The sequence below is a fragment of the Condylostylus longicornis genome, unplaced genomic scaffold (genome assembly GCF_029603195.1).
Source record: "Condylostylus longicornis isolate FDR11 unplaced genomic scaffold, ASM2960319v2 ptg000013l, whole genome shotgun sequence".
Classification (NCBI taxonomy): Eukaryota; Metazoa; Arthropoda; class Insecta; order Diptera; family Dolichopodidae; genus Condylostylus; species Condylostylus longicornis.
This window is the reverse complement of record NW_026577982.1, coordinates 13,723,655-13,867,833: the sequence shown is the minus strand read 5'-3', so window position 1 is coordinate 13,867,833 and position 144,179 is coordinate 13,723,655. Positions and strand designations below refer to the sequence as shown.

At 27.4% G+C, this 144,179-nt stretch overlaps 1 protein-coding gene across 7 annotated transcripts; it reads left to right on the top strand.

The window, feature by feature from the left end:
- The first annotated feature begins 59,527 nt into the window (after nt 1-59,527).
- On the top strand, nt 59,528-142,719 carry LOC129605676 (proton channel OtopLc). Of its 7 annotated transcripts, XM_055515574.1 has the most exons (12): nt 59,908-60,265; nt 61,040-63,261; nt 63,493-64,003; nt 108,995-109,177; nt 111,158-111,204; nt 111,328-111,628; nt 122,808-122,925; nt 133,424-133,514; nt 134,086-134,283; nt 135,482-135,642; nt 136,404-136,569; nt 136,893-142,719. In XM_055515574.1, exons 2-12 carry the CDS (start codon nt 61,962-61,964, stop codon nt 137,852-137,854), a joined length of 4,038 nt encoding a protein of 1,345 aa, XP_055371549.1. In that variant the 5' UTR covers nt 59,908-60,265; nt 61,040-61,961; the 3' UTR covers nt 137,855-142,719. The 7 variants fall into 7 exon arrangements, with proteins under 7 accessions (XP_055371547.1, XP_055371549.1, XP_055371545.1 ...); XM_055515572.1 differs by lacking the exon at nt 59,908-60,265 and adding an exon at nt 59,528-59,895 and having other exon boundaries at nt 61,573-63,261; nt 111,158-111,628; XM_055515570.1 differs by having other exon boundaries at nt 111,158-111,628.
- Nucleotides 142,720-144,179: the final 1,460 nt, after the last annotated feature.

The window sequence follows — 144,179 nt, the reverse complement described above, 5'->3', positions numbered from 1 at the left end:
ATTTTAGATTTAAGTAAGCCGTAATTGATTTACTTAATTTTAGCTTTAAGGTAAACACTTTAACTTTTAACATTTCAATATTTTTTCTTAGACATTAGAGGAAAAATAAAATGCCAATATGTAAACATTTTTCTAATATTGTTTTTGATTATGGCGTGGCTTTGATGGTTGAATATTTTGGTCAAGTTTCAAAGTATTTTTAAATTTAAACACATAAGTTTGTCTTGTAAATAATTTAAGTACATAGTGATAAATTTTTAGATAGGCTTTCTTTAAAAATTCAATCCAAATACAAAAAAGAAGAAATTGTTTACTCAAATTTAAGTTGAAAAGCTTTAGCAAGTGGGTACGAATAAAGAAATTGTAAATTTCATAACTTTCAAAGTTTTTGTTTTTCTTGATTTTTTTTTTAATATGCAATTTGCAATTCAATTAAAAATTATTTTCTAGAACAAATTTATAAATTAAATTATCAATTTAAAAACAATTGATTTTCTAGGTCAAACAGGATTTTTAAGGAATTTATGAAAGTGTTGATATTCTTGAGAAATTTTAGGAATAAAATTGGATTTCGTAGTTTATAGTCTGGTGAATTCAATTAAATGTGCACATGTGCACAACATGAATTTGAGTTTGGAAATATAGAAATTTATTTGGGCATTTTACATACAAAATGTAAATTTCTGCACCAGACAATCAGGATATTTGATTGTCAGATGGTACTTAAATAAAATTGTAGAAAAGCGGAGACATTAAAAAAACTTAAAGCGAGCATAATTATAGTTAGTCCGGGAAAATTCATCGATTCGTATTAAAAAAAATTTTGTTTGCATATGTTGTCCTCTTAATAATCTTCAGTCGAGATCATTTCAGGAGGAGGGAACCTGACGAAAACAAACGATAGCCTTCTCCTACTATGCAGCGATGAAAAATCTTTTACAATTTTAATGACTTTCATTTTGCAGTTTTATTATTGAAGTAGTTCGACCACTTTTCATCAGTTATATGGGAAAATTAACGTAACTATAGTTAACAAAATTATGGAAGCAGCAAAGGAATAAATCTCTTTCAAATTTTTTTCATTTATAGAAAAGGGAATAAGAAAATCGAACATAAATAAGGTATGAAATGAAGGAGTAAGCCCTTCTAAGTGAAGTTTTGTGTATTCGTTATTTAATCTTATAGATTGTAATTCAACAGATCCCGTATATTTTTACATTATATAGATCGTATTTTATTTTCAAAAATAATTTCTCATATTTTATTTTTAATATTGAAAAAAAAAATAAGATTTATTCACAAAACAGAATCGCAAAATTAAAAATAAGTTAAAAATTTCCACGGATTTTTTTTTCTATTTTCATTTTATTTCACTCTAAAATCTTTTCTAATCCTTAAATTATTCATGAGAGAGAGAGAGAGAGAGAGTATATGTATAGGAAAAGGTATAATGATAAAGTATATTTTTGTATCTTTTTAAAAAAATTAAATTTGACTAAAATACTTTCTCATATATGCAAATTTTTTTTTTCTATTTATACAATATTCGGCTTATTCCATATTAATGGCTTAATTTACCATAACCTAAAATAAATGAACAACAAAAAAAAGAATAACAAGAAGAGAGTAATGAAACTAAAAAAATTTCTAAGAAGAGGGAAAATGTTGACAAGAGAATGAAAAAATAAAATCCATTTATGCTCAATTTCAAAGTTCATTTCTCATTTAAAATCATTTTGTAAATTTTTTTTTCCCAACCCCCATTCTTTATTCTAAAAATTTAATATCAATTCTAGCATATTATATTATTTAAGAACACATTCAATGTACTCTTTGTTAAGTGGTTAGGTTACATATCATAAACTGTTATATCAATTATTTTGAATTTATGATATGTTCTATATGTTCTCTTTTGTGTGAAAATTTATTTGTCGTAGGAATATTATAGGAGAGCTCATATACCCGCTCACTTAATAACCCAAATCGAAATAACAACAAAAATGGTTTTAAACTGAAATGAAACATTAATTCAGCTTTATAATTCTTGTATTTTTTATTATACCCCGTACTCCTAAATATGCAGCTACTATAAATGATAAATACATTAGAAATTTATAACCATCCCTTCCCTACATATTGTGCACATATGTATGTTAAGTCGGTTTATTAGATATATTTATTTTTTAAGTAATAGGAATAAAAACGCTCCTTTAATTATTTTTTTCATTGCTAAAAATTGCTATTAATATACAATAATCATACACATAGTGTAAACAAGTGTGTGTATGTAGTAAAAAAGCTTAAAGGAATAAAAATAGAAAGAAAAAAAAATATAAATAGAAAAACGCTCTTCCGTGACAACGAATTATTGTGGCAACTAAAGAAAAGAAGAATAGGTAAAAAATAAAATCCTTTTCTGGGCATCAACTTTTCAGGTATCTGTTATTTTTTGTTCACGGTATGAAAATTTAAAATATGATTATTTTTTGTTATTACTATGTTTTTTTTTGCTTTATTGTTTAAATCACTTCTTATAGCTTGATTTATATAAATGTGTATAGAGTTCCTTTTTTTAATGATCCTCTTTCTATTTCGTTTAGAATAAATGAGTCCAATTCACTGTTTTTCTCTTTGGCACTAATTGTGGCTTTTTATTCTTTAAATTTTAATGTCATACTACACTTGCAGCAATATAAAATTTTTCTATGGGTCCACATTAACTACTATACAGTTTCTGAAGGATTATGTTATATTGTCACCGCGTACATCAGGCCACATTCAAGCGCCACGTGAATTACAGACACCAAAACTCGCGGTTTACAATAAGTATTTTCAACAAGTCATTTTTCTGTTAAAAATTTTTAGAATGAAGCCAAGTGCCATACAGTTAGAAAGGTTCGGCTGTGCTCTATAATTTTTTTACGAGAATTTCTTCGGGATCCATTTGGTTTCACCTCTAAAAATAAGTTTCATGAAGATAACAAAAAGTGTTTAAAGCGCAACATTGTTTTTCCAAAACGGTAAAGTTGATGTTTGAAAAGTAATTTTTATTGGAACACTAACATTTTATTGGCATTACAAAAACTACCGTTATGGTCCCAAAATTACGTTACCTGCAGTAAAATTTAAATATTACAATGTGGGGATGACTTCCCATTTTGGGAAATTTTAAACTAATTACTTTCTTAGTAATATTAGACAAATGGCAATTCTATCAACGGCAAAAAATTTTACATTGCTCTTTTGTAAAATTTTATGTCTATTAAATTATAGGAAAAGAGAACAATATAATAGTTTATATTTTTTTTTGTAATAGTTCAGTTTCTCTTGTATTCGATAGCAGTTCGACGGCTTTTCTTTCAATATTTAAATTCATTGTTTATAAAAAGGTGAAGAGAGTCAATACCGAAAGCGAATGTTACACATAAGATATGGAACGTTTAAGCGAGAATCCTTTTCAAACAAAATGATTTAAAATTTTACATAACCTTAAGGTATTTTACGAATTTTTACATACTTTATTATTTGCTGTTATATGTAACTGTTATATGGTGCTTTACGTGGTATTCCACTTTAGTAATTCTCTTGTACTAAGGCAATTTTTTTCTTTTTCCCAAGTCAAAGTGAAACAGCATATGCCGATGACTGCGTGGCTAAGGGAAGCTTAGTCGTTAGTATGCAGACTCTGGATACCAGGCGCCCTCCAGTTTAAACGAGCCTTCCCATGGTATGCTGGGCTCTGCCATGGATGACTTTAAACAATAACAGCAAAAACAGCAACAACAAGAACAACAACTGTGACAAACACAACTGCAACAACAACAACAACAACAACAACAATAACAACAGTGACAATTACAACAACAACAACAATACTAAGGACAACATAAACCCAGTTAGTGCTCAAGGGTCTTCGGAACCAGAGCTTCTCTCGACTGACGCAGAGGAGGAACTCCTTCTCACGCCAGTAGAGGAAAAGGCGGCGCCTCCGATGGAGACGGATAATCAGGATCCTCTTGGACCTATTATCCAATAACCTGAGGAGGACCTGAAAAGGTAGGACATCAGGGCGAAAAAACATTATTTTTCTGGTGCATCCAAGCGGCGTATCGCGGCTTATATCAGGGATGGCATGTCCCAGAGGAAGCTCGCAGATATGAGAAGGAAAGGCTGGAAAAGCTGAAGGCCTGCGTATTGGGTGTTGTGGCCGACCATCCCCAGAAGAGGGGAAGGTCGGAAAGCAACACCCATGATGCAGGGCCCTCAAAAAAGAGGTCGATGAAGGGCAATGTTGAGGAAAAGGTCCCTGGGAACATTCCTCAACAAAACCCGAAAATGACTTCTTATCGGGATGCAGTAGCACAGGTCAAGGTGGCCATCACTCATAAACTGCATCCAGAGGAAAGGCTATCCGAAGTTCAGATGGGGAAAATCAAAGTAGCCATCATGGATGAAGTGGACAAAGTTGTGGACTCTCATCCACAATTCACTGCAGCGTTGCAAAGGGACGGATGGATATCCGTAACATGCAACAATCAAAACAACAGGGAGTGGATAACCAGGGAGTGGTTGCGACGTCGTGGTACTGGATGGCGACGACATGCCCAAATAGCATGTCTGCGTCACCTACGTGCCAAAGGACGAGACAACCGTCAGTCGCTCCAGGGACAAATTTCTAAGTAGGATAGGTAAGCAAAATTCCGGCCTCAAGATAAGTTCCTGGAGGGTGCTGAGGATGGATAAGGAAAAGGACGGGGGCTGCTTCATCGCCTTTTCCGTGGATGATTCCGACTTTTCCAGAATTTCTTCCGCTCATGTAAAGCCTTTGACTAAAGGGACAAAGCCCACAGACAAGAGCCGGAGGAAATGATATGGCTGTGAGGTGCATGCAAATAAATCTACAGCATGCTAGGGCATCTACTGATGTTCTAGCTCATAGATTTATGAAGGATCATCTCGATATTGCCTTATCCAAGAGCCTTACATAGTGAAGGATCAGGTTAAGGGCCTAACAGATTACTGTTCTAAGGATCAAGTAGCTGCGTTGGTGAAGGTGAAGTCCTCCGGGGGCTAGACAGAGTTCATTGTGTGCTCATCCTACCTCCCGGGGGACTGTGCCCATCCGGACGAGCAACTGAAGGATCCAGGGGACTTTTGTGGAAGGAGGAACTTCCAACTTATAATAGGAAGTGATGCCAATGCCCACCACACCGTCTGGGGAAACAGCAATATAAACAAAAGAGGTGAGTGCCTGCTTGAATTTATGTATAGCAATAAATTAATGGTTATGAATGAGGGCAATAGGCCGACATTCATAAATGCAATTATGACATCACCCTTTGCACTGAATTTATCGGCAGTAGGGTTGGTGGATGGCATGTCTCAAATGAGACATCAATGATCATAGGCAGATTAGGTTTGATATCATGGTCTCCGCGGGCCTGGCAGAAGAAATATATCGAGTACCCCAATCCACAGATTGGAGTCAATTCGAAACGCTCCTCATGGATGGGATTGGATCCGTTCCTGCTTCTGTCAGAACGGTGATGGATATCGAACTGGCCAGCGAGGCCCTGACGGCGTCTATTACTAATGCCTATCACGGGAGCTGCCGCGCTAAGCCGAGGCGGAGCAATAGGAAGTGCCCGTGGTGGAATGAGGAGCTTTCAAGGCTTAGACTAAAGACCAGAAAGCTATTCAAGAAGGCCTAGGCGTCGGGTTCGTGGGAAGAGTATAAAGACTCACTCACAAAATACAATTAAGAAATTAGGAAAGCGAAGAGAATCTCGTGGAGGACGTTCTGCAAGGGCATTGATAAACTCTCCAGCAGTGCGCGTCTTCACAGGGTGCTTTCCAAAAAGTATGCTAGCGGGTTGGGCCTATTGGAATGTTCTGATGGCTCCATGACTGAGAACGGAAAGCAGACGTTGGAGTTTATGGCGTCAACGCACTTTCCTGATTCGGAGATTCTTCGGAATCACTCTATTGCGGTCATTGAACCGAGGGCATCCTGGCCAGGACGGATGACTGGCAACGATCCCGTCTAGTCTTGACGATGGGCAGGATTAGATGGGCTGTTTTCTCTTTCAGGCCCTTCAAATCACCAGGTGATGACGGGATATATCCTGCATTTTTGCAGAGGGGTTTCCAACATATCGCCAGAGCACTGTTGGAAATTTTTCGTGCCAGCTATGCGTGGGGTTACATCCCTTAGGCATGGAGGGTGGCTAAAGTGACGTATATTCCGAAGGTGGGTAAGCGACCAAGCAACCACCCAAGGTCTTTCCGTCCAATCAGCCTTACTTCTTTTCTATTGAAAGCAATGGAAAAAGTGATTGATAGATTTATACAGGACGATGCATTGGGAAGCTATACCCTGCATAAATCTTAGTACGCCTATCAGTCTGGTGGGGGTCCCCGAAAACTCACTGGAGGTGCGGGAGGTGGCAGTTGGCTGCTTCCTTGATATAGAGGGAGCTTTTGACACACCATATTATGTCATCTGTAAGTCGTTGCACAAACGAGGGGTTGATGCGAGGACTAGCAGATGGGTTAATCGGATGCTACAGGATAGGATTATTAAGTCCACCATAGCTGACGATATACTCTTCATCTCCGCTGCAAAAGGATGCCCGCAGGGCGGGGTTCTTTCGCCCCTCCTGTGGTCCATTGTAGTGGATGATCTAATCGTTGTTCTCAGGGGCTCCGGCGCGCGTGTCTGGGGATACGCCGACGATGTGGCCTTCGTCGTGCGGGGAAAATTTTGGAAGGTGGTGCAAAGGCGTTGAGTTAAATATAAATCCAAGCAAGAGCACTTTAGTCGCCTTCACCAGACGCAGAAGCAGGGATAGATTAACGAGCCCAATTCTGTTTGGTGAACGTATTAGTTACTCTAGGGAGATGAAGTATCTGGGGGTAACCCTGGATGATCGTCTCTCTTGGAATACCCATATAGATAGAGTTATCGGGAGAGCTACGGCGGCCTTGTGGACGTGTAGGAGCTTCATCGGGGGGACCTGGGGAATTAGTCCCAGAATAGCACTGTGGCTATGTACGGCCCTTGCTAGGCCCATCGTCACCTATGCGTCGATTGTATGGTGCCGTAAGGCTCAGTAGGCGGGTATGCGTGCCAAGCTAGAAAAGCTACAGAGGCTAGCCTGCCTGGGAGTGACCGGTGCAATGCGGACGGCTCCCACCGCTGCATTGGAGGTGATGATCGAATTGCCGCCACTGCACCTCCATATATTGAAGGAAGCTCGGCTAGTGACTTACCGACTTCTCTCTGGCGAGGACGGGGCAGGGCTAAAGTTGGTCCACAGAACTCACAGAGACTTCATTGAGGGCGATCCGATTCTAAGAATAACCATGTCGGATACCTGTCTGCCGCGGTACAACTTCGACCACAGGTACAGGGTTCTGTTTCCCGATCGATGGACGTGGGATCGGGGTGGTCCGGTACTTAGGTCGGGTTCGAGCGTGTGGTATGCGGACGGGTCCAAAACGGAGTCGGGTGTGGGTTCGGGCGTATACGGTGTCCGCCCGTACACGCGTGTATATGCAACCCTTGACGCGTATTGCACACTGTTCCAGGCCGAAATACATGCAATAGAGATCTGTCTCAGAATCAATTTAGAAAGGGGGTATAGAAACCGCACCGTCTATGTGTTCTCAGACAGCAGGGCTGCACTGCTGGCGCTTCGTTCAGCTCAGGTTATATCCAAGCTTGTCTGGAGCTGCTTTGCTGCACTTATGGAGTTGGCATCGGAGAACAGAGTCACGCTGATTTAGGTGCCGGGCCATAGTGAGCATGCGCCGTTTTGCTGGCGCGGAGGGGATCTGGGGCTGTCTTTGTGCAGCCGCTGCCTTTCTGCGGTCTGCCTTCTTCCGCCGTTTAAACCAGGCTTGCCTGCCTGTTCGGAACACGAAAGGGTGCCGTCATGCGAAAGTGTTTCTTTCGGCGTGCTCCAGCAGATTCACCGCAGAGTTGCTGGGGATGAAGCCGGCTTCACACTATTGCGAATTTCTTCACGGGGCATTGCCCAGTGAAGTACCACCTGCATAGGCTGGGGAAGTCGGGTTCCCCCCCTGTGCAGATTTTGTTGGGGTGGCGATGAGACCGCCGTGCATATTCTCTGCGCCGTGCACATTCTCTGCGGCACTGGCTGTTCGGCGCCGCAATTGTCTTGGACATGGGTCCCTAAGTGTTCGGGAACTGTTGTGCAACTTCCTTAGGGATATCTCCGGCTTTGTGATTGGGACGGAATATTATAGACGGGAGAGTGGGGGGCTACAATAAGTCAAAAATGGCTGCGGTGGCTTGGGGGGTTACTCCTGTCCCACTCGGTTCCCTTAGAATCTACGAATCTACTAAGGCAATTTTTTATAGCTACACTATTCCTAATTCAAATTATTATTAAGAAATCACAATTGAAGTTAATAATTTTGTAAATCAGATAATCAAGGTTTTTTTTTTGTAAGAACGTAATTTATAATTACAATTTTTAAAATGTTCATAAAAGTACTACCATTTCAACTTCATTTAGAAAAACTCATGTCTGCACTGTCATAGAGCAAAAAAATACAAAATAATAGCTTTCATAAATATTCACAATTCATAATTTTTCGCATTTATGTACGTTAAAAAGGGTTCTTTTTAATTATCTTAATAATTTGTGCCAACAACAACCCTAATTGATAGTGTTGGTTTCTTTTATTACACTTAGTCATGTAAAATGCCATGTCATACATATAAGTACGCTAAATTGAAAATTTCCTGAGCGGTATAGGTACATTCGAGAGTTCACTGGGAGAAAATGAATTGTAGCATGTTTAATAAATTTTTTATTTATTTTTCTTCTCTCTTTATTCAACGTACATGCACTATAACAAATGTATTCGCCTAAAAATATGTAAATATAATTTATTTTTTAATTAATAAATTTTTTCCTACACAAAATTTACATTTAACTTATAAAATAGATTAAATTATGTTTTAAGATCCTTTTGATTTGCTCAAACTTTTTAGTTATCGACTCCAAACTTGAAATTTATATTTAAACAAAAAAAGATTGGAGAATACAATTTTTCATTCAAGTTCTTTTATTTTCTTTCAGAAATTGAAAAATAAATTTTTACTGATTTGTCGCTATTTTTAATTTCATCTAGTCATGTTATTTTAGTGCTTGAAATTTTCGAATATTTTTCATTCACGCGGCGGTAAAAGACATACAATAAACGCATTTAATTAATTTCAAAAAAACTGTACAATTTGTGTTATTTATATTGTAATTTTAATCATTAGCAATGTCGAAAAAATTTTAGTGAGGCTAGTGTTTAAGTCAGTTAAAACTAATAGAAAGTTTAGTCATATTGCCATTACATGGTCCTGAAATTTAAAAAAATATCACGAACTTTCCACTACAAATTTAAATCTTATAAATATTGCTAAAAATAATACTTTATGATATTAATGTTGCACTAACTAAATATTTGTGAAGTAAAATTTCAATTCAATAATTCATATTTAATATTTTTATTTAGAGTGCTCCTCAATTTGACCTAATTCCTATATTTACTTTTCATAATTATTTCGATTATTTTTTTTTGATTTCCTATAAAAAAAAATTCCATAATTTATTTCGTGCTCTTCGCCTCATTATAAAGGATTCATGCATCTATATTTATTTTAATATTTTTCATTCCATATGGCCAGTTTCCTTCTCATTCCACAATAATTAAGTGCAAAAATGAAAAAAGAAATGGCACATATTGGGTAGAAAACCAATACCATTATGTCTGTTTCTTGTTTATTTTTCGATTATTTTTTCTGTTTTGTCAGAAAATTTATCTTAAAATATTTTCATTATATCATAAGTATTCAGATCAAAATGTATATGTACATATGTGTTTGTGTGCTTAAATGTGTAAATAACAGTTAAATTCCATTATTATTACAATACAGGTTCACATTATGATCCTGAATTTTTATTTTTTTATTTTGTTCATTGTTTTGTAATTTCTTCATGCATAAAATATTGCCAGAAGATCGAATTCTTTTAGAAAGTATATAAGAAGAAGAAAATATTTTTTAAGAATTGTACTTTCACAATAACAATAATATAAAAATATTGAATTGTAAAATTCTTCCTTGTAATAATATGTATAGGAAGAATTATCCTTTTTATATAAAAAAATAAATTCTGAAGGAATTCTTCATTCTTTTAGTGGAGGTTCTGTAATAAATAAAAGTGAAAAAGAACATGAAAAATATTAAAACCAAAGTTCTGACATTTATATATATATATATATTTATATAATATATATATACATAAAAAAAAATAAAACCAAAACAAAATATAAGAAAAGTTGAATGATGTATGCGCTACTGTCAGAGTGAATTTTTTATAAATTATTTTATTAGGGTGATTCATGATTTACAAATTATATGGCTGTCTAGAATTTCGAAAAATTTTTCAAAATTTTTTTATTTTATAATTAATTGATTTTTATTTTAAACAAATTGTTTATATTATATGCCAGTTAAAATTCTATAAAATCACGCTTTCAGTTGTTCTTCTCACAATATTCTTAAGATTTCGTGTACACAAAAGCAAATTAATTGTAACATAACTGATTCAATTTGAACACATTTCTCGCATAAAATCAATGTTGACCAACTGCGCTGCAATACGTTCTTTCTTAAGTACATTCATATAACAGAAAAGGCCCGCAAAACAGACTATTTTGTGGATGTCATTGTACACTGTAAACTTAACTATTATATAGAAAATTTATTTAATTTCTAATCATTTGTGCAAGAATTCACTCTGGTATTCAACACACCTCTTATATTGGTCCGTTATTTTAAGATACTGTTGACGCTGACATTTTAAAATTTTTTAGTAAATCATTAGTAAAATACATGCCTATTACAATTTGCGTACATGTATAATTTTCTGATTATAACAGTATTTCATTTATTTTTTCTTCAGAACATAATATTGGTACCTGTACACAGGATGAGCCCTCTTTAGAAATGAAATTTAGAGTTATAGGAACAAAAAAGAAATCATATAAGAAATGTAGAGAATTATCGTATGCTTTATACGAGGGCAAAGGATTTATCAAGATTTCAAATAAATTCTTTCCTTTTTTTTATTACATACAATTATTTGAATTATCCTTTTTTTTATCCTTCTAAATTTTTCACTTTTTTCATTTTGATATTTTCAATGAAAGATATAAGTGAAAAAAAACAGCATTTTTTTTTTATCTTATTCCAATTTTCAATTACTTGTAACCTTCGTTTTTTTTTAATTTTTCTGCTTATTTTTGTTTTAGTCTTTAAATTGTGTAATAATTGTTGTGATACTGATGGTTCTTTATGCTTTCAAATATTTATATAAGGGTTGTAAGTATAAAAGTAATTGGGTTTTAAAGAGCTAATTGTATATTAAGAAATTTTATTCTTTAATTTATTATGACTAAAATTTTGTAGTTGAATTCAAGAAAACACAAAAATTTTGACGTGATTTTTTTTTTAAATTTGCAGTTGATATTAAACCACTGTAGTAAGTAGTAAGTGCGTGTAGTAAGTGAAAATATCCGCCGATATTCTAATATTTTTTCTCTTTAAAACAGGATTTTTCAGAGATATTTTGAATAAGAAAAGCTTAGTTTTTGGTATGTGAAAATTTTACTTCAATCAAGTATAACAGTTCTAGGGTGAAATTTTAAACTAATTGTGATAATTTTCTATTAACTCTAAAAATGATATTTGTATAATTTTTTTTTAAAAATTCGTCAGAAAATTAAATTTGCTTATTATGTACTCGTAACACTTTTGAAAAGCTAAAGAGTGATTTTTAAATCAACGTGTAAACTGCTTGAGTGTTCAATAACAAAAATAATTCAAAATAAATTATTTGCGCCAAAAATTATTGAAGTGAAAATTCGAAAAAAAAAGGATTCAATTTGATTTTTTTACATTTTTCTGTTTTTTGTTCGTTTTTGATTTCTAAAATCAATACATACTTATACAGAAATATACAATAAAAATACAAAACACAATAATCATATAAAATAAGCAAAAATTCTATCCAAAAATTCATTTATGAGTGGGTTGGAATACTCTTCCATATTATATTATGTATAGCTACCTTAAATAATTGAGACAGCCTTCAATTCCTTTCATTGCTTTATTCTAAAATCTCTTATATTTATTCGAGTTTAACGAATTGTTATGATAGCGTGTTTATTTGATCATATATTTGATATGGGATTTCGTTTAGAAAATATCAAAAGTATAATACAGGCATAGAGAATTTGTTCATATGCCAAATTAGTATAAAAGTGCGTGCAAATAAAAATTCTGCCATACTTTCATTTTTAATTCCTTTTGCTTTTTTTTTTACTTTCGAATTTTGTTTTTCATATTCTGTATTTGTTTTTGGTATACAATACTGTCGAAATGTCTAATAATGAGCACTGATATCCTTTCAAAAAGGGTAAAGTTCATTTTAATTGAATTTATTAAATAGCAAATGAAAACAGTTTTCCTTTAATTTACAATCATTTTTTAGACTTAAATTTAACAAAGAACTTAAATTTATACTTAAGTAGTATAAATTACTTTTTATATAGCAGTCAAAAAATGTTCATCCGCCCGAAGGTGTGTTTAGAAATCTTTAGATTGATGGACTGTAATCACAACTGACCTAATAGACTGCCTTCATCAATTCAAGTCTTTGTTATAAAGGTATGTAATTGCCTGCAATTCTTTTACTACGAAAACGGTGTAGACAAAACATAGAGAGGAAAATGTCCTACTTGATGGTACTAACATTTTGTAATTAGCTTCAAAAACAGAAAAAATTAAGTTATTCCAGAAAATAAGGATATGATAAAGCTTGTGCCTTACAATTAGAGGTTATTATGATAAATTAGACTGGCCGCAGCGACATTAGGACTTAGATACCAACTCTTAAAGGTTAATCTACAATCTACAAGTTTTTTTTTCATTTTCTTTTTTATGAGTTATCCGTAACTCAATGAAATGATTTATTTTCCAACTTCTATAACGAAGAATCTCATGATTTTTATTATTCTCTTTTACATTTTCATAACTTTCTTGGGAATTTCACTCGATAACTTTTACATTAGAGTTTGTTTCAAATTTTTTAATTGATTCAACAAAGTAACAAAAAAAAATTCAAGTGAAGAGTTCAAATATTTGGAAAAGTTTTAAATTTTGACCAAAAACAAAACAAAGTAAAGAGAAATTTTTACACAAACAATATAAAAGCAAAACCCTCAAAGTTTTAAAAAAAGAGCAAAAAAAAAAAATTAAAATATTTTCCTTTCTCGGCTAATTAGTCTCCTTTTTCTCTCTTGCTGAAGAATGAATTTTTTTTTGTTTTGGTCTGATAAAATAATGGCTTTTATATTTTTGTCTACGTGGAACATAAAATTGGATATAAAAAAGATGATTAAAAAGTGATTGTCTAGTCAAAAATGATTTCAGATTGTAAAAATACTAATTGGCAGGAATTTAATTCGGTTAACGATGGCAATAGGTATAAGTTACAGTGCATAAATTAATTGGAATTTTAGATTTTCGAACGTGATTTCAAAAAATTATTTGTGTACGCATTTAATGAACCATTACAATTGACTTTCGTATTATAGGATATTTTTATTTAAGTTTGTTTAAATGAAACTTATAAAAAGATTAAGAGTTTCACAATAAAGCTTCAACACTCTCTTACGATAAATCGTCAATGGAAAATGATCCTTGTAAGTGTTGTTCGGTCATGAAACTCATTTTTGCCTCAATTGATATTTTAACAGGTAAGTGATCCGATAACAATCAGGAAAATGTGTCATATATGTAAGTCATCATTTCAGGATGAAGTTCATTGCAACAAAAACCCGGCCTCAGTTCGTGTTTGTGAAAAAATTAATTACATTGAGGAGTAATTTCAACCGGATAGAATTATTTGTCATATGAAAGACGTAACCATTACCTAATTGAAATTCAAGTCTCAGGATAACATTATTTTCTCAATTTGGCATCAAGGGAACGCGAGTTGATTTTTATATTTCGGCTTTGTGAAACTTTTCGTATTTAATAAAGCATTTAATAAGAATTGGGTGGGAAAATTAAAAACTTTTCAACTTTTTTCGTATGAGAAAATATTTTAAAAACATGACTTACAGATAAAGAATTTAAGAGTAGTTACTTTTGGTAGATTCTCTTAAAGCATATGTGATTTTCTAATAATCTATTTTAATGTAATTCTATTTTCTTATTCAGAAAATTTTCCTTTTTATAATTTATACTAGTTTATATAATTATGTAAAGCGAAAATCTTTTGATAACATTGAACTTTCTCTTTAGTTCCGCATCTAATTCACAAATTTTAAACTTTATTTCATTCAGTTGAATCTTGCCAATTGATTTTACCACAAAAATATACGTTATATACAAATATACGTTATGCATGTATATGTAAATGAAGAAAAGGAAAAAAATATAAATTTTTAAGAAGTTCAATGAAAAATTTTTAAAATATTAAAAATTTTTTAGTAAAAAGTTTTTATAACAACATAAAAGTTCCTTTTCCAATAAACCAAATTAACTGATAACATCACGTAATTTTCCCGACTAACGCATACAATCGCTATGTTAGATGCATATTAATTTAAAACAAATTCTTAAAGAAACTCTCTTGTTAATTATTAGCTTTGCGTGCGTAATTTTCTTAATAAAAAGTAACTGAAAAAAAATTGACGGTTCTCGGGCTCCTCACTTGGCACTGCTAACAGGTTATCATTATACCGTTCGTGTAGATGTTTTCACGATAAATATGAAACAATTTGTTTGTATTCTCTATCGCCAACCATTTTGATCAGGATGCGATTAAATCATAAAAGTGGCACTTACAGGAACATCTATAATTGTGTGAGGGTTAAAAGACATTTTAGAGATACTTGAATGTCAAAATAAGTACTTAGAATCCCTGCCAATCAGCAGAGTTTATTTTTCAATGAAAAATTGAATTTTATGTTTAAGCGATCTGCATGCTATACTATCTATCCTCTACTGGCATGACATTAATTACTCAATGTATGCTCTCTCATATAATCTTATATATATAATGAAATATTTCTCAATCTGATTACATTTTTATTTTTAGCAAAATATTCACACTCAATCCTGTCTACGTAATTTTCCCGACTAACGCATACAATCGCTATGTTAGATGCATATTAATTTAAAACAAATTCTTAAAGAAACTCTCTTGTTAATTATTAGCTTTTAAACGAGAATCATGAAATTCAAAATTATGAGTTGATGCTGTTTTCAAAAGCCATGCCAACCTGGTCAGAAATAAACCGCATATTTATCATTTTGATAAGGCACGCCGTAATCTCAATACGACAAATTTACAAAAAAATGTGCATGCATTCCAAGAAAACGTCGGCATCAAATCCAATATGAAATAAAAATAGAGGACAGAAACACAAAGCAATAGGAATTTGAAATGTCCTTTAAGAGGTCTTGAATAACTTTTGCATCATATTTTGTTTTTTTTAATAATATTTTCTATACTATTGGATATGAATGAATTTTTTTTTGTGGAAGAATGAGAAAAAATTTTTTGTTTCTGAAGAGAATGGGGGCCTCGAACTCAAAATTTAAATGATATATTTACCAAAAATATCTTAATAGACTTATTCATTTTTGATCAATAACTTCCTATGCTAAGGACATTTTTAAACCTGGAAAAAACCTAGAAAGTTTCTTATTATTTTCTTTTACTTTGGCTTCTTATTATTCAAGAGAAAAGAAAAATCCAGGAATTATTATTTTTTTATTATTTGCGATTTTTAATGTGAAATTTAACAAATTTTAATTTACTTTTATAGTACTCGTATTTTTATACTTTGCATAAATTTCTTTATGACTTCAGTATTGGTGCTTTCGGTTTTTAGAAAATTAAAGGTAAAACTTTGACCTTAAAATTCTTTTATAATGCGGTAAATTGTGACTTCAATATCGTGGATCGCATACATAACAATTGAAATAACATTTAAAATTTTATTCTTTCTGAGTATAGTCAAAAATATGGTGTGCTTCTTTAAAATTCTTAAATAAATTAAAAGATAAATTTGAACATGATTTCTATACCTTATCTCAAATTCTTTACGATCTCTTACGATTCCAATGTTTAACTATTTTGAAAAATGAAAATCATTTTTTCACAAAATTTTTGGAAAAAAAAGTACGAGCAAGAAAACTAAAATTAAACTGCAATTTTGAGGGCTGTTTGAAAGTGAAGAAAAAATCCTTATTAGAGAAGAAATTAGAAATGTAAAAAATAAAAGCTGTATAGAAAAAATCTCCTTAAATGTACAAAATTTGGTGTTATGTCAATTGTAGTAATACCTACACGTATAGTGCCAGTTCAATTGGTTCAAATTAAAATTTATGAAAGTCAAGTAAAGCGTCACTTAATTTCTGAGGACTATAATAAATTTCAAATAACAATAAATTAAATTATTTGATAAATTACTGTCTGATTTACTATGATTTACTTCCACAAAAGTGAGCATACATCCTTTGTTTATGACATTGTGTGTTTTTAATTTCCTGTAAAAGCAAATTGGGTGTGGTAGCACATATTATGTAAGTTCACAAATTTATACTATTAATAGAATATTATAAATATCACATGTATACATAAATATATAATGTATACTCGTAACAGTGACAATGAATTTTTTTTTTGGCCTAATTCTAACTACAAAGTGTAATAATGTGATTAAGTAAGCTATTGAATTGAATTTCATTAAAAAAATTATAATTATGAAAATGTTTAGTAGAAATGTTCAAGAATTATGATATAGGAACCAAGTTATCGTAAAAAATGTCAATCAAAACTATTTTCTTAATAGTTTTTTAATAGAATAATTTGATAATTTTTATTTTTAAAACATTTTGTATTTTCTTTTTCAAGCAGTTTCGTATAGAGAACGTTTATGAATTTAATGTACAAGTACATAAGTAGAAAACCCATTTTCTCTCCAACACTATTAAATTTTTAAAAGTTCTTTTTACAATAAATCTTACTAATTATTTTAAATGTAAAGGAAAAAACCTCTAAAATCGGATCGCGTAAATTAAAAATTTAATTGCACGTGTATACAACTTATGGGAACAAAATATGGGAATAAAATTTCTAATGCTTGTGTTATTAAATAAGATTAGAATAAAATTTTTTAAAAAATTTACTATACAATTAATTTTCTAGAAAGAAGGAATATTATGTTGTTCAATAAAGTTGGAAAAACGCGAGTAATTTTTATACATCAGTTGTAGATCAAAAGTTATGCGTGCGTAATTTTCTTAATAAAAAGTAACTGAAAAAAAATTGACGGTTCTCGGGCTCCTCACTTGGCACTGCTAACAGGTTATCATTATACCGTTCGTGTAGATGTTTTCACGATAAATATGAAACAATTTGTTTGTATTCTCTATCGCCAACCATTTTGATCAGGATGCGATTAAATCATAAAAGTGGCACTTACAGGAACATCTATAATTGTGTGAGGGTTAAAAGACATTTTAGAGATACTTGAATGTCAAAATAAGTACTTAGAATCCCTGCCAATCAGCAGAGTTTATTTTTCAATGAAAAATTGAATTTTATGTTTAAGCGATCTGCATGCTATACTATCTATCCTCTACTGGCATGACATTAATTACTCAATGTATGCTCTCTCATATAATCTTATATATATAATGAAATATTTCTCAATCTGATTACATTTTTATTTTTAGCAAAATATTCACACTCAATCCTGTCTACTTATGATTAATCATATGATTAAGATTAGTTGGAAAATCTGTTATATCAACACATAGGCTAACTTATGTATACGAATATTATGCACATGTTTAAATATTGTCTACATAATCAATAATAAGAGCATTGTCAATATGTAATCGTAATATTATTTTTGTGAAAATTAAAATCGAATTGTGAGTATACTTGTATTTTTATTCAAATATCTAATCTGTCATTCAATTTTAATTTAATATTTATTTTTTGTGTATTTTGATTTAGAATGAATAACTTTAATCGAAATATAATATTTATTTAAACTCTTAAGATACAAAAAAAAAAAAGAAAAAGAAAATTATAGGCAAGTTATGTGCGTGAATTTTGAGGCAATATATGTATGAAGACAAGCGTATATGTGCGTCTTTGTATGATTAAGTTCTGTATAAGGTGCTATTTCAGGGTCATGTGTAGTTGCACGAAATTGTCAAATTTGAAGTGCTCAATATTTTAGTGCTCAATGAAAATAGAAATGGAAATTTTTATTATACTGCGACTAAATGTGTCTTGCTTTTGTTGTAAACCAAATCAAATTTCACATATCACTTCGCATAAAGTGGTCTGCAAGAATATAGTTGAAATTTTTGTGTATTAAAATAAGTTTTGCTTTGCAGTACGAATTCCGTACAGGATAGTATAACAATTTTAATATCAGAAACTTTAATGAAAAATCTAGCTTTTGTTTTTTCTAAATATTGGAGGAAGAAAGAGCATTTTTTTTGCCACACCCTGAAGAATATTTTGATTTATTATTGATTTTAGTAATTTAATAAAAATAAATTCAATTGTATTTTGTTAATTTTATCTTTAAGGATATTTGAATCATATATACATAAAATTATACACAATTTCAAGATATTTCAGATTTCCATTCAAAATTTAATTAATTTTCAATGTTTTATATAGAAAATCATCATTGCGTGCACTTGTACTCTTTTAATGAAATTTGATTTATGAAACTCTCGTTACACACAAATTATTTAATAGTTGTTGCTTTTACACTTAATACAAATATACTTAATAAATATATATATAAAACATGATTTTTCGGGTGTATGAATTGCAATAAGGAGATATCTAAATTGGGAACTATGAAAAGAAATTTTGTTCACTGGGCTTACATCAACAACCAATTATATTTTTGTGCCTTTCTTTTCTCCAAAATACTTTAATCTCGTGCCTTCAAATAAATGCTCATATGTTATGAATGTGGTTAAAGATACATTCATGCTTAGAATGAACAATGCCAAAATTACATTTCTGTTTCAGTTGCCATTAAATTATGGTTCCATTCGAAATGTAGTAAGTTTCAAAGAAACAATTTTTTAAAATTATAGAAAATATATCAAAAATTCGTTATAATCAACTTTTCAATTAGTTTCCCTTTAATCAAAACACACACACACATTTTGTTAATTTTTTGATTTTGCAAAAATATTTATACGGGAAAGAAACTGCGTCTTAATTTATTCCTTCCTTCATTTCTAAAGAATTCTTCAATGAAAGTATAATAATAAACACTGAGAAATAACATATATTTCATATATGTATGTATACAGCAATAACTATGTATATAATTATTATGCTTTATATATGTAATATGTAAGTATATTTTGTACCAGATCATAAAATTATTTTTATGACTTATAAAAGTCTTCATATAATATCGTATATTATTTACCTTCAAAGCCAATATACGCAAAAAATAATTTTATAAATTCATTTAGATTCAATATGTATCCATGTTTGTGTGTAAATATAATATTATGTATATTTAAGAATATTCTGTTTCCTATATTGATTCATTCATATATGCATATTATAATATATCAAAGTATATAATGTGTTTGTACATATATACATACGCTTACTTAATAATATTTCCTTGTTCTCTTTGAATATTCTTTAATTTTGAATATCCAAACAAACACTCTTATCAAGTGGATAATATTGTGGTAGGAAACTTTCTTTGTGAAGAATCTTAATATTATATTTTATATTATTTAACATTTAAAGTCGAAGTGTACAAATAAATTTTAAGGAAATTTGTTCTGTGTTTGATCGACCGAATTTGATGAGCGCTGTGTGCCTCCTGTTCTATAAGCTCATCATGTCAAGAAAAATATTAGAATTGAAATTTTACTTTGTTCATTTGTAATTTTTTAAACAAAATCACAGTTAAACTTGTGCAGAATTTTCTGTTATGCAGAATAAAGTGTTAAACTTTCAGACAAATTATGAATTTTATGGCTGATTGTATTTAATAAAATTCGAGAGAGTGTAAAGAATAAAAAAGAAAATTGATTGTAGTAAAGAGTAATAAATATAAATCCGAAATGTATGCAGAGATTACTAGAAGACTGCTCTATGTTAATCCACATTTTAAATTCGTTCAATGGAATTAATAATCTTAAGTTTCTAACATTAAACATTTGAGAGTTCAGTATAATTAGTTTTCTTTAAAAATCAGTTCAAGAGGAAATATATAGGAAAAATGTATAGCAAATGAAAATAAGCTAACAAATGGTCCACTCGAAACTTGTAGATGCGAAATATAATTAAGTCAAAATTTTACTCACAAACGCAGACTAGATACTCATATAATTTGTATATTAATTTGAAACGATTTTTTGAAGAGTTCTTCAAGAAATGTTCCTACTCAATATTAAACTAAAATGTCAAAATAAATACTTGATTGTACAACAAGACATACATACAAGCTATACATGTACAAGCGTATATTAAATTTTTTTTGCTATACCCACATATTTGCACTACTTAAATTAGAAAATGCTTCTTTGACTTCGTTTGAGATTTCTTTTAAAAATTTTAAATTTTATAAGGACATGAACAGGCTTTGTAAAAATTTTCTAGCGATAAAAATCTAGCCAGAAATAATCCTCTAAACATTACGATTTTCTCAATTTTACATACATACATACATACAAAAGTGTACATTTATCTAAATATATATATATCTAAAATTTTTTGTTTTATTATTAATGTACTTGTATATTTTTATTAGAAGTTAAATGAAAATTGCGGATTTTTTTTTTAATATAAAATTGCAGACAAAAATTATTATTTTTTTTACATAAAATAAAAATTATAATATAAAAGGAAAAAATTTTGTGTGCAAACGACATTTTCTTTTTTTTTTTTCATTTCATTCTCAATGGTAGTTGAATTTAAGTGAAACAAAAAGGAAAAAAAGACAACGATTGGTATGATTTTAGAATAATTCCCACTTTTAATGAAAAAATGAATTGATGGATTAGAATTCATTATGAAAAATTTCTGATCTCTATAAAAATATCCTACATAATCCTTAAATTAAGTACAATATTCGCGAAAATTAATTGAAAATGTGACAGTATTGTATTTGAAGCAGATTGATTTTACAAAAACACGACAACAAAAAAATAATTATACAAAAAGTCCTTAAGTGAATTGGAATAATGAATTTTCAACATTAAAATTCTCATTCAGTTCATGATTTTCCAATGTTCCATTTTATCGTCATCAAAATTATAGCATTGAGAATAATAAAAAAATAAAATATAATATGATTTAAAATTGTCTTGTGAATGTATTTGTAAGAATGAATGTTATTTCGTATATTCTATTGTATCGCATTCCTACGAATATGATGAAGGTTCCATGTTACTTGGTTAAAATAATTTTAGCTAAACTAGTGGCAGTCATCGAATAAATAATGGTTAAATTGAAAATATGCAATTCTTTCATGTGCGATTGTTTTGGGAAAGCGAACAATTTTGGACAATAACTGACTTAAGCCTTCAAAAATAAAAAAGGGATTAAGTTGGAATATGGTTTAATATTTTGTCTAAAATCAGTTGATCAAAATTAGATAAACAAAGCTGACTGATCTAAGACTGGAAGTAGCTGAATCTAGGGTAAATGAATGACTATAAAAAGATGTCTAGTTAAGAAAAAATCTGTTTCTTGTAAAATATTTTTCCGATTCTTTGAATTTTCTAACCAATTTATATTTCTTATGGACTTAGCAAATGTAAGCGTTAGGAATTTAAGCCGGTTTTGAGATGCTCGAACTGGTTCGAAAGGGAAGCGGAAAAGGAGAGACCCGGCGGTATCACAATGGACCAAGTTGGCCTATGTGTACCCTTTGGAGAGCCGTTACATGTAACCTAACCTAACCTAACCTAACATCTTCACAAATAAAAGTAGAAAAAGACCTAAACCGTGCATAATTGAAAAATTTTCTAAATGTAGGCCAACAAAATCATAAAGACATAAAACTCTTGGAATTTTTCCTATCCAGATCCCAACTCGCACTTTATATATTTATTTGTTTTCTAAGAAATTAAAAGAAAATCTTTTAGAATTAATGAGATTTCTTATACACATTAAAGAAATTTCTTCAAAGATTTCACTATTCAGTAAAGAAATTTTGAAAATAGTATGAGCATTAGAACAGCAAATATTTGCACACATTCTCCGAAATAGAATATTCTTTTACAATATTAAAGAGGGTCTTTGAGGAAAACATATTGGAAAAATGAGAAGTAGAAGAAGAAAAAAAGAAAAGACACTACAGGAACATAAAAATATTAAAAGTCAAAGCAACAAAGTAAAAGATAATGAAAATGAAAAAAGAAAAGAAAAAGTAAAACTAACTACCGTTACACCTTAATATCAGGGGCCTGAACATAAAATGCATAACCTTCACATATGAAGAAACAACAGCGGTTTTCTTATTGTTGTCCTTTTTTCTTCTTTTATTTTTTTTCTTCTTCTTTTATTACACTTTGTATCATTTTTTATTATGATTGTGTTTTTTTCTTTGCTTTTCTCGTTTACACTAAACCATTCTCACTTTTTTTTAATGTTTTTTCATGTTTTTCTCTAATATTTTTTAGTTTTTTCGCTGCTTTTTATATTTTTACGTATGTCTGTACAAATGATATATGAGTTTTTTATTTAATATTAAAATATTAATGTGTAATGTAGGTGCAAGGATATTTTTTTAATATACATTTATTTATATATAGAATGTGTGGCTTGTATACGCGTATAAAAAAATAAACGAAATCAAGACACGCTTATTCAATTCACAGGAAAAGAAAATGTAATTTCAACTGTGTCAATAAATACACGTATTCTAACTTAATATCCTTTAATATAAAAGTTAGTTGAAAAAAAAAGAATAAAATTAAGAGAAAAAAAGAACTAAAAATAAAAGGACGACACTTCTCACAAACAATTTAAAATCTGATTAGTGTACTGAAAGACATTTTAGAGAACCAAACAACAGAAACACATAAGAGTTCACATAAGAACTTTGATTGTGCAAAAAATAATAAGAAGAACAAAAAAAAGGAACAACAAGAAATAAAAATCACGGGTTTTCTCTCAAAAACACATAACAAATAACGCAAAAAATAATCAAAAAAAAAAACACAAAAACAAAAAAATTCAAAATGGAAAATGACAACCAAGCAAACTAACAACAAAACGAAAAATAAACATAAAACAGAAAATCAATGAAAAATATCCTTAGCAAAAAAAAAACAAGGATATGTGTTGTACACAAGTTTATATTTAATTTTTATTGTTTGGATGTGTCCCTTTAGAAATTTAAAAAAAATTAGAGGAGCGAAAACAAAATATTCAAATAAATGAACAAAAAACAAGCAAAAGAGCAGAACCAATAAACCTTTTACCTTTACTAAAATAGCAGTAGTACTCAATTTTTAATGACCGATTTTGTAAATACAGCAATTTTTGTTCAGTCTAATTTTAAAATACCAGTTTAGCTAATATACGAAATTATTTTATTAGATTGCCAAATTTTACATGACAAAACTTTTAAAGAAATTCTTCGTGTTAGCGAAACGAAAATATTACCAGTTTGGCAGACTTGGTAACAACATGTATGTTTACACAATTTGATTATTGACGGGCTGATAAGTTGGTGTAACAGAAATTAATCGTTCTGCACTTTCTGCAAGTTACTCTATTGCTTTTTAAGTTATAGGACAGCAGTATTGTTGAAACTTTTACAATTCACTGTCCTTTAGTCAAAATGGCCAAGAGACTTGGAGCTGGATTGTCGAAAATTTTCCAGGGCTACCATGATGTTGGGTAGCTGATTTTAGTTTGAGTGTTTGAAAGAGCTATCGGTTGTATTAATCCTTTTGGGATTCGTAAAGAATGCCAGGCGGGTTAAGAGGATGTAAAGCGCTGAGATTTGTCGACGAGAGGCGGTGTCTCCTCTCTTATTATTAATACTGCAACTCAATAACACAAAATATCTTCCGATCAAAAATTAATTTTTGCATTTCGAACCAAAATGAATTCATTTATCATGTTTTTTTAAACCGGGTACAAATGTTTCTTTCAATATTGCTTCCTAATATTATGAAATAAAAACTATGACTTAAGTCTTAATTTTTTACCCAAATTTCTAAAGCGAAATGTTCTGGTTTGTAACCCTTTGGTTTGATCAAATGAATTTTTTAGTTGTGGTCAAAGACAATTTGTGTATTTGTAGAATGAAAATTTGGTTGCAGATTTGTGTAAGTAGTTGAAAAAATGTCAGTTCATCACTTATGATATCGCGAATGGTTTCAAGGTTTTATTTTTTGAAATTAAAATTCTAAAATAATTTTCTCTAAATTAGGTTAAAGAAAAATGCAAAGGTAAACATTATTAATTTTTGCTATATGTGAGAGAAATTTTTATGACTTTGTGAATATTTTACGACTCTTTAACTAACTAATAGTTGCTCTTTAGAAAATAACATTAAAAATTTTCATAAACTCTTGATTGCTCTTTTGTTTCTTGTTTTTATTATAGTTTTGGAAACTTTTTCACATGACAAGATATGCAGAAAAAAAGTTTAATTTTATCATTATACAAAATGGTCTCTCAAAATAACGTCAACAAAAAAAAATTTTTTTTTTTTAATAATTTTGTAGCTCTTTTAATGTTGTGTCACAAGTGATTCTAGAAACTTATAATTTTTTTCTCTACAAATTGCAAAATTTATATGGTCAATAAATTATCACTAACTTTTATGACAGAAATGTTATAATAGAACTTATATGAGAATTTTCCCATCGAAAATTTATTATTAATAGAGTACACAATTAGATACATGTATAGACTCAACAGTTTGCTTAGAACTCGATGTTTATTTTAATTCATTAAACATATTGGAATAGCACTCGATAAAAATTTTTGTTTTTCACATAAAATAGTGCAAACTATGAAATAGGGTAATAAAAAAAAACTTAAAAAATATGAAAACTAAGATGAACTTTAGAGCACTATGAAATTGGGTTGGAAGAATATTTGTCATGAAAATTATACTACAATATTACGAAATATGAAGTGTGTGACACAAAGAGGTCAACTTTATGTGAGAATATTAGTTAATCTCTGGCATCTTTGCGTTCAGTTTTATAGAAGGTACTTGCGTTCCGACGGTTCACTTGAAAATTGAATCATTATTAGCATAGGGTATAATTTATTCAAATTGTAATCAACTTTAATTATTTTTGTTTAGATTTCGCCACGATCAAGATCAAATAAAATATATTTTGCGGTATATAGAACAGGAAACTCTAGCAGCTATTTATTTCAAATTTTTTGTGATACCAGTACGAGTCCTTTAAAATTGTTTTAAATTAATTAAAAATTTAAAGAAAACCTTATTATTTTGTTTGGAATTTTAAAAATGCATTTAATGGAATTTATAATGCATTTATGTCAGTCATCGAATTTAATTCAAAATAAACTTTTTTAATAATCCTTTTATAATTTATTTTTAGGATTAATGTCGCGCATATATTTCAAAAAAGGATTAAAATCTAAATGTAAAAGTATAACAGATTTTATTCTAAAAGCTTATTTGAACGATTTTCACATGTAAATGAAAATAAAAACAAAAATATGAATTTATATAAGAATGTAGAAAAATTGGTGTGGGAACAAGCCTATAAGGTTTTTTTCGAATCAAATTAAGTACCATTAATTTTTTTCTTCAAAATTTATAAAAAAATTAAAACACGAAGAAAAAGGGGTAAACCTCTGTGACATTCAATTAATGTTTGTTTCAAAAAAAAAAAAATGTTTATAAAATTAAAAACCTCAGAATTAAGAAAGAAAAATAGATTTTCTGACACTTTTTGTGGTTATCTTTTCTTGAAAAGTAATTAAGAAAATTAATTAAAATTGTTATTACATTAAAACGCGCACTTCAAGTACCAAAACCTTGCTAAAGAAATCAAAATTTTAACAATTTTTAATTAATCAGAAACTGGAATGCTCAGGGAATTTTCCTAGTTAGCAACCGGTTGAAATACAAGAATACATAACAAGTATTAACTCTGACCGGATTATGTGTTCGAAATTGTTTTGTATTTCTTAAATATATGTCAAATATGTTTTCGTATATTTGACAGTGGTTGTGATTCGTAGGATCTCACTTTTTAAGTAAGAACAATATTTATTGCAACTTACTACCAATTTCCACTCACATATTTTGATAGAAATGAATTAATTACATTCGCATCTAATTTACTTACAATATTAAATCTTAAAGCCATATACAACCACATTTGAACTTTATTACTTTTTATATAAGACTCAAATTTATTTAGTATGAATTTGCCCTTTTCTCCCTTGCTCAATTACATGAATTATAAATATAGTCCTTAATTTAAAGATAAAAATATATTGATATTTATGTTAAAATCACTTTTTCCTTGTTTAATTAAATCGACCTTTACAACACCTTTATTAGTAAATGAAGGAAAAATAAAACAAGAGAGAAGAAAAAAAAAATAAACAAAAACAGAACCCAAACCCACTCAATAAATAAATTTCATTCTTTGTCAGTATTCATTTTATTTTTAACTTTATTTCCTCAGAATTCTTCTATTTTTAGCTTGGAAAATTATGGAATAACGAGTTAAATGAAATATTGAGTAGGTGGGTCTACTACTTGTTATAGCAATAACTCGATATTATGTAAAATTCTCAAATGATTTTAATATTATTTATACGTCTATAAAATTAATAATAATAATATAATAGTTAAGTATAACAATAATGTATGCAAATAAAATTTTATGCAGAATTTATAAATTTATTAATGAAAATGCAAAATATTTTAATACTATTTGTTATTTTATTCCCTATTGAAATGGTATATACGAGTTGATAACCAATTATTATTGTTATATACACATAGGTTTAAAAATAATATTTTGCATTTTAATAGTTTATTAAAAATTTTACTTTATTATTAACTGTATTACAAATATTATTTGTAATAATTACATGCAAATATTAATTCCAATTTTGAGAGATTTAATTTTTTTTCTTTTCAGGTTTATAAAATTAATTTGCAAAATATTGTGACGAGATTAAATTGTTAAAATTTTATTGGAAAATAGTGGTGTTATAACAAGATTTGTGTACTGAATGAAATTTTGCTCAGATCCCTGGAAAAATTATTACTTGCAAGAATAATTTAAACAAAAACTGGTCCATATCATTGAGCAATAAATATCTTAGTTAAGGGTTCCTAATAACTCAAATTTTGGGCTAGTAAATCAAATGATTAGTTTGATTCTGTGTGATTGAATAATATTATAGTTGAAATATAATAATAAGGTTAGAAAATTTAATTAGATTTAATAAGAATAATACGTTGCACATTTAATATTAGAATTAAAATCTTTTCAATACAGTAATGTACAAATGTCAATAATGACAATAGTCAATTTTCTATTTCAAATTTTTTTTAAAATTTTGCATATACTGATTACAATCAAATTTAATTGAGATTTGCAATAAATTTTTCAGATTTACTGTAGGGAATTAGGGTTCTCATAATAATATCGAAGTATAATTAAATTTAATTTCAAATTATTCATAAGTAAAAATGTGTGTTTATTTTAGAAATTAATATTTAAAAATTTAATAAAATTAATTTTCAAATGTTTACATAAAATATTCAAAAATTTTAAAAAAATTTTTTTACCAATAAAATAAAAATATAATTTTATAAAATTTGCATAATGACGTTATTTTAATAATTTAATAGAAAATTTTTCATAAAATATTCATTAAATTTTTTATAATTTTTTTCTTCGAGTATGAGGTATCATGATAAAATGTTTGTGCAATATGCATTTTTAATTTTATTATTAAAAAAAATTTATGTATCTACTATTTAAATATTAGTATATTAGCAATATTAATATTTATTTCCGGGAAAAATTGAATAATTTATGAAAATTAATTTTAAATTTTTTAAAATTAATTAGTAATATTAAAATATCACGTTATTTGAGGAAAGATTTTAAAACAGTTCCAGCATGAATTTTATTTGCTCAAAGGAGTTTTAGGTTTTTCAATTCAGAATAACCTATTTTTTATTACGAACAAATTATATTCCTAGCAATTCATTAGAACATAGAGTTAATAGTTAGTTAATAATCCGAATAATAATTAAATTAAAACCATTTTGACTTCCATTTTTAAATAACTATAAATTACGCACTTACGCTTTTCAACAATAAAATTCTAAATTTCATTCAACAAAAATTTAATTCTAAATTAAATTTCTCATTATTAAGAAATTACTCTCCATATTACAAGTCTCATATACATATACATACACATAAAATATTATAAGCATCTTTCCTTAACTAAAAATTTATGAATAATAAAAATATATATGTATGTTTGTAAATACTTAAATTATTATATTGATTTTTATGAACCATATTTATAAAAATAAATTTCACATTGTTATAATAGCTAGAGCTATTCCCTTTTCAATAAAAATAAAATAAAAATATAAACCCCTAAAACTATGCAATCTTTTCTCCTTTTCTCCTCAATTTAATCCATTAAAAATCAACTAACTCTAAAATTTTATGTTAACAAAATATTTTATAATAATGGCTATAAAAATAAAAAAAAAACTATAATAAAAGTTGTAATATTAAATTTTTAGATAAATTTTCTAAAATAGACGAGAGAGCTATTTAGAGAAGAACGCTTGTTGTTATGAATATGTATGTATGTAATATTAAAATTTGATAATTTATAGAAATTTCTTTTCTCTTTTACTCTTATTTATTTTTTGTTTTTAAATAAAAATTCAATTCTATTACATGTACCTATATGTATAACACGTACAATTATAATAATTTGTTCATCTTTTAAAAAAAAAGTATTTTTGTTTTGAAGTTTATGTGTGAGTAAACACGTAAGAGTTGTCCTGTTGCTTTTGCTTCATATATGCAGTAAAGAGCATTAAGTTTATGATAAGAAAACCAAATGAAATAGTGCATGGAATTTAAGAATGATTATTTTGGGTTTCGCATTGAGAGTGTTTTAGTTTTTAAACTATAAATTTTAGGAATAAGTTATTATTTTTATAGATAATTATTACGATATTAAGGTAGTCGTTTTGCACAATAATATAAATAAAATTTTTCCCTTTCTATTTGCTTTTATATCATATTTTTCAATTGCAATAGTAAATTTCAAAAATTTTAATTAATTTATAAGAGAACTACGAGTATGGGAAATTAATCATGAATGTAAGAAAAACGAGAATTTGTAACACCGTAAAATATTACCAAATTTGATTTACGATATTTTTAGACTATAGCCACAGAATTATTTGAAATCTTCTTGAATTTTAGCTTGTTTCCGAGCAAAAATATTATTTGGAAAATAATGCATGTTCTAAAGTCTTAAAACTATCAAAGTTATAAATTTTTTTTTTACGATTTGCTACATTTTTACAAAATTATGAAGATATGAAATCCCATAATATAATAAATCCCAGAGTATAATACCGTAAAAAAGTTGCAAATAATTTGGAAATATATTTAGAAACATACATTTTCAATTAACTCTTCTTTAAGTCTAGTACAATTTAAAGTCATTCTTTGGAGCACATTTATAAAACCCATATATAGAAAATCGTAATTTAAGTTTTTAAAACAAATTATATATTTTGACTTTATCTCAATTAATTTTACTTGCAACTTAATAATCAATAAGGTTCAAAAATATTTAATATTATTTTAATTTTGTATATATTTATTTTATATTAAGAACAGACTAATCACAAAATAACTATAAAAATATTAAAAAGATTGCTATTTTCTAATAACGCATCCTACACACACACACACACAGAAAAAAATTCTTCTAAAATAAATGTACTTCATTTATTATAAAGGATTAAGTGATATATTGAATTGCTTACAAAATTTTTTTCAATTAAAAATGTTATACCTTATACATTTAATTAGGATTTATTTGAAAAATTCTCAATTTTATCCAAAAAAAAAAACACAAAAATGAAGAAAATGAAATTAAATAACTAAGTAATGTAAGAGAAATAAAATGAGAAAAAAGAAGATTATTACAAATTTTTTTTCTTATTTTCAACACGATCTCCAAGATATGTAGACATACATACATTCATAAAACTCTAAAAATCTTTTCACGTACCCGCAATATAAACCCCAAGAACACAAAAAAAAATAAAATGAAATACAAAAAATAAAAATAAAAAAAGCAAAACAAAAATTCATTCTCTCTTAATCATGGTGTATGGAGAAATATTTTTTTTGTTTTTATTTTGATTTAACTTGGTTTCAGAGCTTGTAACACACACACACACATGTCAATATTGTGTTTAAACATAAAGAATCCAAAACCACAACTATAAATTATAATAAGTAAGGTTTAAAGACTCAGGAAAAATAAATAAAATATTTTTATTTTCGGAATAGCTGGTCTTAGCCTCTGTTCTCATTTTGTTTCTTAAAATATTTTTTTCCAAATTTGTTTTGTTGTGGTGACAAGCCTGATAGATAAAATTTAAATATTTTTAATCATTTTCTTCTAAGTAGCTTCTTGGAAAATTATTCAAATTGTTCTTTATCTATAAACTCTAATTTACTTGTGAAATAAGGTGAAATTAGTAACAATTTTATTAATTATTATAAATTCGATAAATATTTGGACAAATATAGTATTCCTTTGTGCTAATACCAATAAGATTCTCTACAGAGCCTAAGCTCGTACAGAGTGCATACTTGTTAATAATTTAATATCAAATCAAACCGGGCTAAAAATCTTAGTGCACATTTACTTCAAATACTTCAAGTATTAGATCTTTTACAACAAATCATTTGTAAAAATTGTACACTAATGGATAGACTTAAAGAATTCGAAAATTTTTGTAAATAATTTTTATGTAAGAGTTACAAACTACTTCAGTTTGCTGGTCAGATTCTTTATATTAAAAAATAAATCTAAAACTTTGCAAGATAACAAAATTTTTAAAAAATGAGGAAATTCAAAAATGTTAAAAATTTAAAAATTTAATTTAGAATTAAAATGCAAAGCATAAACTTTACATACCCTTCTCATAACTCGAATTGAAAATGATGACGACTTCATTTTGTTTTTCTTTGTTTTTCTCCTTTTGTCTCCTTATAATTTATTTATTTATGTTTTTTATTTAAATAGTTGTTTATCTACTAATCTTCTATTTATTTTATTTTATTTTAATAAAATATTTTGGTTTTTTTTTTAAAAATATGAACACACACAGGTTTGTTGTACACGGACACCTTCACTATAATAAATAGAGAGAAAAAGAGTTAAGAAATACAAGCACACATACACTTATTTATTGTTAACTTTTATTTTTAAAATTTTTATTAATTAAATTAATTTTATCCTTTTTTTTTTTACATTGGTTAAATAGAACGCAAAATTTTATATTAAACACTTAAAATGTTTTTGTTTTTGCCTTTATTTACTCAAAATTAAAATAAATAAAAAATTTTTTAATTCACAATGTTAAGAAAATTGTTATTATTATTTTATTTTTTTGTATTTATTTTAAATTTTTTTAGTGTCTTCTCTTCTGCCTATTTTACTGTTGTACGGCAGTAATAATAGTTGAGTATAAGAGGGCAGAATAAATGTAAATGAGAGTTAAGTGTAAAAAAACACAAGTCAAAATTTATGTTTTTTCTTTTTTTTTTAGAAAACAAAATAATAAAAGCAAAACAAATATTTTGCGCGTATAACAAGCTTTAACCAACAACTAAGAGTATAGACTGAAGATAAAATATTCAACAGGTGGTTTATTAATGTAATAAATATAAAAAAAAAAAAAACAAAACAAAAAAACAGAAAAATGAAGAGAGAAGAAAACTTATGGTGACTATACAAAATAAGGATGTTTTTCTTGTTCCTCTCTCGTTTTATCTCTCTGAAAATACTGTCTCTCTATCTCTTTTTATCTCGAATATAGAGTTTTTTAAAATTTTATATATATATAATTATTTTGGATTTTATATAATTATGTATGTGTGTTCATTGGTAGTAGTATAAATAAAAAAAATGAATTTTATGTATTTTTTATGTATTGGAATTATTTAATTTAATTATTGAAGTTCTCTGAAGATGTTTACAGTATATACCGTTATGTATATATAAGTATATATATATATTTTTTTGTATTTATTAATAATTTAATATTTTGAAAAATGATTCTTTTTTTTTCTAATGATTATTTATTATTTGTTTGTTATTTCTATTATTTATATTTTATTATCAGTGAAATTTTGTAAAAATCAAATTAAATTAATTTTTAAATTTAAAAATTCATAAATAATTTGTATTGGAGCATTGTAAGAGTTGCGATTTTATTGCAAAACTGTTTATGAAATTATTAAATGAATTTTTTTAATTCTAGTTATGAAAATCGAAGCTGATACTGTGATTGCTTCGAATTATTGTATTTGAATTATTAAAAATTCTGTGACGCAGGATATTTTGCACTATTCTCTGTGTGTATATGAAATGAAAATACTAAAATTCCCATATATATTTTAATTTTCATTTAATAAAAACAAGAAAATCAAAATTTTCGACAAAATATTCGATTTTCTAATAATGACTTTGAAAATTTTTAATTTTAAATATTTATCATCAGTTTTATTAATTAACAAATAAAAACATATACTTTTATTATATATATATACACCTGTAATAATTTATATTATATACGCTGATTATATTAAGAATTTTTCTTTATTCTTCTTTTTTGAAAGTATCAACTATTCCACTATTAGCGTAATATATTTATGTCAACAATATATTTAATATATAATTTTATATATAATAAATAATGTACATCAGATACATATTTATTATTATTATTATTTATTTTTCAAGGTAATTTTGATTAAAATATAAAAAACATATAATGTAGGTACCGAAAACAGGATGTGTTTATATATATAGATATTTTTCTCTTTTAATATTTTTTTTATTCTTACTTTTTATTTTTCAATTTCCCTTTCATATATATTTCAAATAATGAATAAAAAGTATTCTTTCCGCCAGGATGTTTATTTAAAAAATTTTCATTATTTAAAAGTCATTATTATTTATTTAATATTTTTATACGATTTTGTATTAATTTCATTGTATTTTCGTTTTATATATTAAATTTCTAAAATACAAGGATATTTTATAAAAAAATATTGAATTATATTGTTAAAAAATTGTTTGGACTTTATTATTTATAGGGAAGGATTTTATTTCTTACACTTATAGTCTAATTTGTAAATATATAAATGTTTTAATGTACATATACACATATATACTCGTATATTTTAATATATTTTATTTTAATATAATTAGAGGATATAGTATAACACTAACTATAAAATTTTATTATATTCGGGTATAGCATATGAAAAATTCCAAAAGGTTAATTAGAAAAAATTTTTGTTTTAAATATTTTTATATAAATTTTAGAGGTTTTGGTAGTAGTTTTTTTTTTTGTAGATATAATGATATAGAAGAGTTTATTAGGTTGTTTGTGGGGCGAAATTTTGTCAATTGTTTATTCAGAAAAAAATTTTTTTTAATATCAAAACTTTTTTTTGGTTTTCTTATTGGTTTTTGAGTTTTTTAAGAATGAAGAGATGCAAAAAGTTCAAAGAAATTTTTTGTGATTTTCTTTAAAAGTCTTTAATTTTATTATTAAGGAATTGGTTTTTATTTTTTATTTTTTTTTTTGTAATTTTATCAGTGCGAATAAAGTTTTGTGTCTTTCCTCTTTGGTTTTTTTGTTTGTATTTTTTTCTTCTTCAAAAGAAAATTTATTTATTTAAATATTCCGTTAAGATGGAAAAAAAAATATTTTTAATTTTAAAAATGTTTTTCACATTTCTTAAGGAATTTTTTTATTAAAATTTTTATATTTTTTTTTCGAATTTAATTTTCTATATTCCTTTTATGTAGTTTTTCCTTTTATGTGTTTATTTTATTTTCATTATTTTTTTTCTTGTATATATCTAAAGTTTCTTCATAAGAATTTAAAAAAATTATATACACAATATATAGTTAAATTTATTATATACACTTACATACATACATACATAAATATTTTATAATAATTTTTGTGTAAAGAAAAAAGGATATGTTTCAATATTTTTGCTCACATACAAGTGAGTGTTCGAATATTAAGTAAAAAAATTTTTTAGTAGTTTTTGTTTTGTTTTTTTACTTTTAAAAATCTACTCGAATTTTCACATTAATTTTTTTTTTTATATTTTTTAATGATAAATTTTCATTCTCTTCTATTTGTTTTAAGTTGAGTAATGGTTCAATTTAAAATTCGAATTTTGCATTTGGTATTTTCCTTTATTGAAAAAAATATTTGGTTTGCTTGCTCAAAAAACTTAAATGGAAAACCTTTTATTTTCGATTCACTTTTTAAATTTTTATTTTTTTTGTAAGTTTAAAGCTGTTCATTTGTTTAATTTCGTTAATTAATGAAAAACGGAAAATAATTTTTTTTCTGATTTAAAAAAATGTGATCCTTTAGAAACCTTTTTGTTTTATTACTTTGTTGTTTTGTTTGTGTTTTTTTTTTGCTGATTTTTTTTCTGAGTGTATTTTTTTATTTTAAACAAATAATGGTTGCATTTCGGTCTTCTTATTAATATTTTTTATTAAACTATCTATTTTTATTGGAAAACAAGTTTTTAAATTAAAAATTCTGCAATTTTCTAGCAAACAAAATTATTTTCAAATGGAAAATTGTGAAAAAGAAAATTTGTAAAAGTAAAAGGAAGAGAAAAAATTTTAGGAAAAATTTTCAAATTTTCTTTAAGAATTTTTTTTTTTTTTTTATTTTTTTTATTTTCCTTTTAATTTCTTTTATTTTTTTTTTTTGTTATGTTAGGTACTGTTTTTATTTTATTTTTGCGGTTTTTTTTTTCAAAATTCAACTAAATAAATGACGAATGACTGACTGAACTCAACTAACTGCAAAAAGAACGACTTAACTAAAGTACCTACTGCATACATATAGAATGACAAGAAAAAAAAAAGAAAAAAACAAGTATAAAAACATTGGCAACAACAAGTTAGAAAATTTTTTCTTACAATATTTTGTTATGATTTTCTTGTTATTTTATTAAGGATAATAACAAAAAAAAAAGCGTATCGTACATTTTCTCCTATACTATAATGAAAAATGTGTATATCATCGCAATATCTCTGTATAAAGTATGTATATACATATGTATAGATTCTTATATTGCCATTTGAATGTATGTTTGTACATACATCCACACATACTTAAATATAAATACAAGTAGAAGAAAAAATTTAATAATAAACAAAATAGAAAACAAGGGAAAAAAAAATTTTTGAAAACTGTTCATTGAATCCCTTTTATTTCTTAAAATCCAGCTGGGTATAACAAAGTTTATTTTATACGTATATGAATTGAATACCGTGTGTATAGTACCGAAATATCTTGAAGAAAATGTTGCTGTTTTTGTTTTTTTGGTTATACGTATTACTACTTATTAGTTTTATGTTGAACAGAGAATAGTTTATAAATCTCATCTGAATGAATGTTGACGTACTGACTTTGCAGAGAGGGGTATAAAACATCAGTACACCTTCTAAGGGATTCAATATTCCGCAAGAGGTACGAGTATTTTACACATAATACGAAACTACACTTGGTTGATAAGTTGATAGCCTTAATAACAGAACATTACTACAAAAGATGTTCGAATATTCGAATACTTTGAATTTGCAAAAGTTCTCTAAGAAGAAACGGGCAATATAAATTTTTGAGCGACGTTGCAAAATGCGCTTATACAATCAGTAAAACTTTAGTTTTATCAACAATTTGAAAGTCTCTAAGAAGTTTGATATACAGTTAGCATTATAGTTTCAGAAAAATAGTAATGTTTTATTGAAAATAGAGATATTGTGTTGATTTTTGTTGGAAGAGGAGTGGGGGGGGGGGCATTTTTAAATTTTTTAATTTATTTAATTGGCGGACATTTTTAAATTTTTTACATTTGCTCTAAAACAGTATTAGAGCAAATGTAAAAAATTAAAAGTTTTCCAAGAAATCAATTGATACTACTTGAAAGTTCATAAAGTTTCCAAGTTTTCATATATAGAATCACATTATAGGAAACTAAAAAGCAATATTACTTCCAATACATATAAAATAAATCAGCTCCCTGTTGAATGTTTTTTAACATGTATTAGTAAACAGTGCGTATTTTCAAAATAAATCATATAAAAAAATATACACTAAACACATACACATATAAACATCTTCACATGTACACCGTCAAAATAAAAATATAAAAATAATAAAATTTTGATGTATTACATTACTTAACTTGAAGGTTATTACATTGTGTGTAGTTATAATAGTTTTTCTTTTTATTTTCAATAATCAATTTCCTATAATGAGAGAGAGAGAGAGCGAGAATTAAAATTTCCCATCAATTTCCAGTAATAGTAAAATTTCATTATCAATTTTTATTTTTTCCATGAAACTATATACAAAAATACTTTTATGATATTAATAAAAATAATGTTAGAAGTGTGTTATGCTCAGGATATCCTAGACACAAATACATTGAAAAAAATTTCACATTCAACAAATTAAAATATCCTTTTTGGAATTTTTTTTTTTTTGAATTTTACAATTTTTGCAAGCTTTATTGTTATATGAAAATTTTGGAATTTTAAGCTTTCATAAAATTTTGGAATGTTGTTTACTATTATTATTGGGATATTGACACTTTCGTTTACACAATTATATTGTATGAATAGAAAAGGATGTTTTTCATTTGATTTCCTTTATTTAAAATGGAAGGATACATTTAGATGTAGACATATACGTTAAACATATACAATACATACATTCATAGAATGTAAGAATAAAAAGAAAGGTTGTTGAATGTCTCGAACTTATTTGTTGATTCTATTTCCAATATACGAAAAAATAAAAGAAAATATTTGGCAAGAATATTTATACAGATGAAAGAGTTGAATCATTGGGAATGGATGAAATGAAAGCGGGAAATACAAAATGAGAAAATTTCCCTCTTCTTCGTATACAATAAAAAATTGAAATATAATGAATCTAATGAGCATGTGTAGAATAGAAATTTATTTTATATGAGTATTAGTGTTTTAAGAATTTTAAATAATTTATGATATGCAACAATTTAAATGTGAAAAACTAAATTATTTTGAATTGACTACTAAACAAAAAAAAATTGCATATATTTCGGAGCTCTTTAAAATTTTAATTAATAACGGTATTTTAACGGTATAAGATGAGAAATTTATTAAAATTTTTTGCTAAGAAATGTAAAATTAAAATGTTTTAAGTTTTATGAACTAAAAGAATTTAGTTACTGTTAATATCAGGGTTGCTTTTTTTCATTCGTTAACTTATTTATACTGGTAAATTCCTAGATAATCTTTCTTAAGAGTAAAACTAAAATTTAGTAACTTTAAATCTGAAAGACAGAGAATAAGAGAGAAAAATTTTCATGAGGAACTCTAAATTTATAACATCACTTGTAAGTTCCATGTAAGATTCTCGGTGAAAATCGTCCTTTAGAAATTCAAGCATTACCGTGGTATATTATTTTATCAAGTTTAGCTAATTGTATTAGAATATAAAATTATTCAAGATTTATTTGGATACAATAAATTTCCCAGCTATTAGAATTTGGTTAAGAGCAATGAACAATTCTTTTCCAAAGTATTTGTGAAAATTTCGGTGTATTCAAGTTCATATAGAATTTGATTCTTTTAATTTGGGTAATTGATGTATAATAGCAATTCGGAATTTGAAGTTTTTGCAATGTCTCAATGTTCAAGGTTTTTATTCTAATTAACAGGTGGGCTGAAAAGTTCGTATCGTTTCTATGAGATGGCGCCACCAGAATAAAATTCATACCCTTCTTAGGTAAAACCAACCTTCAAAAGATGCCTGTCAAAATTTGACAGCTGTCGGATCATTAGTTTGTGAGTTATCTTATCGAGAGTGACGCTACTTTTATTATTTTGGAAAACCATGGAAAGTCAAGAGTTTTGTGTGCATTATTTTTTGATGAAAAAAAGTGCCGTTGAATGCAAGAAATGGCTTGATGAGTGTTATCTGGACTCTGCCCCGGGCGAAGTAACCATTCGCAAGTGGTTTGCTAAATTTCGTACCAGTCATATGTCAACCGAAGAAGACGCACGCAGTGGACGCCCAAAAGAGGCAGTTACGGACGAAAACGTGAAAACAATCCGCAAAATAATTTTGGGAGACCGCAAAATACGGTTGGTCGACATAGCCGACTACTATATAGTGTTACTGGAGCGTTTGAAGGCCGAAATCGCCAAGAAACGGCCACAAATGAAGAAGAAAAAAATCTTGTTTCACCAGGACAATGCGCTGTGCCACAAGTCCATGAAAACGATGTCGAAATTGCACGAATTGGGCTTCGATTTGCTCCCCCATTCACCGTATTCTCCGGACCTTGCCCCAAGCGACTTTTTCCTATTCTCAGACCTTAAGAGAATGCTCGCTGGAAAAAAATTTCACACCAACGAAGAAATCATCGCCGAAACTGAAGCCTATTTTGAAGACCGCTCTTGAAGGCAACTATGTTGAATAATAAAAGCGAAATTTGTCAAAAAAAATATTTTTTCATTGAAACGATACGGACTTTTCAGCCCACCTGTTATTTCTATGCAGACTATTGTAGTATCTATGTATCTATGTATAAAGAACATCAAAGGACTTAAATTTTCTCATTTAAATATTCAATTTCGCTGTATTTAAAATATTATCCACACCAATTTATTATTCACCGCCAAAAAGAATATTTCGTAAAATAAAATATTTAACTTTGTGTCTGAAAAGAATTTCACTTACATAATTATTACATACAGTTACAAGTTATTACATACAACCATAAGAATTTTGAAATAACATAATAAATATTTTATAAAATCTATCTTAAATGAATTTAGCACGTTATTTTATGCTCATATAGTAAAAAAATATGAATTTTAATAATGACGACCTTCCAATACAATTTTTATATACATATATGTATTATAATTGTTATACAATAATAAGAGTTAAGTCTAGAAATCGATTTGCTTTCAAAATCTTCTTGGTACTTTCTATAATATAGAAAATTAACTTGAAAAATATCCACATATAGTTTTGCTATTATTATAAAATTAATCCTTGTTAAAATAGCAATAATATATAAAAATAAAACAAGACAAAATAAGAAAGAAAATAATATTTAAATGATGCCAAAGAAAACTTTGAAAGGAAGAATAAAGTGCGAATATAGTGCGGGCGTTGCTGCGTTCTTTACTTTTCTTCTTTCGTTTTCTCATTATTTTATATTTTGATTCAATGTTATTTATACTGCTTCAATGCCAAAAAAAAAAAAACACCACCATTATTATAAAATCACACCATATTTTGTATACTCTGTTCAGACAAATAATAGGGATTTTCGTTCAGTTTAATTATGATAATCTTTAATTCTATATATATGGAGTGTAGGAGTTAACATTGGAAATTGGTTCCAAGGTTGAATATTTCTTGTTATATAAGTAAAGAATAATAATATTCTTATAAAGTAGAGATTTTTTATAACAATATTCTATAGAGTATTAAAGTTATGTTAAACTTTCATTTAAAGTTATTTTAAATCTAAAAAGAAAATGTAAATTCTCTTATAAGTAAGGTTAATGTAAAAATTACATCCAACTTTATTATCCAGAATATTAAGATTTTATCTATTACAGTAATAAATAATTGGAATAAACATTAAATTGTAAGTTCCATTTAGGGCACTTAGGGAGAAATCCGAAGGAGTTTTCATCTCTAAATTGAAAATTTAATAATTATATTACTTTCAAAAGTTAGACAAATATATCTGAACAAGGAGGAGGGGAAGAAGGTAGCCAACATCCCTTGCTCATGTCCAATTTTGACTGGGAGGAAGCGAAAATTTCTTGGCTCATTTTTCTTTTTGCGGACTATGGATCTGGGAAATGTATATTCTGGTGGCCTTAGCCGGTTTCTGAAAAACTCGGGCTTTTTCTCGTAAGGGCGGGGAATTTTGTGGATCCGGCGCTATCGTAGCTAACGTAACCTATCTGAACTTCTTCTGTGAGCTTTTCTTGAGATAGCGTTCATTGAACGCAAATAAATGCAATAGCCAAAAGAGTGACCGTTCTCCTTTGAGCAAAGTATTGCAGATTTTAACATGGTGCTGAAAATCATGTCAAATTTTAGTATTTCTAAAGAAAAATCCTTTCTATTATTATAGAAAGTTTCCGCGAAATAAAACAATAAAAATTTTAAAACAAAACAGGAGTCATTTATATAGAATGCAATTTTTTACTCATAAAAATGAAAATGGCGTGTTATTTAGAAAAAGTACTTATAAAATGTGATCTTTAATTTAGATTTTCTTTTAAGTGAGATTAATTAAGACCTTTTTTTTCAGCAAATGTAAAAATTATACAAAAAATTTTTAACCTGTGCATATTGAATTTTTTTTTTAAATAATCTTGAATTATATAAGTAAGTACATGAAATTGTATGAGCATTTGTGTGCAAAGAAATAAAATATAGAAGAGTTCATATTAATAGTAAAGTAAGATTAATTGAAGTAAAAAAGCTTTTAAGGCAATTGTTTCCAATTCATTTGTTTTTCAATTGCTCATATAAAATAATAAAAGATTCTATCTTGTACTCTACTACACATACACACACAGGCACACAAAAAGTGAAAGCATAAAATTCATTGATTTATATTTATACAAATACGGTACATACAATTTTGTATGTATAGATATTGCAACATATTTATAGTAAGCCGTTTATTTTTTATAATATAAATTAGTTTAAAACATAAAAATTTTTATGAATGAAAGGAACATCAGTTTTACATTTATTTTTTTTTTTAGTGTAATTATAGAAAAGAAAGCCGTCTGAATTTGGTTTGTTTTAACGAAAGAGAAGATGAAAAATTTGATAATGTCCTTAAGAAAGAAATTAAAATTTTTGTTATTGGAAGAGGCTACCAATTTTGATATTAATGGCATTGAGACACAGGTTATATTACACAATAGATGACATTTAGACACAGACTCCATTATTATTTTGAGAACAAGTTCAACTATATTTCCCATTATAAAATTATTGTTAAAGAAACCTTTGCAGAAAATTTTTATAATATTAAAAAATTTAGGATACGTACCCTTCTCATGACTCTTAAAGAGAACGATGATGCTTTCATGATTTTTAATAAATTTAATCCTTATTAAAGAAAAACTGTTCCTATTTAAATTTCGTTTTTACAATATAATGATGCAGTTGCTTAATTGAGTGAAAATTTTTTAAAATATTTAAGCACCACTTATTTTGTTGATCTCAATTCTTTCACTTTATGCTAAACACAAAAATTAACTTCATTAATTGAAAAATTTTTGAATTAAATATTTTATTAATGTTCAAATACTTCAAAATTATTTCATATTATTGTAAAAATTTTTAATTAATAACTAAATTGTTAATAACATAAAATTTTATTCCGAAATTACTGGATGACAAGCGACAACTGACAAAAATCATAATGAATTTTTGTATACGATGATTAAACTTATTGAGTTTTTGATTTTTTTCTTCTTTTGTATTTTCTCTCACCGTCGAACACCCAATATTCTATATGTTAAATGAATATTAAAATGGTTTGAGTGCATATGATGTTATTGAAACAAACTTTTCTGCTGTAGTCAATCTGACTACTAGTCACCATAACAAAACCGAAAAACTTTCTTTAAAAAATACTATAAATTCTTATAAGGAGGAAACAATGTACAAAAGCAGAAAATATTTTTTCATATATCCTTTTAGTTAATATCAGCTGAGATCAGCTCAATTTCCATTAAAAAAAAAAAAGAACACGAAGAAAAAACTAAAACAAACTAAAAATATTCATCGCATTCAAAATGCATGCAAAAATTCTTTACACATTAACATCCGCTACGGTTATTCTGCGGTTATTAAGCACCAGGGGAATTGGTTTTGGAACTAAAAAATATTAACAGAAAATTTAGTTTTTCTCTTATCACTTTAGGATTTCTGCAGACTACCACAGACTTGTGAATGGGCGGATGGATCGGCTGAGTGCGGATCAGTCAAGTACATACATTTCCGTGGTGGAACAGGTTGTTGTTCCTATCGAAACTGTGAAAATGAATATAGATAAGCATTATATAGCAGTTGCAGCAGTCTAAATGTGACATTGCCCGTTGAGTTTGCATGTGGCTAGATTTCTATTGCCTTTCAATGCGATATATCGCAGGTGCTGAGAGGTTGATATAAAAGGAGACTGATTCCTCATAAAAACCGGGTGAATTAGATAGGCCACCTGTCAGTGAGTGGTAACAGCAAAACGGCACATTGTGCTAATTGGGATACGATACACCTTTCGCACATCACCTAACCAACCAACCTCGTCACAACCAACTCATTACCTCGTCAAATAAATGCTTATATTGCAGAGTATAATGAACCTACCATCGAAAATACCCTTTATTTGATTTAAAATAAAAAAGAAACCGACTGGTATTTGATTCACGACAAACTTTATAAAACTGAAAGTGGAATGTAGAATAACCCTAAAAAGTGAATTTAAATATTATATTGACATAACATGTATATTGCATATTTCGATGCGAAAGTGTGTGTAATATGAAAATTTCCGGGTAGTTAAATTCACTCTTAGTCGCCATAATTAAATTTCAATGTCTGTTCAGTAGGAAGTTTAAGTAAAGGATAAAATACTAAAAAAAAAATCAAAACATTTTAATAAACCTATAAAATTCACCCATATGATATCATTTAATTGTTAATAAAATCTCATGAATTTGCACATAGATAAAGGAATAAAGAGCTCGCAAAGTTTTTTAAATTTTACGCATTTTATATAGGAAATAAAAGAAATTTTTTTTTATAAAAGGAAATATTTTTTAGTTGAATTTTCAATCTCCAAAATCTTAAAAATTTAATAAAGCTACATTTACATAAATAAAAGCAAGATCTCAGATTTTGATAGTTGCCTGTAAATTGCTCAAGATTCAAGAGATAATGGATAAATTTATTGTTCTATAAGCTATCACCTGCATCGGAGATGTAATCCGTTCCGAGCTGTTATACCTATATAATTTTGAAAATTAAATGTCAATTTTCAGTCAGTAGATTAAGGCAGGTATATAAGAGTTATCGCCTTTCTATTTATTTGTAAATTGTTTAATAAATTACTCTTTATGTACGTATTTGTAAGACTGTCCCTAAAAGTATGCAACCCATTTTTTTTCCATTTTTATATTAAATTGTTACAAAGGGGCTCATTTTTGGTTTTAGTCACCTTGTATACGTTATCACTATACTTATAATGTACATTTGTAACAATATTGTATCTAAAAATTTTTATCTAGTTATTGATAATTTTTATATACCAATATTTTTGTAAAAAACTTTAATAATGTCACGTTTGTAATTAATTGATTGATGTATCCGAGAAATTTTTATTCAATTTTAAATAAATTAAAATAGAATACTGCGGAAGGATTGTATAAATAAAAGCAAACAAATATGGCCTCCAATGTTATTAAATTTTAATTTGTACGAAATGTTAAAAAAAAACTACTATTGAAATTGAAAATATTTTCATGCGGTTTGATAAAATTTAAATATTAAAGAAAATGTTATGAAACTTTGCCTTAGTTATTGTTGACTGCAATTTTTTTAAAGTGAACTTGTTGGTGTGTTCATTTTTTACAGCACTTGTATAACAGTTTTCACCTAAAATATCAACAAATTTCATCACTGTGTTCAAAGAAGTCATTTGGAAGAATTTTTTTCAGTAGATGGCTCTATGTTGTCTTGTGTTAAAGAAATTAGAAATTCTTGATATTTTAATTCATATAGTTTAGGTTAGTTTCTGCTCGTGTATAACAGAATGTCTATTTAAAACAGATCTCAATATATGTAGCCATTCTAAAGAATACCATTAAATTTTCGATGCAAAATTAAATTGTAACCGCAATGAACAATCAAGGATGCCATTATAAAAATATCAAAAACTAAAACAAAAATCAAAAAAACATAAAGGAAAGAATAACTAAAAGTTTGATATTTGAATGTCATTGCAATTTTGTTTGGTGATCCTAACGAATACTTTTAGCAAAACAATTAAATTCTAAAAATTTTCAATGCGACATAATTTTAAAGTAATTCGAAAGCTTTATTTTACCAATTACTTCAATAAGACAAGTAAGGCAGATTTCTTAAATGGCTACTGCATATATTTTTATTATACATCTTCGTCCTCTATCCTAAATACAATACCTACTTACCATTTCAAATATTTATTTAAAAAAAAAAATAGCATTAAAACAATATAGGTCATACCTTAATATAAGATTTAACGTTAATACTGCAATTTCCATCCATAAACATTTTTATTTATTTTTATTCACAACCATTAAATTTTGTTTTTTATTGCTTTGTCCATAATATAGTATTGAAGAATTTTAGAACTTTTTAGTATTTTTATTTACGATTCGATTGTAAAATGTTTAGGTTCAGTTGCCTCAATAAAAAAAAAAGAAAAATTCCTATTAAATATTTATAGGAGTTTTTTTTCTTATCCTAAATTATCCTTAAAGGTAGATTTGAAGGTAAGTACTAAAGCTGTTTTTTTTTTGTTATTTATTGACTTAATCAATTTGATTATTTTAAGAGGTGAAAAAAAAATCAATAAAAAATTGAACAAAATAGTAGCTATAAGAAATTTGTTTTTTGTTTTTTTTTTTTAGATTTCGAGATCAAATAGTCATTAATTTTTTAAAATTATTTCTGCTTTCAAATTTTTTATAGAATTTTTTATTAAATTATTTGTACTATAGGAATATTTAAGATTAGATTAAAAATAAACTGCAAACAAAATTTAATTTAATATTTAGAATCTATATTTTTATTGAAAAAACAAGTAAAAGCTTAAAGTATTTGAAGGTACTCCTCAATCGAACGTCCTTTCGTACAATGTTTTTTGTATTACATATGTGATTTTCTACAGATCATTAGAAATTTACTAAATTATTATTCAATTCTCTTTTAGGTGTTTCAGTAAAAATGCTTGATCTTCAACACGACTGCATATCAGAAATCTTTAAATTTTCGGATTTGAGCTCTAATTTCTCGAAATTTAATATGGTAAAACAAAAATACTTCTTTTTTGCGAAAAAAGAAAATGAAAGAAATAAAACTATTTTTTTGGTGGCGCTGTTTTAAATTAAAAAACATAATACATTTTTGTTTTATAAAAAAAGTAATAAAATTAAAATTCTTTTTTCGAAAATTTTCCAAAATTCTGACAATTTTTCAAAATTCCGAAAATTTTCCGAAATTCTCAAAATTTCCCAAAAAAACGGAAAATTTCCCACACATCGACAGCACTGATCTTCACCCACATATTCGCACATTTCGGATAGATTCGTAGATTCGTAGATTCTAAGGGAACCGAGTGGGACAGGGGAAACCACCCAAGCCACCGCAGCCATTTTTGACTTATTGTCGCCCCCCACTCTCCCGTCTATAATATCCCCGTCCCAATCACGAAGCCGGAGATATCCCTAAGGGAGTTGGACAACTGTTCCCGAAGGGACCCATGTCCAAGACAATTGCGGCGCCGAACAGCCAGTGCCGGACAGTCGCAGAGAATGTGCACGGCGGTCTCATCGCCACCCCCACAAAATCTGCACAGGGGGGAGCCCGACTTCCCCAGCCTATGCAGGTGGTACTTCACTGGGCAGTGCCCCGTGAAGAAATTCGCAATAGTGCGAACCCGGCTCCTGCTCATCCCCAGCAACTCTGCGGTGAATCCGCTGGAGCACGCCGAAAGAAACACTTTCGCATGACGGCACGCTTTCGTGTCCCATCAGTGACGGTCGCATTCCGCCGCGAGCAGGCAGACAAGCCTGGTCCCACGGCGGAAGAAGGCAGACCGCAGAAAGGCAGCGGCTGCACAAAGTCAGCCCCAGATCCCGTCCGCGCCGGCTCATCGGCAACTTCGTTGAGCGCATGGCCACTATGGCCCGGCACCCAAATGAGCGTCACTCTGTTCTCCGATGCCAATTCCATAACGAAGAACGTTCTACATTGAACGAAGCGCCAGCAGTGCAGCCCTGCTGCCTGAGAACACATAGATGGTGCGGTTTCTATACCCCCTTTCCAAATTGATCCTCAGACAGATGTCTATTGCATGTATTTCGGCCTGGAACACTTTGCAATACGGGTCAAGGGTTACATACACACGCGTGTCCGGGCGGATACCGTATACGCCCGAACCCACACCCGCCTCTGTTTTAGACCCGTCCGCATACCACACGCTCGAACACGCCCTGTACCTGTGGTCGAAGTTGTACCGCGGCAGACAGGTATCCGACATGGTTATTCTTAGAATCGGAGCGCTCTCAATGAAGTCTCTGTGAGTTCTGTGGGCCAACTATAGCCCTGCCCCGTCCTCGCCAGAGAGAAGTCGGTAAGTCACTAGCCGAGCTTCCTTCAATATATGGTGGTGCAGTGGCGGCAATCCGATCATCACCTCCAATGCAGCGGTGGGAGCCGTCCGCATTGCCCCGGTCACTCCCAGGCAGGCCAGCCTCTCTCTGCTGAGCCTTACGGCACCATACAATCGACGCATAGGTGACGATGGGCCTAGCAAGGGCCGTATATAGCCACAGTGCTATTCTGGGACTAATTCCCCAAGTCCCCCCGATGAAGCTCCTACACGTCCACAAGGCCGCCGTAGCTCTCTCGATAACTCTATCTATATGGGTATTCCAAGAGAGACGATCATTCAGAGTTACCCCCAGATACTTCATCTCCCTAGAGTAGCTAATACGTTCACCAAACAGAATTGGGCTCGTTAATCTATCCCTGCTTCTGCGTCTGGTGAAGGCGACTAAAGTGCTCTTGCTTGGATTTATATTTAACTCAACGCCTTTGTACCACCTTTCCACAACACGTAAATTTTGCTGTAGAAGATCAGAAACAGTGCTCTCAAATTTTTCCCGCACGACGAAGGCCATATCGTCGGCGTATCCCCAGACACACGCCCCGGAGCCTCGAGAGCAGCTTTTAGATCATCCACTACAATGGACCACAGGAGGGGCGAGAGAACCCCGCCCTGCGGACATCCTTTTGCAGCGGAGATGAAGAGTATATCGTCAGCTATGGTGGACTTAATAATCCTATCCTGTAGCATCCGATTAACCCATCTGCTAGTCGTCGCATCAACCCCTCGTTTGTGCAACAACGATATCACAGATGACATGATATGAGGTGTTGTCAAAAGCTCCCTCTATATCAAGGAAGCAGCCAACTGCCACCTCCCGCACCTCCAGTGAGTTTTCAACGACCTCCACCAGACTCTGCAGAGCGAGTACAGTAGACCTTCCCGACTGATAGGCGTACTGAGATTCATGCAAGGGATTGCTTCCCAGTGCATCGTCCCGTATAAATCTATCAATCACTTTTTCCATTGCTTTCAATAGAAAAGAAGTAAGGCTGATTGGACGGAAAGACCTTGGGTGGTTGCTTGGTTGCTTGCCCACCTTCGGAATATACGTCGCTTTAGCCACCCTCCATACCTGATGGATGTAACCCCACGCATAGCTGGCACGAAAAATTTCAAACAGTGCTCTGGCGATATGTTGGAAACCCCTCTGCAAAAATGCAGGATATATCCCGTCATCACCTGGAGATTTGAAGGGTCTGAAAGAGAAAACAGCCCATCTAATCCTGCCCGTCGTGAAGACTAGACGGGATCGTTGCCAGTCATCCCTCCTGGGCCAGGATGCCCTCGGTTCAATGACCGTATTTGAGTGATTCCAAAGAATCTCCGAGTCAGGAAAGTGCGTTGACGCCATAAGCTCCAACATCTGCTTTCCGTTCTCAGTCATGGAGCCATCACGACGTTCCATTAGGCCCAACCCGCTAGCATACTTTTTGGAAAGCACCCTGTGAAGACCACTGCTGGAGAGGTCATCAATGCCCTTGCAGAACGCCCTCCAAGAGATTCTCTTCGCTTTCCTAATTTCTTTATTGTATTTTGTGAGTGAGTCTTTATACTCTTCCCACGAACCCGATGCCTTGGCCTTGTTGAATAGCTTTCTGGTCTTTAGTCTAAGCCTTGAAAGCTCTTCATTCCACCACGGGCACTTCCTATTGCTCCGCCTCGGCTTTGCGCGGCAGCTCCCGTGATAGGCATTAGTAATAGCCGCCATCAGGGCCTCGCTGGCCAGTTCGATATCCATCACCGTTCTGACAGAAGCAGGAACGGATCTAATCCCATCCATAAGGAGCGTTTCGAATTGACTCCAATCTGTGGATTGGGGTACCCGATATATTTCTTCTGCCAGGCCCCCGGAGACCATGATATCAAACCTAATCTGCCTATGATCGGACATGAATGTCTCATTTGAGACATGCCATCCACCAACCCTACTGCCGATAAATTCAGTGCAAAGGGTGATGTCAAGGACCTCTTCCCTAATTGCATTTATGAATGTCGACCTATTGCCCTCATTCATAACCATTAATTTATTGCTATATATAAATTCAAGTAGGCACTCACCTCTTTTGTTTATATTGCTGCTTCCCCAGACGGTGTGATGGGCATTGGCATCACTCCCTATTATAAGTTGGAAGTTCTCCTTCCACAAAAGTCCACTAGATTCTTCACTTGCTCGTCCGGGTGGGCACAGTCCCCCGGGAGGTAGGATGAGCACACAATGAACTCTGTCCAGCCCCCGGAGGACATCACCTTCACCAACGCAGCTACATGATCCTTAGAACAGTAATCTGGAATGGGAAAATACGTTAGCCTTTTATTAAACAAAATGCAAGCCCTAGGCCTGCCCCCAATTGTATTATCATACAATAGCTCACCTGTTAGGCCCTTAACCTGATCCTTCACTATGTAAGGCTCTTGGATAAGGGCAATATCGAGGTGATCCTTCATAAATCTATGAGCTAGAACATCAGTAGATGCCCCAGCATGCTGTAGATTTATTTGGATGCACCTCACAGCCATATCATTTCCTCCGGCTCTTGTCTATGGGCTTTGGCCCTTTAGACAAAGGCTTTACATGAGCCTTACCTCCCATTGCCACCTTTTTACACATCTTGGTGGGCGCCTGCCCTGCCACAGCCTCTTTTGCCGTCCCAAGTGCCACGCTAGCCCCTCTAACAGAAAATACCGAAGCAGTTCCGGGCTTCCCAATGGGCTTGAGCCCTTTTGGTTCACCCGGGACGCTTGTATTTGGCGTGCTGGTCGACGGTTCTTCCGTTTCCCTTGCCGCCATTTTCGGAGCGACTTCAGACTTTTTAATGAGTTTTGGCTCTTTTGGCTGGCCTGAAGTGCTCGTCGTTGTCGCGGTGGGCATTGGTTTTTTATTTTGTCCTGCCCTGCGGCCAGCACCTTGAGAGGATTTTCTTCCTTTAACCCGAACGGTAACACGGAAGAAAATCAGGAAAAGGCGGAACTCCGCTTTCCGTAGATCTTCCAATCCGGAATTATCCACGGAAAAGGTGATGGAGCAGCCCCCGTTCTTTTCCTTATCCATCCTCAGCACCCTCCAGGAACTTATCTTGAGGCCGGGATTTTACTTCCCTATCCTACTTAGAAATTTGTCCCTGGAGAGACTGACGGTTGTCTCGTCCTTTGGTACGTAAGTGACGCAGACATGCTGTTTGGGCATGTCGTCGCCATCCAGTACCACGACGTCGCAACCGTCCCAAGGCTTTATCTTCCTGCAGACACTGGTTATCCACTCCCTGGTGTTTTGATTGTTGCATGTTACGGATATTTATATAGGATATCCGGATAGAATATTTTGGTTACAGTCGATATAAAACATCGGTGAAAAAATGGGTAGAAATGACGAACCGTACATATTGATTTTTTATTGACTGAGTTACGGTTAAAAAGTAGAAAAGTCAACAATATCGCCCGTTATTACCTGGTATTATTTTAAATGTGTTTGATACTGCATATTGTGCTAATTTATTATTCATTTATTAAAAGCAACTGCAAGAACGTCACGGAGTTTCACGAAATATTATGATAGAATTACCACAATTATGAATTTGAGTAACAAATTTTGTGAAATAATTGTAAAATATTATACTATTTCTTACTTCTTTGGTTGATTTTCTCCATAAACCTCCTAATATACACACTATTTAAGTTTATGCAATATAAAGTTGCAGTCTAATTTACATTGATCCTGCAACAAAATTAATAATTACAATTTTGTATAATATAATTTCATTACATATAGACAAGTCCATATCTTCTTTATTCTTGTACAAACGGAACGAATACAATAAAATGATGAATGGTGGGTAGATATTTTATTAGAATATACATCTTAACAATTTTTAATTTGACATATTGTATCCTTTCTTTGCCCATGCAAATATTCAATTACTATAACTTGAAATAACTGAAGGTCATTATTGAAATACTAAACTTATAATTTACAATACAAATTGCAAGTATTGTTAATTTTTATATGAATATTCTGTTGTATTATATTGTAGTTATTTAAGTGCGTCATTTCGTTATCCTTGTACTGATAAAGGCTATTTGAAAAGGAACAAAAAAAAAACCCAAACATATTGATATTTTCTGTATATGGAATGAACTATGCATTTTTTACCGAACGGAAGAAAATAAAACTTGAGAACATTTTTTTTTATTTAAATGGCGATAAAATAGTGAAATAATCGAAACTTGACTGAATTAAAATGACAAACAATGTTCCTTTTTTTATATTTTTTTTCGATATTTCAAATTGAATCAAAGAAGACTGCAAAAAAAATTAAACTATGAGTTTTTTACATGTAAATTTTATTTCTGATGCTAATTACCCGATTTCAAATTGGAACGAAGTATAAGATGCGTAGATATCAATACATATTCAAAAATCATCGGGTCAACGGACACACCGAATTACTGCAACCTAAAACAATTATTGTGACAACAAAGGTAACAGTAAATTTCTCAAATAACATGGAGGAACGTGCCTTTTTTGTTTTATTTTAATAATAATAAAACCAATTTTTATAATTAAAAAATATTTTAGTGGAGGTACCCACTTTCTACGTTTTCATAGTCACGAATACAAAAATTTTACACGTTTTTCATACATGTGATTCTTTCAATCGAAATATTTATCACATTCTTATATTATAACACATAAAATACAACGTGCGTACATGAAACAAAATAACTTTAATTTGGAAAAATCAAAATTATTAACAGCATTCAAATGTGGAAATTTATCCGAAACAATAAATTGTTATATTTTGCACAAAAGCACGTATATTGAAAAAGTGTAAAGTATTTTGCACCAACATTTCAGTCGTGTGTATTGAATTTATTGAAGTAAAAGTGAAAAGGAATTCATTTTAAGTGTAATGAATCCAATTGAACTGAATTCTTTAATCAGGACATGAGGTCAACTTTACGTGCTATAAATGCTCTATTCCTCGCCCCTTATTGTCCTTTTGCTGTACGAATGCCGTTCACTTCTAATGGTTAATAAAATAAGAAATTGAAATCTAACTATTTTCAACTCATGCTTTCAATACCAAATTTTAAAATATTTCTTTTTTCTTTATAAAAAAAAAATTCTTAAAATTCTTTCAAATTTTCCCTTGTTAACAAAATTTTATACAAAATTTCAATGAATTTTTCAATAATTTTTTCTTAAATTAAAATCTGCACAAATATTCTTTTAATTGTTATTTAGAGAATTGATCTAGAAAGAGTTCAAATTCAAATATCAGGAAAATTTTCTATTAATAATTTCATCAACCTAGTCGGCGTATATGCCAAATGAAAACCACATTGCATTGGAACGGGCGATTAAAATTTTCCAACATTTCTTTTACCTTCATTATAAATTTCTTTATTTTTAAATAATAAATTCAGTTCTCTTGTCAATTATTTTATTGAATGTAGTAAAACTAAAAATAAAAATGGAAAAAAAAAGATTCTATCACGTTTAACCAATCCAAAAGTATCTTATTTTTTAAATATAGAAATTGAACAACCTAAAAAGAAAAAATCTTTTTTTTTTGATAAACTTTGAACTTCAATTAAATTATAATTAAGAGTTAAAAAGGATGACGAGTAAAAAGGAATAACACAAAATTAAGACAAAAAGAATTTCAAACCTTCATAATTAGAGCCAATAATTTTTAACTATGAGTTCTTTAAAAAAAAATTAAATAAAAAAATAATATGGTTAAAATCTACACAAAATTGCAATATTCACGTCTTTTTTTCAAATTCCTTCTTCTTTTCTGAAAAAAACAAAAAATTTTAAAAACAAGAAAATGTAGGTAAGAACACAAAGTAATACCATGATTCCGCCAATTTCTAGGGTATAGTTGCTATGTGCATTCGACATTTTATTTTAATGCAAAAAAAAATTGGCCTGAACTTGCGATCCACATTCTAAAATTTAGAAAAAATATAAGTTTTATTTAATACAATTAAAAATTTAGCTGGTCTTATCTACAATTTAGCCTTACCTTTTCTTAAACTATTGCTATAAGTAACGCTTATAGCAATAGAGTAACGCTTATAGCAATTGGTTATCTTAAACTATTGCTATAAGTAATTTTTTTCAAAAAAATTATTCCCAGAATTCATTCTCATCAATTGCCCAATCCCAAAATCCATCCATTAGGTTCTCTCCAAACAATATCTTAGTAAAAAAAAAAAATCATTTAAAATGGCACATAGACTGGGCTCAAATTTGGAATTTAAAATCTCAAATTTACGTTTCAAAACCAAAAACAGTAGAATAATTGCAAACAAAACTTTCGACACGAAAGTGTGTTATGAACTTAAAGATCACATTCTTGAACCAAGATATTTTCCGCATTGACATTAAAGTAAAGAGTGTATAATTTTTTTATATTTTCGTCTCTAAAGTTAATGCCGAAAATAACAGAAACCTAATATAATGAATGCTGCTTTAATAGGAAGTGGAAAATATTTAAAAAAGAGAAAAACAAATATTTGATTTAAAATAAAAGAAAAAAAGTTTTTCTTTTGCGAAAGAAAAATTTACCCAAAAAAAAAATTTTTTTTTTCCTAATATCATTGTGGCATACGGGCAATCTATATGTGAGAATTCTGTAAGCTACTGGTAAAGCAAAAGTTTTTTCGTCATACTTTTCTGCATGCTACTAAATTAGGGTTCCGGCAGCAACTAACATTTTGCTATTATCAGCCAAAAGACACCAACTTCTTTTAGTTCCGAAATTCTTTTGATTTTGTTTGATTGTCGAAAATCTAAACAATTTTCCTTCAAACACTTAAGTAAAGATGAATTTGTTTTAAATTCCTTGAGATTACAAATTTGTTGAACTAAAAGAACAGTTTGTGAAATTGAAATACAAATTTTTCAATAATATTGTTGAATTAACTAGATTCGAAATTTGAATGTTTATATAAAATTTATTATGTTATTTGCAATCAAACATTCTTACAACATGTATTACTGTAAATTTAAGTGTTTCAATTAGACGGTTGACAGGCATATAATTTTGAATTTTACCTGATAGTTACAGACTTTCATAATTAAGTGAGTATTTTAGGAATAGAACACTAATGGAACAGAGCCATTGAGAATAAAAATGTGGTCCTTATTGATATAACAGTTTTGGTTACATTCTCTCTAATTTAAATAATATTAAAAGAATGTTATAAAATGGAACAGTACTGCTTGATTGTATAAAACAGGCATATAAAAATTAAATTGTAAAAATTCAAAAGCAGCTTTTGTAAAAGCAAAAAAAAATTTATATTAGTTAAACAAAAATATTAGCTAATTTGCTTTGATCAAATAAAATTCGACTTTCTACCTATACTTATATGAAAAGCAATTTCATACGAAAAGTAAAGCAATATCACAAAGTGGGTAAAAAGAAAGAAAAAAAAACTACCAAAACTTTTTTTTCAAATTTTTTTTTTATTCCAGTTTATTTGTAAGAAGATGTACGGATGTGTATAAATGTGTACGTGTATAAAACATAAAGTCATGACACTGTAGAACAAACTTACATATTAATTAGAAAAAAAAATCTCTATTTAAATATCTACGTTTTTTACTTGTTTTACCCTCATGTACTTCATCGTTCTTTTATTTTTTTGCACTACATAATCACACATATTATAATATAACTACATACTGGTGTATGTATGAGAGTGGATATATCAGACTGGACCAAATGTTTGATATCAAATTTTATCAAAATATTTATTGTATACTCAAACAAGTTTCTTGAATTGTTAATAATAACATTACATTTGTTAATAAAACGGAGTAAAATAGTTTTTATTTATTCGAAACTTTATTTTGTTCATACATGTTCAAACGAACAAACATGTTCGTTTGAAAGACCGCTGAGCACCTACGTATTACTTTGTTGGACTATTTAAATATTTCTGTAAAATGACATTTTTTTTTAAGATTGATAAATAAATTGTGTTCATTGTTGCTTTTACTCATGTTTCACATAATCAAACATTGCTCTGGAATTGTGTTTGATTGGTTTGATATTTCGTCAAAGTTTGATAGATAAAATGATTGTCAATTTTGTATCATGGAACAAGTAAAACTACATTCTGTTCTCATCAAACAAAATTAATTGAATAATATTTTGATACATAAACCTTATCTTAGACCTATGATACAGAAGAATCCCGTATCTAAAATATGATAGCCTGTACATAACGGTAATGAATATTCGGTAAGACCAACTCAATACTTTTCTGAGATTTCCATATTATTTTCACGTTTTCACCTTTTTTTATAATTAGTTTGAAAAACAAATAAACATAAAAGGTAAAAGCTCCTTAAGACAAAGAAAAATTAATTTATATGACACCCTGATGAACATGGTATAATACAAACATATAGTATACTTGGTAAAATATAAAAAACAGGCATTAATTTTTGGTAGGAAAGCGTGATTTCTTCGGAGTGGGAATAAAAGTTTTTGCTTAAAGAAACGCAAAAACAAAATATAAAAAAAAATATCGTTCTTTTATTGGCAGACAAACAAAATCTCCTTACACTTTTCTCCCTATTGTTCAACACAATGTTATACATACATATATTTTCGGAGTATTATCTTACAACTTCTTAAAATTAAACTACGTTGCTTAGTCTATGTATGAATTTGTATGTATATAAGATATATGTACAGTTATTTCTATTACAATTATAATATGCTGTTGAATGCAGAGCATCTGGTATACATTGAAGATAAAAATATTTATAGACACCTAATTGAAATTTATTGGTATTTTGTGTGTTACAAAACTTAAAACAACTTATTAAGATATTTTTTATGTAAAAAGTGAGAAAAATTATCAGATTTATTTTTATATTGTGTGTCATTAGCAAATTTGTAGTAATGTTCTAAAGGTATTACATTATTGTTTTGAACGTTTGTCAACAAAATGTTGTTCTTAATTAAAGCTAAATAACAAATGGTAATTTAAAGATATTAAGAAAATTCAATAATTTAATACTGGAATTGTTTCTCATAAAGTTGTGGTTTTTTTGATCAAACTTAATTTCGAGGAACTTCTTTTAATTATTGCCTCAAAATTAAATTATTTGTTATACAATTGCAAGATTTTTAATTCTTAGTAGAAGCAAAAACTCTGCTAATTTGGTAATGCAACAAATCAAAAATCAATTTTGCAATGTTAACCATTTAATAAATTTTATATTGTTCTATTAATTAGGTCCTTGATATGTCCTGAAAACATAAGGATTTAAATCAGAACAGATGTAATAAACAGATAAAATAAAAAGCTTTTAATTTAAAAAGCTTCTTTTTTTAAATTGAGGAGCTTTCCTTTTTTTTAATGTACTAAAGGTTTGCGTCTTCGAAAAAATACTCAATTGTAATAGCATGGTAAAATTGTGCAATTTTGTTTTAAGACACTTTTACTGTTTTAAGACAGACTGCTTCAAAACGACAACACTGTTCGGTATATTCACAATTATTTTGAAGTTGGTTTTTTAAAGTTAAAGTTACTTTTTTTTAATTGTGAAAGATTAATTTCAAATTTTGTAAAAAAGTCAAACACTTAAACTTAAGTTATATATGATACTATTTATATTGAAGAATAGATAAACATTGAAGTGATAAATTAGTGCTGTACGTATTAAAATACTTTATACCCGCTTTATACTTTATATATTTTAAATTTAACAAAATTGAAATTCCAATTGAACTTGTTTTTTAAACACTAAGACGATTTCTAAACTGGCCTAAATAAATGTTAAATTTTCTTTTGCTTTAAACGGAGATCTTACCCGAGCACTTCAGTGAACCCCTTTTTGATGACATGACTAATTCGCCCAGCTATGCTAATATCAAGGTTTTTTTTTAACGGTGTAGCTTTTAATCATGTCATTCCCGAAGAAATGCATAAGCGGGAAGAATGCATATGAGAGATTGTGGTCTCAAGCCAATCACCGCTCTATAGCCGTGCATTGAATCTAATATATAAAAATATGACAACAGCAAATTTAAATAAAATTCAATATTATAACTCTCTTTCGAATAGCGATACTTAACCTTCACGTTTCTCCCATTTCATTAAAAATGTTATTCACTTTTCTTTCTCAAATACTTATGCGTATTCACATACACATACACTAATGAGTTATGTTTGCTTTTCAACAATTTTTTGTTTAAACATTGTGGCAATCACATTAATCTTGAATATAAAAACAAAATCTCTCAAGAAATAATAACAAGAATCTACGTATGCCATAAACCATCACGTTTATGCATCGGAGATCAAAAAAGTTTTGTTTTTTGTTTTTCGTAGTACTATAAAAATAAAAACAAAAAGAAACTGATATACTTTCAAAATTTCCCCTTCGATAAAAAAATCAAAATCGAGTAGTGATTTTTATGTGCCCTTTTTGTGTTTATACGTGAATTGTTACTACCGGAAAAAGAAAACAAAATATCAAAGGCAATTTGTTTCTGTAGTGCCGCCATTCATCCGCTTGAAGATAATAGTAGTTACCAAAAAATATGATAAAAATAATAAAAAAAAATAACAAAAAATCTTCTCTCGTGTATCAACATCCTTTTTGTATTAAAATACAAAAAGTTTTTTTTTTTTCCTTATTTTATTTTAATATTTTTCTCTCTTTACATCACAACAATAAAAAAAATGCGCAGCAAAGCTTCAAATATTCACTTTCTGCACGAAAATATTATGTTACCTGCGTTTACACATTGTATTAGTTTTACATTTTATTCTCTTTCGTCGCATGCGTCTCTTCTAAGAAAAAAAGTTGACCAAATGCATTGTGTAAACGAAGGCTTTCACTCTTAAACAATGTTACCAACACTCGTATATAAAAAAATACAACAATTTAATACGTTCGAAATATTCATCAAGTGCCCCGATACTTATTCGGGGCTACTTTTACACACCCACATAAGTGTTTATTTTTTTGCATATTTGTTTTTATTGACGCATCAATTACTGAGATATTAGTTCTGTTATTAGATATTAGATTTGGGATACATAAGGTTCTTACTATGTTATTATGCTTTTGTCAGGTCCATTCTTTGCGTAATATTGCTGTCGTTATTTTCAAAGTGTTTATTCTACTTCGTTTTATTTTTGACAGGGTGTAGGTTTTTTTTCGGTCCTCTCGAATAGACCACATCCACCAGTCTATTAAAAATATTAAATTATTCCAAGGCGTATATACTTCAACTGACAACTCTCCGTGCTCATAACTCAGTGCCTACCCCTAGAATAATAAAATTTTTCGAATTAAATCAGTAACGCTCTTTATCAACCCGTGTTCTTGAATCCAATAAACGTTTAGGCCTTGGTACTAAGAAAACTCTATTAGAAGTCTTTTCCGTTAGCTCCTTTCGTGTACAACAAGTTTGTAATTATGTATTGTAGGCATAACACAAAACAAAATTTTCTGTAGAAGGTGTCAATTACAAATTACATACATATTATTTATGTACCTTTGTATGTAAATCTTTAAACTCTGCACAAAAACAAAACATTCAATTATAAAATTTAAAATGTATAAGTAATTCACTTTTGTTCTCATATTATGTATTTACTTTTTTTTTCTAAGAGTTCAATTAAAGCATGGAAGTGTAAAATAAGCTTTTACTACTAACAATTTGTATACAACTACATGTGCACATTGAAAACTATTACGTCTCTATACAAATGTATGTAAGTATAAGCGTATCTCTCTTTACATAGCTCGGCACGTATGTGCTTTAAAACACTCAACATAACATTCCCATTTGTAAAAACAACACAAAAATGTCTAAACCAAAATACACAAAATAAAAAAACAAAAACATAAAAAATAAACTTTCATCTTCTCTGTACGTGTTCTAAAATTCACCTGGTGGGCTTTTGTGTAAACAATGTTTAAGAATTTCAAAACTAAAAGTGTTGATTTTAAAGCTTTTTCTTTTTTTAAAAAAAAAATTTTTGGCAATTATTATTTGCGCAAATCAACATTTCTTTTTTTGTTGTAATGTTTTCGTATTTTTTGTGAGAAATATTTTTTTTTAGGTCTTGGTATTACAACAATATAATTTACAATTTTTAATACTCACAATTACCACACACACACACAATCATGCAAAACAAATTGAAATTATTAAAGCTTTGCGATAATTATTAAATAAAATGATAACAAGAGACCTAAAATAAATAATAACAAAAATTTTTGAAAAAGAAAAAATTGAATAGAAATTCGCCGCACAACTGGTAACCACTAAAATTACATTTTTACGTCAATTCAGTTTTTTGATAATGAAAATTCGCCGTAATTTTTGCTCTATTTTTTTTAGAGTATTTTGCACAAATATCTAAAAAACAAAAACAAATCATTTTACGAGAAAACAAAAAAAAGTGAAAAACAAAACACTGAAAACTTTTTATTTATTTTTTTTTGTCTTTTTATATCGTACTCGTACATAGAGAGAGAGAGAACATAAACTTTGTATCTCTCATCATCATTCCGTTAGTGTTGGTCGATCGGAAAGGATATAGCGTAGCGCAATTTTGTTGTTGGCATTTTAGTTTTTTTTTCCTTTCTCTGCATATGAAATTAATTAGTGAAAAAAAAAAATAAAATCAAAAGCAGCAAATAACAAAAAAAAAGAAAAGGAAACAACAAAACAATAATTAAAAAATAGAAATAAATTTTTTCTTATTCTATTTTGCTTCGTGGAACGAAAAATAAAAAATTATGTATAAAGCATCCTTTTTTTTTAACTAGTTATTTGTGAAAATTTAATTTTCGCCTTTGAGATAAATTTTATTTTTTTTGTTATTTTTCTCTACATCATTTTTAATAATGAAAAGTGTAAGAAAAAGCTGTGAGTTTTTAAATGTGAAATGAACATTTTATATTTTTTTTTTTTGGTTGGAAGTAAAATACAAGAAAAATTGAATTAAACGAAGGATTAAATTGAAATTTTGCTTATTTTTTTTTTAATTTGGAGTTTGAAGAAAGGATTAATATTATAAAATAAGATGAAAGAATATGGAAATAGAAAAAAATACGGAAGAAAAGAAAAATTTAGCCGAATTTTAATTTAAAAAAGAAAAGACGATTTGAAAAGAGAAAAGAAACGAACGAACCGGTTCCGTTTGGAGGACAAAGAATTCCTTTCGGATTATTTTTTTTTTTTTGAATATTTTTTTAAATGTTATACATATATGAATATATTGAAATAAATTATAAATGTACGTATGATAAAGAGTACAATATGCATGATTTATCTGTCTTTTGTTGAAAATTGTTATGATTTTTTCTTTTTCATTTATGTATCGTTATTAAAGTTTCATTTTTTTTTTTGATTTAAAATTCAAGGATATCCTGGATACGAAACATGAATTTACATACATACATACATAATAACAATATTGAAACAAAATACGGTTACAAAAGCATATACGTGTATGTGTATGGATATTGAACGAATACAATTGAAATTTACATGCGTACACACATAAACGTATCAACATACATTTACATATACATATATGAAAATTGAAGTTATGCTTTACAGTTATTGAACTTTTTGTATAATTTTTTTTTTTTTTTTTGGATTTTTCATTATTTTTCTTCATCTCGATAAAGAAGGAAAAGTGAAACTGAACGGTTTGGGAGTGTCCTTCCCTACACAATAGGCAATATATGTATATATACATATATATACATAAACAAATATGTGTAAAGTGTGTAAATAGGAGTATATGTTAAGATGTGTGTATATACTGGGGGATAGATCTCTTTAATTTTTAATATTGTTGTTATTTCATTGTTTTTCTTTAATTTTTTTATATAGTTTTATTATAATTGTTAAATTTTTTCTGTATCATTATTTTTTATTTTATATTTTCTTACATCACACAAAAATTCATGTTAATATTTTTGAATATAACAATGTAATTTCCATATTGAATTTATTTTATTGGTGATTTGCGCCTGAAAATAAAATCTTGTGACAAAAACAGAAGAATAAATACAGTTTATAAAAAAAACAAACGCAAATCCCATCAAACAATTTATTTATGAAAATAATAACAAAAGCGATAATTTGTATGCTGCGCAATAATTTTCCTGTTTTATTTGTGATATAATAAGTGAAATTATTAAAAACAAAAAAAAAAAATAAATCTACAGGCGTAACACTTAAATATTTAAGAAGAAAAGAGCAATTTTACGATAACACAAGAGGAAAATTATGAAAAATTTCAATAAAAATGATAAGTAAAAGTTGAAAATTAGTGATATCACAATACACAATAGTTAATTTCAAAAATTAAATTAAAAATTTGAAATAAAACAAAAAATTTCTTAATTAAACAAAAACAAAATAAAAAAAGAAAATTTCCAATAAAGATTTTATTTTATTTCTCTTACCCTGTGCCATTAAGATGTGATGTGACCTAAATAATACGATTAGCTTTTCTTAAATGTTGTTTTTGTAATAATTTGTAATTTTATGTTAAATATCATTTTTTTTTCCTATTTTGTGTGGCTCAAGAGAGAAAAAGAGAGCGTTTAGGCTGCGCAAATGTTAGGAAAAAAGAAAAACAACATAAAAACAATGAAAAAATCTTTCGAATTTTTTTTATGAAAAAAAATAAAAATATACAAAATTTTGACTAAAATAAAATTTTTAAGTAAAAAATGAAAAATAAAATAAAAAAAAAACAAGTGAAAAATTGAAAAATTAACGAAAAAAATAAACCGTAAAGTGTTCATAATTCAATACCAGAAAAATATATATATACATATGAAAATATATACGAAAACAAAATAATTGTGTGTATTACCTTTTAATATCGTAAAATAAAATAATTAAAAAAATTATATATACAAATACTTTTAAAAAAATTTAAATATAAATAAAATAAAAAATTTAATATCAATATGGATAGTTCACCAGATTTATCATTAAAATTACGACGCGGTTCAAGTGATTCCCGTGATTCATTTTATTTAAATTTAGCTCAAGGTGTCGATTCTGATATCGAAGAAGTAACGGCACGACCACAGACAACTAAAGATCAAAAGCAATCATCTGAAACAGATGATCTTCCACCGCCACCTGTTGAACCAACATCTATATCATCTATACCATCTTCAACATCGTCATCATCACCCCCACCACCCCCACTACATTTATCTTCACCACCCCCAATTCATCGTAGCTCAATAACATCTCAACAATCGCAAGGAACAATTTCATCACCTAAACAAATTTCATCACCAATTCAAAGTGGCAGTCCCCATTCACAACAATCTGCATCACCACCATCTCAGCGCGGTTCAATCGCTTCACAAAAATCCATTCATTCAAAATCCCCACCATCTCAACGTGGATCAATATCATCACAACGTTCATTACAATATGCGGCTCCCCAGTCTCAACAAATATCATCACCCCCCCAAAGAGAATCACCTCCATCATTATCAAATACAAGATCACCTCCATCTAAACGTGGTTCAATTTCATCTCAAAGATCACAACCCCAATCACCACCATCACAACGAGGTTCAATATCATCGCAAAGGTCAGCTGATAGACAATCAGTAAAATCTCCGTCAGCTAAAAGGCCATCAATTACATCACAAAGATCAGTCGGATCAATACACTCCCAACACTCACAACATTCGTCACATCATTCACCACCTTCACATCAGTCTCAACATTCACATCATTCACAACAATCACAACATTCAATTCCATTATCACATCATTCTCAAGCTACGGATAATTCATACTCGCCCCATAATGGTCGTGATATCAACTCACCACCTATACGACGTGGTTCTCCGCCAACTGAGTCTCCACCGCAAGGTCAAATGGGATATTCACCACCACCACCACTGCAATCGGCATCTCCACCACGAAGCTTACATGAAATATCCGAATCACCGGTGTTACCGCCATTGTCACCACCTTTACCAGCATCAGCATTTGAAATGCAAAGAGCTTCGCCACCAGATTCTCCACCAATAGAATTAGCATCACCACCAAATGCAAATGGTAATGAGGGTAGTGAAGATGACACTACAATAGATATGACTATACCAGTCGACGTACCACCATCTTCACCACCTCCTTTACCTCCAACAAGTGCATCAGATGCCACTACGCCACCATCAAGTGTTCTTCCAGCACCTTCTTCTGTTGATTCAACTCCACTTCCGACTCATCGTACTTCAGGTAGAGAATCAGATTCAATGACATCATCACCATCGCCACCACCAACTCCACCACCTCCTCCTCCATTATCCATTCCGCCACCTTTACCGGACCCCTTGCCACCTCGTCATGAACCTCAGTCCCCAGTTCTTTCTCCACTTTCAATATCCCCACCAATGTCTTTAATGTTCCAACATCATCATCATCCATATCATAATTCTGGAATGTCTCATCAAAGCCTTGCATATACAGGATACGGTTTAGGTGATCGTCAATTTACGATACCTCCACCGCCCCCGGAAGAAATTGATATACAACAGGAGCAACTAGAAGAAGAAGAAGAAATAGAAGAAGAAGAAGAAGAAGAGGAAGAGGAAGCAAACTTAGAATCGACATCACCCCCAATAGAACCATCAGAAACAACAGAAATACAACGCGAATTAGAAAAAACCGAAGAAGAGCAGCAACATGAAAGTGAAGAGGATGATGAAATTGTAGGTCTTCCACTTCCTACTATTGTAACAACAATAGCACCGGTACTAGTAGATGAAGGAGATGATGGAGATGAAAGCGATGATGAAAGAGATGAAGGTGATGATGCAGATGAAGAAGATGATAATGGTAGTAATGAACAAGCAGAGGATAATGATATTCAACGACGATTAGATCAAATTCATATAGAGGAAGGCGAAAGGGTAAATGCTGATTCGGACTTTATAGCAGTTCCAATGCCACCGCCAACACCTTTATCAATAGATGACAGGTAAGTTTTAACCAAATGGTTTCATTTTCTTTTATTATCTAAATATGGTTAAGCTTTACTTTAATAACGCTGTTGGTGTTATTACATGAATTAAAATACACTAAACGTTAAATTATAAATTTATATTAGAACTGCTTTTAAAATTTTAAGTCATTTGATTTACTGAGCTTTTAACTAAGAAACTATTAACTTTTATACTGAAAGAATTTTTCTCATTTGAAACGGCTGCTTTAAATTTCTTATATGCATGTACACGATTTCTTTTACTTTTTAATATTTCCCATTTGATGATTCGTGCTTTTTATTCATGCACATGCACCATAATTTATTTAAGAAGCAAAGACAAAAATTACTTTAAGCATTCCTTAAAAGGTTGTGACAATTTTTCATAAATATGATAGTATGTTAATCATATTCAGTTTGGCACGGCCGGTTGCGATAAAGTCAAAGTGATATTAGTAATAATGATACGGACTCATACTCTTCATTGTTGCTTTTTGTTGAAATAGAAATCGTTTTCATGTATTCCATTTTTTATTTCAACATCACTATTTCAAGTATTTCCTACTTTATTTTAAAAAGTTGGAAATTTTATTTTTGATTTTCCAGATGACAAAAGAAAACTTACTTAAATATTTTATTAATGATTGAGGCTACAATTCAAAATAATAGTAGACCAAAATATAATAGGTTTTACCGACATACTTATTACAAACAATACGTTATGATTACTTTGTGGAAGACCTACATGAAATTGCGTAGAACTATAATAATAGAGATTAAAAGTCTGTATTTGTAAGAGATGACTTGGCAAGGATTTGTTTTAAAATTAAGACTAAATGTAGTATTGGATGCAGCAATTTGATTTTCCTGAACGGTTTTAATGGTTTATTTTGTATTAATGAAACAGCATCTTACTCGATATACTAGAATAATGTTGTGTTAACAATATCCGTTAGAAATTAGATATACTCTCGCAAAGTACAACTCATAAATATCATTTAGACTATGACTTTTTCCTTTTATTTATTTTTTTTTTTGTTTTGAAATAACTTGTAATGTAAAAGTGAACATTCCTTTATCAAAAAAATTTCAACCCTCTTTTTCCATACACATTGCGTCTAATAAAAATTGTAAACATCCTTTAACGTTACTTTAAAAAGTCCATAACTGCGTATTTATTCAAGGATAACGACGACGCAAAATAACAAAGTAAATATAAAAATTTTATTTATTGAGTTCAGTAAAGCGTAGATATTTAGATAAAAGGGGATACATTATAGAGCATTTAAAGTAACACTTTCTAGTACCCCCAAAAATGAACAAGAGAATTAATTCTTAACTTAGAAAAAAATATGGAGTTTTTTTTTTTTTGTTTTTGGAAAAATAACTGTTCAATGGGGTGGAATTCTTGTTTAGTAATAATTTTTATTCTGAACAAGTTAAAATGATTGTTAAAGTCTTGTTGAATACCAAAAATATCACATTCCAAATTTTGTTCAATTTATTTCCTGGTTTTTCTTTTCTAATATTTTTGTATTGTTCCTTTCAATCATGGAGTTGGGGAGAAATTTGAGGTCATGACGTAAAAATTAATAATAATAAAAAAGAATAATTCCCTTTGAATGCAATTTTTATTTGTGTTGATAATTCATGGCTCGTATGGAAATTTTATTTCCAAAAATTAATAACGTAGAATAAAGAAAAATAACAGAGTCAGATTCGGTAACTGTGAGGTTAAAAATATGTTGGTTCAAGAACTTTATTATAGGAAAATGTTGCTCTGCATTAGAGCTTTAAAATGCTTTGATTTTAAACGAGTATCCATATTATTTTACTCTACTCATTTAGCGACCTTAAAATGGCTTACAAATGGAAATTATATGTATAAGTATGTACCTTTGTGAACCTATATGAACCTTATTTATAACCATTTCAAAATGTGAATCCCGTGTAATTCATTTTTTTCAACTACATACACCACTGTTACATTGATATATGCAATAGGCACATTTATGTATACGTATATTGTTAGCAAATTTACTCTTTCTTATTTGTATTCCCGCAAAAATTTATCAGGAAACTGAATTTAGGAAAAAAACGAAAAAAGAATTTTATTCCCGGATAATCAAAATTAAAATGGGTAAAATATGTTTTCTAATTTTTTTAAACTTTTTTTTTTTCAACAACACCACCACAATTACCCACCACCATCGTACCCATTCTACTCGAATTTTTTAATTTTATTGTTATTCTTATGTATATAGAAAATGTGAAATTTTTACTGGTATTTGGTTACCTGATGAAAAACTTTTAATCAGAATTTATTGCGTTACAAAAAAAAATTATGAAAGAAAAAAGGAAACACTTCAAGTTTTAAGTTTTAAAAAATTAATTTCGAATTCATTCGTATTTTGATCACTCCCTACATTAAGCATATTAAGAATTCTGGAGGCTGCCAAACAAAATTACTAATGAACCTATTGTTTACGAAGAGGGAACGCAAAAATGGGTCAACATTTTCTTACCAGCAATTAGTTGGGGATTTTGTTTCGTAAGGGAAATCAATATTTCTGAAGAAAATCGATATTTTACTTGACATAACAGAAAATGTAGCATTTTTACTGCATTCTTGTATACACGAACACTCATAAGATTTGTAAATATTTTTATTTTTAGAAAAAGAGATTTCTATTCCTTATTTAAATTCTAATGCACAGGATAAAAAAATATAAAATTATATTTTATACTTTTCTAAACATTTTGTATTGTTTTTGCTTTATTTTTTGTTTTTTCATTTCTGGGTTAGTAGATCTCATTAGAGTAAAATTATTATAAATTGAAACTATATTGCAAGTCAAGTAGTAGCATAAAGTTAATGAGATTTTCTATTACTTATGAATTTCTAAATTAAAATGTTGAAATTATAGAGAGAGAACGCACCTTATAGAATCAAATAAAATATTTTAAATGTATAGCTATATGGAAAAAAAATTTTATATATTTTTTTAAATAAGGATTAAAATTCTTTTAAAATAGGCATATGATTTTTTTTTATTAGCTTCTTATGAAATTATTCATTCATAGTCTAAAAAGAATATTTTTTATTTTAACATCCGGCTAATGTTGAATACAAAAAAATAAAAATAGAAAAGAAAATTAAAATAAAATTCAAATGGGTTAAGTGATTATAAAGTAAAAAAAAATTCTAAAAAAAATATTTAATTAAATTCATCTGTAAAAATTTGTTTCCATATTTGTATGCGCTCCAGTTGAATTTGAGCGAATGATTTTCGGGATTGAGTTCTTATTTCGTCTTTAATTTTGAAACTTTAAAATATAAGCTCACTAAAAAATTTTTATAAGAATACCCAGTTTTTTGTGGTTGCTACGTTTTTCGCAGAAACTGAGTTATTTTTTTTTAATTCAGTTCGGCAATCACAATCACGTTTTTCTTAAAATTATTCTACATCAAATTTTTAAATTATTCACAGTGACTAACGAACCTTATTAGGTTTACAGAGAGCATGTGCATTGAACATGTTCAAAATACCCCAATTTTTACATTTTATAGTATTTTCAGGCAAAAGAGATCAAATAATAGCAATGAAGTTTAATAAGACAATCGAATTGGAAAAAGATTGACATACTCGATTATGGTATTTTTGCACGTATCGCGCTAACGAATTCGCCTGATGGACGCGTAATAAGCAAATCAAAAATTACAAAAATATTAAAAATTGAACCAAATTCGCCATTTCTCTAAAATTTTCTATTAACACAAACAGACCGGGATAATTATTCGAAAAAAATATTATCTCATATTTTTTTTTTAATATATTAAAACTTCAAGTGCTTATTAATAATAACAGCTTGAAGCAGATGGAGGAACGATATATAGTATAATTGGAAACAATTATAGAAAAAAAAAGTTATTACATACGAAGCAATTGTTCAATGTCCTGTATAATGTAAAATTTATATGGTCTTCCTTCTCCTTCTTCTATACTTATTTTTCTAAAAAAAGAAAAACAAATCGATAAATAAATATTTTTTATATTACTTTTATATAGATATCCTGTATTGCAATTCAGGAATTTCCCACGAACTTCTTTTTAAATCCTTCGGATATGTTAAGAAAATATTTTATGGACTTTATGGTATGAGTATAAGTGTATTGAGTATTTTTTATGCTAGTTATTGTAATACCATCATTCAATTATAATCCTGTGGTTCATAGATGAATGTTGATTATTGGTTTTGAACATGTTTCCTTTCCCTTTATTATACTGTTTTGCTTTTTTATACATATTATATTTTGATGATTTCTTTCTTAGAGAAACATTCATCAATCATCATTTTATAAGCAGACATTTCTTAAATAAAAATAAAATCCTCCTTTTTTTTTTGTATTTTATTTCCCCTTGGAGTAAAGCTCTGTACATTAGGGAAAAAGAATAGCCCACAGGAAGTGAAGAAACTAAGAATGTTCAACTTTATTAAATTTAAGATTACATTGCAGTATGGTTGAAGGTAGTTTTTGTGGTGTGTTGGATCGTGTATGAAAAAAATATAAAATCATATTGCTATAATATATTAAATTCTTTGATATTTTTGAGAAACTGGAAATGATACGGTTTTTAATAACGATAAGGAAGCAGATATGTATGTCATTTATCAAATAGTAAGGTGAACTATTAGGAAAAGGGAATTGTTGATCAACTTTTTGCAATAATAACTGACTTTATTGAACTATCTTTGCAAATTTCATAAAATCTCTGAAAAAAAATTGAAGTTGAGGAATTCGTTTCTGTTTAAATTGTTTCCCTTATGGAGGGGTTAAATTTTAATTTAAACATTTCATAATCCTTTTTAATTTAATCGTAATAGGCATATAAATAAAAAAATTCAAATGCTTAAAATTATCAGATCCTTTTTTTTTTAAATATCAAAATGACGATACAAAGCTTTATCCTTTTTTTTTTATATCAGATAAATTTCAATTACAAATTCCATTTTACGTTTTTTTTATTTTGTACAATTTCTTTTATTCGCTTCTCGCATCTTACGATCAAAACATGCACAAATGTCCTTAAAAATGATTGTAATCCGTTATCTTCTTTTTAGAGAATCATTCAAAAAATATCATTTACTTTATATTTTGTAACTTCGTTTAAGTTTTCCTTTATTCAACTTTACAATCGTGTGTTCAACTTATATGGAGTAAAATTTTTTCAACAGTAAGTTCTATGAAATGTAAACGAGCGTTTTCCCCCAAAAGACATCTACTAAATTGCCGCATTCTCTTTTTTTTTTTGTAATCTTGTTTTTTACATTATTTTATCTTCAATTTTTTTTTTTCAAAAATTTTTAAAAGGGTATGCAAAATATGACGTGCTGAATTGAACATATTTTTTTAAAGAATACCGCAAAAAAAAACAAAATCGCATATTTTGGTATTAAAAATTTTGTAATTTCTTAAGGATCTCTTAAGGATTTTGAAAATCATAAATAGAAGAAAAATTTATTTTACATATGTATTGCAAATGAAAAGGATAACAATAAAAATGGCACGTATCTACTGTTCACTATAATTTTTGTTTTTACTTGTTAACAAAACGAGAATTTTTCAATATCGGGATTTCTCAGATAAGATTTAAGCCTTTCGGCTTAAAAAGTATATGAAGACGGAGGATGTATGAAAGTATGATTTTTTGCGAAGGTACTAAATAAATTGTTACAATTACAATTTTTTTTTCCCTATTTAAGAAAATTTCAGATTTATGCTAAAATGATATCTTTGAAGAAGTTAGAAGTAAGAACAAAATAAGTAGAAATGAGGTTGAAAAAGGTTTACAAAATATCAATAAATTTTCAAAAAGTTTAGCCTTGATTTTAAGCAAATATTTTAATAAAACGGAGAAGAAATGTTAAGGTAAAAAAATTTTTTATTGTAATTATTTTGCAATTTTAAAAATTTTGATTGATTCATTTTTTCGTGCGAATGGTGAAAATCTATACGGACATTAACCAACTAAAACTCACCCAGCACATTTACTAGAAGAAGTAACTAACACTTAAATTTAATTTCCTCTTACTTTATATGTATTTATTATTCAAAATAAAAAAACATTGGAGGTACTTTCAATCTTAGTCTCCTGCAAAGATTTGCTTGTTACACCAAAGTGAGTTGTCTCAGTTCTAAAATGACTGAATTTTATAATTGTTTAGGTCACTCATACCTGCTTGATTACATTTGTTAGTGATGATTCAACGTTCTCTAGGTATATACAGAGACGGGCATAGCATATGGATGATTTAGCAATGATTTTTGAGATTAAAGTGGAATAATTGAATAATTAATTTTTGGAAAACAATTGACTTAAAAAATTAGAGTTTAAAATAATTTTTTGGAAGAATTCCCGGTTTGTTGAAAATAAAAGATTTGTTTGAGTACAAGACGTTTTTTAGATTTCCAGGTATTGTACGACTAACTGAACAAAAATTGTAGGACTTTTTGACGACATTAAGTAGTTAGCTATGAAATGGTGCCGAATTGTCATATATTTGAATTTTGGCCATTGCTCAGCAGTTTTAAAATAATTTTTTTTTCACCAATAGCCGACCAAGTATTCAATATTATCTGTGTTCTGGGGTTTTTAAAACTTTAATAAATTTAATTATTTTATAATTCTCATTTTATAATCGCAATTTTCCAGTGTATAATGAATATGACGAGAAAAACCTGAAATTCTCAAATCATTCTAATAAAATTATAAATTTTATTCCAATTCATTTTCAACTCCATTTAAATAATTTTTGAGAATTCAATTTTAACAATGTGTCCTTTTTTCTATTATAATAATTTTTTTTTTTCATAAAAATCTATTCTGTCATCATGAGATTCAAGAAAAAAAAAATTAATTTTCTTTTTACTTCTTGGTTCTATTTTTGATGTTGGTTCCTTTTTACAAAATAAATTTATTATTTTCTATTTTCGTTTCGTTTTTTAATTAAATTGCAAATGTTTTGGATTTTTTTTTTCTTGTTTTTTTTTTTTTTCATATATTTAGTGATGTAGAGATCTTGTCTATCCATCAAAAAGCAAAAACAAAAAACAGTAAACAAAAATACTAAATTTCTTTTTTGTGTTGCTGCTTCTCGAAAACATCTTATTTTCGTCCTTTTAGTACATAATTTTTATTCATAATGCCTTTAAGGATATTATATAATAAAAATAAGTTTTTATGATTGTATGTGTGCTAAATATAGCTGAACATATAAAACACTTAACACAACTTTAAATTACCATATCGGGATAATAACATTTAGGAATATATGAGTTCATAATATGCGACTAAATGGAAGTTTTTGGTATGCCCATCATTTTCTTCGTTCTGTTTTCATTTTATCTCATGTTTACTTTTATGTATTATACATTATGTAACATACATACATACGTTATAATATAAAATGTAATAATAAGGATGTAAATTCTTTTTTACATTAAGAATTCTATATGTTTTAATAACATCCACACAAATACCTATAATACATATTCGTATATGTGTAATGAATATCTAAAAGTAAAGCTATATTATGGCATATAGGAATATTGACTTTCAGGTATTTTGACCTAAAAACAAAAAAAGAGTGGAATTTTTTCTGTCAATTTTCATGTTTGTTTTCTCTCTTTTTACTCTTATACTTTTGTAAAATAAAAAAAAAATATTTCATATCCAAGAGTAGCAAGAGAGATCAACATCAAGACGAAAAGGGAATTGACAATTTCCATTTTGACATTTTAAGAAAAATATATTAACACATTATGAGAAATGACAAAGATATTAAAAGAAGAGAGAGGAGAAGAGAATCGGAGCGGTAGGATGAAAATTTTTACATTATGTAAAATATTGAGCTACGAGAACACAAAAAGAAAAAACAATAACAAGTTTTCAGGTCATTATGTTTTATGAAAAGAAAGTAAACTAAAACTTTTAACATTTTTTTATCCGACATCTCATTTGAATCCCAAACATAAAATACGTAAAAAATCTTATTAGATTTTTTTGAAACTGGATTTAGAAAAATCGTATAAATCAGATTTTTATTAATGTTTAGTAACAAAAAAATTATTGAAACTATTTAAGGGGGGAGAGGAGACAACAGGCGAGGAGTATACTGTTCATCCTCTTTCCACTGTGCATCCTCTTTATATTTTCTTTTAAATATTTAAATACAAAAATACTTTTGATTGAATGAATGAGTTCATAAATGATTCCACACATATATGAGCCTACGGAAATTATTTGGAACAATGGCATTAAAAAAATATTTTTTATTTTTCTTTTGAACTGTTATTAAATAAACATTACAAATTACTGGCATGGTTATTTTATGGAAATTATTTGAATAAATTGTTATTTGTAATAAAATCTACCAAAAAACAAAAAATTTACTATTTATGGGATTATAGGATATGGGGGAAATATGGCGTAAAATAATTTTAATAAAATTTCATATTCAAAAATTATGAACTTGATATTTAACTGCTATTTTTAAAGTTTTAACAAACTTTTAACAGGAACTGGTAATATTTCGAGCTGGTGACCTTACATTAGTGAATCTTCTAGCGTTTAATGTTTTTGACATTAATCGCGTTTAGCTCGAAAACGATTGATCCTACATTTGATGAAAATGATTGATGAGCTTTATATTTTTGACCGAAACTTTTAATTTATTATTTTGCAAATTCTGTCCATTACGAAATCTCTGCAGAAAAGAAAACTTACATAGGATCTTGTGAGTTCGTTATATGCAATAAAATCTTTGCTGACAAATCTTAATTAGAATTTCTCACACATTTTCAAATAAAATTTTATACATAGTTTAATTAATTTGTCAAAATACATGAAAGCTCAACCTATTCTGAGCACCGTATGGAAATTTTTCACTTCTCATCGCAAAATTAATATTTGTTTAATTTTTAGTAGGTAATATACAATGTTTTCCAATAAAATAATAGAAGGTAATGTTTAAAAATAAAATTGGAACACTGCTATCCTTCAGACGGTAATAATATTTATTTCTGGTTTAGTTTTGTGCACATACACACTCATGAATCAGTTAAATTGAATATTTTCATGTGTATCCTTTTTTTTTAATGAATAAATAATATTTAATATTCTTAGTCCTTTTTTTTTTTGCTTTTCATTTTTATTTCTCTACCGCCGCTCTTTTTCCATTAATTTATAAAATTTTTCCATATAATTTTATCTTTTATCTTTTTATTTTTCTACCTTTTTCATAACGTATGGGTACATTTTTTTTTCCACAATTTTTTTTGTTATATATGAATCATCAGTTAAGTGACTTTTGAGAGTACGAAAGCCCCATGACATAATGTCATAAAATGATCCTTAGCATTCTATATAAGTGATTGAACTCGCGTTAGACAAAGTTAAAAAAAAAACAAGGCTGAATCTACTTTTAAGCATTGAGATTTGTGCTGATACTTGTGTGCTATGTATACATTATAGTATATGTTGTGGGTACTTGTGTATTTGTCATACGATTATTTGCTTTGTATATACTAATGTCAAGTAAAGGTGAAATCAATATTAATGGATGAATGATAAAGGTAAACTAAACAAAATAAAAATATCTGCAATTTTTAATTTAAGTATATATATGTAATATTATGTACAGGAGGGATAACAGAAAAATGAACAAGAAAAGAGGAAAAAATTTATACTGAAATAAGAGCATTAAAGCGTACACAACCTTGTGGATGCGGTTTAAAAATCATTTTTATTGAATCAAATTTCATGAATTTTTCATGTTTTTCTTTTTTTTTGCAATAAGGATATTAAAAGCATACTTTTAGGAGCTTCTTTTATTGTTGATTAAATATTCATTTTATATTTTTAAAATTCTATTTTGAAGGTTATAGAGTGGTTAATTAAGGTTCATGAGATAGAAAAGAAAAATTACAAAAATATTTTTATAAGGAATCTTTAGAGTTCAAAGTTGAAATCAAATTTTGAGTTTACATGAAATTTTTAATTGTATTTTATTAATTGGCTCTTCTGTATTGAAAATATTATCTTGAAATTATTCAAATCTATAGGTTCTAGAAGAAGATTCATTTAGAATCAACACGGGAAATTAAATTTTTGGAATATCTTTTTGCATTTAAATATGAATTGCAATATTTTATTAAACAATTTTACGCTGGTTCAATACAAAAACTTCCACTCTGTTACTAATTACAAGGCACGCCATGGAATTTCGGATTATTTTTCTTATTCTAGCAATAATAATTATTTTCTGAAGGTACAATAACCGCATTAATAATGACAGAAATTTCATAGTTTATACACAAAAAAAAAAATTAAATTGCAAATTCCTCGTGTATAATTTAAAAAAAATTGAAAAAAAGGAATTAAAAAATAAAGGATTTAAAAGACATTAGCATATAAAACAAAAATTATCGTTATCCTTTTTCATATACTTTAATTCTTCTTGAAAAATAAAAACAATCAAACAAAATGGTTGATAGACGAAAGAGAATGAAATTTTGTAAAAAACAGGAATTTTTCTAATAACAAAATTCACATGTCCCTTAAAAAATACCACCGACACCGACCGAAAACATCACGAACAAAACGCTCTGCTAAAATGTTTATTTTCGGTTGTGTTCTACATTTTTGTTCAAATTTTCTTTTTAGTCTCCGATTTTGTTTGTAAATATTTTCTTTTTCCAATTTTTTTTTTCCTTTTCCTGTCTTGAACAGAATATTTATTTTGTCTATTTTTCTCGCCTGATGCCATAAAAATTTTTCCAGTAATTCCCATAATGCAAAAAAAAAAGAAAGGAAAAACCAACAAAAAGTGAAAATATCCTGTTGAAAGGAAAGAAGATAGAAAAACGCACTCATATTACCGTGTAATTTCTTCCATTGTTTGCTTAAAAGGAATTAAAAGAATAAAAAGTTTTTCTTTTTCCTTTCCGAAAATAAATTGTAAAATATTTAATATGTGTATGTGTGTTCCATTAAATTTGTGTATATGCAGTAAAAGTTTAAATGTAGGGTATCCTATTTTAAAAGCGTAGAGTTCATGGAGTTTTTAATTCGCTCTCAAGTAATTAATAATGATGAAAGACTCTAAAATTAAAGCCTCAATTCAGCTACAAGAGCAAAGAAATAAAATAAATCTTATTGAGGCCTACATCAGGCCCTGAGCTGGCTTTTGTTTTTGGAATAATAAAAAAATAATAAGTAATTAATGGGAAAATGTGGTGTTAATCTTATCCTGTTCTGTTTTTACGTAAGTGGAAACAAAGAAAAGATTCTGTATTCTGTATAAAGTCAACATAAAAACCTCTTCATAAATATCAAGCCTTGGTATACTTCATTCTTATCTACTATAATATTGTATGCACATTTCTTGTAACCAAGGGTTGTTATCAAGTGTTCAATGTGAAAGTTAAAAAACCATTTTTTGAAAAGTTGGCACAATCCCGATAATATAGGGCCCTCTTAAAATGCAGAACTATAATGTCCATTCAATAAGTCTGTTTAAATAAACTAGTTAATCTTCACAGAACACCATGTACCTATATGAAATTAAAGAGAATAACTTATGACTGGAATGTAGTGTGATACTGTGCAGTGACAATGGTATTTTTTTCTCGGTGTTGTTTTTTTTTTTAAAGACAACAATGCACTGTGGTGATAAACATTGGAACTTTAAAAGTGTTGTTGCTGTTGTCTTCGTTCATGTTTACTAAAAGAAATTGTAAGTGAAAATAAAAATGGAAAATATTATAAAGCCGATTATAGTTTTCCTTGAAACATTGTTTTTATGTAAGTAACCGATTCTTAGAATGAAAAGGCCATATATGTGAACAAAACATATCATAAAGGACATAACTATACACAATGGTTTTCCTCTTCTTATATTTTATAATCGATATGGGGAAGGAAGTAAAAGATTCACTTTACATGCAAACATGTTGTACCTTATTGCAAGAAACACTCAACTATTTCTTTGTTTGTATTTTTCCTGCGCTTCTTCAAATTAACACGATTTTGTACATTATTTTATTTTAAGAAATTAATTTTTATGGCATGTAAATTTGTGTTATATGCAATGTGCATGTTAATATCTGTTTCTGCTACTATGAATGTATGTTTTATACAGCAAAAAGACGGTTCTGTCATGTTATGCTGTTTAATAGAATTGGAACATTGAAATTATTAAATTTCATAACGTAATTAGATACGTGAATTTATTTTTATTTTTCTGCATTGAATTTTCTGGCGGCAAAAAAAATAATAAGTTCAGTGCCTGCCATTTTTGTGAAAGGAATTTGAAAATCAATAGTAAGAAAACCGCAAAGAAGACTGGTATTGCCGCAAAGGTTTTTGTTTTAATTTTAAATGAAAAATTATAAAACTTTGTTTAAAAATATTTTTTGGATATTTTGTTATCTCAAAATTGCTATAATTTACACAAATCGGATTTTGTAAAGCATACGATTATTAAAATTTATTAGAAAATTTAAAAATTCAAAAGTTCCTTAACGATTATAAAAGCTCATATAAAAATTTATTAACTTTCATAAGAATTAATATGAGGGGCTCAGAAGCAGAGTGGCCTAACACTCACTCCCGAAAATTTTCGATTTTAAAATATTCACCCCTTATATGTTAATTTCATGTTCATTATCCAAGTCTAATGCAAATCTTAATTAAGAACTTTTTAGTTTTCTGTTATATAAAATCTGTACTCAAAAAAAATATGAATGTATTCTCAAGTTTATCAACCAAAAATCTCATAATCAATATAAAATAAAAATTACAACACTTTTTGAAATCCTCCACACTCCTATACTTTCAAACAGCTTTATTCTCCCCAAAAAAAAAAATTACGACGAGAAATTTTCTGTATCAATTCTAGACCACATCACAAATAACACTTTAATATGGAATGTTCTAAATTTTATATAATGTGTGGCAAATCACTGTTAAATAACAATAATATTATACGTATATAAATATGTATATTAATTACATTATAATATGGTTGCTGCAATATGTAAAAATCGTGTAACAGTATGCAATATACCAAGAACATGATACAGCATTCCTTATTAAATATTTATAAATCCCGAAATCTTATATAAGAATGTACCCATATATATATTTATATAATACATATTATATATTGTTATACTTAAAATATTTGGTTATTTATATAAAAAAAAAATATTTTATAAAGGCCTTGATCAAAAAACTTATAATACAATGAATGATGGTCTACCCTTCTAAAATAAATATTTTATTTTATATACATAAACGTTATACATATGACATACACATTTAAGTATATAATATAAAATATGGATTTATATGGATTTATTTGAATTTATAATATACATACAAACAAGCATAACTGTTATACAAATATGGTAAATATGCTGATGTAGTAATTTTCAAAAAAATTATTTAAACCGGAAGATCACGTTTGAATTGAGTTGCACAATAAGGTAATGGACAATAAAATCGCAGTTCATCGTTTAATCTATAAATTTTATTTGTATGTAATTTGTATATAAGTATATTATAATACGATATTAGTTCTATACCTCTATTTATGGTCATATAGTATATGTGTATTTGATTTTATATTGCTTCAGAATACTCTTTAACGAGAACATGATTTATTTATAGTTAAATTAGTTTACAAAATAAATTAGGGTAACCAACTTCAATAAAAATTTTTTATAATATAAATTCATTGGAAGAAGCAAAATGAACGGAACTAATTAATTTTTTAAGTGAAGTTTGAATTAGCGAGTTCCATCCAGTCGGCCCTAAGGAGACTTTGTTATCCTTGTCTGAATTATATGAGCTTCACTCCGTGAACATTGACGAATTTTAATATTCCGCCCATTTTCGAGCCAATATTTATCTGAATATATCACAAAACCACTACAAAAATGTCTTAGTCTGAGACAAACCACTGTATAATACTCAAATAGCACAGTCTTTGTCGAAATATTTCTGTTTTGAAGTTAGTTTTAAGTACACTATGATGTTTGAGTTCGCATAGCATCTAAAGTAGAAGCTTAAATTCAACGTTCTTTTCTATTTCGTCACGTTATGATATAATCTTAAAACAATTTTGATTTCAATTCAAGTAGAGAAAAGCACTTTAGAAAGAGTCAGATTTAAACGAAAACAACCTTCAAACGACCAACATAAGCTCAATACTTAAAGTGATTAACTTCGTCGCGGCTGTACAAAACTTTACGCTTTCATAGCACTTTACATAGTTTAATCAATTTTCTCCACATTTGGTCACTTTAATGATACAAAATGATGAGTGTTATGACGTGTCTTTGATACAAATAAATAAGATAAATGAATGAATTTTTCACTTTATACACACACTCACTTCTTTTTTATGAATAAAATGTTACACTTCTGGAAAAATGAATCTATATATTTCTATATGATGTCGGAATTTTTATTATTTAAAAAAAAAAAAATTAATTTTATGGTGGAAATAAAAGTACATCATAGCAGTGAATGAAATTATTAATAGCAAATAAAATAAAAGAAAAAAGTAAACGAAATTATAATAGAGAAGAAGAGTGAAAGAGATAAAAGATTGTTGAAACACAACGATGGAACAATTAATATTATAAATGGTGTTGCGATATATGAGAATAAAAGATGACAGTATTTTGTATAATATTTAAAAATTAACTTGAATAAATTTAATACAACGTATACAACATATCTGAGGGTTGATATAAGTGAGATGTAGTATAGCAGGTCTGTTTTATTGTATATATATCTGTTTTATTGAAATAACGAAGAGGGTTGATGAATAAAACTCATACTCAATTCTCAAAATATTATAATAGTAAGGGACAGTAATCGGAATTTAATGTTCATATATAGAGAAGAATCTTCTAATTGAGTAAATACAAAGTAGAGAAAATGTGCACAAACACAGAAACATTTAAAACACTGAAATATACAAAAACGTTAAAATGTTCTTGCACGCATTAAGATTATTTAAGGCATACATTTTCTACTTTCAAGGTCAAAACGTATAATATTATTAAAGTTATAAAATATGTGTTTGTTTTAAAGCCATATTTTTAGAATTTATCTACTAGTTCAGTGAACAAAAGTGAGTAATTGTTATAATTAATGTGGAACAATATTGTACTTGTAGATAATTTATTGAGATTTTGTTATATAATTTATGTTGCTATGTACAGGAATGTATATTAGAAAAATATTCAATGACGTGGTTCTGTCTTCGGTATAAAATAATTTATACTTTAATAATTTATAATAATTCTTAAATTAAAATTAATACTTGCTATACTTGACTAAATTCGTTCGCAGTTCAATACATGTGTTCGAATATCGAATGTCGTTTATTATTGATAATTTGCGGAAAAAAAATACCGTTCTAACTTAATGAAAAATCTATTGCTTGTAAATATAAGGGAATCGCTAAACTAGCAATAATAGGGAATTGTAGCTTAAACTAGACTCGAATTTTTGAGAAATATTGGGTTTTTTGCAATAGGCAAGCAATTTTTCCGTACATATTTTAAATTTCATAAAAGCAGCGCGCTTTTGTGCAAATTTAGGGCATTGTATTATTGTTAAGAGTGCTGTCCAAAGTTACTAAACTCATGAATTTAAAATGTTACTCTAGAATTATAATTGCAATAATGACATTCAAGTCAATTAATCCAGTTTAAAATCAAATTGCGCCTTCTTACTCGATCCGCAAAATTATTAAAATAGGTTTTCTATGCAATATTTTATTCTGTAGAGATTATATATATCACACTTATACTGCAGTGAGTCTTAAAATAATGTTAAATAATATTAAGATAATTAATTATCATTACCAATATTCGTTTCTAAAACTATGCGGTTACTCGTATCTAAATTGAATAAAAAACAAGTAAATCAAATATGATGATTCCTTGACTGCCCGATTCAAAAACAATATTTCTGTGTATGAAAATAAATTTTTCAATAAAATAATCTCGGGCATGTTGTAATGTTCATTGATTGCCATGCATTAAATATTAATGAAACTATAACAAAATTTTCTATAATAAAAATTGTAAACCTATAATTATATATGTACTTTAAAACAAAATTAAAATTTGACCTATTTAAGAGCTTACAAAAATATTTTATTATACTAAAATCGAATGGCTATACAATTTATAAAAGAAAAAAAGTATGTTTGTATTGCAGAATGAACATTGAATATGGAGAGCAACCCTCATTTAAAACCATTCATTGTGGCTATTTTATTTCATTCTGTGCTTTTTTTATTGTTATTATTATTATAAAAATCATCTCTTGAAATCATTTCAAACTTAAATTCTCATTTATATTAATATTACATTTTCATAAAAGTTAATATCCTTTAATAAAGTCTCTATTCTGTTAGTGGAATTTTTCTCATTCCATTATTACCACCATTTCTATTATATAATGCCATTTTATTTTCAATATAAATAAACAATTATAATAATTATAATTATCGGTATGAATGAATGGTTCATATGTATGTTAATATTATGTAACTGAATGTTATTTTACGCAGAATATAACAGATTAAAGATAAAATCATTTTATCATTTTGTACTTTACTCTGATATACAATACAGTGAACTATATAAATTTGTATTTGTGTAAAGATTTCTCTACATATTTTATATACATACTGTTCTTGTATAAAATACTTAAGTCGTAGAATAACTATATAGAAAAAAAAATAAATTTCTATTTCAATTCATTCAGTACTCTTTCAAAAATTCTATTTCAATATGAAAATATTAAAGCATTTATTTTAAATCCTATATACATTTTATTTATGTTATATAACTTTTATATAGTGTTCCTTTACAAAAATATACTCTTTATTCGTCATAAACCTATATACAGTCCTATACAATCTTTATTATTTGTATTGCGACTTAAATATGTGTACATACTTTCATTTCCGTGGAATATGAATACGATTTCAGCCCCCTCCTCCAATTAATTCTAATTACCATTCAGCCATTTGTTGTTTTTATAATTTTTATTATTATAAAATTTTAATAATATGAATGAAAGAGATGACAAAAAATTTTATTGTTCCTTTTCTATAAATCTGTCTCTTTTCTTATCATTATTATTGTATTTGACAGTATTTATTTTTGTTGTTTGTTGGCCTGATTATCTCTTGCGTAATAAGTTAACATAGTTGAATAATAGCAAGAAAACAATATAAAAATAGTGATAAAATCAAAAAGTTCATTGACACAATCCTCTTCACTACACAATTTTTATGCTGTATACACATATACATACATATATATTTTTCTATCAACAGTAATAGCGATAACAAAATAAATGGCGAATTTACGAAAGGATGAAAATTAAATATTTTTTTTTTTTTGTCTTATATAAATAAAATTTTTTGCAAAGGACTATTTTATGTATGAGTATGTGAGTGTATGCACAAAACTACAATGTATAGTTATTGGGATGTTGTTGTAGAATGTAGAGTATAATATAGGTATACCAATTATATTTATTATGTAATGCGAAAATTTTTAATTCATGCTATAAAAACAAAAAAAACAGTCGTGTGCTTTAATCGTTCTGAGAATTTTGGTTGCAAGTTTTAAGAATAAAATTTTATTATAGAGAGCCTTTCAATTTAATCATTGAAAAGTAACGCAGCATGTGAGAAAAAGATGAGAAATTTTCCACTGAAAATACCATTGAATTACTAGATGGTGACACGAAAGAGTAATTACATGCAAATAAAAGAAATAGAAGATAAGACGTGAAAGTAATTTGACAGATCGAGAGAGTAATTTGACATATTTGTATTATATAATTTGACAAAACATAATTTGCATTTAGAAATACTTAATTCAAATGAAACCCAATAATTTATATGCTTACTCTTGTCTTAACGGCAAAATAGAACCAGGTGAGATTTAAATTTAGTAACTCGCGTTAATAATTCAACTGGAGCACAAAAATTTTAAAATTTTCTTAAACCGCAGCTTCGCGAAAGAAATTCAAGAGAAATGTGAACGGATAATGCGAATGAAGCGACGGTCCTAAACAGTTAGTTTCACCAGTTTGTCTCACTTAAAATTTAAATAATTTAAACAACACCACACAATATACAACCTCTGACTGGTATACAAAATTCCACTTTCTCTCCGAAAAAAGTAAAGAGAGAACAAAACTTATTAAGATCTAAAAAGAACATTCTCAACTTAGAAAGGATATACGCATTGCTTTCATAAAATTTTTGTCCTTTTCCTGGACTTTTATATTTTTTATATTAAATTTTTTTTCCATTTTTATTTTTAATATTTTTTTTTCTCATTCTCTAAAAATAGAAAAATTAAGTTATAAAATATTTGCTCCTTTTTTTTTTTTGCAAAATAACATTTTTTTGCTCTGCAATTATAAGGCGATATTTTTTTTATCATTGTGGACCATGCTGAAAAATATTATAAAAAAAAAAAACTTTAAATAGAATATTATTGCCTTCATCATTACCACTACTTTGTGTATGAAACTGCTTAGTTACAATGTACTATGAGAATATCTAAAAATAAGTAATATTACTAGCAATGACAGGATGACGCTACAGCTTGTAATTTTATAGTACCATATAGTTTTTATATACTCTTGTTGTTATTGTTGTTAGGAAAACTCATGGAAGAAAAAATCTATAAAACTTATAGCGTGTAAAATTATAGTTGAAATTTGTTCTTTTCTCATTTTTACTTTTTGTACAACATAATCAGAGGTTCTGGTTAGGATTTTTTTTTTTTCCATCCCCTGGAATAAAAGTAAAATTTAATTTCAATTATAATTTTGTTAATGAGTCAGTGATTCTCAAATTTTATTTAGCACATGTAATAAAAGTAGGAATTTTTGAGATATTTCCTTGGAAAGATAATTAATGTGTTAGTTCTTTGTCATTCATTAGTTAGTTTAAGGATGGATAACTCAGAAAGAGGACCAGTAATCGAAAGAACAATTTATAATATTTATCACGAGCAATAACATATGAAAGTTTCAGAAAGCATCTCTTTTCTTAAGAATTATTTTAAGAAGTACCTGAATTGAACACGGTCGCCCTAAAAAGCTTTAATCGCAAATAAAACTAATTTAACAAGAAAATTTATAATGAAGATTTGTGCACCGCAAATTATTCCATTCTACAACTATTATTACCATAATGAAAATGATTCTGTAAGCAGTAACACTGTTCTTTTGCACTATTATGGAGGATTCAAATTAAGTTGAAATCATCATAAAGGGTTCGTAGTTGATGCATTAAAAATGCTGAATTAGAAGTCAATTAAAAAATATTATAACTTAAAATTTTTACCTTGAAAACCACTTATAATAATGTTGTGGAATATTATGATACTTCAGAAAATATAACAGTTCTAAAAAGTATATTTAAAATCCACAGTGAATTAACGTTAATAAAATTTTTTTTTTTTTAATTTTTCTATTCCAGGACGGTTTCACGTTGTGTTTACATTGTATTTGGTCTAGAAATAGAATGCAAATGTTTTATATTATATAATAATAAAAATAAAATATAGTTAAATTCTTACATTAATATAACATTAAATTAACATATAAAAACATTATGCATGAGTGTTCATGTATGTATACATGCATGCGTGTATTAATAATAACATGTATATAATGTCCTGAAATGAACATGGAGGCTCATTTTTATATGAAAGCTCTGTACTAGATTTTATCGAGTGAAACGTTCATTTCCACATAAAATTTACCCTTTTTTTTTCAGTAATTTTTTTTTTTAATTTTGCGTGTAATATAGAAATAGGGTATAAGAATGTTAACATTAGAAATTGTGGGTTTCTATATTTATGTTGTAGATTATACATTTATGCTGAATCATATCCTATATAATATGCTACAGGATGTATGTATGTGGTCCGATAGTGTTCGTACGTACATATATGAATATAATTTTAATGTAATTGGTAATTCTATTGTGTCTATTGCGAAGAATAGTGACATAACTCAAAAAACAAAAAATTTCAGTATAAGCACTTAAGAAATTTAGTCAACAAAAACTTAACCTTAACTTGTTGCCGGAGACAATAAGGTATCAACAGCCAATTATTATGAATATTAAAAAGTTTCTTGTACAATATTTGGTTGAAAAAAGTGTTATACAAAAATAATAATGAAAGATATTTTAACGCAAAAATATGTACTTTAAATTGCAAAATTATAGCTTTTTGTGAAAAAAAATTGTTAAGTTTGGAGGGGCACGTACATTTGGAAGTGATTGCAGAGTCAGAATTATAATGTTATACAAGAAAAAAACTAAAATAGAACAAGTCTCTTTGTCATCTATTTTTGCAGAGCGAATCACGAGTTTTTGTAATGAAATAGCTGAATAATTTCTCATTCGCCTATCATCTTTGTCTCAGAAATCTCTTTTTTTTTATTTAAATGTCTCGGTTCTAGAAAATCTACCATACATGAACTTTTCAATTCTATATACTTTGTTTTCGTTGTGTACAATTTTACGCAATTTAATTTTAAACATAACAGAAAAGAAAACAAAAATTTTTATATTAAAATTGTTTTCCAACATAATTTTGTTGAAACCCCTTTGAAATCTACAACAAACAAAATTTTCAATTTTATTATTTAAATATTTTTTTTATTTTTAAAAATGATTTCAAGATTAACTATACAAACGATCTTGTATAATATTATTATGACACCAGAGATTCTGATGGCGACGATTTTGACTTTTCCCATATTAAATAAGAATGTAAGAACGGAAGACGATTCTGATGTGATTGTTAAATAACTTTTCTTTCCACAACTTTGTATACATGTAGTCGTCGTTATTGTTGTTGTGATTGTCGTTTAAATTGTTGTATGTTTTATTGTTTTCCACTACATTATTCATAAAATAAGTTTTAGTTTTTTTTTTTATTTGCGTCGTCCTTTAATTGAAACTTGTTTTTCTCTACAACTCGATGACTCTACACTACAGTAACTAACAATTTATTTACATATTCGTATATTTCGTGATGAAGTAAAGGCAAAAAAAAAATATTTTATACTTACTGAAGTTTTTATTATACAAAGGACAATGTCAGCCATAATAAAATAATTTTTAAAGTTATTATTGGTATATTTTTGTATTTTGAATTCTAATTTTAAAATTGTATAAATTTTACTCATATAATATATGTGTGTAGGTATATGAGTAGTTTCGGTTTAATTTGAGTTGATATTAAAAAATTGAAATTGTCAGCAGAAATAATTTTTAAGTTAAATTGGCTTTTAAAATCTCTTAGAGAGATGAAAATACTCACATAAATTTTCTACTTATAATATTAGTAGGAAAGAAAGAGAAGGAGAGAGAGAGAGAAAAATATTATGAAAATTTATAAAAATAATAAAAGAATCAGAGAAAAAAAGTGAACCATCATAAGGAAAAGAACGTTACATGTAAAGTTATGCTTTCAGAAATTTTTAGTGGAGAAGAAGAGAATTTATGGAATTTTTTTCCTTTGATGAGCTTTTAAGCAGAAAAATATTTTGCAACATTTTTTTTTTTTTTAAAAAAATTTCCAACTAAACTATTTTTTTCTTTCTTTCTACAATTCTATCGTAATTGTAGTTTAATAATTTTAGAGAAAAATTTTATTATAAAAACAATTTTTTTTCAATTTAAAATTTAAGAAATTTTAAATTACATTTTTTTAGAAAATATTTTAGAGCCACTTTTAACCATATTTTTTTTATAAGCAATCAAGTTCTTGAATACAAATTAACTAAGTATACAATTACAAAAAAAATTAATAAGGCAATCGAACTCCTATATAAGCTCTTAAATTTATGTGAATGATAACTGAAAAGGTACAAAAGAGATTTTATGAAAAAGACGATTAATTATACTTAATAACTTAGTGTAGCATTAATAAAACTAGTTCAATCAAATATGGCAGCCATGACCCAATTATAGCTCAGATTATACCTCAATTATGGCTGGAATAGCTTGATAGGTTGGGGTAGTTGCTATACAACCATTAAATCTAATTTTAAATATTTTAAAAACTAATTGTGGTTATTTCCATTGAAATTTGATAAGAAAGTGCCGAATTATAGTTTATAAACTTCCAATTTAGCAGCTTCAGTTCACTTGTGATTTTATTATCAGATTTATCAGATTGTCATATAGTGTAAGATAACGGCTATAATGTCAACTGAAACATTTTTACTTGCGTCTTTTATTTAAATTCGACATTTTCTTTTGCACGTCGTAACTCAAAACAGTATGGTTTACGGCTACAGTTTACGAACAGAACGTTTATTTTACCAAGCCAGTTATAAAATGAATATATTTATATGTACTTTATTTACTTTACGTAAAGATAGTTACGGCATGAGCGCTGTAGACTTGTAAATAATTTAATGGCCACCATTTCACACTCTTCTTAATGTTGAAATTCATTACATTAGAGTGTCTTTTCTCTTATTTAGAAATTTATTTCCAAATTTTTATTAGGCGTAAAGAGAGAAACGTTATAGAAAGCAGGTGTGATGTCAACAAGTAGATTAATGTTAAGTGTTATATTGTTAATGGAAGCAATATCAAACACAGATCTTCAAGATCAATACCAAACACATACTTTTATTTGAAGACTTATTTCCAAAAATAAAATCCAATTGCTTTAATTTAATGAAAATGTGATATTATGCAATGAAACAATTTGTATATAAGTTGAAAATTTTCTGGGACTCCCACATACATTATAAAATAATCACTTACATTTGCAAATTATTTAAGTTTTACTTATTCATAAAAAGTACTCAGCAAATCTAAATTTTATGCATGTGTTGAATATAATTTATGAGTATAACATGAACGTATTATTCTTACAAATTGTACTTTTGCGTTTCTTAAATATTTTATTATTAGAATGAAAAGAGAGGCTTTTAAAATTTTTATTTAACAAATTTAATAGACATATTGTGTATCTACTTTTATTAACTTCTCTGTTTTTATTAAAAAAAAAAATATGTAATATAAAAGACAAAAGAATGACACTTAAAATTCATACAACAAAGCATAGTTATGCCCTTAAGAATAAGTACATATATGTATTGGTACAACAATATATTTATTACGCCAATGAACTCACAAAGTCTAGAGTTGTTATGAGTATAAAAAAAACTCTGAACTTTATAAGTTCAAACTATTAATAAGGATGACAAAAAAATCCTTGATTCTTATTTTAAATTCAAAAAAAAAAATAGTTTGTAATTTTTATTTTTTCCTTAGGAGAGTATAAAGGACCTACGGTATATACATAAATAGATAACACTGTCTGACATAAAGAAAATTTTAAACTAAGTACATATATAATGAATTTTTTTATTCAGATCCTGAGAACATAATTAAAAATGTGTAAAATTTTTTTTTTATGTATACTTACTTGTATATAATGTACTTACTTATATTATTTATACATTTATCTACTTATACTTTACATATCTCATTTTATGTGTGTATGAAGTTCTTACAAAAACTTTTCACATTATAAAATTCAACTGTATATGAAGAATAAAATAAAAACCCTAATAAATATTTTTTTCTGTGGCTATTAACAAAAGCGTCATTATACACTCTTTTTTTTATGTTATTATTTTAGTCATTATACTTATTTCCCCCGGATTTTAATTTATTCATAAGGATCTTATCATTATTCTTCTTCATTATGCCATCTTATTAGTAAACATTTTTTTTTTCGTACTTTTTGAAGAGAAAACAAAGTACAGAGCTCTAGTATAGTTCCCTCTATATATACTCGTATAAACTATTATACCAGAAATTCATTCATTCCTTCAATATATACCTAGATAGTTTTTTTTTTCCAGAGTTTTTTCTCCTTTTAATTCATTCATTATTATTGCTGGCACTCAGTTTTACTATATATAGTTACTAGCATAATCACAATCTGCACTACAATGTAATCACTATGAAATTATTACCGGTGACAGAATAATTTTTTTTTTTATAAAACTTCACGCAGTTTTATTTTTAACTCTATATTGTGGAGGGATTCTGTCCTTTAGTAGGTCAAAATTGAAATTAATTTTTATTTGTATTGCATTATTTGAAATGGTAACTAATTATTAAATGGTTCTAGTTGTTATGAAACTGTTGTTGACATTTTTAAGTTTTTATTTTAAAGGAATTGAAAAGATATTAGAGTTTAAATTTACAATTTTCAAAATTCAATTGAGAATTTAACATGCTTTTTTCTTTCAACTATTTGAATTTCCCATAAATTTTTATAATTTCCCTAATAAATTGAAGTTTTGAGAAATTTCACGCTTCGCATTCTAATAGTACAAACTTCGTTATTTTCTAATACTGCTCTCTGTGTCAATTGTGGTCCCTTTTTACGGATTCTCTATCAAACGTAAGCTAATCTGGCCCAAGTCTGAAATTATCTGGATATTGTAATTTGGAATTAATTTGAGTATTAATCTTGGTTATATTTTTCTGTGAAATTCAATTTGCTGTCTACTAAATGATTAATATGAAGAATAAATTTTAAAATCTGACAAAGTTTTCTATTAGATATCATGGTACAAATAAGTAGATTTTGTCTCAAAATTGTAATTAATAGCATAATAAAATTTTAAAAATTAAGAACTAAATGAACAAAAAAAATTCGATGTGATGCGAGTGACTATATTAAAAGGGATGACGATGCTCCAAATATCAATGAACACCAATCAATTTCAATATTATTTCAGTACAAATTTTATTCCGTATTACGAGTATATACGAATATTATGAACACGGAACAATTTTACATAATTTTAATGAAAAGAAATTTTAATAATCATCATCCGTGAATAATAATAAATGATAACATATTTATCAAAGAGATTAAATCGGTCAAAAGTTAAAGACATTTAAAATGGGGCCATATACATATATACAAATATATATATATATATATATGTATACAGAATATTGAACAGAAACCCAACGATAATCATTTACAATTTCAATATGCGTTATCGTTTAGGACATCTCATGATGCACACAAAAAATATACTCGTAGAATGAAAAAAAAAAAAAATATGATATAAAAATTTATTAATTGCGCTTACATAATCATTATAGCAATAACGGTAACTTATATTCATTCAAATATCGTATTATATAACTACGACGAAAAGCGTACGACGAAAATTTCAAACTCACTCCACAAAATTTAAAAAAAAAGAAAAATCTTTAAACGAACGTATCTATTAGGTTGAGTTAAAGGCAAATATTTCAGTAACAAACGAGCTTGTTCACAATATACTTGAACAGTATTTTTCGTTACCCATTTACAAACAAACACACACACACAGAAAAAAATATCTAACAGTAATGTGATGTAAGTTTTTCTTCTATTTTTCTCTTTTTTAAATTCATCAGTTATTCATTCGCTCATTCTCGCTCTGATGAAGTCGCTTTTATATACAAAAAAAAAATAGTATTTTGTAAACATGGCCCATATTTTATAATTTTCTTTTATTTGCCTCCTTTTATACTTTTGTAACATTACCTTGTCGTCCTTTTGTCCTCCTGAATCATATTGAAAAATTTTTGCTTCAATGTTATTCAAAATGTGAATTTTGCTTCCTCTTATTTTATGTAAGTATATGTATGTAGAGATTCGTTGTGTGTATATTTATGGAGTTCTGTTGGAGCAATAAATGTTGCAAATAAGAAGAACCCAAAGCGAATATTATAAAAATGTATAGAAAATGGTTTTTCAATTTAAAAAAAATAAAAAATAAAAACAGAAAAAATCGTATAAATAATTGAAATTTATTGTTAATCAAACTTACTATGGGATACTCCAGTTCCATACATAACCATTCGACAGTGTGTTAAAATATGGCTGTTTGATATTTTGGTTGTTAGTGTCTAAGTAAATTGAAAATTTGTCAAAAATTCTGTTTTTATACTGAAGCTGCTGCTATTCCGAAATTGAAGCATCATTTTAAGACGACATAGTAAAGAACCAGCAGATTCTTTAGACAAACTAGATTCTAATTTGCCTTTACTAGGGGGTACTTATAATAATGTTACAAAATTTTAGGGGCGTACGATCTCTGCGACGGCTTGGTTTTACATTCCTAGAAGTGTCTTACATAGAATTACACCAGTCTTGCAATTTCAACTAAGTTGACATTGATAGAAGAGCTTTTGTAGCATAATATTCAATAGTTTGGCCTAACAATCTTGCACATTACATAACATTTCAAATGGCTATAAGAAATTTCCTAACAAATTTCTTCTAATTTTCTCTTTTATTTTAAATGTTTGCCTACTGTCGTTTATGTTTTTGATTGTTTTTTTTTATTATTTTTTTTTTGTGTTTGTATTTACCGTTTATTTTTCTTTGAATGTGTTGAGTGTTGTATACGTTTTTTTTTTCTATTTCATTTTAATTTTTTTATTTTATTTTTACTATGTTTTGTTAGTGAATTAAATGATACTCGAGGGCTTGAGGGCTTGAGGCCAGTAGGCTTTTATGTTTTTAAATAAAAAAAAACACTAGCTGGGTATATGCGATGAAAGTTGTTTTGTTTTTTGTGTTATTTGAAGAAATTATGTATTTGAATTGGCGAAGGTGAATGAATGCTAGTTGTTTAGCCTATAATTATAATTTTTTTGTATGGCTGTGTGTTTGTGTACACAAAAGTCTAAAACTTTAAATTCTCATTCAATGTATATTTAGAAATTAAGGATTTAATGAGCCAAGCAATTTCTTTATTTTTGTTTTTCAGCTATAAGTATCTTAACTTTAAGTTTTATAGAAACTACATTTATAGTTAATTTAGCATTTCATAACTATGAGTGAATGAATGAAGGAGAAAAGCATATATGCGGTTTGTAAATGAAAAGTTTCATGTTTTTTGTTGTTTTTTGTTTTTCTATAAATTGAAAAGGATAAAAAGCAAAATCTGATAAAAAATGTGGTTTGAGTTTTAAGAAAAAAAAATTTTTATTTTTTCTTTTACTTTATTGAAATTATCCTTAAAATTCGGTTAATGCGGTTGAAAAAAAAAAACGCTAAAAATGAAAAAAAAAAAATTTTTTGATTTGAAGTTCTAGTTTTTTTTCCTTATTTTTTTTCTTGTTCTTTGAGATGAATGAACTTTAGTAATGGTTTTCTCAATGAAAATTCTACAATTTTGAATTTTAATGCAAGAAAAATTTATGACTTATGAGTAAAATTAAAATAATATAACAGTTTTATTTCAGAGAAGAAAAAAAATTATTTTGTATGAATTTGCTATTTGAACATTAATATTAAGTCAACTGACTCTTAAGTGTTAGTTAAGTGTGTGTTAAATTAGTGTTATTAGTGATTCATAAATCGAGTTAATAGCCTAATTATAGGCGATGAGATGTTTAAATAGAACCATTTTTCATAAAAAATTCTAAAATGGAAATCAGAGTTTCAACGCGTATTTATTTATAATTTAATAGAAGAAATAGAACTTTTCATTATACATCCATCAAGAAAAATTCAATTAAATAACAACAAAATTAAACAACGATTATAATTGCCCCCTAATATATGCAATTTTTTTTAAATTTTAAGCATAAGGAGTACTATTAGAAAATTTTTTAATATTATGCACAAGAAATCGAAAATTCAACTAAAATTCAAACTTTGTTAAAAGTTTTATAAAAAACAAAGTGTTCTTCTTGTTGTTTCTCTACTTTTACCGGTTTAGTTTGAACAAATCTTTCGTTAAATTATGCCTACATAAGCAACTACAATAATATAACAGACATTTCAACATAATACGCTTCTAATGGTTATTTGGAAAAATATTTTCTTTGATTTTATGCTCCAATTAGTTGTTGAATTCGTATATATATATATATATATATATACAATCTGTACCGGTAACAATATTATTTTAAAAGCATAAAATAAAATCTGAAAACAGCGTGATTATTTTAATGATTATATAATTATATACGAATGGTTTTTATACACAGAATACTTAGTGTGTATTAACCACTAAGTGCACTTACCTCTTTTCCTTTTCCGTACGGTCATATATCTTTGATGGCATATATATAATAAATTTATATATGAAAGTTTTCTTATGTTAAAAAACTTTTTTTTAAATGTTGTGGTAATAAAATATTTTTTTTTTCATTTTTTACTAGAATATTTTTCTGATTTTTTCCACTTTTAAAAAATTTTAACTTTAATTCACACCATGTATCGTTAATTCAATATATTCATGGAATGCATATTGAGTGAGCGTTTGTAATAAGCATATCTTAATTTTCGTAAAATTTAAAATTTTGAATTAAATTTTATTTATAATGGAGTCTTTATTCGGAAGCTTAAAGAAAATACATTTAAAGAAAATTTTCAAATTTATTTAAAATTTTTCGAATTTCATTTGCAATCGATTTAGCTTGATTATATTACGGTAAATATCAATTATATAGCAGTTTGTGCACTAGGTTTCATAGCCTTTGTAATGTTAAAAAATAACCAAGACGGTGGTTTTAAATATTTTTCAAATTCTGTTTATTAAAATTGCTTGTCTTAACATTAACTCGGGCTATTATGGTAGTAATAGAGCAAGGTTCTGATAATGTACATCATTGTGTCAGATATCATGGAACTCCTTAAATCTACAAAGAACCTATAGAAAATCTACAAAGAACCTATAGAATTGAGAAAGCTTACTTTATGAACGAATATTCATTTACTAGCATGTTTAATTTCTCTTAGAAATCCCTAATTATACAGAAGTAAGGACAAATCGTCTATACCTATAAATAGTTCTATTATGCCATATTTAAAAATTTAACTTTAATAGCATAACAAATTGCTTTTAAGAAGTGAAAGCAATTAATTTTCTAAACAATTTAACAATTTATAGGCCTATAGCATAATTCTTTTCGCAAAAGAAAATATATAAATTTTAGAGATATTTTTCTTTCACATCTTCTTCTTTGCTTTCATAAAAGACATTTCTTTCCTTCATTTACCCAAAATGCTAACGTTTCTTTTAAAATTGACGTTCTTAACGTTCTTTATCATAAAATGAAATTTTATTCAATTTGTTTTTGTATGTTTGTTATTTTTCTGGTTTGTTAATGTTCTAAAAAAAGAAGGTTTCTTTTATACATTTTAAATATTTCCGAAAATTTAAAAGTGCAATATCTGCCAAGCTTGATATCATTCGCTAAGGGCACGTATACTAAAACTAAACCTATACGTAACACTGGAAAAAAATAAATAGAAAATTTTTCTTTTTCATCTAAAATATTAATAAAGAAGGAAAAGAGTCAAAGTATTTTTGTCTCTTAATCCTTTTTTTTATATATTTTATTCCGCAAAATAGAATCCTTTTTCTCTTTTTTTAAATGAAAAGCAAAATAACTGACCAATTTAGTTTTTTATCCTAGTTAAGCTTAACTCGTTTTCTCGTTCTTTTCCTCTATAAAATTTATATTAAATTCTAAAATTAAAATGAGATAAAAATAAAAAGACCGAAAATAATTTATTCATATAAAAAAAAATAGCAGGATAAAAAAAATTGTTGGTCCTTTAATTTTCTCTATATTATTCTTTAATTTAACCGTAAAAAGGTCAACGATCTTTTGACCGGTATACAAAATTGTTTTCCTATATTTTAATATTTTGTATATTTGGTCCTAGATATTTTTGTGCTGGTTGGAATTGTATTTTGTAACAGATTGCAATAAATTTTCCATTATACCTCGGAATATCTAAAAAAAAAGCAAAAAAAAAGGAAATTATTTCAATTGAAAAAAAATTATTTTTTTCTCTATTTTTTTTTTTACATTGAAATCTTATTGACAATTTTCATATTCTACAAGTATTGAATAAATAAAAGGAAAATAACAAGAAAAAATTAAAAAGAAAAACCTATAAAATTTTTAGAATGAATAAAAAGTACTTACACAATGCAAAAAAAAGAAGAAGAATAAGAAGAAAAACAAAAATAATAATAAAGAGTCATAGACAGCGAAATATTCTTGGTTGGTAAGTCTTTCATCTCTGTAAAGACACAAAAAATAAATTTTTTTTTACGATAAACGGAGCATTGTACTATCGAACAGCAACAGCTACAATACTACAACTGAATGTTGTGAAAGAAAAACAAATATTAAATCTTACATAATGCAAAATATTAAAGTGAATGAATATTTTATTTATTTTTTTTTTTACTTATATAAAATAAACTTTTATCCTTGAGATAAATTTTATTTTAATATCTTTAAATTTCATTTAAGAGAAATGAAATATTGTTGCCAGTTTCAAAAGTATTTCCTAAAAATTTTTACCTTTCTGTAATCCACTTTTTCATTCAGCTTTCTTAATTGCTTCCAAAACGTAATTCTCGTTTTCAGTTTGTCGGAAATGACATTTTTCTAGTAAGATTGCTCAATTATTTAATTTGATTCTCATCATTTTTTCTGAAAAAGACCTGGTAATTGTTTAAATATGTCGTTTAAACATCCAATCTCTCAAAAGACAATAAGCAAATGTTGACTAAATTTTTGGAAAAAACACGAGACCGTCCACAATTAAAAATTACCCCATAAATGATACTCACACCACTTTTCTCCCCATCCGGTGAATCAAAAAAAGAGATACAAAATTAGGGCATCTCAGAAGCAAGTACAAAGTTCAGGTGATATTAGAAACCATATATTGTCTCTTTTATAAATCATTTGACTTTCTCTCCTTTTTTAACAACTCATGTAAGAAAGAAAGCGTGACATTAAAATATTTCTCTCCATAAAAGTGATTGTAGGAGTTAGTTTTACTACTCAGTGAAGCCTTATTACGGTACTAAACCACACTCATAATAATTTTTTTCCTCAATCAAATTATACTCATTTTAATATTCTCTCCTAGCTTTAAATTTTAAATAGAGTAAATTATGTCATTAATTCCGACAATACAAAAACTCATGACGGCTAAAAATTCTACGATAAATTCATAATATTCTCGAAAAATATGTTCGAAAATTGACAATTAGGGTGCGTATTCTCGGATTATTGCTTTTTGAATAGACAAATAATTGTGTTGTTTAAATTTTAATTTTACAAATATTTTCTCGACATTTGTTTAAACTGGCAATATTTATGAATTCATTGTCATCATTTAATAAAAATATAATATTGGAAACAAAAAAGATACATTATATAACTGTGTATGTGTACACAAAATATTATTGTACGTTTGGGTATACACAAAGAAAAAAAAAAATAACTCAAGTTTGACATAAAAAAGGCATATCGCTGCTGCGGATTGAATAGCAACTAATAAGGAAAAGAAATATAAAAATTTTGAAGGCAACATAAAAAAGGACTTCAATATTTCTTCTTCTTTTATTTTTTGTTCTTCTTCTTCCTCTTCTTTTTATTCACATCCTTCTGACAGCCTTGATTTAGGTTTCGCATTTTATTATTATTATTTTTTTTTCTGTGTTGTTTTTGTTGAAAAATGTTTCAGTATTTCTTTTTATTGTAAAATATAAGCAAAAAGCGAATAAAAGGAAGATATAGAGACAACCAGTTTCTTTTATTTCTTTAAGAAAATTAAGAGAAAAGAAAAAAAAAATTCCAATTTTTTTTTTGTTTTCATTTTGGTGTGAAAAGCTTCATTGTCTAAACTTTATACAATATTTTGTTAGGAAGATCACAAAAAAAAAAACTAGGTAGGTACAACAAAATAAAAATTTCAAATAAAAATGAAACAAAAGCGTGAAACTTAAGTGACAGATGAAGTGAATCTCATTTTATTTCTTTTCGAGGTATAGCTTAGTAAAATAACAGATAAATCTCCGAAGGATAATGTCGCTTCCTGTATAAGATAAAAAGACGCGATATGATAATGACGGTGCGATGATACAAAAAAAAAAATGTTTAAATTTTTTTGATTCAAAACGTTTTCAATAATTTAAAAAATCTTTAATTAAGGAAATAATAAGGACATGTTTTAAATTTAAAATTCAAGTCATTTGTACAAAATCATGTAGAAAAATTTATTTTACATGAAATTTACAATTTGCGATTGGCTGACTTTTGTAAAACCACAGTAAAAGTAAAGATTTAGATTTGATAATTTTAATTAAAAACATAAAATTTAAGGTTCTGTAATCTGTTAATGCAATTTCCATAAATACGTTCCTATTTGTGTTCTCAAGCATTTAAAGGTGTTGTAAACGGAGGAAATCCGAATTTCAATTCAATTACAAATGCTCTTTCAACAAAATAGAATAGGATTCGAACAGATTTCTACACCTAATTGATCCATATTTTAAAATTCTACAGTTTATGTTGAGATTAAGAAACATTTATTTTAATATTTTTGAGGATAAGTAATCTAAATGAACCTGTAAATTAAAAAATTCTAAAAAGTTGGCACAAATTAAATTTATACCGAACCATGCAATAAATAAAGTTGTTTATCGGTCTCTCAAAAACCTTTAAATTATATAGGGAACAAGATAAAGTTTCTCTTAATATTTTATTTAATTTTCATACGATTTAAATAAAAATTTAAGTTATTCTCTTTTTCAATTAAACCACATTTTAAAACTTATTTCGAATATAATTTAAAAACCTACAAAATCTATTCCTCATGTTTAAATTAAAAATGAAAAAGAAAAATTAAAAACCCCAAATATTATAAAAGGAAACCAAAATCTCTTGTGGTTTAACTTCTCTCTATATAAATATATCATTATATACATATAAATAAATTTACAAATTTAATAATCCGAAAGAAAAACTTTGCTTTTTTCTACAACTCCTTTTTCTCTCTTTATACAACTCAATAACTTTTGTCGGCATTCTCACCACTCTTTATAACACATAAAATACCTTATATATCAATGCATACTTATATGTTCTCTCATTTATACAAAATAGAATACAATATAAGCCATAATTTACAATTTCAAACAAGAGAGGCAACAAAATTTTTTTGCATAGTATAAACTTAAAAACATAAAGCATTTAAAAAGAGTACAAAGAAAAAGAGTAAAACAGTTAAACAATAATTTAAACCTAAAAGTAATTTCCTATTTTTATAGTGTTAAGTTAAAATGCTCATCATGTTGAGAAAAAAAAAGAAAACAAAAATGAGAAAAGAGTAAAGACTAAGTGAGATGGTAAGAGAAAATGTAATAATAAAAATTAAATTATCCTTGAAAATGGCATATCGGGAAATTTTTTTTTTAGACTATTTCCTCTTCTTTTAATGGGTGTTTATAAGATTTTATTCGTACTCTTATAGCACTCATTTGCTATTCTTATTATTTTTTTTTATTTATAGTTACTTACATATATACAGTTATTTGTATTTTATTTTTATTTTAATCTTTAGGAATTTAATTTTGTTAGATTTTCCTGCAGTTAACAGCACCTAGCCTATCTGTATTCTGTCATATAGGATGTGTTATATTTGTATAAGTGTTATATTTGAAGTAAAACTTAGGAACGATAGACAGAAATTTCCGAATGAATTTTTTTTTTTTTGGCCAGACACCAATAATTTTTACATTTTTTTATAACTAATTTATTATTTTGTTTTTTACTTTTTTCTAAAGTTATTTCCGCTTTCATTGAATTGGAAATGTAAAGGCATGAGGTTAAGAAAAACAGAAAAAAAAAACAGAAAAGTTAAAAGTTTACAAAGTTTTATCTATGTTTTTTCAATATAGATAGAAGAAAATCAATTTTATTCAAAATATTCATTAAATTTTAAAGTAATTTGGAAAAATTTAAGTGAAAATTCAAACAAGTTCAATAAAATAACAATTGCATTCAAAAATATTGAAAACTTTGCATGGTATACCAAGGTGGTGAATAATAAATGCCTTTATTTTTAAGTTAACAATATTATATTATATAAGTATTTAATGTAAAGTTTTATAAAATTGTGCGGTTTGAGGTCTATAAATAAAATTCATTGATATACTAGAATAACTTAAAGCAACAAGGTATCAACTGAAATGAGCAACAAAACAATTAAGAATTAAAATTAAATTATAAATAAGCAAAATTTTCTTGAAAAGGTGCTTACTAGTTAGAGCCCTTCACTTCAAATTAATAATTTTAAAATCAGGACCTATTTCCTTTAAAATTGTCAATATGTATTTCCAATTTGAATGAAATGTTGGATGAGTTGGATCTTCTTTATAGAAATTAAACCACCTCAAATTAATTTCTGTTACTAAAAAACCAAAAATGAATTCAGCTTTAGGGTACATAGTGCCTAACCGTATACTTATATCCTTAATTAAATTATGCCTTTATATTGGAACCTTTAATTGAAATATATTAAAATGACTTTAAGATCTTGATAAATTAATTAAACTAATTAGAACATACCATGGTAGAAGGTTAACTAAAGCAAAATTAATAATAAAAATTATTCTAGTAATTTAATTATCCTTTTCAATTATGTCGGCCTATATAGAGACAATTTTCTTAAACAATATTATCATTTGTATTTTATTTTAATTAAAAATTCTCTCTACCTTAATGACCAAGTGTACCTACATCTTAATTATTGTACCTACAATATTTTTTATGATACTTTTAGAAAATTTACTATAACACTGTCCTTTAATTGCAGCACAACAGCTCATTCTGTATAAGAGCTTTCTGGTCTTCAATCCATTTGAATAAATTATTTTTTTGTTCTAATTTCTATATTACTTAAAATTCTTAAAATAAAATAATAATAATGAAATAAAATCTCATTCTTGAAATTACCTTACTCAAAGTATAAAAGTGTCACTCAATCCTCCGTTTTATTCGTCAAGTTTTTAATTCTCATTCTCTTGATAAAATAAATGAATAAAAAAAAATAATTATAAAAACTGTCCCTGTTCTTAAAAATACTTGAAAGTGAGAAAATTAAAAAATGATAATGTAAAAAAAAATTTAATTATAAAAAGAACAACAAGTAGAAGCAAAATGACTTCCTTCACTATACCAACCATCATTTACACTAAATGAGAGTATTGTATACACAACCATTTATAAAATAAATAATTGAAAAAATAAGCAAGAGAGAAAATTTAGGTATGTGTGATTGTACCCTATTATTTTTGTAATAATAATGTATTTGTGCTCATAACATATTTACACATGTATATAGGGAGTGTGTAGTTGTTTATCATCAGTTTGTTAATACAACAACCACAAATGAGGTCATATTAAATCAAATTGTCATATAATTGTAGACCACAGGAAGAACTACTGGGAGATCTATCTAATTTGGAACATGCCATCACGAAAAAAATATAAATTGAAAGAGAAAATGTATTTCAAACAATGTTTGAGACTAAAAAGTATTTTGTGCATTTAGAAATATAATGAAAGAGAAACGGAAATTTAATTAATTATATTATTTCTGCAAAGAGTTTTGAGTTTTTTCGAGCTGCATTCAGTCAAAGGTTTTATAAAGGTTCGTTAACTTTTAATATCAATTTTTAAGGTGGTATTTAAGAATCCGTATATAATTTTATTAAGAATTAACTTTGAAAAATAATTTTCCAATGTTTGCCAGAAAATTGTAACTCATAAAAAATTTTCATCATCATATTCATATGATAGCATTTCTCATTTTCAATAAAATTAGTCATGCCCTTCACATAGAATTACTAAAATTACTTTTGTTCTGTGCCATTGGATGCATACGATATAGAACTCAAATATTCTTTATTATCAGTGTATAGCATTTTTTATATATGTATACATTATTTTTATAAATTTTATAAAAGGAAAAACTTTAATCCTCATATGATTGTTCAGTTCTGTTCTTTTGACAAAAAAAAGAGAAATTTTTAAGAATCAAGTTTTAGTTTAAAAGATTTGTGTTTTTTTCTTTCTCATTTTATACATTTAAGAAGATAATCTTCATGTTATGAGGTCACGGATACCTTCTCAATTCTCATGATTGTTATATCAAGTATGTATTCATGTATAGTTCCATCTAATATGATTTTCATAGCTATATAGTAATTTGACTTGAAGTAAATGAAACCATAGGGATTCTATTACACGAGATGTAGTGTGTATATGTATAGTGTTCTAAGGATGAGGATGTAAGAATCATATGTGTATATGCTATTAAGGTGATCCTTTTTTATTTTGTTTTTTGTTTTTTTAAGATGATCCCAATTTTTACCTCAAGAATAGTAAAATAAAAGGCAAATAAAATTTATAAAATAATACACATACATACACGATATATTGAGGTGGAATTTAAGAAGATGTTAAAGAGTAATATGATTCGAATACGAGCTTTTATTTAAGGATGATTAAAGAAAGAAATGGAGCCTACACAAAAAAAATACCTTGAATATTAAAGAAATAGAAGATCTTTAAGAGATTATTATTAAAATTACCTTGTACTTTTCTTATTATATCTGCATTATCTATATCTGTTTTGGTCTCATGATGAAAATAGGAAACCTTTGTTTTTGGTTTGGGAGTTTTAAGATTTTTTATTTTGTTTTATTTATTTTCTTTTGTGATGAAAATGTGATGAAATTAAATGATGGTCTTTGTAAACCGAATGTGGCAATTCAGGTCAGCGATAACATTTGTTCCATATATCCTCAGTGATAGTTAGGAAATTTCATAAAAAATTATACTAAAGTCGATTATAATTCTCATGAGTTTTTTAAATTAATGATGACCATATTATTTGTGGAAATTATAAGATCTTTTGCAATCAAGTAATTTCTATGCAACATGAATTATAAAAGAGCTTCATTTAAATAAATCACAAAAATTTAGTGACCACGAAATTGAATTCCAGAAGATTTTTTCAATACAAGTGTAATGCGACTCTCAATTTTGCGCAAAAACAACTCCATTTGAAAGAAGTTGCCTACATTTAGATGAATAACTTGCAGTTTTTGAAGTGTGCTATTGCAAATGGCATCTCTAATTACGCTTAATTACTAATAAGTTCTTACGGTACACTACTCAAAATTATGAAAATAAAATAGAAAGTTAATAAATCTTTTTAGTCTTTTTAAAAAATTAAACAATATTGTCTACCAATCTTATTCAATATCTCTTTAAACTTAACAAATTTTTTGCAATAAACACATTCCTTTAATTTTACTTCACAGCAGATCCGAAATTGAAATTATTTCTAATTTTTCATTGTTGACTCCCGTCTTGGCTATGGTTTCCTTCTTCTAACAATAAAATATTCTAGTTGCGTTTCTATATTTTTAATATTTCTCCAAATACATGTATAGATTTTTTTTTGGTTCAGGTTTTAGTAATGTCGCATGTTGACATTTTTTCTGTCGTATATCCTGTAGACGAAGTCACGTAATTGAATAAAAAATAAAACAAAAAAGCAAAATTCAACAATTTTTTTTTTGTGCTTTCTGTGAACAAAAACTAAATTAACTTTGAAAATTTTTTTCGTGTTTTTTTTCCAATTTTTTGCGAACAACTTTCAAAATGAATACTGAAATATAGTATATCTTGTATAGAGTATGTATGCATGTGCGAGAATAGAAAAAAGGTTTATAAAAGAGTTTTGTATAGCAATTTTTCAAGTTATCATTTACTTTTTATACACTCTTTAATATTATATACAATATTCGTCTCGATTATTTTATGTGACTTATCAATTTAGACTAAAATATTTCATCATCAAACTTATCACACATTTTATAACCCCCAAAAAAAACCAACAAAACCAAAAGCAAAATAATAATGTGAACATTATATATATATGCTTGGTATATTTGTGAAGAACACGAACATATTATGAAACGGGTGTTCATGTAAATATGTGTACACATATTGTACGAAAAAAAAAATACATGGACTTTTGATAATAAATTCGGAGACTGAAGGAATATTAACTAAATATTAGAATTTAATAAGAAACACATAAAAATTTCATTTTAACAAGATTTTATTCCTCCTCACATCATGTATAACATATTGAATAGTATGAGTGTGACATACACAAAAATAACACACAAAAAATTAGAGAAGAATGAAGAATTTCTTTTTTTTATTTGTTTGTTTCTTGTAGGTATAAGGATTTTTAATAATAAATTAGGATCAAAATATTTTGACAAGAATAAAAAATACAAGTTATATACATTTATATGTAAGCCAATACTTACATACGTATACATACTTTGAAGGTCTATTATGTCCTATATGTTTGTGGATATTTCTGTTTGTATAGAGATAAGGGAATATGGGAGTGTATTGATTCCCTGTGACCAATACCATGTCTTAATGAAAATGAAATCAAATTTATTTATACGTGAATAAGTATTCTAATATATAAAAGTGGACATAATGCTTTTCTACTTTAAATGTTTGTTTATTTTTACTGCCATCTATAAATCTAAGCGTAAAATATAACTATTATCATAATTTTATTTCTACAATTTTTTTTAAATTAAAATGAATGCAAAGAGAGAAAAAATCCAAAAAATTTTTCTTTGTATTTTGTGATTAGTTCGTGAAGGAAATAATATTTCTAATGAAATACTAAAATTTTAAGAGCGGAAGTCAATTGAGCAGAATTTGAGCGGAGTTTTTTTTTTCCAAAAATTCTCAAGAGAAATTTTCAACGTAATAAACAAAACGAAATATTTGTATTTTTATATAGATGCTGAGAATGACAAATTTCACTTGTCACTCATCTCATCTGAAAAAACTCTCATTACTAAATTGTCTCCTAATCTCTTCCTGTCTCACAAAAATCGTAAAAAATCATAAGCTGTATAAACGGCAGTATTTTGAACTGATTGATAAAATTTCAGTAATTAATTTTGTTATTGTAATCTTTGAAGATCCTTTCGAATATCGAGTCCTATAATTGATCAAGATTAGAAAATTTAAGTAATCTAGTATAATTTATTTTCGACTACATACTGTAAATCGGAGATAAACTATTTTAGAACAGAGACAGAACCGATTTATATGCGAATTATAAGTGAATAAATGGGCTCGTCATATTTACGTTCTGCCGCAAAAATTTTAATGAAATTCGTTTTAACAACATTTGTGCTTAAATTAAAATTTATATTTTTAATTCTAAAGGCTGTTTTCATAAAAGAGTCACTCCCGAATATTAAATAAAAATTTATCTGTATTGTACAACCTAAACTATACAAGATCACTTTCATTTAAAGAATTTCATAATATGCTATGTCCAAGGACAACTTGATTTCAAATTTTTTGTGCTATATACATTCACATATATTCTTATTCCCTATATTTTTATTCAATATATTAAAAATTATTCAAGTAAAAACTCTATATATATTATTCTTCCATGCCTACTGTTTTTTATTTGGCTTAAGTTGTTTATTTTGAAGATTTATGGAGAAACTAATTTATGCTTTCATACATGCTTATATACCTAATTTCTCTAATACAATATAATAATATATTTGTAAAAAAGAACACAGAAAAAATTAAAGTTTACGTAACGAAAAATGAAAGGCTAATAATTTTATGTGCATTTATTACAACAAGATTCACAAGATTCACATATATAAAAATATATGTACATATTTTTCAAACTTCAAAAGGATAATTCTGTTATTTATTTTACGTCTACCTATATTATAGTATTGCGACTTACTTCTCTTTTAAATTGAAATTTGTGATTGTGATAAGTAATTTTCTTTGTTATGCATTCATTCATACAAACTTATATTTTCCAAATGTATAATAGAAATAAAAATCACTGTAGATTAAGAAAGAAGAAATCCACCTAAAAACATATTTTGTATATAAAAGATGACCTATGTAAAATTATGTGATATATTGCAAGATGGCAACATGTGGTAAATAAAATTGAAATTTTATAATTTATTTAATTTGTTACAAAATTCTTCAAACCTCAATAATAAATAGCATTATAATTGAGTTGTTATGGAGTTTTTGGTAAAATACTAGTACACATATCTGATCAATGAAATTCAGCAATAATTTTGCATTAAAATGTATAATTCAGCTATTGAGTTATAATTCCAATTCCAAAATGCTTTCAAATTGCAATCAGCTGTTTTATTCATTCTAAGTCCCTTGAAAGAATTAAATTTTCTATCATAAAAGATGTATGCAAGTCATATAAACAGCCACTCGGTTGGGCAAATTGAAAATAATAAGTAGAGTTTATGAGTTGAGTTTTGCTTGTTAGAGTTTTGCTACAATTATGCCAAAAATATTAGGCTCTTTTCTAGACTGCACCTTTATTTTTGCGTGAAAATTATGCAAATCCAAATTATAAGTATGATAGAATAATATACGTGAATTTGATATAAAATTTGATATGATGTTTTTCTTAACATGCTCACTATTAGGTGACTCACAACAACATTTCTGTATTATTAATTAGAGGGAATATATGCACTAAAAATGTTAGAAATTCTAAGGCGACATCAAATGATTTAATTAAAAATTTATGTAAGTTAATGATGAATTATTCCTAATAATTATAAGTTTGAATAAAAAAGCACTTTTCATATTTTTAAAAACTTTTAATTTTCTTTCTCCATTTTAATTTTAAATATTTCATTAAAATAATCTATACGTATACGTTACATGTATGTATGCCAATTATAAAGTTGTTAAACTACATATTTTTAAATTTTAATTAGTTAACTTTTTAATGGACTTAGTATGTATTCAAATTATTTCATGATTTCCGTAATATAATTAGTAGACAATTTTTTTTCTTCATTTTTCATACTAACTAAACTAGCATAGTTTAAAACTAAAGAGAATATGTACAATCATTAAAGTTCACATGATTTTAAAACAATTCAACATTGTTTAGTGAACTCTAAAACACCATATTAATCCAATAATCCTGTAATTACCTTTTGGACATTACAAAATATATATTTCTTTATTTATATATCTAATATATATATGTATATGTAGTTATCATATCGCAGACACATTAATTTATCTACTTCACTGTCAAGTCATTAAATCGCTTAATACAATTATGATAACTTGTTCAAATTAACTCGGTTTATTTCTCTCTTTCGTTTTTGCATTCATTCCATTTATTAGACAAAATATTTAAAGTTAATTTCTGTTATATGTATAACATTTTATTATTTAAAAATGTTAAAAGGATTTCATTCTCTTAACGGTTCAGTGATAATTGAATTCTTTTATATATTAACACACCCTTTATTCCAGTACATATATGTATATATACATGTTATATTGTACAGTATATCTTCATTCATATTATGTAATATTATCAGTTATATGTATACGTGTAATATATTACCGCATTAAGGTGAACAACGACACCATAAATAACATAAAATGATTACATAAGTAAACAGTTAAAGTGAACATTTTAGTAATGGGAAATGTAAAAATTTGCAAAGCATTATTGTAATATTTCTAAAAGAAATTCTTTGTGTTTATTGGAATATTTTGGCTTGAATTTTTTTGTAAAATTCTTGAAGGTTTCAGAATTATTGTTGAATTCTAAATAACGTCAGAAAAACTAAGGTAAAACCAAATAGTTTTCAAACTGGCAAGCACTTAAAGACGCACATTATAATAATTAAATATAACACTCTGCTTACAACAGTGTGTAAATGATAGTAGATTATTTGCAGCTCAACCTTTATAAAAAACATTTGAACGAACCGTGTGCCTGAAACTTTTTTTTATATTCTCTTGAATTTTCTCACTTTATTAAAGTTTTCTACCGTAATTACAAGTTCATTCACTTGAAACTAAACCACTTGGTATTAAAACTGAATAAGAACCAACAAAGGCAACAAGAATCACTGTCACTTAGCATTATCCAATTTTGTACTCTTAGCCAAATTCTATTTCTTTTAACCGCAATTAAGAGACTGTACGAACCATTGTAGTTTGCAACTCTCTAACACTATCAACAAAACAGGAACTCCCAGCTTTTATTCCCGATAAAAATTTAAGCAACACAATAAGTTAATAAAATAAGTCGGTTATGCATCCAAAATTCTTTGATAAAATTTATTACCAAAAGATTTCCTTGAAACCCCTCACAGTTTTTGTATTATTTAAATACTCTATTTAAATATTTAAATTGTTATAATAAAAATTTTTCGTATTTCTTTGAAAAATTATTGCAAAATTCCGAAAGAAAAAAAAAAAGTTCAAACACCTCACAAGAATCATTATTTTTGTCTACAGATTATTTCATTCATCAACAATTTTAATGAAATATTTACAAAATTTTATGTACTGTGTATGTGAGTATAACCAAATAAACCTCTGAATAATTTACTTGTAAGTATTCAAAAGAATCGTATATAATAAAGAAATCAACTAAATATAAAAGATTTCCTTAAACTTGACACTATAAAAATTCAACTTTTCTATTGGAACTTCCCACTTTCAATTTAAAATTAATTTTTTTTTTTTCACTCTCTCATTCAAATTCAACCTTACAATTAGCGTTTAACATGCAAAATAATTCCGTTTAAACATGGATTAAGCGAATCTTATAAAAAAATTTCAGTTTTATTAATACATATTATTTTGACAGCGAGCGTTAACCATACAATATGATATAAGTGATGATGATGATGATGATTTTCATGATGAACAAAGATCAACGAGTTTAAAATGAAATGAAAATTAAAAATCTTATAAATAAATCTTAATGTACATACGGTTGAATTGTACAACATCCACGCTTGAGACAGCAATTATATAGTTTTCATTTTCTTTTGTATTTTAGATATAAGATAAAGAGGGATGGAATTGTGCAACAATTTGTATATATATATAGAGAAAATATTCAATTTGCATATTTTTTTTTTTTATGTTTTATGTAAATGCTTAAATTCTAAAACAATTTGTATATTTTGTTATAATGAACTTTTATCACAATACAATTGAAGTGGTTTGTGAATTACGTAAAAGAGTAAAAATTTATTATGGACCTATGTGTGACATAATTTAAAAACTTGCATATTTATGTGTCAATTGATTTGATTATAATCCAACGTAATTTATCAAAAACAAAAAAAATGTATAACAGATAATAAAATTAAAAAATAAATTTCTTTTTTCTGAAAATTTTCGAAATAATCAGCTATAATAGAATTGATCTACTTGCATTGCACTCTTATCACTTATATACCCACATACTCACATGGTCATCAAGAGAAAAATTTTCAATATTTTATTTCAACCAATTCAATCAAACACAATCTGGCTAACTATAGTGTTAAAATGCTTTTTTAAAACAATTGCCGTAAAATCAAATATAAAATTGATATCGCAGACACTAAATAGTGTAGGGTGGTGCGAAATTTTTAATATCAAATGAAAATCACACATACCTCAGTAATTTCAATTTGTGTTAAATGTAGTTATAAAAGAGGTAATAAAAATATGAAAATTTTTTGTTATACTCTGATAGATATACTTTATATTCGTAGGTATATGTGTGTGTGAAATGTATCCATGTTATATGCAATATCACTAAAAAACAAAACACAGAAAAAAAAAAGTGAACTTAATTTATGGTCATATAATAAATGATGGGGTGAGGAAGATGTGATTTTCTATTTAAAATGAAAAAAAAAATGCTTTTTTTTTTGTTTTCCTTCAATTCAGGAAAATTGACCTTCGTTCATGAACGGAGAAAACACATGAGCACCAACGTATATAAGCCTTAATCACATAGCTCGTTTTGCATTTACAAGAAGGTGTTGGTTGCTACATGTATAATACTAAAATAATACTGCATTATTTTAAATAAAATAAAAAAAAACAGCAAATATTTATTCAAACTATAATTTTCATTAATTTTAAATAATTTTAATAAATCATTCTTTTTTAAAATCGCAATTTCTTCTATTCAAATTTTAGCAACTTTGTGTTTCATAGCTAATTTATCGTTTTTTGCAATATTGTACAATGAATAAAATTTTGTAAAAAAATTAATTTATCTTTTAAGAAAATATTACATAACAATTATTTTAAGTCATTCTTACCAGAAATGAAGCAGCCACTTATATAAAGAATGCGATCTTTAGTCAAATCTGGTATAGCTCAAAATGGAAGCACATTCGGTGTGGTCAATTAAATATACTTAAATACCCAAAACAATTGATTTTGTATACATTATATTCTCAATAAAGCACAATAGTATCACAATATTTCTCTAATTGCATATATTTAGGATGAGCACAAAATTTAAAAGGAAATAAATTTGAGATTTTTTCGACGTTCTCTCTGCTTTTTCTCTTTGTATTCCAAACGATTTTTAAACAATATGGAATTGTATACTTTGTCCAACTTTCTGAATAAACAATAATGTAAGACAATATGATACATCACCTAAGTCATTCACACCATTCATTCTCCTATCACACAAAAAACAAATTGGAAAAAATATTATTGCATTTGTTCTTATAACATTCGAATTTGAGTTGTTAGCATTATTTTACTGACATCCGCCGAAAAAAACCATTTTGTATCATAAATTCTTCATTACCAATTTACTTTCATAATCATTTCAAAAATTGATAACATTCATTAAAAATTTCATTAAAAAACTTTTCCAAATTCAAATGGCAGAATTTTAAAATTTTTTTTTTTTATTATTTTATTTTCTTAATTATATTAAATTATTACTATAGATTCATTTCCTTAAAAAAAAAAAAATCAAATTATTTTCCCAAACCTATCATTATAATCCCGTAAATTTTTTTTTTCTCTCTTGTATATTCTCTTTCATACATTTAGATCTGCATCTGAAAATAATGGATCAGAAACAAGTTATGAACTTGATGATCTAAGTGATCAAATAAATCAAATATTGGAAAAAGATCCAATAGAAGGGACTGGTGTTGCTGCTGATTTCAACATTCATAACATTGATTGGCTGAAAAACTATTCAAACAGCAACAGTCCCGCAAGGCAAGGAAGGTATGTTTTACCGTTAATAATGAGCAAAAAAAAAAAATTTTTTTTCTGTTAGTTTCTGTAGTCAATTTTTCTACATTATGTAATAGAAAAAAATAATATAAAATGTGTAAAAAAAAAAATTATAGAATTTTTAATATATGAATGACTTTTAATATTAAAATAGAAATTATGAATAGAATTTTAATTATATATAATAGAAAACGCACTCTTTCTCTTTAACTTATTTTTGAGAATAAATTCTCAAAATATATTAATAAATTCACTATATTTTATAGATTTTATTAGCACACTTTCAAACCCAATATAATTAAATAAATCTTCTTATACAATTCAAGTATTATATTACAATTCTAATATATTATTATGTATGTAAGTCTATATGTATGTCATGTAGTATAAGCATGTATCTTTTTTACTTATATAATGTTCTGTATAATTGTTTAAATAATATAACTTTAATATTTTGAATGTTGAAATTTTGAAAAATAAATCTCAACTTTTTAAGAATATTGGACAAAACTCAGTGTATGTATAGGTAAACTATGCGATTGTTCTTCCAATTTTTAATTTACTTCAAATTTATGTACGTTTAATTGAGAGAGAGAATTTATATAAGCTATACTAGCAATAACAAACCTAAAGAGTGTAATCTAAGACGAGAAACAGAATCTTTTAATTCCAGAATTTTTTAGCATTTTAAAAAAAATTTCGAATATAATAAAATCGATTCACATGGTAAGACATTATTTTCTGATCGTGATCTTCTTCCTTCAATTGATGTATTTTCTTTTTTTGTAAAACTAATTTCCTAAAATTTTTGTTTTTATTTTTCTCTTGTGTTATTATTATAGTTTCTATCTAACTGCATGAAAATAAGTATTTTAAAAACTAAAATTATTAAAATAAAATTTAGAAATTGAAACTGTTATACATAATATTATTTTATAATTTGAATATATTGAGTATTCTCTAATCAAATTTGAGCTAAATTCGAAATAGTTTAAAGTTCTTATAATTTGTAAGAAAAACCGTAAAACTTGTAATAACAATATTTCTTTTGGACACCTTAATAACATTTTTCAATTTACACTAAATTTCAAATCATAAGATTTCCCGACCTAATTCATACTCGTATACCAATATACACAAAACCAATAAGAAAAACATAAATAACAATAACCAACTGAGTCTGGATTAAAAAAGAGAAATAAAAGTAAAATTAATTTATTTTCTCTGTCCCTGTCCATATCATTGCTCTATATATACCGACAAAACTAATATAATAAAAAACAAGCACACAAAAAAAAAATTCTATTATCTTCCACTGGCATGACACTCCAAAAAAACAATATCGAAAAAACTACAAATTTTCTTTTAGTTTTTTGTGTAAGGGATGCTGATTGCTGAGTAGTGAGTACTTTATAAAAAAGAGACAATAATATACGATTATTTTTATTTTTGTCTCTTTATTTCACAAAAAAAAAAAGAAAAAAATAAATAATCTTTCACTCTGTTGCTAACATTCGTTTCGTTCGTTCGTTGCTGCTGCCGCTGCTGCGATTCGTTTCGTTTTATTTTTCTTTTTTTGTTTTTTCGCTTTTTTGTTTTTTATTCCGTTAATAAATTTAAAACGTACAAAAAAACTATAAAATCGGGGTACAAAAAAATGACAAATAATAATGATAAAACTGCAAAAATGACACTAAATAAAAAATTTCAATTAAAATTATAAAAAATAAAAAAACAGAAGACAAAAAATGCTAAAAATAAAAAATAACAGCGCAGTTCTAAATCGTTAGAGTAAAAAAAAATTGCAACCTATATTCTCATTCTATAACAATAACTTTTATCAATATTATTTTCAAACACACAAAAAGAGAAAAAAAATAAAAATTTATTTATTTTGCTTTGCCAAAATACAAAGCCGAAAAAAATACAAAATAAAAATTTATTAAAAATGTCATCTTGTACAACTTGCAGTACTGTCATGGAAGTACCACCACATCATCCATCACCTATATCACCTGGTAATATTTTAGTATCATCTGAAACTGTTAGTCATAATTCATCATCACCATCAAAATCATCACGTAAACATTATGGTTCACAACATCGTGTTACAATCGATGAAAGTAATTTACCATTATCAGCATCATCAACACACCATCAATTAGTAACAATAACAACAACAACAACTCAACGTGATGGTAATGGTGGAGGTAGCGGTGGTGGTTCATCACCACCACCATCTGGTGGTGGAGGTGGACCAGGAGCAACATCATCATCAACACAACAATTAGTAGCAACAGCTAGCGGACAAGGTGGTCATTTAGCATTAATGTATCATAGTAGTCAACATCATCCATTACCAATGTTACCAACAATTAGAAAATCATCTAGGGCACCATCTTATTATTCAACAGCAAGTCATCATCATCCGGAAATTAAAGCGTAAGTGATTTTTATATTATTTTTTTTTTCTTCATATTACCAATACATTTTTTACCTTTTATAGAAAAAAAAAATTTAATTATTTATTTCTTCATTTTTATGATTCTTCGAATAAGATTATTAGTATATAGATTGTATTTTCAAGGTTGTATAACAGAATCATGTATACCATAAATCATTAAATAAACGAAACTTTAAGGATTCTTGTTCATCTCCTTCATGAGAAATTTCAATTCACTTCTATTTTAATTTTTAAAATGACTATAATAAATGAATGGTTTGATAAATTTTTATTGAAAATTTTGAAGAAAATTAAACAAAGAATTAATTATCATAGTTATATTTTTAGATTAAGAATTTTATAAATATTATTTGAAATTTAAAGTGGCAATTTGTTGGGATAAGAAAAAGGAAATTTGCTTTCTAAAGCTTCAATCTTGTTTATTCAGTTTTGAAACATTTTATTTATTTATTTTAATCAAAAAAGTAGTCTGAAATTTATTACTACAATTAACATAAATAATATTTTTATAACTATGCATGTACATACAGACATACTTATATACTTCGTATTCGTTTGTATTGCGATGTAGGAAAACAATAAAAAAATCTAACAGTGATAATTGTTATTACAGTGATTGTTATTTCACAAATCTCTTTGTGAAATTTGTTAGAATTTATGAATAAATTACAAGATTATTTTAAGATCTATACTGATTAAGGTATAGTATAACAAATGAAATTCATAATTTTGAGATTTTGTTATATGATATAATATTACATAGTTAGTACCTAATAAATTATATTGAAATTATTTATTTAAAACGTAACATGACTTAAAAGTCAAATTTAGTTCCAATTACATTAAGTAGGCTACAGAAATTGAATAGAGTAGAGCTTTGTTTAGTTTATGGAAAAAAGTCAGGCGTATTTATGAATATTATTCTTAATAGCATTTTATTCTTAGGTTTTATCTTAAAATAGAAATCTGGCCCTTCTTTAATAGGGGAAAAAATTTGGCACCATAAGCATCTTGCATAGTCAGTGCTACAGTTCACTTTACTTCGACTTCTTAAATTATGTATACAAGATTTATTTTCCATTTAATAAAATTAATTCGAAATAGCAACGCAATATTTTCAGGATAAAATATTTGACCAAATTTCAATTCGGTAGCAAGGGTAACGTAACAATATAACGATAAAATTATATTGTGTTTGCCGGAGAACTTCATGTATTAATCAAACAATATAATTGTTGCTTATTTAAAATATTTTCAATTACTCTACGTTATTTTGCCATTATTTTTTATTAAGAATAGGATTTGCTTCTTTTTCTTATATCCTTTTCAAATTTTTATTTTAAATTTACTTCTTTATTAAAAGTATAATACCTATAGAAGCAACAAAGGACCAAAAACTTTTATATTTTACTTATTACAAATACTTTTCACACACCTTCATCTTTGTTCTTATATCTCAAATCTGCACATTACTTTAAAAAACTTAGCCTTCATAGGTACCTCTAACGGAATAAATATTTATAGTTTCATAGGATACAATAATGACTACCTACGAGTAGTCATTCACAATAATGATATAATACTAATCACCAGTATAGAAACAAAAAATTAAAAATAAATTTAAAAATAAAGAAAAGCAAACTGAGAAGGAAAAAGGAAAAGTTTTCAAATAAAATAAAAAGTTTAAATAAGAATGAATAGTAGAAAAAAGAAAAAACAAAAAAAAAGATAAAAACTTATACGTGACATGAAACATTTTCAGAAATCAAAAGTTAAAATAAAAAGTTCAAACAAATTATAAAACGTCTATATACCTTAAGAGAAAAGATTAAAAGAAGAGAAAAGAAACAGGACAAAAATTAAAAGCACAACAAAATCTTATTCATACCTACAGATCCTTATTTTATTTTATTTTCTGATTTTGTTATATAATTTCAGTCCCGTCCTTGTTTAAACAAACTATCCAAATAAACATATAAAATAAAAGCTTAGATTTTTAATCTTTATCACTATGAGGTGATTGAATGAATATTCCGATGGCTACACTCACAAGGCTCCTATGTTAAGTTTGGTACTTGTTATTAAAATCTATGATTCTTTCAATATTTACTAGATGTATTCACTTAGTTCTAAGTTCGGAAGAAAATGTGAAAATTGAAAACTTCTTCCAAATTCTGAATTAAAACTCTTAATTCAATTAAATAAGGCGAGTTTGGCCATTTTTTCCTTTCGATTTTTTGAAAATTTATTCACCACATTTCGTGTTATTGTAGAAATTATGCATACAAGTATAAAAAAAATCTGAACTTTTCCGCCTCATTTCTGAAAACATTTCGGAAAATATTGTGCTTTCCCCTAAAGGTATGCAAAGTTATAGAGTATTTTAATTTTATTATACAAAAATATTTTCGTAAATCGTTTTCATTTTTTAATACTAAAGTTATTGCACTAAATTTTTTATATTTAAATTTTTAAGGAAAATGTTTGATTTTCCCTCAAGATGTAATAAATACGATCGACTCCATCTTTTCCTAAAGATTAAATGAAAAAGTTTAAATTTAATTTATACAAATTTTTAAATTTAATTTCCTCATTAAAACCACAGAATTTTATACCCTTAAATATATCATATACTAATTTGAGATTAAACTCAAAAGGTGTACGTAAAATTATAAGATAATATTATTATAATGCATTTCTAAAATGTCATTGCATACCGTTAGGGGCGCACTTCATAAAAACGTTCAGGTTAACATGTTATTACACAAAAGTATAATGAACTTAAATGTCGTAGACAATGTCGTATTTTATGAGAAACCATATTTTATCATCTTAATGCGATCATCTTAAAAGTTATTTGTATGTAATTATACGATGATTTCTTAGTAAAGTCTTTAAAGTAGTTAATCATGACAAGCAACTTCTGTGACCTATGTAAAAGGTTAATTCGTTAATGCATTTTTGCATTTAATAAACAAAATGTCTTCTTTAGAAATCTTTAAATAAAAATATATTAGTACTAAAAATTTAGAAATAGAAGAATGCATTAACACCTAGTCACTTGATCTCTAATTAATTAAAATACTACAAGAGTATAGATTTGTGAAAAAAATGTGAGAATCTTTAAATTTTCCTTTAAATTAATCGTTTTCCTTTTTCCTCTATTGCAAATATATTTTGCAATTAAATACAAGTAATGAATTTAAAAAATCTTCCTCAGATTCTGCGTTATAACTAGATATTTTTTCGTTTCCTTATATAATTACATTCATATATCCTTATATATCAATATGTATATCCTTATATACAAGATAAATACATTATTGCACCGTTCATTACAGTAATATTTTAAAAGTTTAATTTTTTTTTTCTTTGTTTCATGTTTGTTTTACGTTTATTTCATTTACATTAGACGTGTCTAGCTTTAAAGATTATTCGTTTACATTAAGATAAGACTTAAAAAATACAATGTGCTTATAAGATATAAACGTATCTATATTATGTACACAGTCTCTTATAAGATTTATATGACAGGTAGGTATATATAATTTTGTTATACTATTTTTTCACCTTTCTTCAACTATATTTACGATTAACATGTGTCATAATGAAAGCATAAGAAATTCTAAGAAGATTATTAAGAAAAAATAAAAGTTGGAAGAAAATTTTTGAAAAGGATAAGTAAGAGAAAAGTTTTAAACTTAAATTTTTATACTCTTGTAACCTTTTAGGGAATTTTTTTTTTTTGTGTTTCAATTTTTTTTCATAACATTTATCATGTTATGCAGATGTTGCCCTTATACTATATGTTTTCCTTTTCAAAAAAGTATTCTATAGTACACAGGTATATCTGGTGCAAAGAATATATAAACACATACATATAAGTACCTACACTAATATATTATAGTATAAGTGAATTTACAAAGCATGTGATGGATATTGGTAGTTTGTATTATATGTGCGTATACTTTATATAACTTGCAATATATCGCAGGAATATTTAATAACAAGGATAGGAAAAAGAAAAGTTTTATATAGTAAATGAAAAGTTTTTTGCTTTTAATATAAGAAAAACTTTTCTTCCCTGATTGAGTTAATAAAAAAGTGTTATAGGTGTCTTGTTTTGTACCTTTATCCGTGGTATAATTAAAATTTTTAACTGCCAAGTTTATCGATTTCAAAGTTAAAAAGAAATTAAAATCGAAATATGAATATTTTAATTGGATATTATTAGAAAGGAGACAAAGAAGACAAATATAGAGAAACCATAGAAATCACAATTAAATTTGAAACTATAAGAGTCAGTGAAAAGTGTTTAAATGTTAAAAATTATTTGAGAAAATTTTTTCAAGTGCGTAAATGGAAACTAAATCGCATTATTTAAAAGAATGTGTGGTAAGGATTTCAATTTCTCAAAGGAAAACTGACAACATAGATTAAATAGTAAGTATGGGATGGAATTTTTCTTCTTCTAATGCTAGATTCTGCTTTCAGATATGGGCTTTACTATCACAGGACTTTATCACCATGTTTCTTTTCATGAAATGTCATCATGAAAATTGTTGCCATTTACAGAATTCGAGCAGCTGTAACGAATCACTTTTTTCGTTTACCTTCTCATCTGATCCCTACAACATCGTTTTATTGAGAAAAAGAGGCTTATACTCCAAAATTTGATATTCTTTTCGATTCTCTGTGAAAAGTACTAAATGGACAGACCATCAATCTTATCTCGTGGAATTAATTTCGTTTGACATGTTTTCATTATCTATTTATCGATCAGATTTTTCGTTATAATACGAAATAGTATTCAAATTTTTACAAGCCTTTGCGTAATTAACGTATGTATATTTTTGTACAATAATCATACGTAAAATAATCAGCTTTAATGGTCATCATATTCTTCTGTTTCCTCTTCTAATCTCATATTATTTATGTTTTTCAGTTACCGTGGTGCATTAATAAAGTTAAGTTCGCATTAGTGTCCTCAATATATTTCCTTTTTTGGAGATTTTTGAGTATGCCGCTATTGTGGTCAAAATGTAACCATTTTCTTCCATTTTACAATTTTATTCGTATATTCTAAGGGAACCGAGTGGGACAGGAGTAACCCCCCAAGCCACCGCAGCCATTTTTGACTTATTGTAGCCCTCCCCCCTCACTCTCCCGTCTATAATATCCCCGTCCCAACCCCAAAGCCGGAGATATCCCTAAGGTAGTTGGACAACAGTTCCCGAACACTTAGGGACCCATGTCCAAGACAATTGCGGCGCCGAACAGCCAGTGCCGGACAGTCGCAGAGAATGTGCACGGCGGTCTCATCACAACCCTCAAAAAATCTGCACAGGGGGGAGCCCGACTTCCCCAGCCTATACAGGTGGTACTTCACTGGGCAGTGCCCCGTAAAGAAATTCAACTCGGCGGTGAATCTGCTGGAGCACGCCGAAAGAAACACTTTCGCATGACGGCACCCTTTCGTGTCCCGCCAGTGACGGCCGCATTCCGCCGCGAGCAAGCAGGCAGGCCTGGCCACCACGACGGAAGAAGGCAGACCGCAAAAAGGCAGCGGCTGCACAAAGTCAGCCCCCGATCCCCTCCGCGCCATCCCATCGGCAACTTCGTTGCCCGCATGGCCACTATAGCCCGGCACCCAAATGAGCGTCACTCTGTTTTCCGATGCCAATTCCATAAGTGCAGCAAGGCAGCCCCAGACCAGCTTGGATGTAACCTGAGCTGAACGAAGCGCCAGCAGTGCAGCCCTGCTGTCCGAGAACACATAGATGGTACGGTTTCTATACCCCCTTTCTAAATTGATTCTCAGACAGATCTCTATTGCATTTATTTCGGCCTGGAACAATGTGCAATACGGGTCAAGGGTGGCATATACACGCGTGTCCGGGCGGACACCGTATACGCCCGAACCCATACCCGACTCCGTTTTGGACCCGTTCGCATACCACACGCTCGAACACGCCCTGTACCTGTGGTCGAAGTTGTACCGCGGCAGACAGGTATCCGACATGGTTATTTTTAGAATCGGAGCGCTCTCAATGAAGTCTCTGTGAGTTCTGTGGGTCAAATTTAGCCCCGCCCTGTCCTCGCCAAAGAGAAGTCGGTAAGTCACTAGCCGAGCTTCCTTCAATATATGGATGTGCAGTGGCGGCAATCCGATCATCACCTCCAATGCAGCGGTGGGAGCCGTCCGCATTGCCCCGGTCACTCCCAGGCAGGCCAGCCTCTGTAGCCCGCACACCCGCCTGCTGAGCCTTACGGCACCATACAATCGATGCATAGGTGACGATGGGCCTAGCAAGGGCCGTATATAGCCACAGTGCTATTCGGGGACTAATTCCCCAGGTCCCCCCGATGAAGCTCCTACAGGTCCACAAGGCCGCCGTAGCTCTCCCGATAACTCTATCTATATGGGTATTCCAAGAGAGACGATCATCCAAGGTTACCCCCAGAAACTTCACCTCCCTAGAGTAACTAATACGTTCACCAAACAGAATTGAGCTCGTTAATCTATCCCTGTTTCTGCGTCTGGTGAAGCCGACCAAAGTGCTCTTGCTTGGATTTATATTTAACTCAATGCCTTTGCACCACCTTCCACCTTGCACGTGCCTTTGCAACACGTAAATTTTGCTGTAGAAGATCAGAAAAAGTGCCCTCAAATTTTCCCCGCACGACGAAGGCCGCATCGTCGGCGTATCCCCAGACACACGCCCCGGAGCCCCTGAGAGCAGCGATTAGATCATCCACTACAATGGACTACAGGAGGGGCGAAATAACCCCCGCCTTCCCGACTGGTTCAATGACCGCAATTGAGTGATTCCGAAGAATCTCCGAGTCAGGAAAGTGCGTTGACGCCATAAGCTCCAACGTCTGCTTTCCGTTCTCAGTCATGGAGCCATCAGAACATTCCATTAAGCCCAACCCGCTAGCATACTTTTTGGAAAGCACCCTGTGAAGACGCGCACTGCTGGAGAGTTCATCAATGCCCTTGCAGAACGCCCTCCACGAGATTCTCTTCGCCTTCCTAATTTCTTTATTGTATTTTGTAAGTGAGTCTTTATACTCTTCCCGCGAACCCGACGCCTTGGCCTTATTGAATAGCTTTCTGGTCTTTAGTCTAAGCCTTGAAAGCTCTTCATTCCACCACGGGCACTTCCTATTGCTCCGCCTCGGCTTAGCGCGGCAGCTCCCATGGTAGGCATTAGTAATAGCCGCCGTCAGAGCCTCGCTGGCCAGTTCGTTATCCATCACCGTTCTGACAGAAGCAGGAACGGATCCAATCCCATCCATGAGGAGCGTTTCGAATTGACTCCAATCTGTGGATTGGGGTACCCGATATATTTCTTCTGCCAGGCCCCCGAAGACCATGATATCAAACCTAATCTGCCTATGATCGGACATGGATGTCTCATTTGAGACATGCCATCCACCAACCCTACTGCCGATAAAGTGCAGAGGGTGATGTCAAGGACCTCTTCATTAATTGCATTTATGAATGTCGGCCTATTGCCCTCATTCATAACCATTAATTTATTGCTATATATAAATTCAAGTAGGCACTCACCTCTTTTGTTTATATTGTGCTTCCCCAGACGGCGTGGTGGGCATTGGCATCACTTTCTATTATAAGTTGGAAGTTCCTCCTTCCACAAAAGTCCACTAGCTCAGCTGCTCGTCCGGGTGGGCACAGTCCCCCGGGAGGTAGGATGAGCACACAATAAACTCTGTCCAGCCCGCGGAGGACTTCACCTTCACCAACGCAGCTACCTGATCCTTAGAACAGTAATCTGGAATGGGAAAATACGTTAGCCTTTTACTAAATAGCCCTAGGCCTGCCACCAATTGTATTATCATACAATAGCTCACCTGTTAGGCCCTTAACCTGATCCTTCACTATGTAAGGCTCTTGGATAAGGGCAATATCGAGGTGATCCTTCATAAATCTATGAGCTAGAACATCAGTAGATGCCCTAGCATGCTGTAGATTTATTTGGATGCACCTCACACCCATATCATTTTCTATGGGCTTTGGCCTTTTAGACAAAGGCTTTACACGAGCCTTGCTTTCCATTGTCGCCTTTTTACAAATCTTGGTGGGCTCCTGCCCTGCCACAGCCTCTTTTGCCGTCCCAGGTACCACGCTAGCCCCTCCAACAGCAAATACTGAATCAGTTCCGGGCTTCCCCATGGGGTTGAGCCCTTTTGGTTCACCCGGGACGCTTCTATTTGGCGTGCTGGTCGATAGTGCTTCCGTTTCCCTTGCCGCCATTTTCGGCTCTTTTGGTTGGCCTGAAGTGCTCGTCGTTGTCGCGGTGGGCATTGGTTTTTTATTTTGTCCTGCCCTGTCGCCAACACCTTGAGATGTTTTTCTTCCTTTAACCCGAGCGGTAACACGGAAGAAATTCAGGAAAATTCGGAACTCCGCTTTCCTTAGATCTTCCAATCCGGAATCATCCACGGAATGGAGCAGCCCCCGTCCTTTTCCTTATCCATCCTTAGCACCCTCCAGGAACTTATCTTGAGGCTGGAATTTTGCTTCCCTTTCCTACTTAGAAATTTGTCTCTGGAGAAACTGACGGTTGTCTCGTCCTTTGGTACGAGACGTCCCTAGGTGACGCAGACATGCTGTTTGGGCATTTAGTCGCCATCCAGTACCACGACGTTGCAACCGTCCCAAGGCTTTATCTTCCTGCAGACACTGGCTATCCACTCCCTGGTGTTTTGATTGTTGCAGTGAATTGTGGATGAGAGTCCACAACTTTATCCATTTCATCTATGATGGCTACTTTGATTTTCCCCATCTGAACTTCGGATAGCCTTTCCTCTGGATGCAGTCTATGAGTGATGGCTATCTTGACCTGTGCTACTGCATCCCGATAAGAGGTCATTTTCGGGTTTTGTTGAGGAATGTTCCCAGGGACCTTTTCCTCAACATTGCCCTTCATCGACCTCTTTTTTGAGCGCCCGGCATCAGGGGTGTTGCTTTCCGACCTTTCCCTCTTCTGGGGATAGTCGGGCACAACACCCGATCCGCAGGCCTTCAGCTTTTCTAGCCTTTCCTTCTCATATCTGCGAGCATCCTCTGGGGACATTCCATCCCTGATATAAGCCACGATACGCCGCTTGGATGCACCAGAGAAATATTGTTTTCTTCCCCTGATGTCCAACCTTTTCAGGTCCTTCTCAGTTTGTTGGATAATAGGTCCAAGAGGATCCTGATTATCTGTCTCCATCGGAGGCGCCGCCTTTTCCTTTACTGGCGTGAGAGGGAGCTCTTCCTCTGCGTCAGTCGATAGAAGCTCTGGTTCCGAAGACCCTTGAGCACTAACTGGGTTTGTATTAATGTTGTCCTTAGTATTGTTGTTGTTGTTGTAATTGTCACTGTTGTTATTGTTGTTGTAGTTGTTGCAGTTGTTGTGTTTGTCACATTTGTTGCTCTTGTTGTTGCTGTTTTTGTTGTTATTGTTTATGCTTTCCATTCTTGGTCCCACGAATAGCGCGGGAAAGTAAAGTCACCCATGGCAGAGCCCGGCAAACCATGGGAAGGCTCGTTTAAACTGGAGGGTGCCTGGTATCCAGAGTCCGCATACTAACGACTAAGCTCCCCCTTAGCCACGCACTCATCGGCATATGCTGTTTCACCTTGACTTGGGACGCCTGTCGCCAGCTGACGTATAGATATAGGGCTGAAACTCACAAAGTAAGAGGCTCCCCGCGAGACATGACCACGAACGTAACTTTGATTATTTCAATCACCCCTTTATCCTCCGCCATTACCGGGGCCCACCACTAGGGGGTGACAGTGCGGTTTTGGACCCCTTCCTGACAGCTAAAAATAATTTAATTTTCATAATGAAAAAGAATGTAGGAACATACATCTATATTTAATGGATTATAATTTGTTGTGCCAACTTTACTTACCTAAAATTTTCTGAATAATTTCCAATTTTTTAATTTCGAATACTTTTTAAGTTTTCACTTGTACAATTGAAAAGTTCAAAAATTTTTTAATACTATTAATAAAATTTTTAATTTGAAATTTGATCATGTCTAGAAAATGTCTAGAAATAATAATGACATTAAATATTTTTTTAATTTCCTGATTTAAATTTAAAAATTATATTTGAAAACCTTTTAGACCTTAATTTTCCACATAATTTTGTATGTATGTTTGACTTGAACAAATAATTTTCATTGAATATTTTTTTTTCTGAAAAAACATAAATTCAATTTTTTTTTCCAATAATAATTTTTATTATACTTACATAATTATTCAAATACATACACACAAAATATCTTCATATACTTGTACGTAATATTCTAAATTAAAATATTTTGTAATGTAGAAGAAAATGAATCCCATAGGAAATCATTTGTATATAAATGTACGTCAAATCCATTCAGTGTAAATTTATAAACGTAAATTTGCATATCCTTTTGCAAAATTTTTTATTCATCTCGTTTCCGTCGTCTTCCATCATATTAAAATTTATCAATACAACTATAACAGGTTTGTGAACCTATATATGAAGAGTGAAGCATCCAAAGCGTATTTTTATTTTTTTTTTTTTTTTATTTCTTCTCTAATATAATTCCAAAACCAAAGTAATAATTTTTATTTTATTCGATTTTCGAGAAAAATATGTAAAAATTTGTGTATTTCGATTCATTTAGGTGTAAAATTTATCCTGGCACCTGGTTGTACATAAAATCGTGTGGGTGTTTTGCTCTTCTTGTTTTTCATTTTTTTTCATCTTTTTTTGTTTCATTTTTTTTATCTACATTTGAAAACGTTTAGACATAAAATTGAATTTTATGATTTTTTCTTTCCCTGGTCCTCTCTTTGCCTAGCATATTCAATACATACACGCATACATGTTCCTATGTATATGTATGTATAATTTAAGAGGTTTTTTATTTTCAATTTGATTTTTGATATTCTGCTGAAATTCATGGAAGTTTAAATGTAAATATTTGAGCTTCCATTACTCCCACTTAACATTCCTTAAAGTTTTCTTCTGCCATATCTGTTTAAAATTTTAATAAGCAAAAAAAAAATTTTACTTTTTCTTCAAAAATTTATTTGTAAAAATTTTTTATTTAATAATAATTTATTTAATAAATTTTTTTTTTGTTTACTTTCAGAGGTGATGCATTAGCAACGACATTTTCAGCTTTATATGGAAAATTATTGGTTGTAATGGGTATTGCTTTTCCAATGGCTGAAGTTATATCAACTTATATACCGCCTTCATTCTATGAGGTTAGTAATTATTAAAGCTAAAATCTAAATTTTCTATTATTGTTTTGATTTTAATTTTATGTTATCTTATAAATTTTATTTAAGAATATGAAAAGCTCCAAAGTGAAATTCATTAGAGTCATTTAAGAATAGTAGTAAAGTTACAATGGAATCTTGTATTTTAAAAATTAATTGTAAATGAAAACAAGGTTTTAAATTGTTAACTAAAATGGTACGTGTTGACAGCGTAGAGAAATTCTCCCACCTTAGTATTTTGAGCCTGGTTTTCTTCAATTATGAAAATTATGAAAAAATCACACTTGATTTAGCCTTCACTTGATCCAAATTTTCCTTTTAAACTTTCATATATAATATAGAATATTAAAATAAAATTAATTTTTTTGTTCTTTATACAAATTATGAAAATTGTTCTAAGAAATTTTGGTATTGTTAAAATTTTTAAAACTGACACATTTGAAAATTTTTTGTTTTTACTTTGTAATCTAATACAAGAATTCCAAAAAAAATTCTAGTTCACTAATATTTTTAACAAAATTATTTAGACTCTGCCTTTGTAATTCATAAAAATTCGTTTGGCTTTTCATTTTCAATTCGTAAAATTTTATTTACTTTTGGATTCCTTTACAAAATTAGGTTATTTAAGGCGATTGATATCGAAAACTTTGTAACATTTTTCTTTTGTCTTTATTACTTAAATATTTAGATTCGTACTTCAATTAAAAAGTTTTTAATATAGATAAAACAAAACATTCTTTACCAGCAGTGCTTTCGAATATTATGACAAAAAAGAACAAAAAACCTTAAACTTTCAAACAAAAAAAAATTTTTTTTTTTCATAAGATCAGAGAAATTTTTTTTTTATCTCGACTACAAAAGATGTGAAAAATAAAACAAAAGTTTTTTTTTTCGTTGTTTTCTCCAAAAATTAATATTAAAGTTTAAAAGAAGAACTTTTATGAAATAATTAAATTTACAAAGGATAAACGAAGTTTTTTATTTTAATTTTCATAAAATTAAAAATTTATGATTTTAATACTTGTTTTTGTTGTTGTTACTAAAATTTGATTGTTTTTTGTTGCACAACAATTGGAAAATGTTGAACGGGTCTTTCTTTTTTCTTGTTTTATACACAAAGTTTTTTTTTTGAGAAGTGCTTATGGCAACAGTTTGTTACTGAATGTCATAAATACCAATGTAATAAATATAATTTATATATTAAGGTTCCTATACCTACCTACATTAAAAAAAAATCATGAATTACTCCTTCTATAACTTATGAATTACCTCTTTCAATAAACAACGAAGCATTTAAAACTACAACTGAGAGGAAACAGAAGGCGAAAATGAGATTTACTTGAGATAAATTTTTAAATTCCTTTGATTACCTACAAAAAAATTTTTATTAATATCCGAATTACTCTATTTTTAAATCGAAGAGAAAGGAGTAACCAATAACGAGTAACAATTTTGTAACTTACCTTATATAAAAGGATTCTTATATAACTTAAAGTTTTCAGTTTTAAATTTAAAAAAATTGAATAACTTTTAAAATTTTCTTGTAATATTTCGGAGTTGATTTCAAGCCCCTACAAATTAAGCCTACAATTTTTAATATTTTATGCTTTATTCAAAAATAAAATTGTAAACATTAAAATTCAAAATACAGAATCCTTTGCCTCTTCAAATATAATTAATAAGAAAAATTTACAATTTGAAATTATTTAGGTTAGAATATTTGAAAATTGTAGAGAAATTACAAAATTTTTAATTATTAAAAAAGTAAAAATAATCAATATAATAAAATGAATATAAATTTTCCAAATAATTCTCTAAAGAATTTTTAAATAATTTAAGTATAACAATTTCAATTAACCTATAAAAGCAAAACATGCAGCAATATACATACACCAACTTTATAATAATATATATGTGCAGTGTATAGGCTCATATACAACAAAATTCTTTATTTTGTAAAAACTATAATGCTTAAAAATAATTGAAAATATTAAATTGTAATTAGAAATACATTGCTTTATATACCGATACACGTACATAGTAAACTTCCTATGTTATTAGGCAAAACATCATTTGCATATATTTCTATAATATTATACACATACAAATGTATATAAATTGTGAATATTTTGTAACGAAACTAAGCAATTTAAAGGATTTTTTATATAGTCTTGAGACTTAATTTTCAAAAATTCAATTAATGAAAAAGATTTTGCATACCTTCCATTTTATTGCGTTTGATTCTTCCTAAAAATTGAAATTCATCCTTATTAAAGTTTATTTCATTTTAATTGAATTTCAAAACAAAAAAAAAATATCTAAACGAAAGTCCTTAAATAAAATGTGAATAAACTTTTTAATGCCTAAAAATATGTTAAAAATATATTATTTTTTCATTTTACATGTATGTATAGATGTTTGTAATGCTTATATTTTATGTATACTAAAAATTATTTTTAAACTGTATGACAGATTTGTTCGATCGTCTGTAATACAAGTATTACCGTACTATTATACAAATAAATGCAGAGCAGCTTGTAAGATATGTTGGGAGTTTGCCCCGCATTTTCGATTTTCTTCATATATTCTCGTAATAAATAAGTTCTTAAAATGAGATTAAATTTTGAAAATATGCCGTCGTCTTAATAAATGTACGGTTACACTTAGCATTAAGATTAACAGGGCTATTTGATTTCTCACTTTTATACTGTGTTTAATGCGTGTAACCCTCACTCTATAATGTAATTGAAATTACCTTATATAATAATTGGACAAGAAGATGATAGTGCGCGTGCTTTAAAGCTTGTCAGAAATTGTAAATACAAAATGATGTGCAAATGGGAAATCTTAATGGAAAACTTTAAAGTATTACTGTGCAATTAAAATATTAATATGAAATTAGACTACAGGGTGTTTAAAACTGTTTCCTTAAAACACTCTTGAATAATAAATTTTAATTCAGAAATTTTATCATCAGCTTCAAACCCACAATTCTTATCCTAAAGTTGACACAAGAAACTTTATATTTGATCATATTCTTCAATGTATTTGTAAATGAATTATTATTGTGTATATGTGTATGTAAGGATACACGCATACAAATTATGACAAATTTTATAACGAAAGCAAAAGCATTGTAAAACAACAAAACACAAGGTTTTCTTTTCTTTGTTTTTTTTTTTATTATTTTTTTTTATTTCACTTTACCATTCTAAAAGCCTTTCATTATTCTGTTATTTCTGTTGTTGCTGCTGTCAATGTTATTATTGTTTTCATAATATATATATATATAAATATGCATATGGAAATGTGTATGTATGTATAGTTGTTATCCTTTTTTAAGTGCTCGCACTTGAAATCCTCGTTATATCATTTCATTTCTACTCTAAAATTTCTACTTTATCTTTTTTCCTGCATCTCATCAAAAATTGTTGTTTTTTTTTTGTTATTTGTTTTTATTTTGTTTTCCAATTGCCTGCTTGCCCCCCGTCTGCCTGCTTGGCCAACCTATATACAATATATCTATACAAACACCCACATAATATTTTTTTGTCTCAATTATCATTTTTATATGATAACAAAAATAGAAATTTTTATAGAAAAAAAAAATGAAAATAAAAATATTCCCATATCCTTTCTTTTTTCTTATATTTGAAAAACTTGATAGAAATTCTCTGCATATTATGCATGCTTTTTTTTCTTCCATTACAATTGTAAATGTTCGTGTGCGTGTATGTGTGTAAAAATGTTTTGATAATATGTAATGGTATCACTTTTGACATATGTTTTGTGTATACATAATATTTATGAATTGTGCAAATTATAAGCAATAATAAAAAGAAAATGGATGAAGAAAAACTCAAAATGAAAAAAAAAAGAAACTTTTCTAAAGTGGTTTTCCTCCTTTCGTTTATGTTTTTATTTTTAATGGAAAAAGGAACAAAACTTTTGTATTTAGGAATACAGAAACCAAAAACAATAAGAAGAAAAGAAGCACAAAAATTGGAATTTGTTATGAATTTTGTGGTGAAAAATCAAAAACAAAAAAAAAATTATTAAGTTGATTATTTTTTGACACTTTCAATTGCCTAAAATATTTTCTGTCTCTAACCTTGTCAAAAACTAGAATGATCCGTGACCTTGACAGACTGACAAGATTAATGAGTCTATAAAAATTAGTAAAAACAGGATTATACTGATTATAAAGGATTAACATTGTAGTATGGCAATCTCATTGAGCACATCTTAAATTGTAATTTAAAATTGAAAAAAAAATCAATTCATATGTTAAAGGCAACACTGACATTACCCATAATCGAATTTCAAACTTTTAGAGTTAATATGTTTTGGTCCTTATAGCAATTTATTATGTGTAAGCATCAATTTTCAAGCTAGATAAACGGGGTTTTTGTACGAGAGAGAATTTTTTTAAGAGCATACTTCTATATAAATAACTCAGAAACAGTAATTTTGGAGCTATGTCACTTTTGCAACTAATGAGCGAAATTTAAATAAGAATTTTGTCATAATTGAAACTTACAAACTGAAAATTCTGAAAATTAACGCATTTTCCTAAAGTATCACAAACTTTTTCAAACTAATTGGCTCTAATCCATCTATAAATTTTGTAAAATTTTCCAATCTTTTCGGAATAATGTAAATTAACTCTTCGCCGAAATTTCAATATAAGAGTAGCTTATGTTAATTTTTATTTTTGATAAAACAAATAACTATAACAAATGCTCTTAAACATCTTGCTTATTTCCAGTTGTTTTGAATTTATAATTGAACATTTTAGAAAAAGAATGGATGAGCGGACAAATCTGCTAAATATTGTTAATTTAACAGACTTAACATATATTGGAAAATTAATTAAATAATACAGTTAATGTGAACAAAAATATTTTATCACTAATTGGAATAAAAGTAACAATAATTCTGATCAATAATTATTTTTTATAATATAAAAATAAAGAAATATTCAAAATATAAAAACGGAAATGATTAAGTTAAAGCATGGCACTTCAAGTTAAATTTTTGTAATAGAAATTTCTTACACACCCCTGTTATTCGGGCGTTTTGTGCGTTTTATATGCCACACTTATGTCTTATGTTTTTTTTTCCTTCATTATTTTCCAATAAGATCAAGAAAGATTTCCTTTCTTCTCTATTTATAAACAAAATTATTTATTATTCAGAATAGACAAATCCATAAAATTTTTTATTTTTCTTTATTAATTTTTATATAGCAAAACATTGTTATCAATAAGTCTTACAGTTGATATGATATGAATAATAAATAAATAATTCTAACTCAATTATTATTTTATGGGGATGATGTAAAAGATGAAAATTTTCAAAATAGCTACTTGTTATTTGGAATAAAATTCAATGTACGGGAATCACATGGAAATCTTATAGAACTTTAAAGCAAAAAGATATCGTGTGAAATGTTGATATTTACTTTCTCAACCTTCTTCAATTTCTCTGCTTCAAGTCGCATATTTCCAACAAATTTGCGTTTTTTTACCCTTTGGTTTACAATTCATTATATGTGAACTTTAATATACATATTTCTTTGTATCAGCTGCCATTATTAACAAAAATAAATCTTTGAGTTAATTTTGTTTCTTTAAAAAGGAAAATTGTTCCCTACTTTACTCTTACCTAAGCGTTCCCGTCAATGAAATTTATAAAACAACAGGCTCTTTGAGTTACACTAACGATATGATTTATACCTGAAATAATTTAAGGCTATTTTGCGACAGCAATAGCAAAATATAAAATGGCTTTTAAAATTGAATTTTATGTTGAATCCGTTGTCCTTTTTCATATCCGCAATACTATTCTCTTGAAGCTATTAAAGTTTTAACATTTTATTTAATTTAATGGGCACTGAGAAGTGGGAAATAACATTGAATGAGAATAATTGACATTTATTAGTATTAGACTTTGTTAATTAAAATTTACTTAGATTTTAAATTTTCAAAACTAGCTAATAGTATAAACCAATCATAAAAATTTTTAGGAATCAAATCCTTTAAATTAAATTTAAAATGATAAGATTTACCATAAATGTTTATGTAAAGAGCAAGTATAAATTTTAACAATTGAATCTCATTGAACAAATATTTTTGAAATTTTTCTTATTTTCATATGCCTATATATAGCATAGTCAACCCTTATTATATAAATAAATCCGACGCCTATATTATAATATTTAATACGAAAATCTTTAAATATTTTAACACCCTTCGCAAAATCCCTTAATATTATTATACAATAGAATCATATTACTACACTGCGTATGTTATCATTTGACATTCATATATTTTTATTATAATGTATATATGGAATTTAAATTTAATTAAAACAAATGGTATAACGCCTTTAAATTTGATATTTCAGTAAATATTTAAAATTCATAGTAAAAATTAACATATATACACATACATGTATATAATGAATATACACAACATGAATAATATTAAAATGTTTACTTTAGGCGTCTCTAAATTATTGTGTCATCATGTAGGACTAAAAAATTTATTATGTAGGTACAGATTATGTTCTTTGCTTATTATAATCACATATACAATAACAGTTCCCTTAATAATATTTGAAATTACATATATATATACAGTATAATTGAAAATATACAAAAAGAGGTTACCAAAAAAAAAAAAAACAAAAATACCTACATAAAGAAATTTAATATGGTTACCCCTAAAACTATGCAATTAAAATATTTTGTATGAAAAAGTAAAAATTTGCGAAGCGTTCTTAAATAAACCATAGTCACATTTTACCACTATTTGATTTAATTTTATTATTAATTTTAAAATAAATTAGAATTAAGGATTTAAGAAAATGATTTCATAAACCGCAATGCCCTCCTAATTTTTCATATCATATATAGGAACTCTGCATAACTTTGGTATTATGTAGAGCTAGAAATATTTTGATTTACATAAATTTGCCCTAAAATTTTACCACTGATTTATTTTAAAGAAATTTACTATAAATATCCGTTGAAAGCACTATCCGACCTCACCTATTTAAAAATACTTTAAATTTTTAAAAACATATTCAAGAATCAAGAATTCCAATTGAAAGCTTTAATATTTCATTGAGTAAATAAAAATGAAAGCATTTCTTAATAATCTATTCATTTTCAAAGAATCTTTAATCTTCAAATAAATTTTATATTTGCATTTCAATGACCCATAAATTATTCTAAAACAAATTTTTAATGAACTAATCTAAAAAATATTAGTTTAACATTTAAATTTAATATTCTAATATGACAAAATGCTATATACAGGCTTTAGTCTTGCTCTTTCTAAAAACGGAATTAAATTCTAAAAATAATAAAATTAATGGTTATAAAAATAGTACGGAGTTATCTTTAAAATAATATTTATTTGATTGTTGCACCTGTAGAATAAGATTGCCATACTGAAATTTGACCAAGACTAGTTTGTCATGAAGCAAATTATTAATTTATTGGTATACGAGTCAAATCAGTATTACAATTTCATAAAACTCCAGTCATCACTGCTAGTGAGATTAGAATTACTTAGCACAACTAGTGATCTCTCTAAATATCCAATATTCATTCCTGAAATATTCCTTAATCGAATTATATTAGTCACTTCAAATCGTTTTAGCCAGAAATTAAAAAAAAATGCTGGGCCATTTTTGGCCCATTTCTTTACAATTAGCGGCTTAATGTGTTGAAAATTAATTCTATGAAAGTGTTATGATTCCCCGCGAACCACTAATCGCTTAACCAGTATCATACACATATATCCAGTTATTCAGCCTACTGTTTGGTGTCAATATCAATTTATAACTTCCATACAACTAGCTAAATTCAGTTCGTCAAAGCACCGTTCTACAAATTTGGAAAATATCCATGACTCAGTTTTAAGATATTGATTGTAAGTATAGTAGTAGTGTTGGTCTGCATAGGTACGATATGTTTGTATGTATACATAATAACAATAATAATGCTCATATATATAAATGTATACCGGTGTATTTGACTTGCAAAAAAAAAAACACGAACAAGAAATAAAATGAAAAATCAGAGCAATAATTAAACGTATAAAATTTTTTATTCGGAACTCAATTGAACTTTTCAACTTCTAAGAGTCCTTGTAACTGCTTTTTTTCCTCTGCTAAGGATTTAATATTTTTCCATGAAAACTTTCCTTTTTCTTGTTATTATTATTTTTGTTTTTGATTTTGAAATAAAGAGCAAAAGAAGACAAAGATTATAATTATTATATATAGTTGATATTAATTATTAAATGCATACTTGTATGTACAAACGAACTCATAAACTTTGTGTATATAATGATGTATAATATCTCTATATAGGCATATTATGTATACATTTTCTGTTCAAAGTTATGATAACATAAAAAAAGAAATTAACCTCATTCTTAGTCCTTGTATACAAAAAAAAAAGTATGCTAAATAAACGTATAGAATTTAAATTTTCGTACAAACACTCTCTAATCTTGCGTGCATATAATGAAGTTGTTTAAGTAATTTGAGAATCTATTTTAATGTTTATATTGAAATATTTATAAAGGATATTTGAATGTCAACATTCACACAAGCATTAGAAATTGTTAATATCAATAAATTTAGAAAATCTGCATTAAATGCCTGCAAAATATTAATGAAAAATATTAATATTCCAGATTTATTTGCTTGAAATTACAAATTAAATATTAAAATTAAAATTTAATAATAAACAATTGACTTGTTTATTAATTTGAGGTCTTATCACAATGCACGTTCTTTATTGAAATAATTTGATAGCTTAATTCCTTTGTTCATTATTCTTATCCTAGCCTATCCTACTCTAGATAAAAAAAAAAGGCAAAAATATATAAACATAAAAGTCCGATTTTGTAAATTGAATCACGTCTCTTTAATTGTCAATATCACGTCTGCACCCTAGAGCCTCTTTCTCAATGTAAATCAATGAAGGGGGATATGAAATAAGAAAAGCTATGTATATCAGATACATACAAAGTAATATCAGATTTTTCTAGCTGAATTTTTGTTATATTATAAAATTTAAGTCAACAAATATGGTAACACGGATTATAGTTTGAAAGGTCTCGGGAAGACTTACGACAGTTGTTCTAGGAGATTTTTGGAATCAACAGGTTCAGAAAAAAACATTTTTAAATATAGTTCTATGAACAGTATACGAATTTTGTGATATCTGATCAGATTTAAGAAGGAACTTATCCAGAAAACACTCGTGTGTTGCACCACTTTCGCAGCAACCTGTGATAGGTGCGATTTAATCAATATTTTACCAAAAGCCATTGGTATTTCTTGTTCCAAAGTTATTGTAGATGAAAATAGTTAAAGCAAAACGTATTCTTATATTGGCGCCGAGTCGCGCCATGTTTAAAATAATTATAAATTCCAAAGCGCACCACACAAAATTCTAACTGATTATCAAAATATTTCCGTCTACACAATTCCTAATAAAATTGTTAATTAACATTTTGAAAAAAAAAAGATTTATTTTTCATAACAGAAATTTCTCTATGATAAAAAAATGTGTTTCAAATCGTACAAAAAGAATTTTCACAAAACATTTTGTTAATCAAAAATTATAAAGGACATGAAACGTAGCATAAAAATCTAAAAATAAAATTTTACTATGCATAAAGGTGCTTTAAATTTTTTAATTGAATGCTCTTTTAAACATGCATTGAAATAAAATGTTATTTAAAATATTGAGGAATTAAAAAGTTCAAAGTCCAATTCTAAATTAAACATTTAAATTCTAATTTTATAATTATAATAAAATCGTTGCATTTTAAGCGTTTGATAAACCTATGAAATTAGGTTTTATAAATTATTAATATTTTCTGAGTTTAAATCACATTGAATACGAAATTAATTAAATTTATTCTGATTTGAAGCATTAAAGTTGAGGTGACAATAATTTTTAATTTTAACAAAAGCAACTGCTAGTATTCATGAATTTATTTTTAATTTGCATAATAAATAAAGTTGATGCGCGGCTTTTCTTTGAAAAACCAGAGTATTTTTTAAAAATGTAGATTAAATGTGGTGTGCAAAGATGTTACACCCATACAGAATGTGTAACATTCGTTTTAAGTTAATGCCTCTATATTTGAAATGCAGATAATTGTTAAAGTGACGAGTGAAAAGTTGTTGAATTCACAGAAAAAAACTTGTTTTTTTTTTTTTAATTTCAAAAGAGCAATTTTTCTTTTTTCTCCGTTTTGATCTTTTTATAAATGTAACATCAAAATATGTAAAGAGTTGAAATACTAGCTACCATTTTATATATTTGGTTTTATTTTTTACTTTCAAGTTCAAAAACAGCAAAATTCTTTTATATATTTTTCATTTTTATTAAATTCATTTAATTACTTAAATAATAAATTTTTCTACAAAAAAAAATTCTTCTTTTTAGGTGTACTACCTTTATTTGTATGTTGGAAGCATGTTATTTTTACTATTTATGTATGCAACATTACTATGGGGCCGTCCTAAAATAGTGACACGTAAGTATTTCTATTTATTTACAATTGTAAAGAAGACTCAGTTTTGTTAATAAATATTGTAAAACAATTAATCAATTGAAAAAGTTTGCGATTTTTTGTTAAAAATTTTAAGGAATTCCAAACAATTTTGCTCCATAAGCTTGTGCTAACTCGTTATGTACCTAAAACTGTTCCACCGAAAATTTATTATAAATCTTCTAAGAAACATAAACTATTCTAAAAAATTTTAAACAATTAAAATTGTAAATTTGACATAATATTTTCTTAGAATGGAACAAAAATTACAAATTTCATATGGAAAACCCTACTCTTATTCCAATGTATTTTCACTTACGAGTTCCATAAATGCACCACAGTACACGGAAAAAATTCCTTAGATATTCCAAGTGATATTACACTTATCGAATTGGTTAGTTGATTATCAAAACCGATTTATTGACCTTTACATTGGGGGTAAATGAATACACCTAAAATTTCCCTATTACTCGTAAATAAATGATTTCACCTAAAAATATGCAATTTTTTCGAGATTACAAATAAATATCAAATGAACAATATTTTTGTTAAATAGCAAAAAAATCACCAAAGAAAAAAGCTAGTGCAACAAATAGCAGTGCCTCTGATAGTATGGAAGAATCGGATACAGAAAGTTGTTCAAGTGAAGAAAAACGAAGGCAAGCAGCAGCAAAAAGACGGCCATCATTATTAGCACCAATCGGTGGTAAACATTATCATTATGGAAGTTTTTACTTAAGAATGGGTGCTGTAGGTAAGAGATAAATTTCTCCAAAAATTCGTTTTTATTTACTCCTGTGAAATTTATTTTACTCTCACATGTCAGAAATTAATGTTATTATTGTACTACATACGTATATATGTATAACGTTCTTGCGACGACTTAAAATTGAAATTCTACTAAAAATGAGAATGTTTAAAAAGAAGAACAGTAAAAGAGAGGAGAATAATTTTTAATTAAGTTATCAAGAGTAATAAAATTTTCTAAGTAAATTCTAAAATAATCTTATTAATCTAAGATAATATCGTATACGAGATTAAATACTGTATATATCAAGCATATATCCTATTCCAGTATATTTATTTCCTTTTCCATTCTCTTATTCTGTTATTTCATTAAACATATATATAACAATATTCAGTACCAGAGAAAAACTCCGTCATTTGATAGAGATTGTACTATAATATTTCTATGTATCAAATCCTTTGATGTGCACAATATCATAATGGTGCAATGTTAACTTATTATTCATATGCATAATATATTTGAGTGTATACTTTCAAAATCTGTATTAAAGAATAATTAATTGAATATAAGATGGCATAATATCTATATAACAGATTCAATAATATTTTTCGAAAATAATTAAAAGCTTAATATCTAGAATTACTTTGGTTTGTTTGCACTTCAAGCAAATAACAAAATGAAGTAAATAGATAATATTATGAATATTGTGTTCTATTACACTATAACAATAATGTATAAATACTTTGTGGGCTTATGTATTTTGCTCATGTGTTCTGAGATACCTTATATGATCCATTAAACTGATTAAGATAATTTTCTATATTTGCCTTTCAGACATTTTTATCATTATATAGAATTAAATTTTCAATTTTTGTAATTTTATTACTCTTCCAAAAAATGAAAGCAGAAAACTCATCTAGAGTTACAAATTACATCCTTTCCTATATACTTTTTCTATGCCTTTCCATTTTTATCTCAATTTTAAAATCGTCCTTTAGTCGTAAAATTTTATTATTTGTCCTCCTACCCTCAAGCTACTTCAATACTAATCTTTTTAATGTTTTCTCTCTTATTTTTTTCTATTTCTGTTTTTTTTTTTTAATTTGTTCGTCTCTATGTTCATTTCGTTTATCAAAAAAATTTTCATTTTATTTTTTATTTGCTTGTTATATAACTTTATTTTCTTTGTTTTTTTTTTTTGCAGCATTTGGAATTGGCAGTATGATCTACTCTGGTCTTGAATTTGGACAGTACTTTGAATTAGAAAGAGATACCAAGTGTCATAATGTATTGTTAGCCTTAACACCAGCCACTCGTATGGCTTTCATTTTCATTCAAATGTACTTTATATTTTTAAATAACGAGGTAAAAAGAGAAAAATTTGCATCATTCACATTACTATGTAAAAATTATATTTATAAGTATACCGACCATACGTGTACATAAGCAAAAAAAAAATATATGTATTTATGTGAGTAAAGAGTGTGGGTATTATGTATGGAAAATCGTACACTTATGTAACTTCAATATTTATTAAATTGCGCAAAATGCAACACGATTTCCTTTAGGATTAATTTAAAACAAAAATTTACCAATAATAGTAGATAAATTAAATTTTTTGTCACGCTCTTACAAAGTAGAACAGTGTGGGTAATTGTCGTAATGACTTTACATTATTATTAATATATTTTCATAAAAGGAGCTAGAAAGTGTTAAAAGAAAATCTGACGCAATTCATTGAATTTTCTTTCAATTGAAATAAATTTCCTTACTTTCCCAAAGAATTATTCCCTTAGAAAATAATTAAAAAATTGACTACTTTTAATATGTTGCTTAAAATTTTACTCATTTCAAATTTTTACTATGATCTTTCAGCAAATGGTTGAGTTCCAAATATTTCTTATTCCAAATTATCTCACAAACCTAATAAATTCTTCATAATATTCCGAAAAATTAAAATCAATTTAAAAAGAAATGCCCGACACTGGATATACCAACTTTAAATTTTATTGTGATTTTTGCAACATAACAGTTTTGAAAATGAAAAAGGAATTTTTGTTTTCGCTCTCTTTCTTTTGTAATATTCTAATTTTGTTTTCTGTTCTTTTCATTTTATGCAATTTCAGCAAATAAAAGTCTATCGTCACAAGATAATTGCACGTTTTGGACTTATGCATATGATTGGAACAAATTTATCTGTATGGTTAAATGTTCTTATACAGGAGACAAAGCATGAAATTTTAACCTTCTATGATCCAGAGAATCGCACTCTAAGGATATCACATCGATTAGGTAAATTATTGTTGAATGTTATACGTTTAAAATTTTGTTTTTGTTTTGTTTTTCAACGTAAATGATAGTGGACAATGAAAATTTTGAAGGTTCAGACTTTAACAATGAATTTTGTAAACCGTAATTATTTTGGAATGAGAAAACATGTTTTAGCCAAAAAAATTATTCATAAATTTAAAAGAAAAAAAAACAAATATGTATAAAAATAAAAATATGACCAAGGACATAGAAAATGTCTGCATTGTATTCCTAATAGATTAAAATTATTAATGACCTTGAATTTTCAATAAAATTAAAATTTTGTTTTATTTATAATTTTACAGGTAATCGTATGCAACATTTTGACCATTCAGCTCATTTAAGAGTAGCACGTGGCCTTAAAGGACCTTATCAAATATTCGAATGCCGACGTACAAATATTATAGGAACATTAGTTCAAGATGCTTCCCCATTCCTTTTCCCATGTACCATTGAATATTCATTGATATGTGCCGCTATTTTATATGTTATGTGGCGTAGTATATCACATCCATCTAGTACACCGCCAGTTCGTATTGAAAATCAACAATCACCAATTAAAAGATCACCTCATCATTATTCTGTTGATTGTGCTCGAGCTCATAAAGGACTTTTTGTTGGAATATTAATTTTAGTATTAACAATAATATCTTTAATTTTATTCTTCGTATTAATTTCACGACCAGAATTCGTATCATTAGCCGTAACAGAAGTAACAATATGTGAATTGACAATATATGCTACAGCAACAATAGCAACAGTAATCGGTATGATACAAATTCGTGTCTTACAATATGATGCATACCGTTGTTTTACACTTGATGATATACTATTGGTTGGTGCACAAAGTGGCCTTTTCCTCTACAGTACATTCACTGTTATCGGCGGTCATTTTACATTACGTAAAGATACAATTTTAGTATTAATAACGGCTTTAGCCTCAATAGTTCAAACAGCATTTCAAACAATGTTTATATTAGATGCAAGTAGAAGACAAGCAGTTAGTCCAGAACATATGCGTCGAAAACCTGGAAGAGAAATTGTAACATTTATGTTAGTAGCTAATTTAGCAATGTGGGCAATTAGTACATTAGAAAAATCAAGAGCTGAATCACATCCAATTCAATTGAATTTTTATGGATTATGGGCATGGACAATAATAACACATGTATCAATGCCATTAGCAATATTCTATAGATTTCATAGTACAGTTTGTTTATGTGAAATTTGGAAGAGAGCATATAAATTAAAACCGACGTATATGTGAGAATGTCCGGTTGATGAATGTAAGTCTACGGACGTACATTCACATTGTATGATATTAGTTATAGATGGAAGCTATGAAGCTGAAGAGAAATGTATAGGTCATATACATAATCATGATCTAAGTAATAGCATTTGTGGTGACGGTAATGGTATCAGTGGTGGATTCACTAATGAAGGTTATCACGATACTCCTGAAAATGGCGGGCCAAGTAATATAGTTGATGAATAAATAAAAGAAAAAATTTTTAATTTTTAATTATTTATATATTAAATTCAAAAAAACAAAAAAAAATGAAAAAAAAAATAATAAAATTTAAACTAAATATTAAATTATATAAACAATATAAAAATAAAAAAAAAATTAAAAAGAAAAAACAAAAAAATGCGAAAATCAAATCAAATTTTTAATTACGAATTAAGGACTTATTTTTTATTCAAATAAGTTTTTTAATACTACTGTGCTATTTTATTACTATTATTATTAATTGTTAGATTTCCTTTTATAAATTATAATTGAAATTAAAAAGTTAAAAATCAAAAAAAGAAAAAAACAAAAAGAAAATATTCTGCTAAATTAAATTTAAATTAAAAAACAAAAATAAACGAAAATGATTTAAAACCAAAAAAAAATTAAAAATTAAGTATAAAACAAATATAACATTATGAAAATTAGAAATATATTGCATATTATAAACAATTGTATTTTAAATTAAATGTTTTATCGCATACCATAAATTAAAAAATATATAAGTAAACTGTAATATTTGTATAATCTATATATAAAATAAAATGTAAACTATTTATATAAAGGAAAACAAAAAAAAATGTGTATAACAGTTTTAAGATTTAAATAACAAAATTATTTAAGTAAAACTCTCATAGGATTATATTTTAGAATTTATATATAGAATGTAATAAATCCCAATTAGATTCTAGTAAAAGAAAATAAAAATATAACAGTTTTACAATACCATTATCGGATTTCCTCGCTATAATCAATCTCTCTGTTATAATGTAACTAGTTTATATTGGTCTAGAAATAAAAGAGTTGTTATTCAAACAATATTTTATTCAAATTGATTTCATTGTACTAAACTCAACTCAAACCACAAAATTTTCCAATTTTTTTTTGAAAAACTTACAATTTACACAAGAAAATATTTTATTTGTTCGAACAATAATCATTTTTCTATTAATTTCAAGAATAAACACCTTATATGTTTCGAAAATCAGTTATCAATTCTAGACCAATTTCCTAGTAGTTCTTTTTTATAGATAACAAAAAAAAAATCAACACCAAAATAATTTCAAATCTTACACCCTCCTCCTTCCAGCCCTTTGCACATAATGTTTCTCACCAATGTTTCTCTACTTATAACTATTAGCAATTAAAAAACAAAAAAAAAAAAAAACATTTTTTTGCATATCATAAAATTTAGTAAAATCATAGTGAGAACAGAAAATATTAACAGAAATTCAAAAACTATACTTACAACTAAAAAAATTCTCTCAAATTAGAACCATGTAGAACCAACTCTATAAATAAATAGAAGAAAAATAAAAAAACAAATCTTATTTCTTAGTCTTTGTAAATAAAAATGAAATTTTTCATTGAAAAATTGCACTTTACAATCTCTTTATCTCTATGTCTATCACTATCAGCCATCCCTTACTTTTTAAATATATAAAATAAAATATAAAATAGCTATACCAATATTAAATTATTAAATTTATTGTAATTTATATGTATAGATTAAATTTATTAATAAAAATTAAAAAAAAAAATATGGAAATTGTTCAAAATGTACATACACGTTTTCGTTTACAGAAACACATACTCTACCAACGTGTGTACAAATGTTTTTACAAATCTATATAATATGAAAATAATAACAATATTAATTTATCATTTAAAATATTAGAAAACTTCCAGGTGAATAACCTTATAAGTTTTAAAAATTTACAACTGTTGAAAATTTAAAAATTTAGTAGCGCCTCGTAAAATTCCATAAAGCGTTTTTATCCCGAAATGTAACACAAATAAAACTTATTGAACGATTAGTTTGTCATTTTAAAATGCGCGAACCAAAAATAAATTAAGACTCAAAACAACAAATTCTACGATATTTCATAAATCTTATAATAAATTCAAAGCAACTTTTTAAATTTTAATACACTTGATGGCAGCTATCTAGTCCATATTATATTGCATTAAATTTCAACTGATATTCTCATAAATATTTCTCATGAAAATACTCACGCAAATATTTTAATTTTAGCATTTACAACACTCTAGTTTTAAAACAATAACAAAATAATGAGCGAGAAATTTACTCTCAAAATTTATATGTTGCCGCAGAGTAAACTGACAATTATTATCCAACATTGTTTAATAAATTGCTACTCAGCAACAAATTTTTATACTACAATATAAATTTTTATTTCCCATTTAATTGTCATGCAGTTGTACAAACAAATTTTAATGCTTTAAAAAAACAAAAACAATTTTTATTATTTTGTCCCATAGTAAACCCAATTAATTTATAATAGCGCTATAAACAATATAAAAATATACAAAATAATAAAATCAATCTCTAAAATAATAAAATAATTTTAATTTATATGTATGTATATATGTTAAAATATACATATATTAAATATTTTAACAGTTATACTTCATGTATTTTCCAAATTACATAATATTATCATATTGTATAATAAAAATATTCATACGAATATAAAACAATACAAAAAATGACTACTATTATCCCATTGAATTATCACCCACCAAAGTTTATGTAAATAAGTATACATATATATAAAACAAGGACATGCCCAATATTGTATTTGAAATAATGAAAAAAAAAAATTTTTAATCGAACAATGTAATCACATAATATTATATACATACATATAAACTCTTATATTTATGTATAACACATAATATTATACTTTTACATAAATATTACATTAAATAATAACATGAAAAGAAGAAAAAAATTAAAAAGTTGAGATTTTTTTTTTTACTTTTTTTTTATTTCCGTTTTTGTTTTTATTAAAGGAAGAGATTTAAAATTTATTTAGATAGAATGAAATGAAATGTAAACCCTTTAATAAGATCCAATATTGCATAATTTTAAATTCTATATTAAAAAAAAAAACAATTATAACAATATATTTATTGAGAAAATATTAAAAATAAAACCTAAACAAAAAAAAAACAAATAAATGTGACATTAATAAATTACAATACACCTATGTACCTACATATATTACAATACATATGTACATATGTAAGACTAACCATATTTAAACACCTTAAGACAAATTCTATATTTACATAATAATATACGGAAAAGAACATATATGAGAAAATTTAAAAAATCAAATGAATTAAAATAATTTTTTTAAACCAATAATTCCAAACCCAAAACCAATTTTTATAAATTATCTCCAAAATAAGTCACAATACAAAAAAAATAAAAAGTAAGAATTAAAAGTAAAAATAAAAATATACGGTGAACTGGGAACAATATAGCAATATTATTAAAAATATAATAATTAAAACAAAAACAAAAATTGTATAATTATAGAAAACTTAAATAAAAAATTTTCAGTAGTTTACATATTATTGAAATTGTGAATTTACATTTAAAAAAAAAAAACATATAAAGTAGATCGTTTGCTATTTAGAAACAATATTAATAAAATGAAAAAAGTTCAGGCCTAGAAATTTGTAAAATTATCACCAAACAAAAAAAAAAAATAAAAAAATTTCCACTTTTTTAAAAAATTAATCATATATAAATTTGGAACTTATATAACACTTACAAAATAATCTGAACACATTGAACAAAAAGCAATGATGCATTTGATTTTTGTATTTCTTGCAAATATTTGCAAATATTTCATCGAATTTTAAATGTTGGATAGTAGCATAATAATAATTAGCACATCAGTTCTGTAAGCTTTCTCACAAATATACAAGTTTTAACAATTTTTCTAAAAAAATACTGCAGTATAACAGTTATCTAATAAAATAATTAATGTTGTTGCATGTATTTAAATTATCTAATAATTCGGGATGCTATACATACGTATAACATATATATATAAGTATTAACTACTTTTAAATAAATCAAACATCCGAATACTATTCATATTATATAAAAAAAATTAAAGACGGGGCTATTGGACAACAAGAAAAACATTTCCTAAACGATGACACTCTTAAGGATTCAAAATTCCCTAATTGAAAACTTCAAACACAAATATGTTTACCAATTTCTCTCAGAGTCAAAAATGATCCAATACCATTTATGCAGCAAGTACTCTTATAAACAGACTCTCTCTGTTATACATATTATGATTTCGCTCAAATAACGTCAAAGTGTTCTACGAAAATTTGAAAATTTAATAAAAATACTTTTAATAATTTAGAATTTAATAGAAAATAAAAAACTGATTATAATCTAATAATATCAAAAAAATATTTAAACAAAAAAAAACTAATAAATACAAAATATTATGTAAACTTGAAATTATTGCGTTATAAAAAAAAATATTATATTAAAAAACATTTCAAAAACCGAAAATGTAGCCAAAAATCACAAGTTAATAAAAACAAAAACTAAAAAAATAAAATTAACTTTACAATTCAAAAATTAAGTATGTATAACAAATTTAGAAAATATTTAAATTAACACAAAATTTCATATATTATGTATAACAGATTGGGAAAATTTTCTGTTATACAAAATAATTAATTCAATATTTTCGAAATTTATTACAAAATTATTTAACACAAAATAAATTTTATATAATAATTGGCATATCAAAATCTTATAATACCTATACTGTTATATTATTAACAAAACAAAAAATGTGCCATAAAATATTGTCATTATTAAAAATATTCTAGTCGAAATTCAATAAAAAAAATAAAAAACACGAATAATGAAACAAATAAAATTTTAGATAAAAATTATAATTGTTTTCGTTTTAATTCAAATGGGTGATTATTTGAAATTATAATTAATAATATTGATTAACTTTTTAATATTTAAAATATTTTAAAAATTTAGCTATTGTTTTACTTATTATACTTATACATACATACATAAATGAATTTATATTGTATAAAACAAAAAAGTCTAGGTTCATTTTTCAATGAAATTTGGTAAAATGTTAAAAAATGATAAATAAAAACTTTTAGCAATATTAAATTTGATTGCTATAATTAAACAATTTATATAACAGTTTGCATTCAAAAATAATGTAAAGAGAGGTATTTTAATAATGAGTAATTTTAATATTTAGGATTCTTAAACTTTGAGTTGAACATTATTTTTCTCTTCAATATAATTACAGTTTCTACAGTTGTTTCATACCACACGAACTCTTTTTTCTTTGAAGTTTATAAATTACCACTGCAAGAAATAATCATATATTTATATTATGTTAAAATTTTACAACTCACTAGTATGATATTAAATAAAAACAGTAGAGATGAATTTTTATTTATTCCACACTAACAACTTATATTTGAGAGTCAATTGCTACTCAATTCAGTTATGTTCAATAACTGAATTGAGTAGCGATAAGAAAAAAGATAACATATATTTGCAGATACTAAAATTATTTGTTATTTAATTGTTTAGTAATAAAATCAACATACTATAGCGTGAGAGGGAAAATTTATATTAAAATAATAAGCAAGTATGAAAGAAGAGAAAATCTCCATATTCATTGCCATGCCATTATCGCACCAGTGTACCAATACTTATTTTTTAATGCAAACTTTGTATATTTTAAATACTTAAATAATATTGTAAAAACACTCAAATTTGTATAGCAATTTCTTTTTATATAAAAAAAAAACAAAATCTATATTAAATATTTAAATTATTTGTATAAAAATATTTAAAAATTTGCAAAAAAAAAAAAATTAATTTTTAAATAAAGTGAAAGAAAAAAAAAAAAAGTTTTTTTTTTTTAAACTTTAATTTGTACAGTAGTTTTTATGTATATGTAAATGTAAGTGATACTAATTGTTGCCAAAAAAGAAAAAATTAAATAAAATAATAAATTAAAAATATTAATTCCTTATTACATAATTTAATTATTATTATTAATTATTAAAAAAGTAGAAAAAGAAAAAACAATTCATTTTAAATAAATATTTATTTTTAATTTATTTAATATTAAAAAAAAAAAATTCTAAATAACAAAAAAATAAATAAAACCTACAACTTATAAAATCCCAAAAAAAAAAATTACAATTTAAATGTATTTTTAAAATAATTAATAAAAAAAAAGAAAAATTT

Bases quoted from the DNA above. Each gene is read 5' to 3' on its own strand.
- LOC129605676 (XM_055515572.1), top strand. From the start codon at position 61,962: ATGGATAGTTCACCAGATTTATCATTAAAATTACGACGCGGTTCAAGT. The intron at 122,926-133,423 runs GTTAGTAATTAT...TCTTCTTTTTAG, and splicing joins TACCGCCTTCATTCTATGAG to GTGTACTACCTTTATTTGTA. The intron at 133,515-134,085 runs GTAAGTATTTCT...TTTGTTAAATAG, and splicing joins CCGTCCTAAAATAGTGACAC to CAAAAAAATCACCAAAGAAA.